Genomic DNA, 144,179 nt, shown 5'->3' with positions numbered 1-144,179 from the left:
TGGTGATTCTGCAGATCACCACATAATTAGACGTCCGTGTTGCTACACCAAAACGTTACACAATCGTTACAGAACCGCAGACCCAAAATGTCTATGGATACACTGTTCAATCATGTTGAATGCTTGATCACGGCAGTTAATCAGATGCCTCTCACGGTTAACACCCAGAAGACTCAGATACGCCAACTATCTGAGAGGGTGCAAAGCATTCAAACACCCACTGCACCAGTGTCATCCCCTTTTGTCCTGGATCCCAGGTTGCCTCTTCCTGAAAGGTTTTCTGGGCATAGGGCCGATTTTCGGAATTTTAAAAATCGGTGCCTTTCATATTTTGAGTTATGTCCTAGCACATCAGGGTCCGAGAGTCAGAGGGTCATTTTAATAAAGAATCTGGAGATTCACAGGCATGGGCCTACAGTCTTCCCGATACCCATGAGGCTCTGGCATCGGTTCAGGATTTCTTTGAAGCTATGGCAGTTATATATGATGATCCTGATTTAGCGATAACGTCAGAAAGGAAGCTTAAGACCCTCAGACAAGGGCATAACACTGTGGAAATGTATGCATCAGAGTTTAGAAAGTGGGCAGTGACAGCCAGATGAGGGCAACATGCTTTACATGATTGTTTTTTATTGGGATTATCTGATGCAGTAGCTGATCTGATGTTGGGCCATCCTGAACCTAAAACCATAGATAAGGCAATCTGTTTAGCAATTAGGATTGATCGTCGAGTACGACATCAAAAGCAGACTCAGGGTAAACTCACCAGGAGATCCTCTGTGATTCCTTCTCCTTCTCGGCTTGACACTATGCAACCCGCTCAGTTCGGTCTCCCCGAGCCTGAGAATAACAGGAGACCTGTTTTGAGATCTTGTCCACGGGATACTGAGACGGAAAATTTATATCGCTCGCTCGTGGTTGGTGGTAGCACTTTAGAGGATTCATCAGCTGTACCTTTAAGGGATAATATTGAAGTATATTGAAGGGGCTAAACGTCTCACCCCTAGACAGGCTCGTTGGTCTCTATTTTTTATGCGATTCAGGTTTATCATCACATATAGGCCGGGAAGTAAAAACCTTAAAGGGATACTGTAGGGGGGTCAGGGGAAAATGAGTTGAACTTACCCGGGGCCTCTAACGGTCCCCCGCAGACATCCTGTGTTGGTGCAGCCACTCACCGATGCTCCGGCCCCGCCTCCGGTTCACTTCTGGAATTTCAGACTTTAAAGTCTGAAAACCACTGCGCCTGCGTTGCCGTGTCCTCGATCCCGCTGATGTCATCAAGAGTGCACAGCACAGGCCCAGAATGGTCTGTGTCTGCGCAGTACACTCCTGGTGACATCAGCGGGAGCGAGGACACGGGCATGCAGGCGCAGTGGTTTTCTGACTTTAAAGTCAGAAATTCCAGAACTGAACTGGAGGCGGGCCGGAGCATTGGTGAGTGGCTGCGCCAACACAGGATGTCTGCGGGGGACCATTAGAAGCCCCGGGTAAGTTCATCTCATTTTCCCCCGACCCCCCTACAGTATCCCTTTAAGGCAGATGCGCTTTCGAGATGCTTCGAACCTGAGACAGTGGCCTCAATTCACGGAGCATTATCAAACGTTTATCAAACACTTTATCAAACGTTTGATAATTTACCTAATGGGTAAAAGCTCACTAAGGTGTTATATATTTGTTGAACGTTTTATCGGTAAAACATTCGATAAATATATAACACCTTAGTGAATTCAAAAATAGATTTTACCCATGAGGTAATTTATCAAATGTTTATCAAACGTTTGATAAAGTGTTTGATAAAACTCTGTGAATTGAGGACAGTGCAACCCACCACTCCAGTGAGCATTCTTCCTGAGAGAGTAGTTCTGGCGGCTGCAGGAATTCAGGATGTTCAGGCTTCGGTTGTGAGTCCCTCTCAACAAAGTGAGTGGAGACACTCTGAGGAATGGGACTTCATGCCAGGTGACATAGTGTGGGCCCTGCCGCCCAGAGGGGGAGAGGTTAGATCTTCCTCTGTCTCCCTCTCAGGGTCATTAGTAGAGATGTAGCGAACGGTTCACCGGCGAACGGTTCCAGGCGAACTTTGGGGGTTCGCGTTCACCTGGACCAAGCGAACTTTTGCGGAAGTTCGATTCGCCCCATAATGCACTATGAGGGTCAACTTTGACCCTCTGCATCACAGTCAGCAGGCACATTGTAGCCATTCAGGCTACACTAAGCCGTGGAGCCCCACTTCCCCTTATATAAGGCAGGCTCCGGCGGCCATTAGCCTCACTCGTGTGCCTGCTAGAGACAGACTAGGGACAGCTGCTGCAGACTTGTTCTTCTAGGGACAGGTTAGTTAGGTTCTTGGCTGCTTAGCTTGCTCCTGGCTGATTATTATTGCTTTTATAGCACCCCTCAACAGCTCTTTTCAGAGCTCATCCTGTACTTTTTTTTTCTGTGTGTCAAACTGACACTTTTGTTGCATGCACGGCCTTGCTAATTCATAGTGTGTGTGCCACTGCCAGCAGCCCAGCACATTCAGTGACTACCTGTGTGTGTGACAGGGAGTTGCACATTGTACTACCCAGTACTGCATATACCCAGTACCTGTTGTGTTTACTTAACCCACCTCATCACTGCATATACCCAGCTTTGTGTTGAGTGAACCCACCTCACTGCATCTAACTACCTGTTGTGTTGAGTGAACCCACCTCACTGCATCTAACTACCTGTTGTGTTGAGTGAACCCACCTCACTGCATCTAAGTACCTTTACTGTTCAGGGAACCCAGCTCACTGCATCTAACTACCTGTTGTGTTGAGTGAACCCACCTCACTGCATCTAAGTACCTTTACTGTTCAGTGAACCCACCTCACTGCACCTAACTACCTGTTGTGTTGAGTGAACCCACCTCACTGCATCTAAGTACCTTTACTGTTCAGTGAACCCACCTCACTGCATATAACTACCTGTTGTGTTGAGTGAACCCACCTCACTGCATCTAAGTACCTTTACTGTTCAGTGAACCCACCTCACTGCATCTAACTACCTGTTGTGTTGAGTGAACCCACCTCACTGCTTCTAAGTACCTTTACTGTTCAGTGAACCCACCTCACTGCATCTCACTACCTGTTGTGTTGAGTGAACCCACCTCACTGCATCTAAGTACCTTTACTGTTCAGTGAACCCACCTCACTGCAACTAACTACCTTTACTGTTCAGTGAACCCACCTCACCGCATATAACTACCTGTTGTGTTGAGTGAACCCAGCTCACTGCATATACCTAGCATCCCCCCGAGATGGACAAAATGGACAAACCAGGTAGAGGAAGAGGTAGAGGCAGACCCAGAGGAAGGCCACCAGGCACCGGCAGGTCTGTGCGAGGTGGTGTTGCTGTGATTTCATGCAAACCTGTCCCAAAATACAGTGCTCAGAAGAAGGCACGTGCCATCACTTCCCAAAATTGTGAGGACGTGGTTGAGTATTTAGCACAGAAGACCTCATCTCCCGCAGCCAGTGCCACCAGCGCTAGTACAAGCACCACATCCACTGCATTTGACACTTTGCAGGAGTTATTTGGTGGTGGTGAAATCACTGATTCACAGCCACTACTGCAACAATAAGAAGAAGGCGCAGGTACACCACCTCATACGTCTGAGTTAGGTGGTGATAGTATGGACGTAACGTGTGAGGAAGGGGATGATGAACCACCTGAAGTTGATGCAGTTGAGGAGGTGTCTGAGGAAAGCGAAGCTGGGCAGGAGGATTATGATGACGATTATACGGATGTCACGTATGTTCCTGGTAGAGGAGATGACCAGGGGGACAGTTCAGAGGGGGAGTCAGAGAGGAGTAGGAGGAGACGACTCCATGGTAGAAGCAGAGGGAGCTCGTCCTCAGAAACAGCTGGGGGCAGTGTCCGGCGCCATGTATCGCCATCTATGGACAGCCAGCCAACATGCCCTTCAACGTCAACTGCTGATGCCACCGTAGTGCCATCACCCCAGGGGGGCTCAGCGGTTTGGGAACGTTTTTACATGTGTGTCTCAGATCGGAGCAAAGCCATCTGTTGTCTCTGACAGCAAAAATTGAGCCGTGGAAAGGCCAACTCTCACCGAGGGACAAGTGCCTTACGAAGGCACCTGGAGAGAAGGCACAAACAGGTATGGCAAGAACACCCGAGGAAAAGCAGCACCCAAAAGACAAGCCACCCTCCATCTCCTCTTCCTCCTTCAGGTGCATCGTCTTCATCCGCTTTCTCCCTTGCACCTTCACAGCCACCCTCCTCCACAATGCCTCTTCCCTTAGTTCCTTCTCCTCTGCCCACAGCAGTACCCAGCTGTCCGTGAAGGACATATTTAAGCATAAGAAGCAAATGTCTGGGGGGCGTGGCCTGCGCATCATGGTGGATGGCTGCTTCTCTCAAAAGCTCCGTCTAGAGAACATAACATCCACAGCCATCCTCACTCCTGCAGCACTTAAAATACATCAGAGACCTCTGGCTACCCACCCTGAGCCTGGATACATCAGCTGAGCGAGGCCAAGGCGGATTTTCGCCATCCAGCGCGACTCGGCGCCAAGATAGGCCAAAGCGGCCTTCTGCTGCATCTCCCGCCGCTCCAGAGCCCCATCCACAAACTCAGCCCCAACTATAGGGGTCCCCGACCCCCCATCCACACGGACATTACCTCATCTTTCCTCCGAGAAAGCGGCCAAAACATCCGCGCTGAGCGCTGCTCCTCCGCGGGCATCAACCGCTAATTGAGGCCCCGGCTTCACAGGACCCACTAGGCCTCACCCATGTAAATCACCCCAAGCAGCACAGCAACCTCAGGAAACATTCCAAAACAGACCCCAACAGCGGAGAGACCATCTAGGACAGAGAGGGCAGCACTGAACTACAAGTTTTAAAAGTTTCAACCCCCTCAGCCACCCCCTCCACTGCATGCATTAAAGGAACACTAAGTGCCTCCAGTGCAATATATCTCAGGCTGAACATTACACTGAAGCTTTTGCTGCATACTGCTTAAGCCTGTTCTCACACTTCAATTGACTCTCTCACACCCGCCCATTGCTGATACACAAACAAACTAATTAACACTGCTGCGACTGCTGCATAGCAGGCTCTGACATGCTGCAAGGATAATACTGTATAATAATGAGCACCTAGTATTTTATCTACTCCTATGCTTACAAACCCACTGGGATTATTCCTACTTATTGCCTGAATTAATAAACACCTTTTCTATATAACTGACGAATATGGCTTCTAAAGGCAACAAGCAACATTCCTCAAATACAGCACAAATAAACTTCTTTAAAACCAAAGATTCTCAAGCTAACAAGTTACCCAAAGATACAGCTAAAAATAGCCAAGATGACACAGATTCAGATCCAGAGCCATCTAAAAACAGAGACTTTACACTTAAAGACATCTCGGATCTACTATCAGAACTGAAGGATTCACTGAGAAATGAGATCCGCTCAGCCACCAATACCTTATCTGCACAAATAGATGAGTTGGGGGAGAGAACGCACAAGCTAGAGCAAAAAATGGACGAAACTGCAGACACTGTAAATAAACTCCAAGAAAAAGTCTCACAGCAAGATGTCCACTTTACTGAGTCTGACCTCAAACTAGAAGATCTAGACAACAGGGGGAGAAGAGATAATCTCAGAATCAAAGGAGTTCCTGAAAATGTCACTGACATCAAGGCCTACATTCTTACAATGTTTAAAGCATTGCTACCAGAAACCCCCAATGAACTCTTTCGACTTGATCGTATTCACAAAGCATTGAGACCCCCCAAAAGTGGAGACAGACCACGAGACATCATTCTCAAACTACACTATTCAGAAATTAAATCTGACATTATGCGTGTTGCAAGAGAGCTAGGCCCAGCTGGAATCGGAGATCACAAAGTAACCATATATCCAGACATTTCACCCATCACCCTAGCCCGTAGAAGGTCTCTCAAACCTGTAACCAACATCTTGCAAAAAAGAGTAATTCGCTACAAATGGGGCTTTCCATTCATGCTGTACTTTCAACTTGGTCAGCAAAAATATCAAATACAAACACTCCAGGAAGGCCTCGCAGCTCTGAAAAAACACAATCTTCTGGAAGGAATAGAAGAACCCCCAATGGACTCCTCCATTACATATAAAAGGCTGGAGAGAGAATGGCAGACTTCGCCAAAAAGCAATACTAAAAAACTGAAAGACACTCCAACTACACCGTCCAGGATCCCACATGCTCATCGTTCTCTCTCAATGAACACTCCATCTGCCTAAATAGTCAGGCAAAAAGTATCAGCCTCATATAAAACTTACAGAAACTTAAATCACAAGAGGTAGTCGTAATATTTGAAACAACCCAGCTTTGATGGCTACTTTGACTTCCTCATAATATAAGCAGATATTATTTTCCTATAGACCCGTATTATTGGATTAATACCCAGTTGACTAATAGAAAGTTACTTCTTAACATATAGGTTCTTTCTTTGTTTTGTTATCATATATTGGTGCTCATTAGTTTCACGTCTCTATATCAGGCGGTTTCTTACTTGTCCCCATGAGGACATCTCACCATGTCCCATGGAGGTCAACTCCACACTCCGTTCTGATATTTTTAGGGCTTATTCAAAGCTCTAACAGACCTTACTTGGTCTCTAAGTTCATTACTGCATTGTATTTTATGTGTTTACTTCTTTTCTCTCTCTCTAATCCACAAAAAACTCTCAAGAGAAATGAATCTAATTCATACTGTTCACTAGTTATAGTTTTTCCCCCACAAGTTCTAACCTTTTCTTTGCAGGCAAAATACAAAATGTTGAGTATAAGGATATTGAAGCTCGCGATTAACAATCTACAAGAGAATATTCCACTTACTGCACATATGATTCTGGCAAGTCATAGTACATCTCATTACTTTACGTCAACGCTGATATTACACATAGTCTTACTGCTAATTTATGAGAGTTGTGTCCCTTAATGTTAAGGGGTTAAATTCCCCTTTCAAAAGATCCATGATGTGGAACCAAGCCATGAAACTGAAGGCAGATGTCCTAGGAATACAGGAAACGCACTTTCAGTTAAACAAAGCTCCCTCCTGTACCCACCCTCAATATCATGAAACATTTCATGCATATTCAAACTCCAAAACCAAAGGAGTCATGATAGCCATACATAAAAAAATATCCTTTCATCTTCATAATATTCTCTGTGATCCCCTAGGCAGGTACATTATCCTAGTAGCTGAACTTAATAATAGCACGTATACTGTGGTGAATGTTTACCTACCCAATACTTACCAAGTAGCTGCACTACAAAAAATTATTAAAAAAGTCAAAGAAGTGCAAAAAGGTAACCTGCTGATTATGGGTGACTACAATTCTATCTTAGACAAATATCTTGACTCAACAAATTCTGCCAGACAACACACAGATGCTTTACGACATCTTATGTGGTCATCTGAATTGCATGACACCTGGAGATGCATCAAAGGCAACCAAAAAGATTTCACCTTTTATTCAGCCCCACAACGCAGCTACTCGCGCATAGATATGATATGGGTGGATAAGCATCTGCTACAAAAAATACGTAACGCCAATATAGAAAACATCACCTGGTCTGATCACGCCCCAATATATGTGGACATACAAGAAAATTATTCGTACAACCATGCCCCTCCTTGGCGTCTAAATAGCAGCCTAATTAATGACAGTAGCACAGCCTCCCATATCCAAAATCAATTACAGGAGTTTTTTGCCATTAATGCCACCCAGGAGGTTAGTGAAACAACAATTTGGCTAACGCATAAAGCCTTTATACGTGGTATATGCATTGGCCTAGCAGCCAAGATTAAAAAAGATAGGATAGCCAAAATGGAAGATATTCTTAATCAGATCCAAAGACTAGAACAACAACATAAAGAAACAGACTCGATAACGGTGTTAGAGCAACTAAAAGGCTTGCGAACTAATTTACAACACCTTCTCTTGTATCAATATGAACAAGCACTTAAAAAAACTAAATTCAAGTTCTATACCCAGAGTAACAAGCCTGGAGCATTATTGGCAAATCAACTCAAGAAACGACTTGTGAAAACTAATATTCACTCCCTATACGATAAAAATGGTAAAAAATGTTTCAACCCTAAAGATATAGCAGACTCGTTTGCAGATTTCTACACCACACTATACAATTTAAAAGCAGACAATGAAACTTACCAACCAACGCAAGAAGAAATTAACTCCTTCCTTGAACAAATCAACTTGCCTAAAATATCACAAGACGATGCAGCTACTCTCCAAACCCCTATCACATCCCTAGAAGTGCTAGAAGCTATCAACACACTAAAAATCAACAAAGCCCCTGGCCCAGACGGGTTAAGTAGTGAATACTATAAAACATACTCAGGAACTCTAATACCCTTTCTCACTCAGACCTTTAATCAAGCCATACTATCTACATCCTTTCCAACAGAAATGCTTCAAGCCACTATTACAACTATTCCCAAATCAGGCAAAGATCCCACCTCCCCTGCAAATTATAGACCAATCTCCCTGTTAAATACAGACCTAAAAATCTTTTCAAAAATTTTGGCCAAAAGATTAATCAACATCTTACCCACTCTTATCAAAAATGACCAAGTGGGCTTCGTTAAAAACCGCCACACCGCGGATGGTACCAGGAAAGTTTTAAATCTAATATTTGAAGCTGAAAAATCTCGAAGGCCTTCTCTGCTTCTAACTCTGGATGCAGAGAAGGCCTTTGACAGAGTCAACTGGCTATACTTAAGATCAATCTTAAATAAATTTAATTTCCCGCCATTGTTTCAACAAGCAATTATGTCCCTCTACTCAGTCCCCTCTGCAAAAGTCCTTGTTGCCGGCCTATTGTCTAAGTCATTTAGTATCACAAATGGTACAAGACAAGGCTGCCCCCTATCCCCACTCATATTTGACCTTGTAATGGAACCACTGGCTGAAAAAATCAGACAACACCCTAATATTCAAGGCATCAGAGTAGGCTCCTCCACATACCCAATAGGTCTCTATGCGGATGATGTAATCATCATGATTGAGAACCCTGAAAAATCAATAGTAGCAGTATATGAAACACTTAAGGCTTTTGGGAAAATATCTTATTATAAAATTAACGAAAACAAGTCCCAAATACTCCCCTTTAACATACCTGATCCAATGAAAAAGAGGATACAAGCCTCTACTCCCTTTGTATGGGAACCATCCCAAGTACAATATTTAGGGATTCAGCTGACCAATCATACCACTAAACTATACACAAAAAATTACATCCCATTACTTAAAAAAGTCGAAGACTTATGTAAAAGCTATAGACACATATCGATTTCCTGGGCGGGCAGAATAGCAGCAGTTAAAATGCTCATACTGCCAATCATACTCTACCAATTTAGAAATCTCCCCATAACCATACCCACACATTTTTTCCCCAAAATTCAAAAAACCATTAATGAATTTATATGGCAAAATCGCAAACCTCGTATAAATAGATACATCATGGGAATTCCAACCGCTAAAGGCGGAATGGGGATACCAGATATCAAACAATACTACCTCGCCACGCTGCTTGACCAATCCAAATTTTGGCTAATCCCATCGGCAGCTAAAGATAAAGTATGGATCCAGTTAGAACAACACAATATGAGCCGTAACTTAAGAGATATACTCCTCCGGACATTACTACAACAACCAACTACAAAACCCCAATCTCCAACAGCCCAAGCCTCATGGTTAGCGATAAAAAGGTTTGCCTCCACACAAAAACCTGGTGATGGAATCACATTACAACACTGCCCCCTAATATGGCTAAACTCCCTAATCGACGACTTAAACGTATCTAAATGGTCCGAGTACGGGATAACAAATATAGGACAGTTAATGAATGGCGAAACCCCTCACACTTTCCTATATCTACAAGGCAAATACAACATACCAGACAAGGACATATATAGTTATGCCAAAATCCAACACTACCTACTACATCTACCAACGCAGAAAATTATGTTCCACAGCGAGCTGATGCCCATCATTAAATACAATATGGTCAAAAAGTCCTCTACAGGTGTTTGGTACCAATGTTTGAAACAATTTCACAAACGTGAGCATAAATACATAATTAAATGGGAAAAAGATTTGGGAAAAGAGTTCTCTCAAGAACAATGGAACAAATTTTTCCACATGTCTAGTCGTATCTCACACTGTACAACACACTGGGAAACCTCCCAAAAAATACTGCTAAGATGGTACCTGACACCTGATAAACTATCAAAATACGACCACTCCACGCCTAACATATGCTGGAGAACATGTAAGGCAGAAGGTTCGTTCTTCCATATTTGGTGGCTTTGCCCTAAAATTATACCTCTATGGAAGCTAGTGATCCAATTAATTTTTGATATTACAGGTGTGCATATACCACGCAAACCTGAAACCCTATTACTGCACCTAGATATTAGCATGATCCCATCACACCTGAAAACTCTAATCTTACATATTCTCTTGGCTGCCAAGATCTCCATTGCCAGAAACTGGAAAACAGATAACTGCCCAAACATCAAACAAATAATTGCTATAATACAACAAAACAGTGTATATGAACATATGTATGCTAGGACCTGTAGTAAGGAAAAAATATTCTTGGAGCAATGGAAGTTTTGGATCGAGTGGTATTCCATATATGAAAATAATCTTCAGACCCCCTAAACAACTGTCTAATCTCTATAAGTTGTAATTAAACCACCACCAGAGCCTTATTAGTCCCTCCACAATCCTATATGTACATGACTTGCCAACCCCCCCCACCCCCCACCACCACCGTCATTAAAAAATATCCTATACATTTGCCCCTTAGGCCTGCTTCAATATATAAAAGGTATAATATATAATGCTTAATTATATACCAATTCTTATTTTTACACTTGTTATACCACTTGTAATAGTGTTACTGTTACTGTTACCATTATTTGGTTGTTATTAGCTACGATTAATAGTAGAATTAGACATCTATGTCCAGAATGCCTCCTGTTTTAATACTGTAAAAGTGTATTTACAACTGTAAGAGGTATGCATATAATAAATATCTGTATGCTGTTTTCTGCTTACAAAAATTCAATAAAAAACTAAATGATTAAAAAAAAAAAAGAAGCAAATGTCTGCCAGTCACCCTCTTGCTCCAGCATCTGACAGCTGATGTGGCGGAACTATTAGCTTGCCAGCTATTACCATACAAGCTGGTGGAGTCGGAGTCTTTCCGTAAGTTTGTGGCCATTGGTACACCGCAGTGGAAGATACCAGGCCGCAATTATTTTTCACAAAAGGCCATACCCAATCTGTACCATGCAGTTGAGAGGCAAGTGGTGTCATCTATTGTGAAGAGCGTTGGGGCAAGGGTCTACCTGACCATGGATGCCTGGTCTGCCAAGCACGGGCAGGGCCGCTACATTACGTACACAGCCCATTGGGTCAACCTGGTGATCAATGGCAGCAAGCAGGGAGTACGTGGCTGCGCAGCGTACTGACTTGTCACACCTCCACGGCTTGCAGGCAGGCCTCTAGCCACCTCCTCTCCGCCTGCTACCACCTGTGAGGATCCGCTCGGCTGCCTGCGCAGGCAGGCAGCTTTTTGACCACTGTTCAGGTCTGCATTCTGCAGGTCTCTGGAAGAGAGACCTTTTGTCATTTTTGCAGCTTGCTGCTGAGAAATTTGCATACGTTTGTCATGCAGATTGCCTAGCCACATCCTTTGTAGGCTTGCTCTATAAATACCATGTGATATCACAGACCTGGGCTGGTCATAAGGGTTAGTCCTGTGAAACACTCCTGGAGTGTCAGCCTTGCTTATTGTTTGAAGATTAGCCTATAGTAATTCCTGGGACTGCACTAGGCAGGTTCCCTAGTGCAGTTAGGATTGCATATCTGTTTTGTTTGTCTGTTGCGATTGTCCTGTCCCAGCCGTGGTCGACAGGAAGTCGTTCTGATCTTTGTTCTTGGAGCTGGAGAAGCGGTTGCTACCAGCTATCTCATCTGATCTGTCTTGCCTGGATCGCACTCGCCTTGCGCTAGTGCTGTGGATACGTCTGATCTCCATCTCTCTTGCTGTTCTTGGATCGCACTTGCTCTGGCGGAAAGAGCAGTGGATCCAGCTCGCTCTGTTTCTATACTTGGATCGCACTTGCTCTGGCGGAAAGAGCAGTGGATCGTATCTCTCACTTATTCCTGTTTTCGTGTATCTGTCTTGTCTGCTACGAACGCTTGCTGGAGGCTCGGTGAGGTAACCGTTAAGCAAGCGTTCGCGTCCTCTGTTTCATGTTTGTCTGTCGGTGGTTAGTTAGGTGTGCTTGTCTCTGTTGTGCTTAACACGCGGAGACCGCGCATAAATGCATGCACTGTTGCGAATGAGTGCGGTGTTCGCGTTTAGTTAGCGTTTGTTATTTTCCTTAGATTCTCATTGTATGATTTGCTGTGCCTTTGCTACCTTCGTGCTCTGCCTTGTGTCACCTCTGGCAATCGCCTCTCTCGCGATTGCGTTCCTACTTCATATCTTCATATCTCAAATTATATGCTTGTGGAGGATTTCCGCAGTGTCAGCGCACGCCCTATGCGCTGATCACGGGGAGAATTCCACAATCGTTACACCACCTCTTCGCTGTCATCATCCTCCTCCTCCTCCTTGGCTGGTGCCACAATCTCCTCTCCAGCAACACAGCCCCCGCACCCCAGGGCCTATGCTGCATGCCAGGTACGACGGTGTCACGCAGTGTTAGACATGTCTTGCCTCAAAGCGGAGAGTCACACTGGAGCAGCTCTCCTGGCTGCTCTTAACAAACAGGTGGAGCAATGGCTGACCCCGCACAAACTTGAGATCGGCAACGTGGTGTCTGACAACGGCAACAATCTCATTTCTGCGTTGAATTTGGGAAAGCTGACACACGTACCCTGCATGGCACATGTGCTGAATCTGGTCGTGCAAAGATTTGTGTCCAAGTACCCAGGCTTAGAGGACGCCTGAAGCAGGCCAGGAAGTTGTGTGGGCATAGTTGTGTGGGCATTTCAGGCGCTCTTACACGGCCATGGCACGCTTTGCGGACATTCAGCGTAGAAACAACTTGCCGCTGAGACGCCTCATTTGCGATAGCCCGACTCGATGGAGTTCCATCCTGCTGATGTTCTCTCGCCTGCTAGACCAGGAGAAAGCCGTCACCCAGTACCTGTATCATTACAGTACAAGGACACAATCTGGGAGGATGGGGATGTTGTGGCCCAACAACTGGACACTGATGCGAAATGTATGCAGGGTCATGGAGCCCTTTGAGGAGGTGACCAAACTGGTGAGTCGCGCTGAGGGCACCATCAGCGACTTGATCCCCTACGCCTACTTCCTGCTTCCTGGAGCGTGCCGTGCGTAGAGTGGTGGATACAGCTGTGGAGGAGCGTGAACGAGAACAGTTACGGCAGCAGGAGTTATGGGAGCGATTTACATCCGAACCCGATGTTTCCACAACACCTGCGGCAGCACAGAGAGGGGGAGGAGGAGGAGGAAGGAGAGGAGTCGTGTGGGGAAGGAGAGGAGTCAGACTCTGATGATGGTGATGAGGAAGGTGTTTCTGTGGAGGAGGAAGAGGCAGCGGAAGAAGAACAACCGCGGCAGCCATCACAAGGGGCTTCTGCTGCTCCACGTTCCCGTGGTATTGTTTGTGGCTGGGGGGAGGAAGAGGAGTTGCATCCCGTCACTGAGGAAGATCAAGAGGAGATGGAGAGTACGTCTGCATCCAGCTTTGTGCAGATGTCCTCTTTCATGTTGTCCAGCCTGTTGAGGGACCCCCGTATCAAAAAACTCAAGGTGAATGACCTGTACTGGGTGGCCACGCTACTAGACCCTCGGTACAGGCACAAAGTGGAGGACCTGTTACCAACTCAACAGAAGGTGGAAAGGATGCAGCACTTGCAGAATAAGCTGTCGATGATGCTTTACAATGTGTTTAAGGGTGATGTGGCTGCACAACACAATCAAGGTACCACTGGCAGTAACCCTCCTCCTCCCAAGTCCACTCAGGCAAGGACAGGATGCTCCAGCCAGCAATCTCAGGGTGATGTCGGACATGCGGACATTCTTTAGTCCAACTCCTCGCCATAGTCCTTCCAGATCCACCCTCCACCAACGCCTGGACTGACAGGTAGCCGACTACCTGGCCTTGAGTGTGCTGACTACCTGGCCTTGGACTACTGGTTGCGCAGGCTTGACCTGTGGCCAGAGCTGTCCCAATTTGCCATCCAACTTCTCTCTTGCCCTGCCGCAAGTGTTCTGTCATAAAGGACCTTCAGTGCAGCTGGAGGCATAGTCACTAAGAAGAGAAGTCGCCTAAGTCACGACAGTGTTCAGTACCTGACCTTTATCAAAATGAATGAGGAATGGATCACGGAGGGCTACTGCATGACAGAAGACTAAGTCAGTCCCCACACACAGCATCTCTGCCTGCAGGCCGCTTGCCTTCTCCACCACCACCAACAGGGTCCAGGACTCTAGGCGGATTCCTGAATTTTTAAGGACGCTGCTAGCAGCAGCCGCTACACTCATTTTTCTGGTGCGTGTACATGCCTGCCTAATTTTTCTGGCTGCAACAGAAAAACAAAAAGCATGTACATGTACCCATCCCCCTTCGTGATCATTACCTTGCCGCGATGAAGGGGCTTGCGTATCACAATGAAGCAATGACTGCCGGCTATTTGAGTGTCTCGGGTGGGGGTGGGACACAAAATAATAAGGTCGTTGCTTCCTTGTGGTCAGACCAAATTTGATCAGCTGGACAGTCACTGTTGTTCTATCGTTGAGCTACCACAGCCCGGCCACTATATGGGCTTGAAAACCGCCACGGCCTACACTCTCGCCACGGTGCGCACCAGTCCAGCACGGCCGTCACTACACAAACAGCTGTTTGCGGTGCATTACACAGTGAGTTTGGTGCATCAGTGTGAAGCAGAACTCTAATTACACTCCCTGATTGATGTATACACATGCAAGATGTTTTAAAGCACTTTATGCCTGCAATTTAGCATTCAATGTGATTTCTGCCCTTAAAACGCTGCTTTGCGTCACATCCAGATTTTTCCCTGGGACTTTGGGCATGTATCCCACTCTGCCATGCCCCCCTCCAGGTGTTAGACCCCTATCTTCCGCGGAAGTTCTCGAACAGGGTTCGCGAACTGAAAATCGGAGGTTCGCGACATCTCTAGTCGTTAACTATATATAGAGTGAACACCGCTACATCTCACCACACTCCACGACAGTGCACGACCTGGTCAGCAAGTCCAATAATCATGAGCAAAAAGAAATGGTCCGCACTTGTCAATGAAGGTATCCTTTATTGTTGGACATATCCAAAACATCCGAGGCAAACATCAGATAGCTGACATGTTTCGGACTAACTGTCCTTAATCATAGCTAACATCTCTAGTCGTTAGCGCAGGAGCATCCCTCCCCCTCCCTCCCTGAGATCTCAGTCCCGGATACATTTAGAAAAGAGTTCCATAGGTTGCATCCTGACAGACCTGGTGGCCCGTGTCTGGAGTCCACGCCCCAAGGGGAGGGTACTGTAACATCTGCGGTGCTGGCGGCTGCGGGCACGCAACGTGTCTCCGCAGCCGCCTCGATTCCCTGCTCGGAGGCTTTTTCCGTTCCGCCGGCGTCTAGCACGCCGAGGACGGGACTGTCATTTGCACATAGGGTCACTGTATCGTGCAGCCGCGCGCGTAGACAGGATCTTTATGTTGGGAGGAGGCGCGTCAGCTGACCCGCTGGTCGGCTGATGTCAGAGGGGACTCACGCCACTCAGGATTGGCTGATTCTTGTGGGCGCGGCTGTGAGGTCTCCTCTGCTTCTTAAGCCGTCCCTGTTCACTCGCAACCTGTCTGAGGTTGCGAATACATACGTGTTAGCGCTCAGACCTTAGACTAGTATCCGGTGTGCTTTGATCTGGGAGGAAACCAGGGATTTCACACAAGACTAGGACCATTGCTTTATTGTATTATTATTGTTATTCTGTGTATGACCCTGGCTTATCTCTGACTCTGCTTTTGCTTAACGTTTCTGTACCTCTGCCAATCTGATCTAGTTGCTGAACCTCTGCCTTAATATCTACTACTCTTTTGCCTACTGATTCTGTACTGTATCTGCCTTTCAGCTGCCGAACCTAGCCTGTCTGAACTCTCTTCTCACCAGTGGGCCCTTGCCACTGGTGAGGTGCTCTTCTGATAGTACCCACCAGCTCCTCTGGTGAGGTCTAGTTAAATCTACTCAGTTGCTGTTTCTGATAGTACCCACCAGCTCCTCTGGTGAGGTCTCATTAAACTACTCAGTTACTGTTGCACCAAGCACATCTCCTTCAGTGTACCTGTTAGCTATACCTGCATTATTGGTGATTCTGCAGATCACCACATAATCAGGTATAGCGTCTGTATTATTGGTGATACTGCAGATCACCACATAACTAGACGTCCGTGTTGCTACACCAAAACGTTACACAATCGTTACAGTTAGCTATTTGATGTATGCATTCATGTTACACTGGATACGTCCTAAATAAAGATTTGAGGTCAGGCTGCCATATTTATTTCCTTTCAAGCAAATACCGGTTGCCTGGCAGTCCTGCTGATCCCCTGCCTCTAATACTGTTATCCCTAGACCCTGATCAAGCATGCAGCAGATCAGGTGTATATGACATTATTGTCAGATCATCTGTCAAGATTTAGCAACATGCTTATTTTTACTGTTATTTAGACACTACTGCAGCCAAATAGATCAGCAGGGCTGCCAGGTATTGTTTAAAATGAAATAAATATGTCAGCTTCCATATCCCTCTCACTTCAAGTTCCCTTTAATGGCAATTTTGATCACATCAAATTGACCTTATAGGATCTCACACAATTTAGTTAATCCCATACTTGGCTATTACATTTATGACCACAAATGATTTGTTCTGACGGACCCGTCATCCACCACTGAGAATTGTGCCCTTAAAGGGCACCTTTGCACTAATGATAGCCTATTTTCTATGGTCACCCACAACTTTAACCTTATTAAACAGTTGAGCTGGTAGTAACTTCTAAACAGGAAGTCACTTCTATATTCCAGCACCACTCTATAGCACTGTCCTTCTGTTCTTAAAGGAGCTTAAAATGAACCCAAAGTGGAAATAAACTGATAAGATAAGCAATTATATTTATTCTCCTACTCTTAAAAATTACTTTTTAAAGTATCCCCTAATTTTCTTTTATATATTTTTTTATATTTAAACAATTACAAAGTAGGTTGAATGCTTTACTGTCTCTAATCAATGACAGCATATTAAAGGGAACCTTAAAGAGAACCCGAGGTGGGGTTCTAAGAATGATATCAGCACACAGAGGCTGGGTCTGCCTATACTGCCCAGCCTCTGTTGCTATGTAGTGTCCCCCAGGCCCCCCTTGTGCTCTGCTATGCCCCCATAAATCATAGCCGCATCCCTTCCCTCCCTGCTTATTGGAGGGATGGGACGAGGACGGGGACCGGAGCTATGCAGGAGGTGGGGGAGTGGTGAGAGTGTCACTACAGAGATAAACACAGCCCACTGCGTGTCGACAACGTGGCTGTGATTTATGGGGGACAGCAGAGTGCAGGGGGAACTTAGGGGGGATTGAGATAGCAACAGAGGCTGGGCAGTATAGGCAGACCCAGCCTCTGTGTGCAGATATCATTCTTAGAACCCCACCTCGTGTTCTCTTTAACTGAGAGGGATATAGATGTTTCCTTATAAACAATACCAGTTGCTTGGCAGTCCTGCTGAACTCTTTGGCTGCAGTAGTAAGTGAATCACACACCTGAAACAAGCACACAGCTAATCCAGCCTGACTTCAGTCAGAGCACCTGATCTCCATGCTTATTGAGGGGGTGTGGCTAAAAGTATTAGAGATAGAGGAGCAGCAGGAGAGTCAGGCAACTGGTATTATTTTAAAAGGAAAAACCCATATCCTTCTCAGTTTAGTTTCTCTTTAAGTGCCCCAGACTAAAAAAAAATAGCTATTAACTTTGTTATCTCTCTCTCCTGAGCAAAGAAGTTGTATTTTGCCAGAGAAATGTTTATGACTGTCAGTGATGTTTACTATATTCCCAACAAGCTACTGACAAGACAGAAGCTGTCACTTCCATGCCTAAAAATTAACTCTTTCAGGCAGCAAAATAAAACAAGTAATACAGCCTTGTTATTATATTTTTTACTGTGCACACATGTTTATCTCATCATTTCACATGTCAGGTGCACATTAAGCCTGCTTAAAGGAAACCCGAGGTGACATGTGGCATGATGAGATAGACATGTGTATGTACAGTGTCTAGCACACAAATACCTATGCTGTGTTCCTTTTTTTCATTCTCTGCCTGAAAGAGTTAAATATCAGGTATGTAAGTTGCTGACCAACTCCTGACTGGGTCAGACTACAGTGTGACCCTCAGTGATAAGAAATTACAGCTATTAAACACTTTCCTAGCAGAAAATGCCTTCCGAGCAGGAAAGAGATAAAAAGGGTCAATTGTTCATAGATTTTAGCTCTGGCATACTTTAATGAATGTGTCATTGAGCAAAAACAATAAAACAGTTAAAACTTAAAAAGTATATTTAAACAAAATACAACTGTGGAATATCTTTTAGTAGAAAGAAGATAGATATAATCATTTATTTCATTAGTTTATCTTCGCTTCGGGTGTCCTTTAACTATAGTTAGCAATACATGTAAAAGTTTAGCAAAGACTTGTGTCAGATTCTAAATGTGTTGAAAAAAAATATGGAAGCAACTGCAATAATTAACGTTCTTATCTACACAGTAAATAATACCCTTCCATATGATTGCTGTACATAGCTGCACCTCCGGGCTATTAAATGTTATATATGCACATAAAAAAGCTCAGAACAGGTTTTAAAACCATGGCTTCAAAGAGTGCACTGCCTAGAAAGTTATTGCAAATGTGCGTTTTTGAGTTGGTGCTACATAAATAAGTAAAAATAGTTAAAGGGACTCCGAGCAGTGCAGAAACTATGGAAAGATGCATACCATTTCATTTTGAAGCTCTCTTTCTCCTCTTTCCAACAATATATAAACCTCCACCCTACGCCTTTTAGTTGCCACCGCAATTTCAATCGCGAAAATATTGAAAACTTACACAGTTACATTGTATTACACAGGGCGGCTGAATGGAGCTGCCGACTTTGTGGAAAAGTTGTCCTGTGTAATACAAGTAACTATGGAAAGATGCATACCATTTTGAAGCTCTCTTTCTCCTCTTTCCAACGACACATAAACCGCTGCCCTATGCCTTTTAGTTTTCATTATTTTTGTGATAGAAATTGCGTTTGCTGCGATTTTGATAGCGATTATAGCAAAAACTAAAAGGCGTAGGGCAGCGGTTTATATGTTGTTGGAAAGAGGAGAAAGAGAGCTTCAAAATGGTATGCATCTTTCCATAGTTTCCTTTAGATGTTTAACAGAGGCGCCAGCAGGATAAAAATTCATAAAAGTTATAAAATGCTTGGAGGAAGTGGTGGGCTTGCCTCCCAAAAAGCAGACAAGACGTCCTGTTATTATATAAGTGAACACATTTATTATACGATACCCCAAAGGAATTGCAACGCGTTTTGCAGGTCAAGCCTGCTTCATCAGGCAAACAAGGGGTTAAAGGGATACTGTAGGGGGTCGGGGGAAAATGAGCTGAACTTACCCGGGGCTTCTAATGGTCCCCCGCAGACATCCTGTGTTGGCGCAGCCTCTCACCGATGCTCCGGCCCCGCCTCCAGTTCACTTCTGGAATTTCTGACTTTAAAGTCAAAAAACCACTGCACCTGCGTTGCCGTGTCCTCGCTCCCGCTGATGTCATCAAGAGCGCACAGCGCAGGCCCAGTATGGTCTGTGTCTGCGCAGTACACTCCTGGTGACATCAGCGGGAGCGAGGACACGGCAATGCAGGCGCAGTGGTTTTCAGACTTTAAAGTCAGAAATTCCAGAAGTGAACTGGAGGCGGGGCCGGAGCATCGGTGAGTGGCTGCGCCAACACAGGATGTCTGCGGGGGACCATTAGAAGCCCCGGGTAAGTTCAGCTCATTTTCCCCCGACCCCCCTACAGTATCCCTTTAACAGGAGATCTGTAGTATCAGGAGTAGCGGAGTAGTGCCAAAAAGCAGACGTCTTGTCTGCTTTTTGGGAGGCAAGCCCACCACTTCCTCCAAGCATTTTATAACTTTTATGAATTTTTATCTTGCTGGTGCCTCTGTTAAACATATAAATACATTGCGTCCACTCCTGGTGGATGGGAGTGCTACCTCCTTTTCCTGATCTACAGAGAGCGACTTCTTAGCCCTGAGTGAGGACAGGCTTTATCTCCTCACCTGCCTTTATAGTGGTTACCTGGACGGTAACCCATGTTTGTGAGTATAAATTTTCTCACTTTATCATTCTATCAAACATTCCTGACATACTACACTATATTGGGCTCTCAGTTTTCCATTTTTATTCCATAGTTTCCGCACTGCTCGTAGTCCCTTTAAGCAAAACACTGGTGGATTAACTGACAACACTAATCAACTCTTGCTGAAAACCAATCAATCAATCCGCTTAAAAGCAGAGGGGGATGCTAGGGTGGACTTACCTCCCTCTTACGCGTCGCATTTGTGGAGTTGAATAAATTATTTGCCAATTCTGTTTTATCGAGACTTAAAGTGACTCTGTAACAAAAATTACAACGTTTTTTCTACCATCCTACAAGTTCCTAAACCTATTCTAATCTTTTCTGGCTCACTGCAGCTCTTTCTACTATAACCATCTCTGTAATAAATCAATGTATCTTTCCCCTGTCAGACTTGTCGGCCTGTGTCTGGAAGGCTGCCAAGTTCTTCAGTGTTGAACTGTTCCTCTATGCACACTCCAGTGTGTGTTTTATTTACATAAGCCAGCAGCTTCTCTGCTATCTTATCAGTGATAGAAGAGAGCTGGATAAAAATCGTCTTCTGGAGGCTGTGAAAGGAGCTGGTCTGTCACATACTGAGGAATTAACGACATAGGCAGAGCTGTCTGCAGGAAGCCTGTAATGTTCAGTGCATGAGAGAAGCTGGGGACAGAAGGTAAACACACACAAGTGATCTCTTGAGATTCAGAAGTAAGGCTGTATACAGCCTGCTTGTGTATGGATGTATTTTCTATGTGTGGACATGCTGTACATCAACCTACTTCCTGTTTTGGTGGCCATTTTGTTTGTTTATAAACAAACTTTTTAAAACTGTTTTTGACTACTTTTAATGCGGCGGGGAGCGGTGAAATTGTGACAGAGGGTAATAGGAGATGTCCCCTAACACACTGGTATGTTTACTTTTGTGCGATTTTAACAATACAGATTCTCTTTAAGTGAGTTTTCTTTTTTGTAAGAGGGAGGTAAGTCCACCCTAACATCCCCCTCTGCTTTTAAGCGGTTTTTAAAACATTTTACTCTACTCTGGCGCCTCTGTATACCGAGTTTTTGCTGATCTTCTAGTCCACCCTGGGTGGAGGGGTGCATCCCCATCTACTATCTACAGAGAGCAACTTCTTAACCTGAGTGGGGTCAGGTCCTAATGCTCCCCACCTGCATTTAAAGTGGTTGCCTATGGGTAACCTGGGTTTGTGAGTATATACACATAAAATTGTATTGAATTCTTCATTTTACCTGACAATACTGCACAATATACTCTCGATTCTCTTCTCAGTTTAGGTTCCCTTTAAGGAAGCAATGGGCAGGCTTGGAGGGAAATATAAAGCTGCTTTGCTCTCAGCTATACTAAGCATAGCTGAAAGCTCGTCCACTGCAGACACTTTTCTGCCGACTCCCGCTGTCCTCTCCACCTGCCCATGCCTATCACCCTCACCCATGCTGGCACTCAGTGCACCCATGGGTGCACTGGGTGTCAGCATGGGTGTGGGTGACAGGTGCGGGAGTCAGGGAGGACAGCGGGAGCTGGTGGTATAATGTCCGCATACGCGGACACGCTCTCAGCTATACTTAGTATAGCTGAGAGCTGCGGCGGAGAGCGGCATGTGTAGTGGCGGCCGGTGGAGATCTTCAACCAATGTAAGAAGATCGCAAGATTAGAGGATATTGGCGTGGGACCTTTTTTCCAAGGATATTGGCATGGGAACATTTTTTTTAAAGGTACAGGTAAGGATTTCTGTTTAATTAAGAATATTAAAGTACTTTTCTCGTGGTTGCATTTTTATTTCATTTCATTGAAACCCTTTGTGGAAATGTGTAAGGGGTACTTTGTACCCCTATACTAATTTATCTTGGAAGGGGGGTGGGCATCTGTGGTCCCCTTCTTAGAGAGGTCTTCCAGATGCCACCATGAAGCCCCCAGGGAGTCAGCCCCGACCTCCTCCTGGGGCACCGGAGGTGGGGAATAGCCCCTTGTCCATGGATTGGACAAGGCCTCTGGGGGGAGGGGAAGGCTTGGCCGCCCCTCTACCCCGGAGACCCCCCCATACCATGGACCATGCAGGCTAGTATAGCTCAGGGTGCGAAGCCACAGTCGGCTGGGGCTCCGCATTCTGGCTTTCCCAGCCTGCATGGGGGACAAGGGGGTCATTTTAAAAAAAATTCCCACACTCTAAACAGAAAAAAAATAAACAAAAATAAATAGCAAAATAATATTTTTTTCCCACTATCTTTCTAACATATCCTGCAAATTTGGTGTTTCTACCCTGTAAGGGGGCTTTGCTATTAACTGCTAAAGTCGGCAGGTTTTGCGTCATTAACAAACTGTCATTTACCGCATTTAAAAGTATACTTTTTCCTTTTAAATTTTAAAATCAATTTTCTCAAAATGTATACGGTCTTTTTTACATTTTTTCCCCTTGCTCTCACTTTTCTTCTTAACATAACCTGCTAATTTGGTGTTTCTGGCAAGTCAGGGGGCTTTGCTATTAACCATTAAAATTGTTGGGTTTTTAGTCACGAATCACGACTCATGATTAGTGATTACATGCAGTTATTCGACTCAAAACCGCACTCAAGTCAGACATCTGTTTCTATTTGTGATCACGAGTCAATTCGGAAGTGGGCGGAGACAAATTCATGATCACTCGAATCGTGATTGGGGTATCCAAGCACCTCTAGCTACATATACTGCCAGATAACCTTTAGCTGTGGTTGAAGTTGGACATCAGAGGAATCAGGTTAGAGTGGAGGTATCATTGCAGCTTGTCCTGAATAGGTAAGGAAATGTTTGTCCAGCTAATGGATGTCACTTTCAATCCGTAATGGTTGCTGAGCTGATGATGCATAATTAAAGTAGTTGTTACTAACTGTAGTCCCCATGTGGGGACATGTCTATGTGCTCTACAAGATTGACTCTTTATCCTTGTCATGTTCATTCAAAGGTGGTGGTGGTGTGGGGGTTCTGCATAATGAGGGGGGGATATTGTTACCTCATTGACTAACTGGAGGGGAGATGCTGCCTAATGGGGTGGAGTCACGGGGTACATGGAGGGGGGTGCTGTCTGACGGGAAGTCAATAACTATTTGGAGGGGGTTGGTGCTGTCTGTGCTGCCTAACGAGACTTATAACAACATTTTGGTAGTTATTTTTGCCGAGAGGTGCCCATAAAAAAGTTTAAGAACCACTGGCTTAGGGTTAAACTAGAATTGCACCATCGTTGTTTAGAATTATGTTTCTATAACTGTTTGTTTTCGAGAAGATCTGGCATGGAACCAGCTTGTGAAGTTGCAATAAACTGCTGGCACCATCGCTTACAAATAGGATCAGAGTACTATTGTTTACTGGTCTACATGTCTGCCTACTCAGCCAGCCCGTACATTCCAGCCACCTAGTCTTGGTATGCGTGTGTCACATTTCCCCTTACTTGCTATCTTTATTGCGTTTATCTATCCAGCAGCTGCTGTTAATTTTTAGAATCTTTTTTACTCTCCTCCTCTATCTTTAAAGCAAATCTGTATGTGCCTAAAAACATGGATTTTTATTTACCAACTCTTCTTCCAGCCTGCTCCCCCCCCCCCTCCCGTAGCCGTAAGTCTCTGGTAAGAAAAAAATCTAATGTGTGGGGCAAGTTCAGGTTTGCTTTTAGGGCAGAGCAAAAAAAAAATGGCAATAAAATTAAATAACATGGCTATAGATACATTTCAGTATATTTCAATACAGGATAAATATTTGTACAAGGAATTATATTGATAGAGTGTGAAAATATCACTTAGGACCACCTTAGATTTGAACGTTAGAAATCCTGATCTACAGGGAGGGGAATTAGCCCCCCCCCCCCCCCCCAACAGGGCATGGGAAGCAGGAACAAAACTGGTAAAGATTGGCTGAAGTTAGTAAAATAATAATGATAGTATAATGTTGATGTTCTGTTTGGCGTTACTTCGGCAATTCTACCATTTTTAAATCAATATATAGCTTGTGAATTGAGATTGTAAATCACATATCTTTCATGTGCAATGAATGCAGACAATCTGGCACTGCTGCAAAAAGGTGCTTGCAATTTATTTTTCAATATTTAAAAAACTGTGGCAAGCATGAAAACTTCATTAAAAAACGATTACAAATGGAATGCATACCGTGGGGCGGGGGAGAGTGAGTGGACACTGGCCTCAATTCACTAAGCTTATCTCCTGTCTTTAATAACTCTTCTAGAGTTGTTACCATGGTGATAAGGCATGTAGTATTCAGGAAACATTTTACCTCAGGCAAACCTAAAGTTAACTCTTCTGTCTTTAAATTAACTCTCCAATCCTTAAAATAACTCCAGAGTTAAAGACAGGCTGTTAATTAACTGCGTGTGAAAATAACTACAGAAGAGGTAAATTAACTACAGAGGAGGTAAATTAACTACAGGAGAGGTAACTTAAGGAATGAAGAGGTAAGATAACTCTCTCACGTGTGGAGGTAAGTGTTCTCTTGCTTTATTATCTCTAGCATGATCTTAGTGAATTGAGGCCAATGGGTGAGAGCATTTCAGCATGAATCATCTTGTTGTGACTGATTATTACATCCTTTGTCTTCTGATCAAGTCATACAAAGAAAAACGTGTGTAACTATAGAGTAAACTGCCGTCATCATGTTAGGAGCTTCCGAAGGCTGTACTTTTATAATCTACTGTAGAAATTCCCTCTGGGTGTTAACTAGCAGGGCATACTCATTACATAGCTCAAGGAAATGACAAATTTGATATAGTTATAGTAAAAAAAAAAAAATAACTGTAAAATAATTTCTATTGCATTCTCGGATTATATAAATAATAGTGTAAATACTGTTCTTAAATCCCTGATATCAGAAATGCCAACAATTAGTGATATACTGTATATTGGTGCATATTACAGCGCAAAAATACTTGGCAAGATGCCTTGTTGTAATTAAAAATAAACGTGAACTGAAAATAAACTCAAGAGATTATCCATTGTATGTGTAGTAGCAAAAAAAACAAACCAGGGCATTGATTTTCAACAGGTGGTGTCCAGAAGCAGTTATGACACCAGTGCCCCCCCCCCCCCCCCTCCAAAAAAAGAGAAAACAATCTGCTGGGCTGGCAGCTCCCCCCCACCCCTCCCTAGCAGCAAAAACTTGTGCATATCCCACCTGAGTTTCTGTATTAGATATCTTTCAGTGCCCCCCCCCCCCCCATCACAGTATACGGCAGCTCCCAGTGCCCCACTCCCTATTATGCAGAGCAGCAGCAGTAGAGCATATTACTTTACCTGCTTCAAGAATTGGGGCAGGTCCTGCTCCTCCTCATGTCTCTTCAGTGGAGCTCTTTACCATGCAGTCTATTATCTTGCAGCAGTGCAGTATTTTGCAGCCCCCAGTATGAGTAAGCCCGAGGTGGCCCCAGTATTAGGTATCCAGGGATAGCTGTCCCCATTATAGGTAACCAAAAATAGGTGCCCTCAGTGTAGGTAGCCAGGTTTAGTGGCCCCCAGTGTAGGTAGCCAGGTATAGTGGCCCCCAGTATAGGTAGTCATGTATAGGTGCCCCCAGCATAGGTGACCCCAGTTTAGGTAGCCAGGTAAAATTGTCCCCAGTATAGGCAACTTGGCATAGGTGCCCCCAGTATAGGTAGCCAAGTACTAAAGTGTGGGATGGGGCTGAGAGGTGAGCAGTGGGCACACTGTGATACAGCCACAGGGAGGTGGGTTGACTCTCCCTTACCTCGGACCCCCTTCCATGCTCCCCCCTCTATTGCACAACTTCAGCAACCGTGGGTGTGGTGGGTTACTCTGGTAACTCATCTCTTCCAGGCTCTGGTCTCCATGCAATAGAGCTCCACATGCTGCCAGTCTTCTGTGTCTCCAGCGCCACTTACTCTACTTCCTCTAATCAGGAGCAACCCGCGCCTGCTGCAGCTGAAGCTGTGCGATAGAGCCCGTGGCTGTATCAAAGTGTGCCTGCTGCCCCCCCCCCCCCACTTACCCCCATCCTGCACTGTGCCCACTCCTACGCTGCACCCCGGGCAGACAACCACCTTGCCCGCCTCTATAAATCGAGCTGCATCATTATAATTCTGAAGCAGCTTATCTCAGGCATGCATTTCTCACACAAGAAGTGCAAGAATAAGGAGCACATTTTTCCATGTATTTCATGAAAATGTTGGTGACCTTATAAAATCAAGACTGCCTTCATAAAGGCTTTTATACCTTCTAAAAAAAGCATGCTTAAAAATAGTAACTGGTGATCCTTCAATTTTATATCATCGTTATTCTGACGTCCGTCTTTTCCTGAGTTCAAGGGCAGGTTTGTGTAGGATTTTGAAGTTGTTTCTGTAATCACCAATAACTCAACTGACCTTCAGTCCCATAAATAATTCTTTCACGCCGGATGTCACTTTGCTCCTACGTCACATGTCTTATATATGCAAGCCTTATTTGCCTCCTTCATCTAATTAGGTCCTGCTGCTATCTCTGGGCTACCTGGACTGAGAAATCCGAGTGACTCAAGAACTTTATTGATCTTCAAGGATGGAGTCCACATTGTGGCCACTGATCATGGCACTGGCCATCTCCTCTCCAGTATGCGGTAAGAACTATGTGTCTGATGCAGGATCCCCCCCAAAAATAAAATCTATACTAGAACATGTACAAATTTGAACCAAAGGCGAATAGTTAAACACAGTGGTGAAGTATTTTATATTGGAAGTGTCCCGTAAAACAGTCATGCAGTTTGGCTAATCAGATGGATTTGGACAATCTAGTCAGAAATAGCAGCAAAAAAAATGGACTTATCTTTACAGCACTCAAGAAAATACAGACAGGTCAGGTCATGGTAATTGTAGAGAGAAAAGCAGCAGCACTCTGATGAGTCATTCTTGTGGTTTTTGTCTCATGCAATGAAGCTCACAGTTAAGGATTAGCAGCACCTCACTGCTGTTGTGTTCCCCACTCTGTTGTGTTCCCCAAGTGCTTCAGTACAGGGTATTACTGGAACTTTATTAGCTGCACATCAAAAAACCCATGATGCTTGTTGTTAGAGGTATAACTACAGTTGATAATGTTTTCAGTTTGTATAGAGCTCATGTTAAATCCAGTGGGAACTGGGGCATATTCCCATGCATGGCAATGTATATGTAGTTCCTTTTTTTTTCTTTACAGCCTTGTGATCTGACTTCCTGTGTGGATACTCTTACTTAACAACATACACAGTATGGGTTTTGGCAGTTATATGCCAATTAAAGTATTTTTTTCAGTGAAGTCAAATCATCATCTGAAACTGCCCGTAAAGGTGCTTTGGTGTTTGTGCACCTGATTTGATTTGGAGAGATCTAAGCTGAGTCTCCTTATAATGGAAAAAAATGAATCAAGCATGTTAGAGGGTGTATCTGTTTCCTTTATTTGCACCTGTCCTGTCTTGTAAGAGGAACTGGAAAGCAGAGTAAACGCAAGAATAGATGTTTTCCAGCAAACAAATCTTAACTGGCTTACAAAGGTGAAAGGACCACTAATGTGAAAAATTGTGAGACTTAAAGTATGCATAAAACGTATATTTATTACATACAAAAAGAAATCCAGTATACATGTATGTTTTCCAATGTTGCTGTAACTTACAGTTTGTTGTACACATGTGTGCAAATAGTGTGGAAGTGAGTAGGGAGGCTGGTCAACACTTCTGTATGGATCCTTTCCATGGAGTGTTTTTGTAAAGAAAAAAGGAAATACTAAGAGTCCCACATGAGGAGATGGACTAGCCCAAAAGCTGTCAGAGTTGTAATGTCTATTATAAGCAACATAGGAGAAACCTAATTTAGTGCATTTCTCTCTGAAACTGATGTACATGTCCTACACCTGTAATTTAAATTTTACAATTTTTTGAAGAAACTGGTCTGTATAGTTATTCTAGGAATTTTACTTGCTGCAGAGCAATCAGCTGAAAATGTGCTATCCAACTATCTGCCAGATAAATAATTAGCAGTAGTTTTTATTTCCTGGCACAACATCTGCTTCCTAGGTTAGCCTAGAGCAATCCCCTTACCCCCCCCCCCCCCCCCAAAAAAAAAAAAGAAAGAAAAAAAAACTAACCATAGAAATGGGCTGTCAATTTTCATAAAATCTATTTTACAGCATAATGTTGCATTTTGTTATTGGAACACATTTTTCTGCTTGGATGTCAGTATGGTTTGGTGTTTGTGATCGAAATATGATCAAAGCTAAATTTGGTTACTTTTGTGTCAATTTCAGTGTGGTCAAAATTGTGTTGTTTTATTATGCAGAGTTTCAGAACTTAAAAATAATCAAAATGAATCTGCCAATTTAAAATTTTAATTACATTGCTGTCACATTTGAACTGAAATACCGGTGCAGAAAGTAAACTTTAACAACCTCTGCATAAATTTTAAAGTATAGTTTTAAAAAAGAGACTTACAGACGGTATTTCCAATCCCATTGTCATTAAGGCCTCTTTCACAGTGCGACGTTAAAGCCACACATTAGAAAATGTTTTAACGTGGACTAACGCACAGCCATACTAAGTCTGGGCAACATTCACAGTGCACACGTTGCGTTGTGTGTAATGTGCAGCAATATTTAGATAGTGCTGCATGCGGTGCGTTTTAGCAATAGATTTGCTGCGTTATGTGTGTTGCACATGCACAGTAATGTTTTTTTTTTTTTTTTTAATGTAATGCAGGCGCCGTTTTCGTTCCATCAGTATGCCACGAAAATGGCGCACCAAGAGACACATAATGCAGTGAAAAATAACGTCCAATTTCATAACCTACATGCGCTACATTAGGGGCACGTTGTGCGACTTTAACGTCGCATCAAACGCAATGTCCTACTGTGAAAGAGGCCTTAAACTCTTGTAGAGGCCTACTTTGTGACACAGTTCTTTTTTTAACATGGAAAAACCAGAACTCTGTAGTTTTAAATAATTAAGGCATATAAAAATGAGTATAGGGGACAAATGGTATTTTTTATTACAGATTATTGTTTTTTACTAAGGCTAAGTCATCCAAGAGATAAGTATGGTGGCATCAACTCTGAGAAATGTTAAGGTTAGCCTTAACCTCTTGACGACCAGCTAACGCCGATTGGCGTAAACTGGTCGTCTGCGGGTTACCATGGAAACAGCCGCTGGATCGAGCGGCCTTTCCATGTCAGTTCACGGAGGGTCACTCCGAACTCTGAACAGCCGGAGAGCCGCTGATCGCGTCTCGCTGGCAAAATGTAAACACGCGGGGAAGAAATCCCCGCTGTTTACATCATACGGCGCTGCTGTGCAGCAGCGCCGTAGGGCAGATCGGCAATCCCCGGCCTCTGATTGGCCAGGGATCGCCGGCATCTGATAGGCGGAAACCTATCCTTCAATGCGCAGGACGGAACTCCGTCCTGCGCATTACGGAGAGAGGGAGGGAGGTAGGTAAGGAGGCAGAGGGTGGAAATGACTGCGGAGGGGGGCTTTGAGGAGCCCCCCCCCCGCAAAACGCAGATGGCCGGCGGCGATCAGACCCCCCCGGCAGGACATCCCCCTAGTGGGGAAAAAAGGGGGGAAGTCTGATCGCCCTGCCATAATACTGATCTGTGCTGCGGGCTGGAGAGCCCACGCAGCACAGATCAGGCAAATCACCCCTGGTCGGCAAGTGGTTAAAAAAAAAATAGTTGTTATAGCTTCTTGATAATATGCTGATGGCTTTTAAAGTGTAGATTTTAACAAAGCAACACAGCAAAATGTGGTAGTTTTTAACAGTGGAGAACCTATCATGTGTTTAGTATATTCTGGGTGTAATGTGTTAGTATTAAAAAGATGTAAAATCCTTTGATGGAAATGGAGGACATAAATGTTATCAACCTATAGAGTGCTGAATTAAAAGACTCGCTGAAAGTCGAAGTAACAAAGTATGCAGCAAGCTAGTCTGTTTTGCCAAAATTTTATTGCAGCAAATCAAAATTGTTAGTATGCTCCACCCACCCCCATGCTTGTATGCATGCCTGACAATGTTGGACAAGAAAAGTGGGGTGATAGGTAACACCCCCTGGTGCGATCAGGCCCCTATCAAGATGCGCTCAGCTGCTCCCAGAGTATACCACTGTAGAAAACATAAAAAGAAGGGGTGCTTTGAGCCTTCTGAACAACACAATGACCACTTCTACTAGGCAGGTCTCACCTGATTTATATGTGGCTGGTATAGCGTACACAGCCTCAGCACGCTTGTGTCCCGCTAAGCCGAGCCAGGGACCGGGCTCTCAATCGTAGAGGCGGATATGACGTCTCGTCCCAGGATCCTCCGGGGTCGGTAGCTATGGCAACCAGGACGCTCGCCTGTGAAGGCGGCGAGCGGTATTGCAGTATAGATAAACTGCTGTGGGTAAAATCCCGCAGCTGCACAAATTGGGATGAAGGTGCAACAGACTATAATTGTACTGGGAAAGTACAAATATATTAAAACAAACAATGCGTTTCGAGGAGGCACACCGTCTGCTTTTTCAAGTTAATCAACAACTGAACACTTTGCATTGTGCTAGATGATATAATTGCGTAGCAAACGGGATGCACTTATATTGTATTGCTACCTGGATATTTGTGCATTAACAGTAGAGGTTTCACACTTTGGATTTGTTATAGAATAGCCAACTAACTAGCACTATCTATAATCTTCCTTACAGTGTAAGCTTAATGGATATTGGGGGAGGGGGGAGAAACATAAATAAAAAAACCCAGCACATTTTAAAAAAAAATCCTTTTAAATTAATTTTAAAAAATGACACTGCAGAAACAACCAGATGCCACCAACGAAATCTCTGTTGGTGGCAAGAAAAGGAGGCAAGATTCATTTGTGTGCTAAATTGTATGGCCGAGTAATAAACTGGTAAAGCTGAAGTGTGCTGAATTGTAAAAAATAGCCTGGTCACTAGGGGGTGTAAGCCTGTGGTACTCAAGTGGTTAAAAAAGTTCAGTCCCTAAGGTAACTATTTTTTAATTGTCATTTTTTTAATTGTCATTTTTTGATATGCAAATGTTTTATTTGTGTAACCATGGGAGAGGTAAGAGATTAATTTTAATGGTATTTGTCAGTGATTTTTTTGAAAAAAAAATGTATGTTGGCATAATTTACTATTTTGCCACAAGGTGTCCCAACATTTTTTCTTCATGTGCATACTGTTAGTACCTAACAGGAAGTAATTTGTGTGTATATGTTACTGTGTTTGTTACAATGACCGCAGAAATCTCATTGATCATGGAGATCATTGTCACAGGGACTTAGATCAATAAATGGGAACTGCGTTCCCATTCACTTATCTCCCTACTAATGAGCAGTGACGAGAACACATGCAGGAGTGTGCACACAAGCGATCGGGAGCGCGCACTGTGGTGATTGTGGCAAGTTAAGTATATCTACGCCCCTGAAACTAAGGTGAAGTCTTCGGGGGCGTAGATTCTAGTGTTGGGCGAACAGTGTTTGCCACTGTTCGGGTTCTGCAGAACATCACCCTGTTTGGGTGATGTTCGAGTTCGGCCGAACACTTGATGGTGTTCGGCCTTTTTAGTTCGGGTGCGCCCGAACTACTCAATGCCCGCCGAACAGGGCCCCTGTTCGGCCGAACAGGGCCCTGTTCACCCGAATACGGCCCCCCTATGGGGTCGCAGGCATAAGGGGGGAGCATGCCCCGATCGCGGGGGGGGTCGGAAATTCCCCCCACCCCCTCCGCTAGCGCTCCCCCCCTCTGCCCGCTTCCCCATAAAAAAAGTTTGCTGAAAGTTAATAGACAGTACCGGTGGCTGGCTGCAGTGGCTGGCTGGCAGTGGTGTGAGTGAGGAGGAGGAGTCCGTCTAGGACGCGTTGAGGCCGGGCAGCGGGCGGTTCAGCAGTAGTACCCTTGTGGTACTTCCGCCCTTTCTCTGACCTCACGTCCTCTACGTGATGACGCATACGAGGGTACGCGTGACGCATACCCTCGTATGCGTCATCACGTAGAGGACGTAAGGTCAGAGAAAGGGCGGAAGTACCACAAGGGTACTACCGCTGAACCGCCCGCTGCCCGGCCTCAACGCGTCCTAGTCGGACTCCTCACTCACACCACTGCCAGCCAGCCACTGAGCCAGCCACCGGTACTATTAACTTTCAACTTTCAACAAACCTTTTTTATGGGGAAGCGGGCAGAGGGGGGAGCGCTAGCGGAGGGGGTGGGGGGAATTTCCGACCCCCCCCCCCGCGATCAGGACATGCTCCCCCCTTATGCCTGCGACCCCATAGGGGTATTGCGGCATGTTCGGGTCCCCATTGACTTCCATTGAGTTCGGGGTTCGGGCCGAACATGCCGAACATCTGGCCCATGTTCGGCCTGTTCGGCCCGAACCCGAACATCCAGGTGTTCGCCCAACACTAGCGTAGATATACTGTATCAAATGTTAACATTAGTGCCAATGGTGGCGCCCAAATTGTCCTTTTACTGCAGGTGCCCAAATTTCCTGTTTCCCTAAGAATATACTCTTATCCTGACATGGAGTTCCACTTTAAATTATTTAACCACCTCGGCGTTCTGATTCCCAAGGATTTCTGTGCAAAAAGCGGTACATTTAATTTTCAGCACCTTTTTCCTGTAACTTACCAAAATGAGCCAAGCAAGAGTTTAGTATACATTCTGAGTATAATAAAAGTGTCAAACACTAATTCTTGTCAAAAATAAAATAAAATTTATGAATAACTAACTGAAATACCTTGCATTTTTCCTCAATGCAGAAATATAAAGAAAATGCAGAAATAAATAAATCAATGCAGAAATAAATAAATGAAGGCAGAAACAAAATTATACAGGCTACAAGTGTACCTTAGAACACTTCTTTAGTGTGGTAGATCTTGAAGCATGGTAATGCGCAAAGTGGCACGTCACAATCTGGGCAGTAAGTGCGGGTCTCCTTCCGCATCTTTTTGCCATCCTTGTCCTTCTTATTGCAGCAAACAACGCACCTTCTTGTAGGGTTTGCTTTCTGTGGGGTCGGTGGCAAGTACTCCACAAAGTGTCTCCCTGAAAGCCGTGCCGGATTCACGACATATGATGCCCTGCGCCCCGGTCTAGATGTTGACTCTGGTGCGGGGTACTTCGTGCAGATTGCTTCCGTCAGCTGCCAGACAAAGTCATGGTGGGGTACAGGCCTTACACACCTTTTCTTGTAGAGCACATAGCCATTCCACAAGCACTGCTCAAGTAAGTGGCGGAAAATTTTTTTATAATATTTCCGCTGCTGCTTGCGGACAGCCGGATAGAAAGTCATGGCTCCATCAGCCCTGTCCACACCCCCCATAGTGTTGTTATAATCCAGTATGGCTTTGGGTTTATCCACCTCCTGTTTACTCCTGTTGGTGGTGCGGACAGTCTCGGCATTATGAATAGTGCTGAGGACACAGACATCACGTTTGTCCTTCCACCTTAGAGCCATCATTTTGCCTTTCTGCCAGGCAACGACCTCCCCCTTTTTCAGCTTCCTGGCAGAAAAGGCCGGCGGCAGATTCCGACGGTTAGCCCTCAAGGTACCATAGGCATCGGTTTTATGCTGGACCAGGTAATCAAAAAGTTCAGGGGAGCTGTAGAAATTGTCTGTCGTCAGGCAGTACCCCTGATCCAGCAATGGCTCAATTAGGGTTAGGACAGAGGAGGTGGCACACCCAAACTGGCTGAACTGAGGGGCAAATTTGGTGCCTTTGCCCGTGTAAATTACAGAGTTCCAGATGTACCCGGAGTTTGCCTCACAGAGCATATACGACTTCACCCCAAAGCGTGCCCTTTTTGAGGCAATAAATTGCACCCAGCTCAGTCTCCCCTTATATGCCATGAGGCTTTCGTCAACCGTGATGTCGCGATCTGGAACATACACAGCCTTGAAGTTCGCAACAATCATCTGGTATATGTCCCAAATTTTTTTCAGCTTGGGTGCGGGATGGGTGGCCTCATCAAACTCCTCGTTGTTTCCGAAGTGCAAATACTTCATGATGAGGGTATACCGTGGCTCGGACATAACAGATCCAAAGAAGGGCGTACTGAGGATCTTATTAGTGGTCCAGTACCACTTCTGCAGCGGCTTACCAACAACTCCCTGGAGGATGACGAGCCCCAGGAACACCCAGATGTCGTTGCTGGTCACAGGTTCCCACTTCCTGCTCCGCGAGAACCTGGGTAGAGAAGATCCCTGCTGATGTTGCGCTGCATAGCGATTCGTCTCCTCAACGATCTTGCGGATGACGTCATCAGTCAGGAAGAGCTCCAGAAAGGACAGCGGACTCTCGTCGCACGCGATCTTCTGCCCGGGTGCCCCTGTGAAGGGGAACCTGGGTGGCGGAGCTTGAGTGGGGCTCCCCAGCTCACACCAGGTGCGTGCGACCGTCACTGGCTCCTCGGCTTCCTCATCACTGGTCTCCGTCTCCGAAGACAGGTTACCGGGAACATCGCTGTCTGTCGATTCCTCTAGGAGCTCGTCTTCGCTGTCGCTTGCCTCGAGGACATCCAACAACTCCTCGTCACGCACACGCCTCCGGGAGGACGAGGCCATGACCCCAAGCAGGGTACGGGGTCACGAGCAGCGACAAAAAAAAAAAACAAAAAAAACCAGCAAAAGCAAACGCACAGGGATCACAGCGTCTTGAAAAAGACGGAAAGCAATACGCAATCTGACAGTAATATGAACGAAGCTAAGGCTGGAAAAAAAGCAGTAATCGCACAGAAATCGCACAGAAATCACAGATGATAGCTGTAAACAGACTAACACTGGACGCTGAGGACTCTGAAAGAGGGAGAGCCAGTAACTGTTCAGGGCTTTTATTGAGAGCTGACAGGTGTTTGTGTTTGTGCAAACAACTTTTTGAATTACTGTAGCATGATTGGATTACATAGAGTTTGTGTACCTATGTAATCCAATGATGCAGTCGCCGCGACGGACACTAGGGGGCGCAGGAGCCGGCGTCAGAGGAAGTGGCTGGGCTACGCCATCTTCCCTGACTGCCAGATCTCCGTAGGCTTGCGGAGAGGAGGGGAGCAGGGACCGGAGGATCGGGGGAGCCTGGGGAGCGGGGACCGGAGGATCGGAGGAGCCTGGGGAGCCTGGCGCCGGCGATCAGAGCCAGCAGGAGGGAGAGGGAGCCCCGCAGCAGCCGCAGCAGCACAGAGGAGGCGGCGGAGATCACGCTGTGCACGCTGGTGAGTGGGGACAGCGCTGGACGAGCTGAGCTCGTCCTAAACACTAACAGCAACTTTTTCTTGGACGAGCTCAGCTCGTCCAGAACGCTAGGGTGGTTAAAGAGAGTTCCTGTCTAATGGTCATGCCTCAGCACTGCCGTAATTTACACCAGGGACAAGGAGGATGATTTGAGTCATGGTCACCCTTATCTCACTACATCACGGAGATGTTATAAAATCTGATTCACCCATCACCTATAACATTACACAAGCTTGTCTTATCTCTGTTCCACCCTGTGACTGTCACTCTATTACGTCTCTTTAAATTACACAATGTGTGAAAATGTGCTAAATGTGGTAGCCATAACTGCCTAATCACTTTATTGGAGGGAATTACTTATGGCATGTGTCATCAAGATAATTACTATTCACTTGTCAACAATGAGGCAGCATTTTCTGTAACTCTTTCCTACAGCAAACTTGGCCAAACTTCAGTTTCAGTAGAATTCCGCAGTCAACATCTGTGAGCATCATGTCTGTAAAGTTTCAATTAGTGACCATGACAATAAACACTGTCAACAAGGAAAATGCCACGAACAATTATGGAGAACAGCAGTGTTACTTTCAAACACCCTATTTGCCACATTTAGACCAGGTTCATAGTGGTGCATTAAGGTGCGGTCTAACATCCTCTTTGTAATGCAGATTACCACATTGCAATGCACCACTCATGCAATGTTCACAGTCCTGCAGGTGTGTTGCAGTTCAGTTGCATGGTAACACACTGCATACAGTTGTAATAGCAAAACGCAAGCCTTAATGGTTACAGTGAAGCACACATTTCATTGACTGTATGCTTCACTGTAAGCAAACCAATGTGCAGGAGAAGTGTGGAGCCTCTTTCCTTTTCTGTTGCATTTGTGCTGTCACAGGGAACGCAACACAATGCTCACAAAGCAAGTTGCCTAAAGCTCTTTTTCAGCCTCTTATTCGTTAAATGTAGAGATTATTATGTGTGCATTTCTTATGCAATGCACAGTGTTATGTACATACCATGTCTGTACATTCCACAGTGATGCACCTGCCAGGCTAAGATGTGGCCACCGAATCAGGTAAAAATCGTGCGAGGCGAGCCTGGTGACTTGGGCACCATCATAGGCTGCTATGCAATTAGCTGCTACGGTGGTACCCAGGGTGTAATTTAGCCAATTACTGACAAGCTGACGCATTAAAACGTCCTATTAGAGCCTGTTAACGGCTCCAGGACGTTTTAATGCGTTGCTCGCTTCTGCCGCCGCTGTGCATGTGTGCGCGCCTCCCCGGCCACCGTAAACAGTTGCCCTAGGGACTTAGCTTTTATTTTACGAGGCTATATTACTATTACTTTACTACATAGGTGCTTGTAATTATGGATCGAACAAAAAAAAAAAGACAGAAAAATTACACCTATTGTATATTTCCCAATAATATATTGTCGCCATACATCCTCATAGGGACATAATTTAAACGATCTAATAATTGGGACAAATGGGCCAATACAATTTTTGGGTTTTATCCACAGGAGAATGTTTTTATTTTAAAACTATAATGGCCAAAACCTTAGAAATAATGATTTTTTTTCCCATTTTTTTCCCCCGTTAAAATGCATTTAGAATAAAAAAAATCTTAGCAAAATGTACTACCCACAGAAAGCCTAATTGGTGGCAAAAAAACCCAAGGTATAGATAATTGTGTTGCGATAAATAGTAATAAAGTTATTGGTGAATAAAAGGGTGACAGGTGAAAATAGCTCTTGTCCGTTAGGGTTGTGGTTAGGTGCCACATAATAATCTAGTGTTATTGGCGGAGTTGGAAGAACGGCCGAGTGATGGGGGTATTTAGTGTGACGTGTAGGTCAATGTAAGGTTGTTGCTAGGTGCTGCGCTCCGCCTCCAGCGTTGCATAGTTTGTGTTTGTATATGCAGGCGGCGGACAGCGACAGATACATACCTTCTGTGCGTTCCAGCGTGGACGTTCCTCTCTCTAGCCTCTGACGCAACTTCCTGTTTATACAGGAACTATTTAACGCTGGAGGGGAGCGCAGAGGCAAGAGCCCGAGGTGAGGGAGGGGGGGCCCGCTTGGGGCCGTTTTGGGTGGCTGGAGGGGTCGCAGCATGAGGGGAAAGCCATGCCGCACTTCTTCTCCCTCCCTGCTGAAGTGCAGCATGGCTTTCCCCTCATGCTGGGACCCCTCCAGCCCCCCAAAACGGTCCCAAGCGGGCCCCAAGGGGGGCCTGGGCCCCCCCGTGGGGGGCAGGGGCTGCAGGCCCTATTGTTACGCTAGTGGGTAAGGGGGGGTTAGTGTGAGGTTTAGGTTAAAGAGCGGGATAGTACCACATTGGTATAATTACTGATATTCTATTATTGGCATTACCTTGCACCCCTTTGTATCAGGTGCCTTTATTAAATGGCCATCCTTGAGCCACCTATCTGCAGATTAGGCTTGCAGACCAGTGGGTGCTCTTCATACTAGTCCTGTTTTTGTTTAACAAAAGCTGGTCATTTACTACTCTCATTGTTTCCATGAATTATCATTTAAAACAGTTAGGGAGCTAAAATTACCAGTATTTCCTTGTGCAGATTAGCTACAATTCCACGTATGTTTAATTACTGTAGGACATGTTGGTACTTCTAGTGCCACAGTGTACAATTTATGTTAGCTTCACTGATGTAGATTAAAGAGTAATGAGGAGGAAGTTTGGGGAAAGGGCCACACATGCTGCCAGTAAAAAAAAAAGTGGAGGAGTGCTCAGGAGCTCCCCCTGTGCATGTGCCTGGAACCTAGCCTAATACTTTTAGCCATAAACCCTGAGGCCCCTTACACACTGGCTGTGGTGCATAGCGCCATGGTAATGTTCCCCAATCACCACTGCAAGTATTAAAATTGTTGTAATCCTGTTGCAGTCTGCAGCACGTCACCGCATGAACCATGCCATAATGCAGATCAATGGGAGGCGCAGACAGTGTTCACAACGGGAGCTCGATGCAATGCAGCGTTCATGCATAGACCGACAGGAATCCCAGTATTGTACTTCCAGTCCAGCAGAGAGTACGTCACTAGCCAGGGGCAGGCCTGGATTTACATCAAAGGAGCCTATAGGCACAGATGTCCTGGCGCCTTACACTTCACCCTCCATGAACCTGCAAACCCCCGCCAAACTGCACCGCAAGTGTGCTGTCTGTCCCAGCTGTCTCTTCTCCCTAGCCTGTCATAGGTAGCTACAGGTGCCCCTTACAATTAGGTATCCATATATATCCTGGGTATTAAATAGCTAGAGATGTCCTGACTGAAGGGAGATCTCATCAGTGGAATGCTGAGAGCTAGGTGAGTAACCTCTCATTTACACTCTCATCAGGACTCTGCATAGGGAAGGTGGGCACTTGGGGAGGGGAGTGAGCCGCCTTTCCTTCATCAGGCCCCTGTAGGCTAGAGATGGCCCGAACCGGGCTCGCGAACGTCCACTAAAAGTTCGGTTCGCGCGAACTTCCGCGTACCGCAATAGACTTCAATGGGGAGGCGAACTTGTAAAACTGGAAAAAATTATGCTGGCTACAAAAGTGATGGAAAAGATGTTTCAAGGGGTCTAACACCTGGAGGGGGGCATGGCGGAGTGGGATAGACACCAAAAGTCCCAGGGAAAAATCTGGATGTGACGCAAAGCAGCGTTTTAAGGGCAGAAATCACATTGCATGCTAAATTGGAGGCCTAAAGTGCTTTAAAACATCTTGCATGTGTATACATCAATTAGGTAGTGTAATTAGTGTACTGCTTCACACTGACACACCAAACTCACTGTGTAACGCACCACAAACAGCTGTTTGTGTAGTGACGGCCGGGCTGGACTGGTGCGCACCATGGCGAGAGTGCAGGCTGTGGCGGTGTTCAAGCCCATATGGTCGGGCCGAGGTAGCTGAATGACAGAACAACAGTGACTGAGTGTCGAGCTGATCAAATTTGTTCTGTCCACAATGAAGCAACGACCTTATTATCTTCTTGTATGTAGGTAGACATAGGTAGGTGCCCCAGTATAGGTAGGTAGGCATAGGTAGGTGCCCCAGTAGTTAGCTAGGCATGGGTAGGAGTCCCAGTATAGGTAGGTAGCCATATGTAGGTGTCCCAGTATAGGTAGATAGGCATAGGTAGGTGTCCCAGTATAGGTAGATAGGCTTAGGTATGTGCCCCAGTATAGGTAGGTAGCCATAGGTAGGTGCCCCAGTATAGGTAGATAGGCATAGGTAGTAGCCCCAGTAGTTAGCTAGGCATAGGTAGAAGTCCCAGTATAGGTAGGTAGGCATAGGTAGGTGTCCCAGTATAGGTAGATTGGCATAGGTAGGTGCCCCAGTAGTTAGCTAGGCATAGGTAGGAGTCCCAGTATAGGTAGGTAGGCATAGGTAGGTGCCCCAGTAGTTAGCTAGACATAGGTAGAAGTCCCAGTATAGGTAGGTAGGCATAGGTAGGTGTCCCAGTATAGGTAGATTGGCATAGGTAAGTGCCCCAGTAGTTAGCTAGGCATAGGTAGGAGTCCCAGTATAGGTAGGTAGGCATAGGTAGGTGCTTCAGTAGTTAGCTAGGCATAGGTAGGAGTCCCAGTATAGGTAGATAGGCATAGATAGGTGCCCTAGTAGTTACCTAGGCATAGGTAGGAATCCCAGTATAGGTAGGTAGGCATAGGTAGGTGTCCCAGTATAGGTAGATAGGCATAGATAGGTGCCCCAGTACTTAGCTAGGCATAGGTCGGAGTCCCAATATAGGTAGGTAGGCATAGGTAGGTGTCCCAGTATAGGTAGATAGGCATAGGTAGGTGCCCCAGTAGTTAGCTAGGCATAGGTAGGAGTCCCAGTATAGGTAGGTAGCCATAGGGAGGTGACCCAGTATAGGTAGATAGGCATAGGTAGGTGCCCCACTAGTTAGCTAGGCATAGGTAGGAGTCCCAGTATAGGTAGGTAGCCATAGGTAGGTGTCCCAGTATAGGTAGGTAGGCATAGGTAGGTGCCCCAGTAGTTAGCTAGGCATAGGTAGGAGTCCCAGTATAGGTAGGTAGCCATAGGTAGCTGCCCTTGTATAGGTAGGTAGGCATAGGTAGGTGCCCTAGTATAGGTTGACAGGTAGGCATAGGTAGGTGTCCCCGTATAGGTAAGTAGGTGCCTCAGTAGTTAGGTAGGCATAGGTAGGTGTCCCAGTATAGATAGTTAGGCGGGCCTGGCTGGCACAGTAATAGTACTTACCAAGGTCCAGCTGCAACAGATAGGGCCGGATAGTGTCAGTGGGCAACACAAAACAAACAAAAAAACACATCAGGAGAACATTAGCTCTCAAAAGAGCTGTCGAGGGGTGCTATTTTAGCAATAACAATCAGCCAGGAGCAAGCTAACAAGCCTACAAGAGTCTAACTAATCTTTCCCTATGAGAGTCTGCCAGCAGCTGTCCCTTCACTAATTAATGCAGGCACACGAGTGAGTGTAATGGCCGGCGGGGCCTGCCTTATATAAGGGAGGGGGTGGATCCAGGAGAGAGTGTAGCCTAATCGGCTACAATGTGCCTGCTGACTGTGATGTAGAGGGTCAAAGTTGACCCTAATGGCGCATTAAGGGGGCGAACCGAACTTCCGCAAACGTTTGCCTTCGCTGGCGAATGCGAACCACCGAAAGTTCGCCTGGAACCGTTCGGGCCATCTCTATTGTAGACAGGGGCCTACAGTGCCTTATGGTAAATCCATCCCTGGCCGGGGGAGGGGAGGCATAGGCATATGACAGGACTCGTTGATGTGGTGCTTGCACCACATTTCACCGCAAATAACAGTTGTGTAATAGGCTTGAGCAAAAACGCAGATCAGGTGCTCTGAATAAAGTCTGACTAGATTAGGGACATGCTTGTTTCGGGGTTGTAACACTACTGATGCCAGAGGATCAACAAGACAGCCAGGCTATTTGAAAATAAATATAGCAGTCTCCATATTGCTCCCACTTTGGATTCACTTTCAAACCTGGGACCCACTAGAGCTGACAATTTCAAAACTGTATTACCAATCACAGTGAATGGTGGTGAACCTACTAGAGCAAATGCAATTAGAGCTAATGCTGTTGCAGTATATCGCTGTGGAAGTCTGATGGAAACGCGCTGTTGACTTTGCGACGGATTGGCTCGGGAACTTTCGCCGCAACGCGGTTAGTGTGCTTGGCCCCATTGCCTTGCATTGTTGTTGCATTACCCTGCAGCAAAACAGGATAACGCAATACACACTTGCAAGTGTAAAAGGGGCATTATAGAATAAAAAGCTGAAAATATCATTGCGAACAAGTTTTTCAGCATAAAAACACTCACTAAATAAAATAGCTCAAAATTATCCTGACCAAAATAAGAACGTGAGGGTAATTTAGAAATGTCAATGTTAGCAAGCAATTGTTGACTTTCTCTCTTTTTCTCATTCCAGGCCTTATCTGCTTTTATGGTGGTACTAGTTCTGATGTAAAGTGCATCTGTCCAAAGGAGTACATGGGATCCCAGTGTGAAACCCTAGTAGTGGCCAGATCAGGTTGGTAAAGCTTGGGAAATGTCATATATTAAATTGAAAAAGAAAACTACTTACTGGAGCTACTTTGTGTCAATTACACCATCACCTATTATGTAAATCATGTGCAGGATTGGTTGCTTTGCAGAAAAAGTAAAACTTTTCAAGGAACGGGATTTCCTGAAGGGCTTCCCCTGTCGCCATGGCCGTCGTGACGTCTAAGGAAGTCCCGATCCACCCCTCAGCGCTGCTTGGCACTGATTGGCCAGGCAGCGCACGGGGTCGGGGGCGGCACGGCGAACAGCGGCAATTCAGCGCGGAGCGGCGGCAATTGGAATGCACACGCAGCTAGCAAAGTGCTAGCTGCGTGTTGCAAAAAAAAAGTAAGCGAATCAGCCCAGCAGGGCCTGAGAAATCCTCCTGCGCAGCATAGCCCGAGGGCTTACCGCCAGGAAGGTTAAGGGCAGGGTATCAGCATGATATCCAGGCAACCTGGTATTGCTTAAATGAATTTAATATGGCAGCCTCCACATCCCTCTAACTTCAGATGTCCCTTAACCTCCTTGCCGGTTATCCCGAGCTCAGCTCGGGGTAACCTGCGCAGGAGGATTTCTCAGCCGCCGCGGCTTGCCACCGATTCAGCGCTACCTGCCGCACTGCCAGCCTGGCCAATCAGTGCCAGGCAGCGCTGAGGGGTGGATCGGGATTCCTTTTGATGTCCCGACGTCCATTACGTCAGTGACGTCAACCCGCCCCGTCACTCTGAACGGGATTTCCTGCTTTCAGAGAGCGCCGGCGGCGATCGGCTTAGGTAGGGGGATGCCGCTTGTCAGCGGCTATCATTTAGCGAGCCTTGGGCTCACTACATCATTTAAAAAAAAAATGTTTTTAAAAAGTGCTGCGCCGCCCCGTTGCCGACACAATTGGAATGGCAAGGGGGTTAAAGAAAAACTCCGACCAAGAATTGAACTTTATTCCAATCAGTAGCTGATACCCCCTTTTACATGAGAAATCTAGTCCTTTTCACAAACAGACCATCAGGGGGCGCTGTATGACTGATATTGTGGTGAAACCACTCCCCCAAGAAACTCTGAGGACCGTGGTACTCCTGGCAGTTTCCTGTCAGTGAACCTTGTTGCATTGTGGGAAACAGCTGTTTACAGCTGTTTACAACTGCCAAAAAAGCATGCAGCAGCTACATCACCTGCCAACAGTAAAAATGTCACCATGTAATACATGTCAGAATGTAAATCAGGGATTTAAAAGATTTTACAATGGGCAAACACTGACTAAATAATTTACACACAACTATTGCAAAAATTAAGCACTTTTTTATAACATTATTTTCACTGGAGTTCCTCTTTAAACAATGCAAATTGTCTAGCTGTCCTGCTAAACCTCTAATGCTCTTAGCCATAGCCCCCAAACAGGCATGTAGATCAGATGTTTGACTTACATTAAACTGGATTATCTGCATGCTTGATTCAGGCATGTGATTCAGACACTATTGATGCCTGAAAGATCAGCAGGATGTCAGGTAACTGGTATTGTTTAAAAGGAAATAAATATGTCAGCCTCTATATTTCTTTTACTTCAGGTGTCCTGTCCTTTAATCATGTTCCACCTTGATCCTTGTAATATCCTCCTCCTCAGAGGCGTACAAACTACAGCAAAGTTTTAGGTATCTGGTGTGGTAAAAAAAGGTTTGCAACTTTATAATATTTTGCAACCGGTTGCAATAATGTATAGTTATAGCTATCAGAAAGTGCAACCTTACCATTGATATCAATGTATTTGTATCAGAAAATTCAACCCAACCTGATCCTATTCTTACACAGAACCCTCCTCTAGTGGGCAACTAATACCCCCCCCCCCCCCCCCTGGAAGGAATAAACAACCCCCCTGGTGGGCAACTAATAACCCCACCTGTATGGAAGTAATGACCCCCCTCTCCTTGGTGGGAAACTAATAACCCTCCTGGTGGGAACTAAACACCGGCAGTTGCAAATAATGACAGCCAGGAAAATGTGAAAGAAGGGGCGCATGCGCAATCCATTCAAGTTGCAAAATATTACAGGTTGCAATGTTTTTCATTACACCGGCACCATTGAGGATCGCCTGGTACCGGTGCTTGCCAGTTGCTTGAGCAATCGAACCAAAAAGAACACCCCTATTCCCCCCCTCGTGCAGTATAAAATACTTACCAAGCCACCAGCAGCGCCGTTTTCTGACCTACCTGGAGCTCCTACAGGTTTTCTGGGGTACACAGATGTGCTGGAGGCTTGGGAAGTTTTTTTTTTTTTATGTCTGCAAACACCTGAAAAAAAAACCAAAACACAGTCCCGTTATCCCCCAAGCATACCGTTTGGTTGAGACTAGTGTTGGGCGAACATCTAGATGTTCGGGTTCGGGCCGAACAGGCCGAACATGGCCGCGATGTTCGGGTGTTCGACCCGAACTCCGAACATAATGGAAGTCAATGGGGACCCGAACTTTTGTGGTTTGTAAAGCCTCCTTGCATGCTACATACCCCAAATTTACAGGGTATGTGCACCTTGGGAGTGGGTACAAGAGGAAAAAAAATTAGCAAAAAGAGCTTATAGTTTTTGAGAAAATCGATTTTAAAGTTTCAAAGGGAAAACTGTCTTTTAAATGCGGGAAATGTCTGTTTTCTTTGCACAGGTAACATGTTTTTTGTCGGCATGCAGTCATAAATGTAATACATATAAGAGGTTCCAGGAAAAGGGACCGGTAACGCTAACCCAGCAGCAGCACACGTGATGGAACAGGAGGAGGGTGGCGCAGGAGGAGAAGAAGGCCACGCTTTGTGAGACACAACAACCCCGGCCTTGCATGAGGGCAAGAAGCGTGCGGATAGCAGGCTTTGTACCGCCATGCAGTCATAAATGTAATAAAGATAAGTGGTTCAATAAACAGGGACCACGCGGCAACGCTAACCCAGCAGCAGCAGACGTGATGGAACAGGAGCAGGCGCAGGAGGAGAAGGCCACGCTTTGTGAGACACAACAACCCAGGCCTTGCATGAGGGCAAGAAGCGTGCGGATAGCATGCTTTGTACCGCCATGCAGTCATAAATGTAATAAAGATAAGTGGTTCAATAAACAGGGACCACGCGGCAACGCTAACCCAGCAGCAGCAGACGTGATGGAACAGGAGGAGGCGCAGGAGGAGAAGGCCACGCTTTGTGAGACACAACAACCCCGGCCTTGCATGAGGGCAAGAAGCGTGCGGATAGCATGCTTTGTACCGCCATGCAGTCATAAATGTAATAAAGATAAGTGGTTCAATAAACAGGGACCACGCGGCAACGCTAACCCAGCAGCAGCAGACGTGATGGAACAGGAGCAGGCGCAGGAGGAGAAGGCCACGCTTTGTGAGACACAACAACCCAGGCCTTGCATGAGGGCAAGAAGCGTGCGGATAGCATGCTTTGTACCGCCATGCAGTCATAAATGTAATAAAGATAAGTGGTTCAATAAACAGGGACCACGCGGCAACGCTAACCCAGCAGCAGCAGACGTGATGGAACAGGAGGAGGCGCAGGAGGAGAAGGCCACGCTTTGTGAGACACAACAACCCAGGCCTTGCATGAGGGCAAGAAGCGTGCGGATAGCATGCTTTGTACCGCCATGCAGTCATAAATGTAATAAAGATAAGTGGTTCAATAAACAGGGACCACGCGGCAACGCTAACCCAGCAGCAGCAGACGTGATGGAACAGGAGCAGGCGCAGGAGGAGAAGGCCACGCTTTGTGAGACACAACAACCCAGGCCTTGCATGAGGGCAAGAAGCGTGCGGATAGCATGCTTTGTACCGCCATGCAGTCATAAATGTAATAAAGATAAGTGGTTCAATAAACAGGGACCACGCGGCAACGCTAACCCAGCAGCAGCAGACGTGATGGAACAGGAGCAGGCGCAGGAGGAGAAGGCCACGCTTTGTGAGACACAACAACCCAGGCCTTGCATGTGGACAAAAAGCGTGCGGATATAGCAGCAATGCTTTTTGCCGCCATGCAGTCATAAATGTAATACAGATGAGAGGTTCAATAAACAGGGCCCGGAAACGCAACACCATCCCAGATGTTCATTGGTCATGTTACTTGGTTGGGGTCCTGGAGTGTTGCGTAGTCATTTCCAATCCAGGATTGATTCATTTTAATTTGAGTCAGACGGTCTGCATTTTCTGTAGAGAGGCGGATACGCCGATCTGTGACGATGCCTCCGGCAGCACTGAAACAGCGTTCCGACATAACGCTGGCTGCCGGGCAAGCCAGCACCTCTATTGCGTACATTGCCAGTTCGTGCCAGGTGTCTAGCTTCGATACCCAATAGTTGAAGGGTGCAGATGGATGGTTCGACACAGCTACGCCATCTGACATGTAGTCCTTGACCATCTTCTCCAGGCGATCGGTGTTGGAGGTGGATCTGCACGCTTGCTGTTCAGTGGGCTGCGGCTGCATGGGTGTCAGAAAATTTTCCCACTCCAAGGACACTGCCGATACCATTCCCTTTTGGGTACTAGCTGCGGCTTGCGTTGTTTGCTGCCCTCCTGGTCGTCCTGGGTTTGCGGAAGTCAGTCTGTCTGCGTACAACTGGCTAGAGGAGGGGGAGGATGTCAATCTCCTCTCTAAAGTCTCCACAAGGGCCTGCTGGTATTCTTCCATTTTGACCTGTCTGACTCTTTCTTCAAGCAGTTTTGGAACATTGTGTTTGTACCGTGGATCCAGAAGGGTATAAACCCAGTAATTGGTGTTGTCCAGAATGCGCACAATGCGTGGGTCACGTTCAATGCAGTCTAGCATGAATTGAGCCATGTGTGCCAGAGTCCTACCAGAATCCTCATCATCCTCTTGTGAGCGTTGTGATAGTTGTTGTGATGCATCATAGTCGTCACCTTCCTCCTGGTCTGCTTCTGCTGACCATTCGCGTTGAATTGTGGAAGTCCAACGTGCACCGCTCTGGCCCTCGTCAGTGGTGGCATGAAATTCCTGCTCCAACTCCAGCTGTTCCTCCTCCTCTTCTTCGTCATAGCTGCTGGGGCCAGCGTTCCCTGAGGCGGATGGCCTGATGTTGGTACCATCACGCTGATCGTTTTCTCCTTCAGATTCCCCCAGTTGCATCATGACAGCTGTTTCCTTGATTTTTAACATCGACCTCTTCAGTAAACACAGCAGTGGTATGGTAATGCTGACTGAAGAGTTGTCACTGCTCACAAGCAACGTGGATTGCTCAAAATTTTGGAGGACTTGGCAGAGGTCCAACATGTTGGCCCAATCGGATCCACAGAAGCTTGGCAGCTGGCCGGATGCGCCTCGGTACTGCGCCGTCATGTACTGGACCACTGCACTCTTCTGCTCGCAAAAGCGGGCTAGCATGTGCAGCGTAGAATTCCAGCGCGTAGGGACATCACACAGCAAGCGATGGTGGGGGAGATTGAAGCGCTCCTGCATCTTGGCGAGTGCCCCCGAAGCAGTACTGGAATTTCTACAATGTTTGGACACTCGACGCACCTTCAACAGCAGATCGGGCACGCCTGGGTATGTCCTCAGGAACCGCTGAACTACTAGGTTCATCACGTGCGCCAGGCAAGGGATGTGTGTCAGCTTAGCCAACCTTAAAGCGCGAATGAGATTACTCCCATTATCACACACAACCATGCCCGGTTTCAGGTCCAGCGGTGCCAGCCACAAATCCGTCTGTTCCTTTATTCCCCTCCAAATTTCCTCCCCTGTGTGCTGCTTATCCCCAAGGCAGATTAGCTTCAGCAACGCTTGCTGACGCATGCCAACAGCTGTGCTGCACTGCTTCCACGATCCTACTGCTGCTGGGTTAGCGTTTCCGGATGAGGTACAGCTTTGAGATGCGTTGGAGGAGAAGGAGTCAGAGAGGTAGGTGCTGCTGTTATCCAGTGGGAGGGACGGCGGTGCAGCTGTTTGTGGCGTGGGCAACACCCGTGCCGTAGCAGGTGAGGAATCGCTGCCAGGCTCCACAAGGTTCACCCAGTGCGCGGTAAGGGAGATGTATCGACCCTGGCCGAACGCACTCGTCCAGGTGTCAGTGGTGAGGTGAACCTTGCAGGCAACGGCATTCTTCAAGCTTCGGGTTATTTTGCTGACCACGTGCTCATGCAACTCAGGCACTGCAGAGCGCGCAAAGTGGTAGCGGCTGGGAACCACGTAACGTGGGATGGCCACTGACATCATGCCCTTGAAGCTGTTTGTCTCCACCAATCGATATGGCAGCATTTCGCAGGCCAGAAGCTTGGCTATGCTGGCTGTTACTGCCACGGCCCGGGGGTCATTTGCTGGCAATTTCCTCTTGCGCTCAAACATCTCCGACACAGACAACTGAACCGTAGCGCTGCACACGGAAGGGCTGTTGGTTGTTGTGTTTGATGAACACTGGGAGACCTCAAGAGCACTACTCCGGAAAGTGACAGTGTCAGCGTCGTCTGATGTTTGTGAATGTTGTGAACCACGCAATGGCTGGGCTACTGCTGCTGCTGAGGCGGGTCTGGTGGTGAGTCTGGTGAACCCAAGGGAGGCAGTGTTGTTTCTGGTACCCTGTCCTGACGCGTTTGCCCAAAGAGTGGGATGTTTGGATAGCATGTGACGGCTCATGCTGGTGGTGGAGAGGTTGTTAATATTTTTCCCCCTGCTCAGGCGGGTCTTGCACACCTTGCAAATCGCCATGGTAACATCCTCAGTGCAGTCTTCAAAGAAAGCCCAGACTTTGGAGCACCTGCCTCCTTGCTGGCGATTTCTGTTTGCTCCTCTTTTGCCTCTCACTTGAACTTCCACGCTTGTGGTGCCTGAAATTGCGCGCCGCCTACCTTGTGGCACAAGGCGAACTCGTGCAGCAGTGTGTTCTTCAACAGACTCATCTGTGCTGCTGCTACGACGGCGATGTTCTCGTTCACAAACAAAATCTGGGTCTCTGTCCACATTGTCCATACCCTCCTCTTCCATCTCCTCAAACTCGTCATATGTCATTGTGGGCCACCGCCGTGGAGTAGAGCTCCCCACAACAACCTCTGCGCAGCACACTCCAACGTCGTCTTCCAGATCTTGTCGGCCGACCTCCTGCAATTGCAACCCCTCCTGCCCAAATTGCTCTGGGATTTGGGTTTCCGAGTCCTCTTCGGACTCGCCTTGTATTTCAGTGCGCGGTGCATTTCCCACAGTTAACGGTTGTGAATCCAGGCACAACATTTCTGGCTGTTCCTCCATTGACCTTTGAAAGGTGGAAGTTTGTTGGGCTGGGAATAGCTCCTGCGAATACCCCATTGTGTCCTGAGGTAATTCATCGGACTGGTTATCTGGCAGTTGTGTGCGTGGTGTCGCTGCCGGTTGTGTCAGCTTTGTGCCCACTGGCTCCTTGTAACTGGCTGAGGACTCGGACCTCGTGCGTGATGTGCTGGTGCTGCTTAACCCACTGCTGGACGCTTGAGAGGTCATCCAAGTAATTATCTGGTCCTGTTCTTTTGGATTTGTGAGGGTTGTTGTCCTGGACAACATGGGCGGTATTGAGTGGGTTTTCTTGGGTGCTCCCCTGTGGCCTGTACGTGAACCGTCAGGGGAAACACCTCTTCCCTTGCCCCTCCCTCTTTCACCGGATTTCTTCCTCATTTCACTTATCCTTACAGTACACGCTGACTGGCAGCAGTACAGTGGCAGTACAGAAATGCTATACAGTACCACTATTCCCAGCAGCGACACAGAGCACAATGCTATACAGTGACGGGTGAGCGGTGTACCACTATTCCCAGCAGCGACACAGAGCACAATGCTATACAGTGACGGGTGAGCGGTGTACCACTATTCCCAGCAGCGACACAGAGCACAATGCTATACAGTGGCGAACGAGCGGTGTACCACTATTCCCAGCAGACACAGAACAGTACACAGAATGCTATATAGTGTGGCTGAACGAGCGGTGTACCACTATTCCCAGCAGACACAGAACAGTACACAGAATGCTATATAGTGTGGCTGAACGAGCGGTGTACTACTGTTCCCAGCAGACACAGAACAGTACACAGAATGCTATATAGTGTGGCTGAACGAGCGGTGTACTACTGTTCCCAGCAGACACAGAACAGTACACAGAATGCTATATAGTGTGGCTGAACGAGCGGTGTACTACTGTTCCCAGCAGACACAGAACAGTACACAGAATGCTATATAGTGTGGCTGAACGAGCGGTGTACCACTGTTCCCAGCAGACACAGAACAGTACACAGAATGCTATATAGTGTGGCTGAACGAGCGGTGTACCACTATTCCCAGCAGACACAGAACAGTACACAGAATGCTATATAGTGTGGCTGAACGAGCGGTGTACTACTGTTCCCAGCAGACACAGAACAGTACACAGAATGCTATATAGTGTGGCTGAACGAGCGGTGTACTACTGTTCCCAGCAGACACAGAACAGTACACAGAATGCTATATAGTGTGGCTGAACGAGCGGTGTACTACTGTTCCCAGCAGACACAGAACAGTACACAGAATGCTATATAGTGTGGCTGAACGAGCGGTGTACCACTGTTCCCAGCAGACACAGAACAGTACACAGAATGCTATATAGTGTGGCTGAACGAGCGGTGTACCACTGTTCCCAGCAGACACAGAACAGTACACAGAATGCTATATAGTGTGGCTGAACGAGCGGTGTACTACTGTTCCCAGCAGTGACACACAATGACTGGGGGGGACCCTGGCTAGCGTGGCTGGAGCGCGAACTACCCTGCCTGCCTACCCAAAGCTAAACCCACAGACAAATGGCGGAGATATGACGTGGTTCGGGTATTTATTTACCCGAACCACGTGACAGTTCGGCCAATCAGAGCGCGTTCGGGTCCGAACCACGTGACCCGTTCGGCCAATCACAGCGCTAGCCGAACGTTCCGGGAACGTTCGGCCATGCGCTCTTAGTTCGGCCATATGGCCGAACGGTTTGGCCGAGCACCGTCAGGTGTTCGGCCGAACTCGAACATCACCCGAACAGGGTGATGTTCTGCAGAACCCGAACAGTGGCGAACACTGTTCGCCCAACACTAGTTGAGACTCCAGAAGTCTCAACTAACGAGCATGCTTGTTGGATAACGGGGAATTTGTTTGCCTGACTTCCGGATAACAGAGACCTTGCTGTAGTAGGCTAGCAGCTGGACTTTTGCTGGTGTTGTGTTAGAGACTCTGGCATTTCAGCCAATTGGTTAAACACAATTCAAGCTTGTGTGTTCTTGTATTCCAGCCAATGTGTTAGGTTTGCAGTTACTGATCATACCACACTGCTGACTGGTCACACAATGGCTAGAAAATCAGTGCGGGAAAACATTGCATTCTGCATTTTAGACTTCTGTGTGCTCATTCATAAAAATGTTTACAGTTGCGATAGCAGTACGGTGATTTCCTGAACTAGGCAGGCTCTAGGCTGGCGGTAGGCTGGGTGTAACAGGAGAAGCTGCCTGAGTCCCTCTGTGCGCTGCTCTCACTGCTGCTGCTTGGCAGGTCTGTCTCCATTAACTTAGCTGTAATCCGCATGCTTATCGCTACTTCCAAGGGAGCAGTATTCCCCGTCCTCATACCGCTTGCTCTAATCTTTATGAATTGACATTTAGTAACATTTGTTAAGATAATCACTGCACAAGGCGGTAATTTATCGCTCTGCTCGGAAATTTCAGCTTTTCATGCTTTTATGCTTTTATGAATAGACATTTTGCTATGTGCTCGGTAAAATAAGCTGTTTTCAGCATCTCTGCATGCGGGAATGCTTTATGAATGCTAGCCAATGAATCCCTACAACTTGCCATGACTCATGTAGTAAATCAAGTCAAATGACTGACTTTACCTTCGGTAAATACATCACTGAGATGTAGTATCACACTCCTTTCTTTTATGATATAAAAACTGGCATGACCCCTATATGGATTTGGTAAATTTGAGCACCAAAAGTGTCACAGAAGTTTGGGAGTCTCAAAGTGCCTGCTACTGGGTGGGAGGGTCGGTCAGGGTAAGTCATTGGTAAAGTGGTAGGTTAGAGTTAGAAATCGGTGGGGGTCTTTGAGGGCTCATCTACACTACAAGAGCTTTTTAATTGCTAGTGATTTGAAAAGCTATTGCTAATGCAATGCTATGGGGGATTTTTACAAAATCACATCGCTCCAGTGTGAACATAGGATAAAATTAGCAAGACTTTTAAAATCACAAATCGCTTAAAAAAAAAAAAAAGCACCTTGTGAACGGGCCATTAGGGCCGTTTCCATTACATGCGGTGAGATGCAGCTAGATAACCGCATCACACCGCGGGTGTCCAAAAACCAGTGCATGACAATGGAACAGTTCCATTGCATGCTTTTGTGTGCAGAGCGGTGCGCAGCGCTCCGAGAATCTGCAGCATACCGTAGATTCTTGCACAGCCGCATCCGCCCACTGTTCCTTCCATACACTTTACCAATATTTTACTGTCAGAATCACCACTGCCACACAGTAGAATATCGGTAGTTTTATCGGCTAATACCGGCACCCTTTTTGCATGTCTCCCAATCTCTGAGGCAAAAAAAAAATCTCCCCGTGAATAAGAAAAGTCTCCAAAACTTATCTTTATCAGTACAGCATGGAAATTGTTTTTTTAATTATATATACATATCTATGTATCTATACAGTATATATATATATATCAATGAAATGACATAGGCTACTTGGCACTTATCATAGTCAGAAAATGCTAAAAGGTAAATGAATTAGTAATATCTGCAATCAATTGTCCACTGTTATTATTTCTCATTGCAGACACCACCTGCTACAATGGTGGCACTAGGAATGGTGCTATCTGTATATGCTTTGGTGACTACACTGGACCCAATTGTGAAAGCCTTGCAGTCAGAATAGGTGGGTATAGCATCATGCAGCACACATGTTTATCAGAAACTTTTTTCTCTATCCTCAATTAAAGGATAACTGTAGTGAGAGGGATATGGAGGCTTTATTTATTTCCCTTTAGGCTACTTGCACACCAAGACGTTGCGTTAGGTGCTACGTTAAGGTCGCATAACGTGCACCTAACACAACGTATGGTGCTGCAAGAGCCGACGGTAGAGTGAGCCGCGTTAGGCGGCTCGATTCCTATAATGTCTCCCAGAGTGGCGCTGATTGGCCGGCGGGACCACGTGATGCGGAGCGAGACACTCCGCATCACGTGGTCCCGCCGGCCAATCAGCGGCCGCCAGTGCAGTGAATATTAAGTAGCCATGTGCGCGGCTACTGTAGCTGGCTCTCCCCGTCCTCCTCTCCGCCCCCCACTGCGCATGTGCAAACAGTCTAACGCGGCTATAGCCGCTCCAACGCCGTAGCATGCTGCACTTTGCGGAGAACGTGCAGCGTTACATGTAACGCAACGTGGGCTGTGTGAACAGCCGACTTGTGTTACATTGCTGTGCGTTGGGGGAGCGTTACAGGCGCACTAACGTGCGCCTGTAACGTCTTGGTGTGTAAGCAGCCTAAAACAATACCAATTGACTGGCTATCCTGCTGATCCTTTGCCTCTAATACATTTAGCCACAGGCCCTAAATAAGCATGCAGCAGATCAGGTGTTTCTGGCATTATTGTCAGAACTGACAAGAATAGCTGCATGCTTGTTTCTGGTGGGATTTAGACACCACTGCAGCCAAATAGGTCAGCAGGGCTGCCAGGCAACGAGTATTGTTTAAAAGGAAATAAATACGGCAGCCTCCATACACCTTTTACTTCAGGTGTCCTTTAAAGTTTAACAAACATTAATGCAAACTGGAATAATCAGGATCAACTGGGATTTTGCTGATGATGAGTTGGAGATTCTGGCATTTCAGCCAGTGGCGTAGCTAAGAAGCCATGGGGTGCAAGTTTAGCTTTGGGGGCCCCCCAAGCATGCTCTAGATAACAATTGATAAAACAAACCAAAATCAATCCAGGACAACCACAGTGTCATCGGTGCAAGAAGGGGATGGGAAACTGTGTGTTAATGATCACTGCTATTCAAATCAACTATAGAAGTGATCATTACCAGCACAGGGCCAATAAAGAGCTAATACTGTGGTTGAGGAAGGGAGGGGCCCCTCTGACCCAAGGGCCCCGATGCGGTCGCTACCTCTGCACCCCCTATTGCTACGCCACTGGTTTCAGCCAATTTTGAAACTAAACAAGAAAAAGAGCTGCACAAAACCATCCTATTTAATAATATGCAAGTGTCCCTGCGTCCTCCTTGGTCTCTGTGTCCTTGGGTCCATGCTTTTTGCTACTGCGCATGTGCGCAGCATGGACCTGGACAGCCGTTGAGACAGGAGGATAAGGACAGCCGGGCGGGTGTGCGCGCATGCGCACTGTTAATGAGATCTAGAGCCCGTTTTTAAACCGGCTTCGGTCTACTAGTTATACAGTACTATAATTCTGGTGGGTTGCACAGTGCAATCCTGGTGACAGCACCCCTGCTCTCTGATCTATGGTTTTCTACTTGAAAGTGGATATTAACCGAGCATATGACACTATATTAGTGTTTTCTTTTGAGGTGTTGTTACAGTACATTCTGGTGGAGAATGTGGAGCCCTGGGATAGGATAATGATAAAGATTGGATAGGATCCTGTGGAGCATAGACTTTGGAAGATTGGACATTGCTTGCCTCCTTTGAATAAGTACTGGTCATGCCACACTGCTGACTTGTCATATGGAATATATTGACCTCTCTGATCTATGGTTTTCTACTTGAAAGTGGATATTAACTGAGCATATGACACTATATTAGTGTTTTCTTTTGAGGTGTTGTTACAGTACATTCTGGTGGAGAATGTGGAGCCCTGGGATAGGATAATGATAAAGATTGGATAGGATCCTGTGGAGCATAGACTTTGGAAGATTGGACATTGCTTGCCTCCTTTGAATAAGTACTGGTCATGCCACACTGCTGACTTGTCATATGGAATATATTGACGTTTTGTAAATGAATTATAAGAATATCCCATTTAAACGGCCACACCCCTACAACCTGCCATAGGTTGTGTAGTAAATCAAGCCAAATGACTCCCACTAAATCCATATAACTGACGTCCTCATGGCACATCATACTCCTTTCTGTTATCCTTCACTAAATAAGTGAAGGATAGAGAAGACCAGGTAGTACGGGTGCTGGCGACGCTTCAGTACAATAGGCACCCCATAGACCGTAATGTTAATTGCAGTGCCAGTGGGTAGTCCGGTCCAACCCTAAATTTCATAAGTAGGCGGGGGAGATATCGGCAGATGGAGTTTTTAGTACAAAGGCAGTACTAACATTGGCAGGGTCAGCGAGGATAAGGCTTTGATAGAGAAATGGTTCAAGTGAGACTAGGGTTAGAATTAGTCATAATAAAATATTGGTAAAAAATACAGATATTCTATTGTCTTACCCATTGCCCAACATTGCCCAATAGTAACAAATAGGTAACTTTACCGATATTCTACTGTCCCTGGCAGCCCAATTACAGCGGCCCTCTCTTAATGTATAACAATCACTGATGATCATAATCAGTGAATTACGATAACGCAAAACTTTGCGTACATTTTTACAATTACGCCTATACGGAATTACTAATTGTTAATACAACTGATTTTGTATAAGCATTCATCATTACGCATATTTTACGCATAATTTCGTGCAGATTTTGGTGGTGAATACCAAAGCCCCCATACATGCTATTGCTACATATGTTAAGCAGAATAGTGGGTACAAGTAAAATAAAAAATCTTTCAAAAAGACCTTGTGGTTTTTGAGAAAATTGTTTTTAAAAATGCAAAGAAAAATGTTTTTTAAACTAATTTTTCTGAGTTTAAAAAACATTTTTTCTTTGCATATTTAAAATCTTTTTTCCCAAAAACTACAAGGTCTTTTTTCACTTGTACCTACTATTCTGCTTAACATATGTAGCAATTTTGGTGTCAATAGCATGTATGGGGGCTGTGCTATTCACTGCCAAAGTCGGCACAAAATTATGTGACAATTACATGAAATGTTACAAGAAATTACGAATAACCATGCAAAATCAATTAAATGTACAAATCATAATTATGTTTAGGTGTAATTGTGAAAATGTACGCAAACATTTGCATAATCGTAATTAGCTGGTTACGATCATCACTAGTTGGCACAAAATTATGCGTAAATTACACGTACTGTAAATTCATTCATAATTATGAATGCTTACAGTTACATACGGAATTAATATGCTTTTCCCTGAAATTTCACATTATGATTACGATGTGCGAATGCATAATTACGCATAGGCGTAATTTCTGCTCTTCACTAATAACAATGGTACTTTTAATATAATTAAATGTCAATGCCTGGATGACTACTTGGGGAGCTATAGTAAAACAATTGCAGACAAACTGGGTGAGTATAGCTTCATGTTTTGCAAGTGCATATCAAAAACCTTTGTACTGTGTTACTATCTAACATTTTTCATTACAGGCACCACCTGCTATAATGGTGGTAATTATAATGGATCTAAGTGCGTATGCCTTGATGACTACATGGGAGCCTATTGTGAAATTAGTGCGGTCAGACAAGGTGGGTAAAGCTACATGACCTGCAAAGGTACATCAGAGACTTTATTTTTCTGTCCTGTATTAAAGTTTAACAAACTTTGAATTAAAATGGTACAACATGTATCAGTCATCTTCCTGTCTGGATCAAAGAATCATCTTCTTGCATCTAGCAGTCATACTGGAAATGCACTTCTAAAGTTAAGAAAACTTCCTAACACTTTGTAAATGCAGATATAGAAATTGTCACTAGAGATGGATCGAACGGTTCGACTGCTAACCCATTTGCGCGAACTTCGGTGGTTCGCGTTCGCAGTGAACCGCGAACTATATGCGAGTTTGACCCGCCCCCTACACTACATCATTAGGGTCAACTTTGACCCCCTACATCACAGTCAGCAGACACATGGTAGCCAATCAGGCTACACTCCCTCCTGGAGCCCCCCCCCCTTATAAAAGGCAGGCAGCGTCAGCCTTTTCAACTCACTCATGTGACTGCAGTAATTAGAGAAGGGAGAGAACCTGCTGTAGACATAGGGAAAGCTTAGTTAGGCTCTTGTGTTAGGCTTGTTAGCTTGCTCCTTGCTGATACGCTAAAAAGCAACCCTCAACAGCTCTTTTGAGAGCTAATGTTGTTCTTGTGATCTATTTTTGTGTGTGTGTGTGTGTGTGTGTCCCGCAGACACTTGTGTTGCATATACAGCCCTGTCAGTCAGTCTTAGCTGGCCCTTGGCCTCTTGGTAATTCCTACTGTGCCACTGCCAGGCCCAGCACATTCAGTGACTACCTGTGTGTGTGACAGCTGCACATTTGTAATACCAATCACTGCACCTATCTACGTGAGCGCATGTAGTGTTATATACCACCAGTCACTGCACCTGTTCACAGTACCTGCGTGTGTTACAGCTGCACATTTGTAATACTAGTCATTGCATACCTGTTCACTGCACCTGTGTGACTGCACATTGTATTAGTCAAGTCAGTGCATAACTTTCACTTCATCCCCCCCAATATGGGCAAAACAGGCAGAGGCAGGCCACCCGACAGGTCTGTTTGAGGTCATGCTATCATGATTTCATGCAGCCCTGGACCAAAGTACAGGGTTCAGAAGGCACGTGCCATCAACTACCCAAGATTGTCAGGACGTAGTTGACTAATTTAACACAGAACACCTCATCTTCCTCAGCTTCTGCACGGAATCGTGACATATCTTCCTCCTCCTGTTTTGATTCTGGCACCCCACTTAACACTCAGTCAGCCGCCACCACCCCCACAGTGCCATCATCCCAAGGCTAAGCGGTGTGGACTTTTTTTTCATGTGTCTGCCACAGATGAGACCAATGCTATCTGTACTGTCTGCCACCAAAAATTGAGCCGTGGAAAGACCAAAACCCGTGTAGCTACAACTTCTTTATGAAGGCACATGATGACAAAGCGCAAATTGCAATGGGATGACCACCTGAGGAACAGCAGCACACAAAAAAGGTGATACCCAACCTGTACTGTGATGTTGTAAGGCAAGTGGTGTCATCTCTGGCACACAGCGTTGGGTCAAGGGTCCATCTGACCACGTGGTCTGCAAAGCACAGTCAGGCCTGCCCACAGACTAAGTCAGTCCCCACACACAGCATGTCTGCCTGCATGCCGTGTGACTGCCTGCCCCAAGACTAAGTCAGTCCCCACACAGCATCTCTGCCTGCAGGCTGCTTGACTGCCTTCTCCGCCACCACCAACAGGGTCCAGGACTCAGGTGGATTTCTGAATTTTTAAGGCCGCTGCTAGCAACAGCCGCTATAATAATTTTTCTGGTGCGCGTGCCTAATTTTTCTGACTGCACTGCAGCTACAACAACAAAACGAAAGGCATGTACATGTGTCAATTACCCTTTGTGATCGTTACCTTGCCGCGGTGAAGGGGCTTGCGTATCACAATGAAGCAATGACAGCCAGCTGTATGAGTGTCTCGGGGGGTGGCACACCAAAGATAATAAGGTCGTTGCTTCATTGTGGACAGACCAACTTCGATCAGCTGGACAGTCACTGTTGTTACAGTATGTCATTGAGCTACCTCAGCCCGGCGACCATATGGGCTTGAAAACCGCCAAGGCCTGCACTCTAGCCATGGTGTGCATCACAAACAGCTGTTTGCGGTGCGTTGCACAGTGAGTTTGGTGTGTCAGTGTGAAGCAGTACACTAATTACACTACCTAATTGATGTATACACATGCAAGATGTTTTAAAGCACTTTAGGCCTGCAATTTAGCATTGCAATGTGATTTTTTCTGCCCTTAAAGAGACACTGAAGCGAAAAAAAAATGATGATATTATGATTTGTATTTGTAGCACAGCTAAAGGCTCATACACACGTCGGATTTTTGCGAACGACCCGTCGTTTGAACGTTCCGGCGGATCGCTGAAAACCAGTCTTATCACCCGAACGATAGTCTGTACTAGTGTTGGGCGAACATCTAGATGTTCGGGTTCGGGCCGAACAGGCCGAACATGGCCGCGATGTTCGGGTGTTCGACCCGAACTCCGAACATAATGGAAGTCAATGGGGACCCGAACTTTTGTGCTTTGTAAAGCCTCCTTACATGCTACATACCCCAAATTTACAGGGTATGTGCACCTTGGGAGTGGGTACAAGAGGAAAAAAAATTTAGCAAAAAGAGCTTATAGTTTTTGAGAAAATCTATTTTAAAGTTTCAAAGGGAAAACTGTCTTTTAAATGCGGGAAATGTCTGTTTTCTTTGCACAGGTAACATGCTTTTTGTCGGCATGCAGTCATAAATGTAATACATATAAGAGGTTCCAGGAAAAGGGACCGGTAACGCTAACCCAGCAGCAGCACACGTGATGGAACAGGAGGAGGGTGGCGCAGGAGGAGAAGGCCACGCTTTGTGAGACACAAAAACCCAGGCCTTGCATGAGGACAAGAAGCGTGCGGATAGCATGCTTTGTACCGCCATGCAGTCATAAATGTAATAAAGATAAGTGGTTCAATAAACAGGGACCACGCGGCAACGCTAACCCAGCAGCAGCAGACGTGATGGAACAGGAGGAGGCGCAGGAGGAGAAGGCCACGCTTTGTGAGACACAACAACCCAGGCCTTGCATGAGGACAAGAAGCGTGCGGATAGCATGCTTTGTACCGCCATGCAGTCATAAATGTAATAAAGATAAGTGGTTCAATAAACAGGGACCACGCGGCAACGCTAACCCAGCAGCAGCAGATGTGATGGAACAGGAGGAGGCGCAGGAGGAGAAGGCCACGCTTTGTGAGACACAACAACCCAGGCCTTGCATGAGGTACCGCCATGCAGTCATAAATGTAATAAAGATAAGTGGTTCAATAAACAGGGACCACGCGGCAACGCTAACCCAGCAGCAGCAGACGTGATGGAACAGGAGGAGGCGCAGGAGGAGAAGGCCACGCTTTGTGAGACACAACAACCCAGGCCTTGCATGAGGACAAGAAGCGTGCGGATAGCATGCTTTGTACCGCCATGCAGTCATAAATGTAATAAAGATAAGTGGTTCAATAAACAGGGACCACGCGGCAACGCTAACCCAGCAGCAGCAGACGTGATGGAACAGGAGGAGGCGCAGGAGGAGAAGGCCACGCTTTGTGAGACACAACAACCCAGGCCTTGCATGAGGTACCGCCATGCAGTCATAAATGTAATAAAGATAAGAGGTTCCATAAACAGGGACCGGCAACGCTAACCCAGCAGCAGCAGCAGCACACGTGATGGAACAGGAGCAGGCGCAGGAGGAGAAGGCCATGCTTTTTGAGACACAACAACCCAGGCCTTGCATGAGGACAAAAAGCGTGCGGATATAGCAGCAATGCTTTTTGCCGCCATGCAGTCATAAATGTAATACAGATGAGAGGTTCAATAAACAGGGACCGGAAACGCTACACCATCCCAGATGTTCATTGGTCATGTTACTTGGTTGGGGTCCTGGAGTGTTGCGTAGTCATTTCCAATCCAGGATTGATTCATTTTAATTTGAGTCAGACGGTCTGCATTTTCTGTGGAGAGGCGGATACGCCGATCTGTGACGATGCCTCCGGCAGCACTGAAACAGCGTTCCGACATAACGCTGGCTGCCGGGCAAGCCAGCACCTCTATTGCGTACATTGCCAGTTCGTGCCAGGTGTCTAGCTTCGATACCCAATAGTTGAAGGGTGCAGATGGATTGTTCGACACAGCTACGTCATCTGACATGTAGTCCTTGACCATCTTCTCCAGGCGATCGGTGTTGGAGGTGGATCTGCACGCTTGCTGTTCAGTGGGCTGCTGCTGCATGGGTGTCAGAAAATTTTCCCACTCCAAGGACACTGCCGATACCATTCCCTTTTGGGCACTAGCTGCGGCTTGCGTTGTTTGCTGCCCTCCTGGTCGTCCTGGGTTTGCGGAAGTCAGTCTGTCGGCGTACAACTGGCTAGAGGAGGGGGAGGATGTCAATCTCCTCTCTAAAGTCTCCACAAGGGCCTGCTGGTATTCTTCCATTTTGACCTGTCTGACTCTTTCTTCAAGCAGTTTTGGAACATTGTGTTTGTACCGTGGATCCAGAAGGGTATAAACCCAGTAATTGGTGTTGTCCAGAATGCGCACAATGCGTGGGTCGCGTTCAATGCAGTCTAGCATGAATTGAGCCATGTGTGCCAGAGTCCTACCAGAATCCTCATCATCCTCTTGTGAGCGTTGTGATAGTTGTTGTGATGCATCATAGTCGTCACCTTCCTCCTGGTCTGCTTCTGCTGACCATTCGCGCTGAATTGTGGAAGTCCAACGTGCACCGCTCTGGCCCTCGTCAGTGGTGGCATGAAATTCCTGCTCCAACTCCAGCTGTTCCTCCTCCTCTTCTTCGTCATAGCTGCTGGGGCCAGCGTTCCCTGAGGCGGATGGCCTGATGTTGGTACCATCACGCTGATCGTTTTCTCCTTCAGATTCCCCCAGTTGCATCATGACAGCTGTTTCCTTGATTTTCAACATTGACCTCTTCAGTAAACACAGCAGTGGTATGGTAATGCTGACTGAAGAGTTGTCACTGCTCACAAGCAACGTGTTGCTAAAAATTTTGGAGGACTTGGCAGAGGTCCAACATGTTGGCCCAATCGGATCCACAGAAGCTTGGCAGCTGTCCGGATGCGCCTCGGTACTGCGCCGTCATGTACTGGACCACTGCACTCTTCTGCTCACAAAAGCGTGCTAGCATGTGCAGCGTAGAATTCCAGCGCGTAGGGACATCACACAGCAAGCGATGGTGGGGGAGATTGAAGCGCTCCTGCATCTTGGTGAGTGCCCCCGAAGCAGTACTGGAATTTCTACAATGTTTGGCCACTCGACGCACCTTCAACAGAAGATCGGCCACGCCTCGGTATGTCCTCAGGAACCGCTGAACTACTAGGTTCATCACGTGCGCCAGGCAAGGGATGTGTGTCAGCTTAGCCAACCTTAAAGCGCGAATGAGATTACTCCCATTATCACACACAACCATGCCCGGTTTCAGGTCCAGCGGTGCCAGCCACAAATCCGTCTGTTCCTTTATTCCCTTCCAAATTTCCTCCCCTGTGTGCTGCTTATCCCCAAGGCAGATCAGCTTCAGCAACGCTTGCTGACGCATGCCAACAGCTGTGCTGCACTGCTTCCACGATTCTACTGCTGCTGGGTTAGCGTTTCCGGATGAGGTACAGCTTTGAGATGCGTTGGAGGAGAAGGAGTCAGAGAGGTAGGTGCTGCTGTTGTTATCCAGTGGGAGGGACGGCGGTGCAGCTGTTTGCGGCGTGGGCAACACCCGCGCCGTAGCAGGTGAGGAATCGCTGCCAGGCTCCACAAGGTTCACCCAGTGCGCGGTAAGGGAGATGTATCGACCCTGTCCGAACGCACTCGTCCAAGTGTCAGTGGTGAGGTGAACCTTGCAGGCAACGGCATTCTTCAAGCTTCGGGTTATTTTGCTGACCACGTGCTCATGCAACTCAGGCACTGCAGAGCGCGCAAAGTGGTAGCGGCTGGGAACCACGTAACGTGGGATGGCCACTGACATCATGCCCTTGAAGCTGTTTGTCTCCACCACTCGATATGGCAGCATTTCGCAGGCCAGAAGCTTGGCTATGCTGGCTGTTACTGCTACGGCCCGGGGGTCATTTGCTGGCAATTTCCTCTTGTGCTCAAACATCTCCGACACAGACAACTGAACCGTAGCGCTGCACACGGAAGGGCTGTTGGTTGTTGTGTTTGATGAACACTGGGAGACCTCAAGAGCACTACTCCGGAAAGTGACAGTGTCAGCGTCGTCTGATGTTTGTGAATGTTGTGAACCACGCAATGGCTGGGCTACTGCTGCTGCTGAGGCGGGTCTGGTGGTGAGTCTGGTGAACCCAAGGGAGGCAGTGTTGCTGGTACCCTGTCCTGCCACGTTTGCCCACAGAGTGGGATGTTTGGATAGCATGTGGCGGCTCATGCTGGTGGTGGAGAGGTTGTTAATACTTTTCCCCCTGCTCAGGCGGGTCTTGCACACCTTGCAAATCGCCATGGTAACATCCTCAGTGCAGTCTTCAAAGAAAGCCCAGACTTTGGAGCACCTGCCTCCTTGCTGGCGATTTCTGTTTGCTCCTCTTTTGCCTCTCACTTGAACTTCCACGCTTGTGGTGCCTGAAATTGCGCGCCGCCTACCTTGTGGCACAAGGCGAACTCGTGCAGCAGTGGGTTCTTCAACAGACTCATCTGTGCTGCTGCTACGACGGCGATGTTCTCGTTCAGAAACAAAATCTGGGTCTATGTCCACATTGTCCATACCCTCCTCTTCCATCTCCTCAAACTCGTCATATGTCATTGTGGGGGGCCGCCGCCGTGGAGTAGAGCTCCCCAGAACAACCTCTGCGCAGCTCACTCCAACGTCGTCTTCCAGATCTTGTCGGCCGACCTCCTGCAATTGCAACCCCTCCTGCCCAACTTGCTCTGGGATTTGGGTTTCCGAGTCCTCCTCGGACTCGCCTTGTATTTCAGTGCGCGGTGCATTTCCCACAGTTAATGGTTGTGAATCCGGGCACAACATTTCTGGCTGTTCCTCCATTGACCTTTGAAAGGTGGAAGTTTGTTGGGCTGGGAATAGCTCCTGCGAATACCCCATTATGTCCTGAGGTAATTAATCGGACTGGTTATCTGGCAGTTGTGTGCGTGGTGTCGCTGCCGGTTGTGTCAGCTTTGTGCCCACTGGCTCCTTGTAACTGGCTGAGGACTCGGACCTCGTGCGTGATGTGCTGGTGCTGCTTAACCCACTGCTGGATGCTTGAGAGGTCATCCAAGTAATTATCTGGTCCTGTTCTTTTGGATCTGTGAGGGTTGTTGTCCTGGACAACATGGGCGGTATTGAGTGGGTTTTCTTGGGTGCTCCCCTGTGGCCTGTACGTGAACCGTCAGGGGAAACACCTCTTCCCTTGCCCCTTCCTCTTTCACCGGATTTCTTCCTCATTTCACTTATCCTTACAGTACACGCTGACTGGCAGCAGTACAGTGGCAGTACAGAAATGCTATACAGTACCACTATTCCCAGCAGCGACACAGAGCACAATGCTATACAGTGGCGGGTGAGCGGTGTACCACTATTCCCAGCAGCGACACAGAGCACAATGCTATACAGTGGCGGGTGAGTGGTGTACCACTATTCCCAGCAGCGACACAGAGCACAATGCTATACAGTGGCGGGTGAGCGGTGTACCACTATTCCCAGCAGCGACACAGAGCACAATGCTATACAGTGGCGGGTGAGCGGTGTACTACTATTCCCAGAAGACACAGAGTGGCAGTAAACAGAATGCTATATAGTGTGGCTGAGCGAGGTACACAGAGTGGCAGTGAACAGAATGCTATATAGTGTGGCTGAGCGAGCCGTGTACTACTATTCCCAGCAGACACAGAACAGTAAACAGAATGCTATATAGTGTGGCTGAGCGGTGTACTACTATTCCCAGCAGCGACACAGAGCACAATGCTATACAGTGGCGGGTGAGCGGTGTACTACTATTCCCAGAAGACACAGAGTGGCAGTAAACAGAATGCTATATAGTGTGGCTGAGCGAGGTACACAGAGTGGCAGTAAACAGAATGCTATATAGTGTGGCTGAGCGGTGTACCACTATTCCCAGCAGCGACACACAGCACAATGCTATACAGTGGCAGGTGAGTGGTGTACCACTATTCCCAGCAGCGACACAGAGCACAATGCTATACAGTGGCGGGTGAGCGGTGTACCACTATTCCCAGCAGCGACACAGAGCACAATGCTATACAGTGGCGGGTGAGCGGTGTACCACTATTCCCAGCAGCGACACAGAGCACAATGCTATACAGTGGCGGGTGAGCGGTGTACTACTATTCCCAGAAGACACAGAGTGGCAGTAAACAGAATGCTATATAGTGTGGCTGAGCGAGGTACACAGAGTGGCAGTAAACAGAATGCTATATAGTGTGGCTGAGCGAGCTGTGTACTACTATTCCCAGCAGACACAGAACAGTAAACAGAATGCTATATAGTGTGGCTGAGCGGTGTACCACTATTCCCAGCAGCGACACAGAGCACAATGCTATACAGTGGCGGGTGAGCGGTGTACCACTATTCCCAGCAGCGACACAGAACACAATGCTATACAGTGGCGGGTGAGCGGTGTACCACTATTCCCAGCAGCGACACAGAGCACAATGCTATACAGTGGCGGGTGAGCGGTGTACTACTATTCCCAGCAGACACAGAGTGGCAGTAAACAGAATGCTATATAGTGTGGCTGAGCGAGCGGTGTACTACTATTCCCAGCAGACACAGAACAGTAAACAGAATGCTATATAGTGTGGCTGAGCGAGGTACACAGAGTGGCAGTAAACAGAATGCTATATAGTGTGGCTGAGCGAGCGGTGTACTACTATTCCCAGCAGACACAGAACAGTAAACAGAATGCTATATAGTGTGGCTGAGCGAGGTACACAGAGTGGCAGTAAACAGAATGCTATATAGTGTGGCTGAGCGAGCGGTGTACTACTATTCCCAGCAGACACAGAACAGTAAACAGAATGCTATATAGTGTGGCTGAGCGAGCGGTGTACTACTATTCCCAGCAGACACAGAACAGTAAACAGAATGCTATATAGTGTGGCTGAGCGAGGTACACAGAGTGGCAGTAAACAGAATGCTATGTAGTGTGGCTGAGCGAGCGGTGTACTACTATTCCCAGCAGACACAGAACAGTAAACAGAATGCTATATAGTGTGGCTGAGCGAGGTACACAGAGTGGCAGTAAACAGAATGCTGAGCGAGCGGTGTACTACTATTCCCAGCAGCGACACAATGACTGGGGGGACCCTGGCTAGCGTGGCTGGAGCGCGAACTACCCTGCCTGCCTACCCAAAGCTAAACCCACAGACAAATGGCGGAAATATGACGTGGTTCGGGTATTTATTTACCCGAACCACGTGACAGTTCGGCCAATCAGAGCGCGTTCGGGTCCGAACCACGTGACCCGTTCGGCCAATCACAGCGCTAGCCGAACGTTCGGGGAACGTTCGGCCATGCGCTCTTAGTTCGGCCATGTGGCCGAACGGTTTGGCCGAACACCATCAGGTGTTCAGCCGAACTCGAACATCACCCGAACAGGGTGATGTACTGCAGAACCCGAACAGTGGCGAACACTGTTCGCCCAACACTAGTCTGTACACACGCCGGATTTGACGTGCGAACAACGGAACGACGGAACGTTCAAACGACGGGTCGTTGGCAAAAATCCGACGTGTGTATGGGCCTTTAGAAATAAAACATTAAGATCAGATACATCAGTGTAATTGTTTCCAGTACAGAAAGAGTTGAGGAACTCCAGTTGTTATCTCTATGCAAACAAGCCATTAAGCTCTCCAACTAAGTTAGTCCTGGATAGGGCTGTTATCTGACTTTTATTATCTCAACTGTTCCTGGACTATTTACTTTTCCTCTTCTAGAGGAGAGGTCATTACTTCACAGACTGCTCTGAAAGACTCATTTTGAATGCTGAGTGTTGTGTAATCTGCACATATTATAGAATGATGCAATGTTAGAAAAAACACTATATACCTGAAAATAAAAGTATGAGAATATTTTCTTTGCTACTAATCTTCTAGTAATTATTCATAGTACACAACCTATTCACTATATCATATATTTTTTTTTCGCTTCAGTGTCTTTTTAAAACGCTGCTGTGCGTCAAATACAGATTTTTCCCTGGGACTTTTGGCGTGTATCCCACTCCCCCATGCAAAAACTCAGATGTTAGACCCCTTGAAACATCTTTTCCATCAATTTTGTGGCCAGCATAAATGTTTGTAGTTTTCAAAGTTCGCCTCCCCATTGAAGTCTATTGCGGTTCGCGAAGTTCGCGTGAACCCAAACTTTTGCGGAAGTTTGCGTTCGGGTTCACGAACCAAAAATCGGAGGTTCGAGCCATCTCTATTTGTCACAACTACAACTCCTGTGGTAAGATACACCACATCTTAACCACTCTTGCTGGGAAAATTCCCTTTTTGCAGACATGGTGAAAATCTCCTTTCTTCCATAGGTAGAAAGCTCATGATCCGCTCATGATCCGCTCATGATCCACAAATGAACTTCAGAAACTTGTTTCTGTCCTGATTTGAAAATTAAAATGGTTTCATAAATAATAGTGGGGCAGAAGACATTTAATTGTGTAATTGAATAGACTACCATCAGCTATCATTTTCAAAAGACTTTTTAAATGATTCAAATTAAGCTCCTTACAACCATGGCAACAGAACAATGGTTGGTATTTTAGAAAGGTGCCTATAAGTTCCGATTTCTCTGCCTATGTATTAGAAAAATCATGAACACAAGCTGTGATAATTACCTAAGACAACAAAGATGGTGTTGGGTTTTTTACCCAGAGCAAATAGTCAGACCTTGTTTTATTTTAACCTTATTCTTTTTGAATAAGGTTAAAAGAAAACAAGGTCTGACTATGTGCTCTGAGAAATTTCTCAATCCTGGCTTTAGTGTTCTGTTCCCATGCCTAGATAAATCAGACCAAGTAACAACCTGGCATGCACAATTGGCCTGGTAGACAGGGTTTGGCAAAACTATTATTGGGAATGGGCCCCCCACTCCCTCAGCACCCATCAATCAACGCCTAAATGGTGCACGCATATTGTCTAAATATACACATGCACTATGAATCAATATGTGCTGAAGCTTTTACGGTAAGCAAAACATTTAAAGTGGACCTGAACTCAGAAGATCTTCCTCTCTGCTCTAAAATATACGCAACAGCAGAATAACCTTTATAGAGAAACATTTATTTGTAATAGCCAGTGGTGGGATAAAATTTTGCATAATGTGAAATTTTGCATCGAAATTCGCAATTACGCATCGTAATCGTAATGCGAAATTTCAGAGAAAATTGTAATTCATTTTGTATGTAATAGTAATAATTCATAATTTTGCGTAATTTTTCACGTAATTTTCACATAATTTTGAAAAATGTGTGCCTACTTTGGCGGTAAAAATTCCCCATACATGCTATTGCCAATTGGTTATGGACTGCTAACAGGGGAGCCTGCGGCGAACTAGGACACCGGGAGGAGAACGGGAAAGCTCTATAGGACCCAGAGCCTCCCCTCTCCTTAGGTAAGTATCTGTTTTATATTTTTAAAAATGCTTCCGATTCCCTTTAAAATGGACCTGAACTCAGAATTCCGCTCTAAAAGATACACAACAGCATAATAACCTTTAAAAATATATTTCTTTGTTACAGCTGATACAAATATTAAAATAAATCCCCAGTGACTCTACTTTCAGCTTTCATGGAAGCAGACACATTGTTCACATCCTGTGCTTTTAAATGAGCTTATCTGCTGTGGCAGTCAGGTGGCCAAGGGAGGAGATCAAATTACAACTTGTGATTAGACACAAATGAGTTAGACAGGCTAAACTCTCTAAATACATACAGGGTACATTTCTCTCTGTTTTCCTTCTGTCCTGTGCAAGAGTTCAGGTGCATTTTAAGCCCATAAACATAGTCCAAATACTGGTAATTCCCATCAATGATCATAGTTGATAAAATATGATAATCTTTTCCCAGCTCCTTTTAAAGAGAAAATTGCGCAAAAGGTGGATCAGCGCAACACCAGGCCGCCTCCGAATGGCCTCCATCAGAGATGCGCTGAGCCCCCCCAGGAACTACAAACGCACCTTGAACCCAAACAGAAGCTCTGCATATACACCAAAAGCATGGCTGTTAAGTGGGAGCAGCTGACCAAAAACGAATTACATTAGTACATAGCAAGGAAATGAGCAGCGCTACTTAAAAACAGACTAGTGCCTACCTGCAAAAGAGTGCAAGCCCCACTTGTGGGGTCGAATACACACCGAGCATACACATGACCCGTCTACCACTAGAGGAGGATGCCGCACCCAGGCTATGCATATACATAGGTTAGGATTTAGTTAGTGTTAGGCCCCTCCCATGGAGGATTGACTTCTTTGCAGTGGGAGGGACGAGTACTTAATAGGTTGCATGCAAGCTGTTAATGGAAACCAACATCCTCCTCTACTGGTAGACGGGTCATGTGTATGCTCGGTGTGTATTCGACCCCACAAGTGGGGCTTGCACTCTTTTGCAGGTAGGCACTAGTCTGTTTTTAAGTAGCGCTGCTCATTTCCTTGCTATGTACTAATGTAATTCGTTTTTGGTCAGCTGCTCCCACTTAACAGCCATGCTTTTGGTGTATATGCATAGCTTCTGTTTGGGTTCAAGGTGCGTTTGTAGTTCCTGGGGGGGCTCAGCGCATCTCTGATGGAGGCCATTCGGAGGCGGCCTGGTGTTGCGCTGATCCACCTTTTGCGCAATTTTCAATTTTCGATTTTATTTGATTAGCCGCACCCAGGCTATGCATATACATAAGTTAGGATTTAGTTAGTGTTAGGCCCCTCCCATGGAGGATTGACTTATTCGCAGTGGGAGGGACGAGTACTTAATAGGTTGCATGCAAGCTGTTAATGGAAACCAACATCCTCCTCTAGTGGTAGACGGGTCATGTGTATACTCGGTGTGTATTTGACCCCACAAGTGGGGCTTGCACTCTTTTGCAGGTAGGCACTAGTCTGTTTTTAAGTAGCGCTGCTCATTTCCTTGCTATGTCCTTTTAAAGAGAACCCGAGGCGGGGTTCTAACAACGAAATCCCCATACAGAGGCTGGGTCTGCCTATAGAGCCCAGCCTCTGTTGCTAGTTAGATTCCCCCTAAATCCCCCCTGCGCTGAGCGAGACCCCATAAATCACAGCCGCGTGTTTACCTCCTCCTGTCAGTCACGGCGCTCCCCCCGCCTTCTGAATCGCTCCGGTCCCCGCCCGCGTCCCTTCCCTCCAATCAGTGGCGAGGGAAGGGACGTGGGTGGGGACCGGAGTGATGCAGGAGGCGGGGAAGTGGCGAGACTGGCACTGTGGAGGTAAATACAGCCCGCTCTGACACGCTCTGTGTCGGCAGCGCGGCTGTAATTTACGGGGTCTCGCAGAGCGCAGGGGGAAGTTAGGGGGAATCTAAATAGAAACAGAGGCTGGGCTATATAAGCAGACCCAGCCTCTGTATGTGGATTTCATTGTTAGAACCCCGCCTCGGGTTCTCTTTAAGAAGCAATAAGTTTATTTAAGGTTATTCACTGCTGAGTCACACAAGGCAGCTTTACATACATCATAAAAATGGTGTGAGCAGCAGTCAAATCTGCTGTAAAGTGAGAGATAATGCAATCATCAATACACATGGTTCTAAATATGCCTTCGTAAACAACAGTGTTGCAGAAGTACAAATGATTACCTGCACTGGAGTAATAAAGGTGAAACTCAAAAAAATAGAATATTGTGCAAAAGTCTATTTATTTCATTAATTCAACTTAAAAGGTGAAACTAATATATGAAATAGACTCATTACATGCAAAGTGAGATATTCCAAGCCTTTATTTGTTATAATGTTGATGATTATGGCTCAGACCTCGTTCATACTGGAGGCGCTTTGTGATTATTATTTTTTTAAGCACATCGATTTTCAAAATCGCCCTGAATGCGCTTGTGCAATCATTCCCTGTTCACATCTGAGCATTTTGTTTCCAATCCGCTCAGAAAGCGGTGCCTGTACCATTTTTGAGGTGATTCCGCCTCAATGGAAGGTACAGGAAAAACACAAAACGCTTACGAAATTGCTTTGTGCAGCGATAGTGTTTGCATTTTTAAGAATAAATACATTGTATTTATTCTTTTCCAGATCAAAGAGTTTAATTCCTGACTTGAGTCAGGGAGTGAATTTAAAAAACGCTCAGGAAAAGAGCATAGAAAAGCGATTTTCACAAAAATGCAACGCCCACCCAAGTACCGGGAATCGGAAATAAAAATTGCGTCAAAAATAACAAAACACAAACACAATGGGAACGAGGCCTTACAGCTTATGAGAACCCCCAAATCAAAATCTCAGACCATTAGAATATTGTGACAATGTTCAATATTCTGGGCTCAAAATGTCAGACTCTAATCAGCTAATTCATCCAAAACACCTGCAAAGGGTTCCTATTTCATATATTAGTTTCACCTTTTAAGTTGAAGTATTGAAACTAATGGATTTTTGCATGATATTCTAATTTTTCGAGTTTCACCTGTATATAATATAATTATCAAAACCTAAGAAAGTGAAGCAAGGTAGGGCACAGTATTAACATTATATATACAACCTTAAATCCAGTGAAAAAGGAAGACAGTGTCCTTTTATTAATCCAAATAACATGGTTAGTGACAGAGTAAGACAGCATGTATAAAAAAGGAGTATGGGTGCTGAGATAAAGATTATGCTGGTGCTTGTCTTATGTATCGGCTTGTTCACAAGTCTTTGGGCAGACCTATACCTATAGGTAATGAATAAGATCCTCAGTGCTGCAACTCAATTCATCAGTACCAGTGAGTCTAACCAGTATAAATGATCAATGAGATGCAAATATTTCTGAGTTCATGCAAGCTTATGTAAAATTGTATGCAAATTGATGCACCTTGAAAATGGACCAATCAAGTCCCACCAAGGTTTAAATTGCCAAAAATTCTACATAAACTCGGAAATATTTGCATCACATTGATCATCCCTACTAACCAGCCAACACACCAAAGGTGCAATTTTAAGCCAAAGTAAGGGATGACTGGGTCTCCACCTAGATATGGGCCCATTTAGGCCAGTTTATTGAACTAGTGCCACAGTACAAAAGAACATTTCGGTCAATGTGACCTTGACCAAGTGCTAAGTAAATCATAGCTATGGCATTAGCCATGACTAAAGCTTTACTACTGTCCAATATGCAAAAGCTTTCTTTGTGATGTCTGGATTCTGAATAAAGTTATCAAGTGATTTTACCCCATCTGGTCTGAGCGATCCATTCACTGCAACTTTTGGAAGGGTTGGATTACCTGGTCCTGACTCCCAGCGGGGATGGGAGTCAATTTTGATCGGTGAGTTACTAAGATCACGCTCAGATTTCAATCTCAGTTGTAAAATGTTCCTGCCCCTCCTCCATTTATAAACTGATCTCATTGGCCAGCTGCCATGATTGCTAATTGTGTAATATTGGTGGATATCCTTCTCATGTTTCCCCTGAGTTTTCTACAAGGAGATATTTTTAAACCTTATTAAAGCGGAATATAACCCTGCATTTCAACTTTGCTCTAAAACATTATTTACAGCATATTATATGCAACCAGCATTTTTTTTTACTAGACCAGCATTGGAAGGGTTGAACGCAGAGGTTTAAAGTTCCGTGGAGAGATATGCAGAAGTTCAGATAGATACATTTAACTAAATAGAATGTAACAAGTAATAAATGTTACACACTCTTTGGCTGTCCTCCAGCTCCTTCTCAGTCAGAGAGAGTGAGTCGCATACCACACTTAGTTACATTTATCTAAACAAAATGTATCTATGTAAGCTTCGGATGCGTCTGCAGTTCTCTTCAGGAACTTTAAAGCTCTGTGTAACCCTTCCAATGCTGGTCTAGTAAAAAAAAATGCTGGTTGCATATAATATACTGTAAATAATGTTTTAGAGCAAAGTTGAAATGCAGGGTTATATTCCGCTTTAATAAAAGAGTTTTAAAGCTTCCACAAAGCAAGAACTCAAAATAAGTCTGATATTGCTTTTTACCTACTTTGTGGCACTTTTTCAGATGCTAAGTTATGAAAAGTTTTTTTTTTTTTTTTTTTAGATAAGATGGAAAATTATCCTTTTGGAGAAAACTAAGGAGAAAAGTTCACAGGATGTGGCCCAATGGCTTTTTATTTACCTCTTCTTAGAGAATTCAGCCTGTGAGCCTTCATATGTGGGAAGTACTTGTGCGTTAGGGATGGTCGGAAATGCCAATTCCACTTCCAAATTCCAATGCCGATTTCTGAATTTCCGATTTTCTGATTTACGAGGAGTCTTTTTTTTAATGCCATTTTTTGCATTATCTGATTGGCCAAATACTTTCGAGTTGACTTAGGAGTATTAGACCAATCAGAGAATGCAGAATTTTGCTGCGGTAACCAGAATACCCCAGAGATTTTAGCCCATTCACAAGACTAAGGGATACTTGGTAGTATTCGAGTCTTGTGATCGGTCTTAAATTACCATGGTAATCTGATTTTCGTGGAAAAATTCTGCATTCTCTGATTGGTCCAATGCTTCCGAGTTCTGTGATAGGGCTAAAACTAGTTGCGGTTAATCTGATTCCGGGGGAAATCCGATTTTGAAATTCCAATGTCAATTTCTGATCGGAAATGTGGATATTTTAATTCCACTGAATCTGAATAAGCCTCCCTAGCCTGCGTGCTTTTCAGCAACCATTGTCACTTACAATGTGGCAGTAAAATGCAGGCGACAATATTTCTGTATCCATATACAGAAATCATAAATGAATAAAATCATGAATAAACAAGCCTGAAGGTAGCAGAGAAATAAAACAAAATCATAAGTTGAGTCCATATTAACATTCACATTTTCTGTGCATGCACTTAGTGTTTTCTTAAAGGAAAACTGAAGTGAGAGGGATATGGAGGCTGCCATATTTATTTCCATTTAAATGCACATTGCCTGGCATCCAGCTGATCCTCTGCTTCTAATGTTTGTGGTCATAGACCCTGAACAAGCATGCAGATCAGATGTTTGACTAAAGTCTGATTGGATTAGCTGCATGCTTGTTTCAGGGGTGTGATTCAGACACTAGTGCTGCATGAAAGATCAGCAGGATGCCAGGCAAATGGTATTGTTTTAAAGGAAATAAATATTGCAGCCTCCATATAACTCTTGCTTCCGTTATCTTTTAATCACATTTTTCATTCATGTTTGCCTTAAAGGATACCTGTAAAAAATATGGCAAAAACGGCAAAAATGACACCTTGTGTGTGTATGGGGAAGTAGTGCAGAGGCTTACAGCAATTCCCTTGCCCCAGTGTTGGCCTCCATTTCCCTGCAAAGTAGTCTGTTCCAAAGTCCTGGTTGGCGGGTCGGCACATGCGCAGTATGTCCACGGGAGAACGCACTCACTCTTACAGGAAGACGTACCGAGAGTGCGCACGCATTGGACGTGAGGTCAGCCGGGAGCGTGGTCACAAGGTGCCCAAGCGGACATACTGCGCATGTGCAGTGTAGTATGTCTGGGTCAGAGAGGGCAGGCGTGCCGACCAGGACTTTGGAACGGGCCATATTGCAGCAAAACAGAGGTTCATGGCGGGCAAGGGAGATGTGGTGAGCTTTTGCACCACTCACACTGTGTCATTTTTTGCCATATTTTTAGGACTAAGGTATTCTTTACATTTCAGTGATAATACAACTATAATACAGTTATCTTATAAAAATGAACTACTACAACCTTTAAATATAGTACTTGGAACTTAAAGTCAAGAAAAATGCTCATGTAATTCTCAATCGTTCCATCTTCCAGGCACAACTCCTAAGACCACAAGTAACCTTATAACATCTACAACAAGCAAGACAAGTCCTTCCACCACCAATGTAGTCAGCACAACTTCTTTGACTCCTGAGTTTAGTACAGATTCTCTGACATATGTAACAACGGAAGAAGTCACCTCTGACATTATAACCTCGACAACCTACTTGGAGTACACTACAAAATCCATTAGTAGTGAAACTACCAATGATGCCAGTACTTCTGAAAATACTAATGAATCCACTACTAAAGATGAATCTACTACAGATAACATTGCCTCAGAAACCTCATGGGGACATACTACTACAACAGAACTAACTACTGAAAGAATCACGGATTACAAAACATCTGAATTTGCTGACACCGAAACAGAGATTACTAATAATTACACCACTGATTTGACTACTGCTACAAGTTCTTCTGATTCTACTGCTGAATCGACTACTGACTACATCACATCTGGAACCACCAGTGAAATTACTGCTGAGACCTTCACTGACCACTCAACACATGAGTACCCTACTCTGACTCTCCCTACAACAGAAAGTACTTATGAAACCTCTGCTGACCACTCAACAGAAGAGGCCTCCACTCCTCTACCTACCACAGACATCACTGCTAAAACTTCCACTGACCGCTCGACAGAAGAGACCTCTACTACTATAATTACCACAGACATTACCACTGAAACCTCCACTGACCACCTAACAGAGGAAGCTTCCACTCCTCTCCCTACCACAGAAATCACCGCTGAAACCTCCACTGAGCACTCAACAGAGGAGTCCTCTACTCCTTTCCCTACCGCAGAAATCACTGCTGAAACTTCCACTGACCACTCAACAGAGGGGGCCTCCTCCCCAATCTTTACCACAGAAACAACTGCTGAAACCTCCACTGACCACTCAACAGATGAGTCATCTACTCCTATAACTACCACAGACATTATTTCTGAAACCTCCACTGACCACTTAACAGAGGAAGCTTCCACTCCTCTCCCTGCCACAGAAATCACTGCTAAAAGCTCCACTGACCATTCAACAGAGGAATCCTCCATTCCTCTCCCTACCACAGAAATGACTTCTGAAACCTCCACAGATCACTCAACAGAGGAGGCCTCCACTCCTATCCTTACCAAAGAAATCCCTGTTGAAACTTCCACTGACCACTCAACAAAGGAGGCATCCACTCCTCTACCTACCACAGACATCACTGCTGAAACCTTCACTGACCACTCAACAGAGGAGGGCTCTACTCCTCTCCCTACTGCAGATATCACTGCTAAAACCTCCACTGACCGCTCAACAAAGGAGGGCTCTACTCCTCTCCCTACCAAAGAAATCACTGCTGAAACCTCCACTGACCACTCAACAGAGGAGGCCTCCACTACTCTCCCTACCAAGGATGTCACTGCTGAAACCTCCACTGACTACTCAATGCAGAAGTCTTCTACTCCTTTCCCTACAACAGAAATCACTGCTGAAACCTCCGCTTACCACTCAATTCCTTTCCCTCCAACAGGTGTGACTGCTGAAATCTACACTAGCCCCCCAACCCCTCTCCCTACAACAAGAGTGTCTTCTGAAACCTACACTGGTCTCCCAACACAGTGGTCCTCTACTCCCTTCCCTTCAAAAGCAGTGACTGCTGAAATCTACACTGGCCTCCCAACAATTGAGTCCTCTACCCCTCTCCCTACAACAGGAGTGACTTCTGAAATCTACACTGGTCTCACAATGCAGGAGTCCTCTACTCCATTTGATACAACAGGAGTGACTGCTGAAAACTCCACTGACCACTCAACAGTGGAGTCCTCTACCGCTCTCCCTACAGCAGGAGTGACTGCTGAAACCTCCACTGACCACTCAACAATTAACTCCTCTACCCCTCTCCCTACAACAGGCGTGACTGCTGAAACCTCCACTGGCCACTCAATAAGTGAGTCCTCTACCCCTCTCCCTACAACAGGAGTCATTGCTGAAACTTCCACTAACCACTCATCTATGGACTCCTCTACCCCTCTCCCTACAACAGGAGTCGTTGCTGAAACTTCCACTGACCACTCATCTATGGACTCCTCTACCCCTCTCCCTACAACAGGAGTCATTGCTGAAACTTTCTCTGACCACTCAACAGTGAAGTCCTCTACTCCTTTCCCTACACCAGGAGTCTCTTCTGAAACCTACACTGGTCTCACAGTGCAGGTGTCCTCTACTCCATTCCCTACAACAGGAGTGACTGCTGAAACCTTCACTGACCACTCAACACTGGAGTCCTCTACTCCTCTCCCTACAACAGGAGTCATTGTTGAAACTTTCTCTGACCACTCAACAGTGAAGTCCACTACTCCTTTCCCTACACCAGGAGTCTCTTCTGAAACCAACACTGGTCTCACAATGCAGAAGTCCTCTACTCAATTCCCTACAACAGGAGTGACTGTTGAAACCTCTACTGACCACTCAACACTGGGGTCCTTAACTCCTCTCCCTACAACAGGAGTCACTGCTGAAACTTTCACTGACCACTCAACAGTTAAGTCCTCTACTCCTTTCCATACACCAGGAGTGTCTTCTGAAACCTACACTGGTCTCACAATGCAGGGGTCCTCTACTTCATTCCCTACAACAGGAATGACTGCTGAAACTGTCACTGACCATTCAACAATGGAGTCCTCTACTCCTCTCCCTACAACAAGAGTCACTGCTGAAACTTCCACTGACCACTCAACAATGGAGTCCTCTACTCCTCCTCCTATAACAGAAGTCACTGCTGAAACTTTCAGTGACCACTCAACAATGGAGTCCTCTACTCTTCCCCCTACAACAGCAGTCACTGCTGAAACTTCCACTGACCACTCAACAATGGAGTCCTCTACTCCTCCCCCTACAACAGGAGTCACTGCTGAAACTTTCACTGACCACTCAACAATGGGGTCCTCTACTCCTCTCCCTACAACAGGGATCACTACTGAAACCTCCACTGACCACTCAACACTGGAGTCCTTTACTCCTAGAACTACAACAGGTATTAGTGCTGAAACCTACACTGACCACTTAACAGAGTTGACCTTGATTCCTCTACCTACAACAGGAGTAAATGTACCTTGCTATAGGTGTTCTGATAATTAAAAGCTTACTATTGTACTGCTAATCTAGTAATGAAGCGGTTAACTTGTGGTGTTCTGGTATTTGAGTGTTAACCATGATACAGCTAGAGAGTGAAGCAGTGGAAAGGCAGAGGAAAATAGAGACATACGACTCTGAAAATAGATGCAGCAGCATTGACAGACTCCTATAGCTGCATCCAAGATCACAGTAAGGGCCAATAAGAAGCGGGCAAGGACTAGCAAGGAGCAGCTAAGAAATTCTTTAGGGTGTCAATGGGATCAAAGTTTGCGCACTGCCACAGACCCTCATGTTAATAGCCAGGATTAGTGAAGCACCCGCTATTTACAGCAGAAGTTTGTACAGCGGGTGGCCCCAGGCCCGCTATTTTAGTGGGTGCCACTAGCGCCCATATTTCCTATTATAGTCACTAATTGTGTCTATTAACACAGATGCCTGTGGCAGCACCCAAATTTATCCACCACACGCTAAAATATAAACTGAAATGAAGTCGGTATGGGTATTGGTTAGGCAACAGTTAGGTTGGTCAGTTAGAGTTAGGTATCGATTGAGAAACTTAGTTAGGCATTGGTTGGGGGTAGGTTAGGATTAGGCACCAATCGAGAAACTTGTTTATGGTTAGGCATTGATTTGGTTGGGTGTCAGTTAAGGTCAGACATCGTTTGAAGGAACTAAGGTTAGGTATCGGTCGGGGGATTGGTTATGGGGCTTATGGTGCCCATACACGATACAATAAAAACATTTAATTTTCCAGTTTATTTGACTAAAACGATCACATCAATTTTATTCGATCTAACGGATTAATCAAACTAAATTATCTAATCGAAAAAATGAAAAAAAAATAGTACCTCCACCCCCTCCTTCAAACTGCCATTTGTTAATAAGTATATTAAAAAAAAACATCAAAAACAACTAAAACGACAAATCCTGGGTGTGTGTGTGTGTGTGTGTGTGTGTGTGCGTGCGTGCGTGCGTACGTGCATGCGTGCGTGCGCGTGCGTGCGCGCGCGTGCATGTGTGTGTGTGTGTGTGTGTATGTGTTAAAGTTGGTACTTACCTTCACTTGATATAGTTATCATTTTAGATTTCCAGTTTAAATCCTGCTTTGACTGACATCTAAACCAGCAGTCACAAAATAACAAAATAGAAAGGTCTTCCTAATACAAAAACTTAAAGAAGATCTTACCTGTGTGAAGGGAAGGCTCTGGATCCTACTGACCCTTCCCTGTACCCCTGTTGTCCCCTGGTGAAGTTACACCCCCTTCAGGAGGCCTCGGAAGACTTCAGATGCACTCGTGTCCCTGACTGCTCCCAAAGGCAGGCAGCTCTGTACTTGTCAGACGCAAGCTTGCGCGGGTGCTTGTGGATTTGCAGTATGGAGCCGAGAGTATTTGGGAGCATGAGAGGACACAACTGCATCTGAAGCCTTCCAAGGGCTCACAGAGATATATTCGGCAAGCTGTAATGGAGGTAAAAGCGCTAGAACTAGGGGACCAAATGAGGACAGAAAAAACTCAATAGGATCCAGAGCCTTCCCACTCCATAGGTAAGTTCTGACTTTTATTTCCTCACTTCAGCCTTACTTTAAATGAATATATACTGTCCATGCCACTGAACCTGACCCAACTATACAGCAGCAGTGTATTTACTACTGACTCTGCTACCAGTGGTCCACTTAAGGACCACGTGCTTAAACCCCCCTAGTGACCAGGTCATTTTCACTAATTAGGCCACTGCAGCTTTAAGGCCTCGCTGCAGGGCCGTACAACTCAGCGCACAAGTATTCCCCCCCCCCTTTTGCCCACCAACAGAAAGCTCTGTCTGATTCCTGCAGGGATGTTTGTTTATTTATTTGTCTTTATTTTTTGTTAATAAATTTTACTATTTTTTGATTATTTTTTATTCCAACCCCCCCCCCCCCCCCCGCCAGCCGTCAACAGCGGATTGCTCTAGTGCCTCCTAGGGGGACAGCCGTGTCAAACGGCTGTCCTGAATACAGCACTGCCTTAGATCACAGCGCTGTACAGTGTAAATAGACAGCGGTGTTGCCTTCTAACAGTCTCCTAGCGGTGATCGCTGATGGGAGACTGATGACGGAGCTCCGTCATTCAACCGGAAGGAGATGCGCGTGCCAATCTCCTGCAAGACCCCATCCCAGGACTTCACGCCAATTGGAGTGGAGTGGTCCTGGGGCTGCCACTGTGTTCACGCCAATCAGCGTGGAGCGGTGGGCAAGGGATTAAACTATATTACTGACTTCCTGACTAAAGCCAGTAACCCTTACAATGTTTAGAATGTATAATTTAGCCCATTGTATCTAAAATTTCAACATCATATTATTGTTTCATTAGAATCTACAACCAAGAGAAACAGTTCACTAAGCTCACCTTCTCTGTCTACCACCACCACTCTATCTAAAGGACCAACAACAATCTGGACTGAAACCAGTAAACCAACAAAGGCAACTTCTGGTTCCATAGATGTAACATCCACTGGACCATCCGTGGTAACCACTCAACCATCAACACACATTCTAACTTCTCCAAAAACAACCAACACCCTGTCTACTATTACTAATGGAGGTACAACTTTTACTATGTCATTAGATTTGCCCTTCACATGAATCCATTGTTCAGATGTTGGCAATACCAAATCACAGAGTTATTTCAGTTAAATTAGTACCTGCTTAATTGTCTGAATACCGTATACACTCTAGAAGTTTTGCTTGTTAAATATCCCACAATATATCATTTATGGTCTATACTTATGTGTAATATGTAGAAGTACTGTGGCCAGTGTGGATCCCTCTCCCCCCCCCCCCCCCCCGTGGCATCATGGCCAGTGTGTATTAGCCGTGGGAAGGGGAGGTACACACTGGCTACTCTACATGTTTCCCGGTGAAGGGGAGAGACCCACACTGAGTACTCTATGTTTGCCACCAGGGTAAAAGGGGAAGGATATGAAAAAAAAAAATCCTGTTAAAAGACACATTTGCATTTACATTGTCTAAAAAAAGTTTTTTTCTTCCTAAATTCACTCTTCTTGGCCTGATGCAACTGTGGGACCTGATAAAATACTAATGCATAATGTGCTGCAAGTATAAGGGTTTATTAACCAAAGTGCTGCAGGTGCAAAACCCTGTTTCCCGGTTGCCCAGTTATTGGAAATCACATCTATACATCTTAGAGGGTCACCCAATAATGTTTCAGAATTTGGAAACCTTTGAACCAAAAGAAGGGGTGTAGGCTTTAGTTAAAAATTAAAAGTATTACTTTTGGCATTCCATTTTCATATTTAAAGAGACTCTGAAGTCTCTAAAAAAATCCTTTTTTTATCACAAAATATTATTTAACATGTTAGCCCTAACTAAACCTCTGCATTCCCGCTGCTGTATCTAAATCCCCCCCTAACTTGCCGGGGGGCAATCTGGGCAGCGCTTCCATAGCAGTCCGGGCTGTGGCTCATAGCTCTGCCTCCAACAGCAGCAAAATCCATGATCAAGAAAGCTGTGGATTTTGCAGGGGAGAGGGAGGGCGAGTTTGGGGGGGGGGGGGGGGGGGATTTAGATAGTTTACAGCGGCGGGGATGTGGCGGTTTAGTTAGGGCTAATATGTTAAACAATATTTTGTGATAAAAAAAGGATTTTTAAGTGACTTCAGTGTCTCTTTAAGTCTGTTTTATAGCTGTGGTTGCCTGCAGCTATTCACCTTGCTATACAAATGCAAAACCACTTTACTTTTTGAGGTATTAGGTAAATAGAGGCACCAGCAGGATAAAATGCACTAAAAACTTTAAAATTGCTATGGGGCAGTGGTGGACTTACCTCCTAGAAGCAGAAACAAGAACTGTCAATTATTAATTGCCAAAATAAATTGCAACACATTTCGCAGTTTAACCCGCTTCATCAGGCAATAAACAAGGAGTATATGGCAGTATGTGGTCAGATTTTCGCTAAGCGCCTCTGTGACTTTTTGGCCTTCCTTTTCATAAAGTCAGGGCATGAAATTACACTTCCTGCCAACTGCAATTCTGCAGCAGACTGTGCAAGTACAGTGCCTAAGAAAAGTTCCATCTTATCATTTATACATGCAACTGGAAATCCATGACATGGATGGGGACATGCACAGTTAAAGAGAATCTGTATTGTTAAAATCGCACAAAAGTAAACATACCAGTGCGTTAGGGGACATCTCCTATTACCCTCTGTCACAATTTCGCCGCTCCTCGCCGCATTAAAAGTGGTTAAAAACAGTTTTTAAAAGTTTGTTTGTAAACAAACAAAATGGCCACCAAAACAGGAAGTAGGTTGATGTACAGTATGTCCACACATAGAAAATACATCCATACACAAGCAGGCTGTATACAGCATTCCTTTTGAATCTCAAGAGATCATTTGTGTGTTTCTTTCCCCCTGTTCTCATGCACGGAAGTTTCAGGCTGCTCTTTTCTTCCTGCAAACAGCTTTGCCCTTGTTTGTAATTCCTCAGTATGCGAAAGCCCAGCCAGCTCAGAGGACGATTTATCCAGCTTGTAAAAGACAAGAGAGAAGCTGCTCTAATCTAAATAACACACAGGCAGTATGTAGAGAGGGGCCTGGAAGGGGGAGTTCATAGCAGAACCACAACACTGAAGAACTTGGCAGCCTTCCAGACACAGGCCGACAAGTCTGACAGGGGAAAGATACATTGATTTATTACAGAGACAGTGATAGTATAAAGTGCTGCAGTGAGCCAGAACACATTAGAATAGCTTTTGGAACTTGTAGGATGATAAAAAACAGGATGCAATTTTTGTTACGGAGTCTCTTTAAAGAAACAAGTTTGTTCATGCTCGATTAGTGTCTCTGGATTAGTCTCTGCCCACAGTCACATATTTTCTACTGTAATGCTCTTCTCACTTTGGGCGACATGTGGTCATTTCTAAATGACCTGCCCACTGTAACGATCGGTGAAGCACAGAGAGGATCTGATTACCGGTGATCTGCAGTATCACTGGAAATACAGATGTATACCAGATTATAAGTGATCTGCAGTATCACCGATAATCCGATATACCAGCTAACCTCTGTTCACCTGAGTAGAATGTAGTGTTTGGTGTAACAGTAACACTTTGAGGACTAAGCCTCAGCGCAGTAAGGAGTACTGCACGGATTCCTTCTGAAGACCTGGACTCTCCAAGATGGGAGGAGTCAGGCTGCGAGTAGGAAGGATTGTCTAAAAGTAACACTCTGGAGGAAGTGTCACTGATAGAACGGGGAACCGCCTCCAACAGTGAGGTCGGTTCTCGAGGTCGGACAAGCCAGGTCGTACACACACGGACAGATAAAGTACAATATCAAGAGGCAAAGGCGGAGTCAGGTACAGGCAGGGTTCGGCAACAGGGTATCAGAAATATTGAGGTACAAGATCAGTAGGCAGAAGCAGAGTCTAAGGACGAGCCGGGGTTCGGCAACAGAGTATCAGAAATATCGAGGTACAAGATCAGAGTTCAGGAGGATAGTCAGGCAGGCAAAAGGTCATAACAGATAATCACAATCAAACTAGTACTTTAAGCTATCAACAGAAACTAGCTAAGTGTAGGATTACAGCTCCAGCTGGTCCCGGCACACTTGCGGATCTGACTACGGATCTGGGTGCTCCCACGTATGTGATCGCAACGCCAGACAACCAGCAACTCAATAAGCAGCAGAATATATAGTTGCTGGACTCTGCTGCCCCGCCCGAACCATTCAGCCAATCATGAGTCCTGCAGGAATCAGCTGACCTTCCTGATCAGCTGACACTTCCTCTGCAGGTATAAAGGTCCTGAATTCAGGCCCGCGCGAGCATAGCTCTCCATCTGCCTAGGTGCACTAACAGACCCAGCCACACCAAGCACATGCTGCTGCATGCAAACAGCCGCTTTGCTGTCAGGACATGCGGCGGCTTTTCCGCGTTCCACCACACAACCAGACGCGTGCAAACCGCCGCGTAGGACGCGGAGTCAGCCGCCTAGCTCTTGGCACACGCGGCGGCTTTTCCGCGTTTCCTCACACCCACCAACTGAATCCAGGCAGGTCAAAAAGCAAGACAACGTGTGCTCCTACTAGTGTTGGGCGAACAGTGTTCGCCACTGTTCGGGTTCTGCAGAACATCACCCTGTTCGGGTGATGTTCGAGTTCGGCCGAACACCTGATGGTTTTCGGCCAAACCGTTCGGCCACATGGCCGAACTAAGAGCGCATGGCCGAACGTTCCCCGAACGTTCGGCTAGTGCTGTGATTGGCCGAACGGGTCACGTGGTTCGGACCCGAACGCGCTCTGATTGGCCAACTGTCACGTGGTTCGGGTAAATAAATACCCAAACCACGTCATATCTCCGCCATTTGTCTGTGGGTTTAGCTTTGTGTAGGCAGGCAGGGTAGTTCGCGCTCCAGCCACGCTAGCCAGGGTCCCCCCAGTCATTGTGTCGCTGCTGGGAATAGTAGTACACCGCTCGCTCAGCCACACTATATAGCATTGTGTTTACTGCCACTCTGTGTACCTCGCTCAGCCACACTATGGGCTTGATTCACAAAGCGGTGCTAACCTACGTAGCACGTCTAAAGTCTTTAGATGCGCTAACCAGGGTGCTAAGTAGGTTAGCACCGGACTTCTCAATCAGATCGCGCGCTAACTTTGCACGCGCAAAGTTTTATGCGCGCAAAGTTTTACGCGCGCTAAGTCCCATAGGCTTTAATGGGCACTTTGCGCGGAGCGCCCTGCGCTCTGTGCAGTACGCGCATAAAGTTTTGCGCGCGTAAAGTTTTATGCGTGAAAAGCTTGTTTAGACGTGCTAAGGGGGTTTTCACAGGCGTGCTAACAGTTAGCACCGCTTTGTGAATCAAGCCCTATATAGCAATTTGTTTACTGCCACTCTGTGTCTGCTGGGAATAGTAGTACACCGCTCGCTCAGCCACACTATATAGCATTGTGTTTACTGCCACTCTGTGTACCTCGCTCAGCCACACTATATAGCATTCTGTTTACTGCCACTCTGTGTCTGCTGGGAATAGTAGTACACCGCTCACTCAGCCACACTATATAGCATTGTGTTTACTGCCACTCTGTGTACCTCGCTCAGCCACACTATATAGCATTCTGTTTACTGCCACTCTGTGTCTGCTGGGAATAGTAGTACACCGCTCGCTCAGCCACACTATATAGCATTCTGTTTACTGCCACTCTGTGTACACCGCTCACCCAGCACACTATATAGCATTGTGTTTACTGCCACTCTGTGTCTGCAGGGAACAGTAGTACACTGATCACTCGCCACTGTATAGCATTGTGCTCTGTGTCGCTGCTGGGAATAGTGGTACATCGCTCACCCACCACTGTATAGCATTTCTGTACTGCCACTGTACTGCTGCCAGTCAGCGTGTACTTTAAAGATAAGTGAAATGAGGAAGAAATCCGGTGAAAGAGGGAGGGGCAAGGGAAGAGGTGTTTCCCCTGACGGTTCACGTACAGGCCACAGGGGAGCACCCAAGAAAACCCACTCAATACCGCCCATGTTGTCCAGGACAACAACCCTCACAAATCCAAAAGAACAGGACCAGATAATTTCTTGGATGACCTCTCAAGCGTGCAGCAGTGGGTAAAGCAGCACCAGCACATCACGCACGAGGTCCGAGTCCTCAGCCAGTTACAAGGAGCCAGTGGGCACAAAGATGACACAACCGGCAGCGACACCACGCACACAACTGCCAGATAACCAGTCCGATGAATTACCTCAGGACACAATGGGGTATTCGCAGGAGCTATTCCCAGCCCAACAAACTTCCACCTTTCAAAGGTCAATGGAGGAACAGCCAGAAATGTTGTGCCCGGATTCACAACCATTAACTGTGGGAAATGCACCGCGCACTGAAATGCAAGGCGAGTCCGAGGAGGACTCGGAAACCCAAATCCCAGAGCAAGTTGGGCAGGAGGGGTTGCAATTGCAGGAGGTCGGCCGACAAGATCTGGAAGACGATGTTGGAGTGAGCTGCGCGGAGGTTGTTCTGGGGAGCTCTACTCCACGGTGGCATGTGGACATAGACCCAGATTTTGTTTGTGAACGAGAACATCGCTGTCGTAGCAGCAGCACAGATGAGGCTGTTGAAGAACCCACTGCTGCACGAGTTCGCCTTGTGCCACAAGGTAGGCGGTGCGCAATTTCAGACACCACAAGCGTGGAAGTTCAAGTGAGAGGCAAAAGAGGCGCAAACAGAAATCGCCAGCAAGGCAGGTGCTCCAAAGTCTGGGCTTTCTTTGAAGACTGCACTGAGGATGGTACTATGGCGATTTGCAAGGTGTGCAAGACCCGCCTGAGCAGGGGGAAAAGTATTAACAACCTCTCCACCACCAGCATGAGCCGCTACATGCTATCCAAACATCCCACTCTGTGGGCAAACGTGGCAGGACAGGGTACCAGCAACACTGCCTCCCTTGGGGTCACCAGACTCACCACCAGACCCGCCTCAGCAGCAGCAGTAGCCCAGCCATTGCGTGGTTCACAACATTCACAAACATCAGACGCTGACACTGTCACTTTCCGGAGTAGTGCTCTTGAGGTCTCCCAGTGTTCATCAAACACAACAACCAACAGCCCTTCAGTGTGCAGCCCTACGATTCAGTTGTCTGTCTCGGAGATGTTTGATCGCAAGAGGAAATTGCCAGCAAATGACCCCCGGGCCGTGGCAGTAACAGCCAGCATAGCCAAGCTTCTGCCATATCGAGTGGTGGGGACAAACCACTTCAAGGGCATGATGTCAGTGACCATCCCACGTTACGTGGTTCCCAGCCGCTACCACTTTGCGCGCTCTGCAGTGCCTGAGTTGCATGAACACGTGGTCAGCAAAATAACCCAAAGCTTGAAGAATGCCGTTGCCTGCAAGGTTCACCTCACCACTGACACCTGGAAGAGTGCGTTCGGCCAGGGTCGATACATCTCCCTTACCGCGCACTGGGTGAACCTTGTGGAGCCTGGCAGCGATTCCTCACCTGCTACGGCGCGGGTGTTGCCCACACCGCAAACAGCTGCACCGCCGTCCCTCCCACTGGATAACAACAGCAGCACCTACCTCTCTGACTCCTTCTCCTCCAACGCATCTCAAAGCTGTACCTCATCCGAAAACGCTAACCCAGCACCAGCAGCAGTAGGATCATGGAAGCAGTGCAGCACAGCTGTTGGCATGCGTCAGCAAGCGTTGCTGAAGCTGATCTGCCTTGGGGATAAGCAGCACACAGGGGAGGAAATTTGGAGGGGACTAAAGGAACAGACGGATTTGTGGCTGGCACCGCTGGACCTGAAACCGGGCATGGTTGTGTGTGATAATGGGAGTAATCTCATTCGCGCTTTAAGGTTGGCTAAGCTGACACACATCCCTTGCCTGGCACACGTGATGAACCTAGTAGTTCAGCGGTTCCTGAGGACATACCCAGGCGTGGCCGATCTTCTGTTGAAGGTGCGACGAGTGGTCAAACATTGCAGAAATTCCAGTACTGCTTCGGGGGCACTCGCCAAGATGCAGGAGTGCTTCAATCTCCCCCACCATCGCTTGCTGTGTTATGTCCCTTCGCACTGGAATTCTACGCTGCACAAGCTAGCCCGCTTTTGCGAGCAGAAGAGTGCAGTGGTCCAGTACATGACGGCGCAGTACCGAGGCGCATCCGGACAGCTGCCAAGCTTCTGTGGATCCGATTGGGCCAACATGTTGGACCTCTGCCAAGTCCTCCAAAATTTTGAGCAATCCACGTTGCTTGTGAGCAGTGACAACTCTTCAGTCAGCATTACCATACCACTGCTGTGTTTACTGAAGAGGTCAATGTTGAAAATCAAGGAAACAGCTGTCATGATGCAACTGGGGGAATCTGAAGGAGAAAACGATCAGCGTGATGGTACCAACATCAGGCCATCCGCCTCAGGAAACGCTGGCCCCAGCAGCTATGACGAAGAAGAGGAGGAGGAACAGCTGGAGTTGGAGCAGGAATTTCCTGCCACCACTGACGAGGGCCAGAGCGGTGCACGTTGGACTTCCACAATTCAGCGCGAATGGTCAGCAGAAGCAGACCAGGAAGAAGGTGACGACTATGATGCATCACAACAACTATCACAACGCTCACAAGAGGATGATGAGGATTCTGGCAGGACTCTGGCACACATGGCTCAATTCATGCTAGACTGCATTGAACGCGACCCACGCATTGTGCGCATTCTGGACAACACCAATTACTGGGTTTATACCCTTCTGGATCCACGGTACAAACACAATGTTCCAAAACTGCTTGAAGAAAGAGTCAGACAGGTCAAAATGGAAGAATACCAGCAGGCCCTTGTGGAGACTTTAGAGAGGAGATTGACATCCTCCCCCTCCTCTAGCCAGTTGTACGCCGACAGACTGACTTCCGCAAACCCAGGACGACCAGGAGGGCAGCAAACAACACAAGCCGCAGCTAGTGCCCAAAAGGGAATGGTATCGGCAGTGTCCTTGGAGTGGGAACATTTTCTGACACCCATGCAGCAGCAGCCCACAGAACAGCAAGCGTGCAGATCCACCTCCAACACCGATCGCCTGGAGAAGATGGTCAAGGAATACATGTCAGATGGCGTAGCTGTGTTGAACAATCCATCTGCACCCTTCAACTATTGGGTATCGAAGCTAGACACCTGGCACGAACTGGCAATGTACGCAATAGAGGTGCTGGCTTGCCCGGCAGCCAGCGTTATGTCGGAACGCTGTTTCAGTGCTGCCGGAGGCATCGTCACAGATCGGCGTATCCGCCTCTCCACAGAAAATGCAGACAGTCTGACTCAAATTAAAATGAATCAATCCTGGATTGGAAACAACTATGCAACACTCCTGGACCCCAACCAAGTAACATGAACAATGACCATCTGTGATGGGTTAGCGTTGCCGGTCCCTGTTTATTGAACCTCTCATCTTTATTACATTTATGACTGCATGGCGGCAAAAAGCATTGCTATATCCGCACGCTTTTTGTCCTCATGCAAGGCCTGGGTTGCGTCTCAAAAAGCGTGGCCTTCTCCTCCTGCGCCTCCTCCTGTTCCATCACGTGTGCTGCTGCTGCTGCTGCTGCTGCTGCTGGGTTAGCGTTGCCAGTCCCTGTTTATTGAACCTCTCATTTTTATTACATTTATGACTGCATGGCGGCAAAAAGCATTGCTATATCCGCACGCTATTTGTCCTCATGCAAGGCCTGGGATGTTGTGTCTCAAAAAGCGTGGCCTTCTCCTCCTGCGCCTCCTCCTGTTCCATCACGTGTGCTGTTGCTGGGTTAGCGTTTCCAGTCCCTGTTTATTGAACCTCTCATCTTTATTACATTTATGACTGCATGGCGGCAAAAAGCATTGCTATATCCGCACGCTATTTGTCCTCATGCAAGGCCTGGGATGTTGTGTCTCAAAAAGCATGGCCTTCTCCTCCTGCGCCTCCTCCTGTTCCATCACGTGTGCTGCTGCTGCTGGCCTGGGTTAGCGTTTCTGGTCCCTGTTTATTGAACCTCTCATCTGTATTACATTTATGACTGCATGGCGGCAAAAAGCATTGCTATATCCGCACGCTTTTTGTCCTCATGCAAGGCCTGGGATGTTGTGTCTCAAAAAGCGTGGCCTTCTCCTCCTGCGCCTCCTCCTGTTCCATCACGTGTGCTGCTGCTGGGTTAGCGTTTCCAGTCCCTGTTTATTGAACCTCTCATCTTTATTACATTTATGACTGCATGGCGGCAAAAAGCATTGCTATATCCGCACGCTATTTGTCCTCATGCAAGGCCTGGGATGTTGTGTCTCAAAAAGCGTGGCCTTCTCCTCCTGCGCCTCCCCCTGTTCCATCACGTGTGCTGCTGCTGCTGGGTTAGCGTTGCCGGTCCCTGTTTATTGAACCTCTCATCTTTATTACATTTATGACTGCATGGCGGCAAAAAGCATTGCTATATCTGCACGCTATTTGTCCTCATGCAAGGCCTGGGATGTTGTGTCTCAAAAAGCGTGGCCTTCTCCTCCTGCGCCTCCTCCTGTTCCATCACATGTGCTGCTGCTGGGTTAGCGTTTCCAGTCCCTGTTTACTGAAACTCTCATCTTTATTACATTTATGACTGCATGGCGGCAAAAAGCATTGCTATATCCGCACGCTATTTGTCCTCATGCAAGGCCTGGGATGTTGTGTCTCAAAAAGCGTGGCCTTCTCCTCCTGCGCCTCCTCCTGTTCCATCACGTGTGCTGCTGCTGCTGCTGGCCTGGGTTAGCGTTTCTGGTCCCTGTTTATTGAACCTCTCATCTGTATTACATTTATGACTGCATGGCGGCAAAAAGCATTGCTATATCCGCACGCTTTTTGTCCTCATGCAAGGCCTGGGATGTTGTGTCTCAAAAAGCGTGGCCTTCTCCTCCTGCGCCTCCTCCTGTTCCATCACGTGTGCTGCTGCTGGGTTAGCGTTTCCAGTCCCTGTTTATTGAACCTCTCATCTTTATTACATTTATGACTGCATGGCGGCAAAAAGCATTGCTATATCCGCACGCTATTTGTCCTCATGCAAGGCCTGGGATGTTGTGTCTCAAAAAGCGTGGCCTTCTCCTCCTGCGCCTCCTCCTGTTCCATCACGTGTGCTGCTGCTGCTGCTGGCCTGGGTTAGCGTTTCTGGTCCCTGTTTATTGAACCTCTCATCTGTATTACATTTATGACTGCATGGCGGCAAAAAGCATTGCTATATCCGCACGCTTTTTGTCCTCATGCAAGGCCTGGGATGTTGTGTCTCAAAAAGCGTGGCCTTCTCCTCCTGCGCCTCCTCCTGTTCCATCACGTGTGCTGCTGCTGGGTTAGCGTTTCCAGTCCCTGTTTATTGAACCTCTCATCTTTATTACATTTATGACTGCATGGCGGCAAAAAGCATTGCTATATCCGCACGCTATTTGTCCTCATGCAAGGCCTGGGATGTTGTGTCTCAAAAAGCGTGGCCTTCTCCTCCTGCGCCTCCTCCTTTTCCATCACGTGTGCTGCTGCTGGGTTAGCGTTTCCAGTCCCTGTTTACTGAACTTCTCATCTTTATTACATTTATGACTGCATGGCAGCAAAAAGCATTGCTATATCCGCACGCTATTTGTCCTCATGCAAGGCCTGGGATGTTGTGTCTCAAAAAGCGTGTCATTCTCCTCCTGCGCCTCCTCCTGTTCCATCACGTGTGCTGCTGCTGGGTTAGCGTTTCCAGTCCCTGTTTATTGAACCTCTCATCTTTATTACATTTATGACTGCATGGCGGCAAAAAGCATTGCTATATCCGCACGCTATTTGTCCTCATGCAAGGCCTGGGATGTTGTGTCTCAAAAAGCGTGGCCTTCTCCTCCTGCGCCTCCTCCTGTTCCATCACGTGTGCTGCTGCTGCTGCTGCTGGGTTAGCGTTGCCGGTCCCTGTTTATTGAACCTCTCATCTTATTACATTTATGACTGCATGGCGGCAAAAAGCATTGCTATATCCGCACGCTATTTGTCCTCATGCAAGGCCTGGCATGTTGTGTCTCAAAAAGCGTGGCCTTCTCCTCCTGCGCCTCCTCCTGTTCCATCACGTGTGCTGCTGCTGGGTTAGCATTTCCAGTCCCTGTTTACTGAACCTCTCATCTTTATTACATTTATGACTGCATGGCAGCAAAAAGCATTGCTATATCCGCACGCTATTTGTCCTCATGCAAGGCCTGGGATGTTGTGTCTCAAAAAGCGTGGCCTTCTTCTCCTGTGCCTCCTCCTGTTCCATCACGTGTGCTGCTGGCCTGGGTTAGCGTTTCCGGTCCCTGTTTATTGAACCTCTCATCTTTATTACATTTATGACTGCATGGCGGCAAAAAGCATTGCTATATCCGCACGCTATTTGTCCTCATGCAAGGCCTGAGATGCTGTGTCTCAAAAAGCGTGGCCTTCTCCTCCTGCGCCTCCTCCTGTTCCATCACGTGTTCTGCTGCTTGTGCTGGGTTAGCGTTACCGGTCCCTTTTCCTGGAACCTCTTCTCTGTATTACATTTATGACTGCATGGCGACAAAAAGCATGTTACCTATGCAAAGAAACATGACATTTTCCACATTTAAAGGACAGTTTTTCCTTTGAAACTTTACAATCAATTTTCTCAAAAACTATAAGCTCTTTTTCAAATATTTTTTTTCCTCTTGTACCCACTCCCAAGGTGCACATACCCTGCAAATTTGGGGTATGTAGCATGTAAGGAAGCTTTACAAAGCACAAAAGTTCGGGTCCCCATTGACTTCCATTATGTTCGGAGTTCGGCGTGAACACCCGAACATCGCGGCGATGTTCGGCGAACGTTCGCGAACCCGAACATCTAGGTGTTCGCACCAACACTAGCTCCTACAGATTGATCATATTTTCCTGCTGAGACACTGAGGAAGCAGGCAATGACCTGCAAAGCGCATTGCTTTCTAGTTATATAAATATTGAAATTATTGCTCAGCACCACGGAATATGTTGGCATTTTATAAATCAATAATAGTAATGATAATAATAATTGGTATTTACACTATTCATGATCTAATGATGCAGGTAAGCTTTTTTTTAGCACTATTGTTCCAAACATTTACTACCCATTCTGTCCATCTTCCTTTTGGGGAGCCTCATACCTCCCAGTAAGAAAGTAGTGCAGTTCCATGCATATTTCTCATATGAAAATATATTCTGCCCAGTGCTCACCACTTTATTACTATTCTACATACTGTTTATATTGAGTTATCAACCTGATTTCTGTTTGGCACAATGAGACTAAACTTCTCTGCATAAAAAAATTGGTGTCCATTGGCGTGTAATGTGGTTTTCTATTTTTCTTTCATTTTATTTCTAGGTGGCTTCTGTCAGAATGGTGGTTTTTATAATGGCGGATACTGTGTATGCAGAGAGCTCCTTTTTGGCAACACATGTGAATTCATTGTAAATCAAGTAATACCAGGTATGTGCACAAAAATTCTACCTCTCAGTTATAAGCTGATGTGCATTATATATCTCCTGTAGTCGTGTTATTGGTTTTTCTGTTTTTTCCCTTCTGGTTTTTCCTTTTTATATTGGAGACAAAATAACTTCACCAAAGGCAAATTTGCCTCATCAAGTACACACGTTACTGAGCTTAAAGAGAATATGTACTCTAATATTACAATAAAAAGCATACCATTCTATTCATTATGTTCTCCTGGTCCCCTCTGTGCTGTTTCTGCTACTCCCTGCTGCAATCCTGTCTTGTAATTGCCATTTTTATCCAGTGTTTACAAACAAAAGACATGGCATGTGATTGGCTGAGAGGAACTCAGTCTGTGACTCACCCAGAGCCTGCAGATGGTGTGGAGAGGGTGTGTATAGCGTCTATCCTATCACAAGCAGGGCTGCACATTCCAGCCTGAGTGCCTGAGCCCGACAAAGCCATCAGAGGAAAGAATATTAGATGATATAACAGAGATAATAAAGCCACTGTGCAACTAGGAAAGGCTGCAGTACTCCAGACCACATTAGATCAGGCATAGGAACTTATAGGATAGAAGAAATAAGGCTAAAAATGTTGTTACAGAGTCTCTTTAAAGGGACCCTAAGCAGTGAAAATAAACAAAATCAGTACTTACCTGGGGCTTTCTCCATCCCTACGTAGGTCGGGATGTCCCCCACCTGAGCCGAGTGTCAAGCTGACACTTCCTTATTGGTGACACTCGTTGTCATCACGCGGCCTGCTACACGTCATCACGGTGGCCGGCGTGACAGTACTGCACATGCGTGGTTTAGAGTTAGAAAACCACGCATGCGCAGTACTGTCACGCCGGCCAGCGTGATGACATGTAGCGGCCAGCGTGATGACGATGAGTATCACTGATAAGGACGTGTCAGCCCGAAACTTGGCTTGGGTGGGGGGCCTCCTGTCCTACGGTGGACTGAAGAAAGCCCCAGGTAAGCTGTTTATTTTCACTGCTCAGGGTCCCTTTAAAGCAAACCTGTAACAAAAAAAAACGTCTGGGGATACTTACCTTGGAAGGAGGAATCCTCTGGATCCTAACAAGGCTTCCCCATCCTCCTCCATCCAGGAAATCCAGTGCTGGGACCCCCTGATCAGCAGCAAGATAAATATTAACCTCCCACAATCCAGCACAGGTGCAGTAGTGGCTCTTCATTCAGGCTCAGGCGGAAATAGCCGAGTTTGTTTTGGTTAGGATTGTGGGTTCACTTTACTCAATGCATAGTGTTTTTCCCTCTCATTTGTTTAATGTATTTCTTAGTTTTAGTAGAGAGAAAAACAACTTTTCTTTTGAGACGAGGATAAAATACAAATACTGTGTTCAAATCATTATTTTGCCATCTCACCAAACCAAACCTAAATTTCCTACATAGATGATAGATGGGCATCTAATAATCATTCCAAAAAATCATTAAAATTATTCTGAATTAGAGTGCCATCTGCTGGTAGTCTGTAAGTTTAGGAAATAGCTTATTTTTCTGACTTGCAAGGAATAAGATAAGTTAGCTCTATAATAACAAAAAAGGGTCTTGTTGTCAGTCTGCAAGACTCCTAACTATGCTCTTGTTATATTATAAACTTGGTAAAGAAACACCCTCTTTCTACTGACAAAATGAAGTGCAGGTGAAGCTCTGGTACCCCAAAAAATAGAAAACATTTTGTAACATTTTCCAATATGTTTCTGATTGAATAGTTTTCAACATTAATAAATAGTCAAATAAAAATGTGCTTAAAATGCTATACATTATTTTCACATAACAAAAAAAGAAAAATAAATAATACGTAAGTACAATTCTTTCAAGTAAAACTCGCCATCTGCTGGTGACTGTTGGTAGTTCAAGACTTAAAGGAGTACTGTAGGGGAATATGGGGAAAAAAGAGTTGAACTTACCTGGGGCTTCTAATGGTCCCCCACAAACGTCCTGTGCCCGCGCAGCCACTCACCAATGCTCCGGTCCCCGTCTCCACTTCACTTTCGGAATTTGTGACTTTAAAGTCGGAAAACCACTGCACCTGCGAGGCTGCGTCCTCACTCCAGCTGACGTCACTAGAAGTGTATTGCGCAGGCTCCAGGATGGTCTGTTTCTGCGCAGTATGCTCCTGGTGAAGTCAGCGGGAGTGAGGACACGGCTACGCTCTCACCGCTCGGTATTCACGCCGACCACGGGGTCGGCCTTACTGCAGCTGCGGTGAAAGTGTAAAAGCGCCGGGGAATGGAGGTGACAGCGTGGGACAGTCGGCTGCAAGCGGGTTGAGAAACCCCCAGGTGAGTACAGCTTTTTTTTTTTTCCCTGATAACTCCTATAACCATCAGAATTGCTCTCAAATTTTCGCCAAAGTTACTTTCACATCTCACAAATCTGCAAAAATGCAAAAATCGCTTATTTCACAATAACATTCACGAAAAATGCAAAAAAAAGAAAAAAATCACAAACTTATTACAAAATGATTTTCAGTGGGATTTTCCCTTGAAAGTATTTTCACAAAAATGAATGTGAAAACAGTATCAGCATTTTCGCTCATCAATGGAACCTATAGTGAGATATACTGTGTATGGAGGCTGCCATCTTTATTTTATTTTGAACAATACCAGTCACCTGGCTGTCCTGCTAATCCTCTGCCTCTAATACTTTTAACTTTAGACCCTGAACCAGCATGCAGGTCAGATGTTTCTGACTGAAGTCTGACAAAATTAGCTGCATGCTTGTTTCAGGTGTGTGAGTCAGACACTACTGATGATGGACTGTTCAGCTGGGCTGCCAGGCAGCTGGTATTGTTTAAAAGGAAATAAATACAGTATGTCAGCCTCCATTTATGCTTCACCTCTAGCTTCAGGTGATCAAAATTAACTAATTACGATTACACAAATTTTCACATAAATGTTCACAGTTTTACACAATTCTATATGTAATTACGATTTGTACATTAATTGATTTCATAGTCATTCTTAATTTCACGTAAAATTTTGTGTAATTTTGTGCCGACTTGCAGTGAATGGCAAAGACCCCATACATGCTTTTGACACCAAAATTACTACATACGTTATGGAGAATAGTGGGTACAATTTAAAAAAAATAAGAAATTTCCAAAAAGACATCGTAGTTTTTGAGAAAATTGATTTTAAAAAATGCAAAGAAAAAATGATTTTTAAACTCAGAAAAATTACAATTTAACCACTTAAGCCTAACTGGCCAAACATTCTCGTCCAGTTCAGATGCACGCACTCCCGCGGGGGCTCCCGTATGTGCTCCCACCGCCGGCCGTTAGCCCAGTGATCAATGAAAGGGATTATAGATCCCTTTCACTGATTGAAGCCCCCCGCAGAAAAGCCAACAGCGTCTCATCAGACGCTGCAGTTTTTCTGAGTTCAAAAAGTTCCCATTCTTCTTTCTGGGAGCGAGATTAATCACTCCCCGGACTTTTTGACTGTGGCCATCTTGTGGCCAAATAGTAAAACTACACCCACAACCACTTTTTATTAAATAAATACATATTTTTTAAATTTAAAATTAGCTGTTTACCTCCCACATCAAAAAATACCCAAATAAAAATTTTTATTAAAAAAAAAATTACAATAATAATAAAAAAACCATAAATAGTTACCTAAGGGTCTGAACTTTTTCAATATGCATGTCAAAGGAGTATATCAATATAATTTATTAAATTATGGGCTTGTAAATAGTGATGGACGGAAATTGAAATGTATTTCCAAATAAAATATCGGCGCCATACATTGTGATACAGACATAATTTAAATGGTGTAATAAGTGGGACAAATGGGCAAATAAAGTACATGGGTTTTAATTATGGTAGCATGTATTAATTTCAAACTATAATGGCCAAAAGCTGAGAAATAATGATTTTTTTCCATTTCTTACTTAATATTCCTGTTAAAATGGATTTAGAATAAATTAATTCTCAGCAAAATGTACCCCCCAAAGAAAGCCTAATTGGTGGTGGAAAAAAACAAGATATAGATCAATTCCTTGTGATGAGTAGTGATAAAGTTATTGTCAAATGAATGGGAGGTGAAAGTTGCTCAGATGCAAAAAAAAAAAATCAACCCTGTGGGCTTAAGTGGTTAAAAACCATTTTTTCTTTGCATTTTTAAAATCGATTGGTACTTATCCGTTAGCCGGGCGCATCCGGCAGGTGGCACTAATTACTATTCCCCCTCCAGACCGACATGGATAGTAGGGAAAGATGTAACTCTGGTGGAGTTTTGTCGCCATCTGCCGGATGCGCCCGGCTAACGGATAAGTACTAATCGATTTTTTTTTCAAAAACTACAAGGTCTTTTTGTAAAATTCTTTTTTTTTACTTGCACCCACTATTCTCCTTAAAGAGGCACTTCAGCCTAAACAAACATACTGTCATTAAGTTGCATTAGTTATGTTAATTAAAATAGATAGGTAATATAATCTCATACCCACCCTGTTTTAAAAGAACAGGCAAATGTTTAATTTCAGAAGGGCAGCCATCTTTGTCATGGGGGCAGCCATCTTTTTGGTTGAAAGGAGGTGACAGGGAGCAGGAGACACAGTTCCAACTGTCCTGTGTGCTGATCACCCCTCCCAGTTGCTAGGCAACGTGAATAACAACATAGGAAATCCCATCATGCTTTGCACAGCATCAGGGGAAAAAAGCCCGGCCAGTTTTCTTTGATGGGTGGAGCTTAGATAAAAATGTAGCTAAAAATGATGCTGTGGTAAGAAAAACAAAGTTCTGATGCTGTGAAACTGTTAAAGAAACATCAAGCTGTGAGGAAACGCGGAAAAGCCGGCACAAGTACGCAAAGTAAGGCGGCTGATTCCGCGTCCAACATGCCAGTTTGCGCGCAGGGGCCTGCTTCCACTAGCCTGATGGAGCACGGAGAAACCGCCGTATGCCCAGTTAACCAGGCGGCGGATTCCGCGTCCGACGCGGCGGTTTGCACGCATAGGCCTACATCTGTCCGCATGGCGGAACGCGGAAAAAACGCTGCGTGCTCTGATAGCGGTGTGGCTGGTTCCGTGTCCTGCACAGCGGATACATTGCAAGACAGATCTGGTGTGGCTGTGACTGATAGTCCACACAGGTTCAGAAGGAAGCGCGCGCGCGTTGAGAGGCAGAGCTTTTATTACAGCCAGAAGGGTGTCAGCTGAGCAAGCCGGTCAGCTGACAAATCTACCACTTCCTATTGGTCCAGCACTTAGGGGAGTCGCTGGAGAGCGCTAGAGTATATATACTGGGTGCTGGTCATTCTCTGGTTGTCTGCCGTTGCGATCACTACGTGGTAGCACTCAGACCTTTTGCTAGTATCTGTGTTGTTTATTATCTGTTATACTTCAGACTAGTTCCAGGGTGTTGATGATCAAGGAACTCACACCCCAGACTAGGGAACTGTATTTTCACTCTGTTATATATATCAGACTAGTTCCCGGGTGTTGAGAATCACGGAGCTCACACCTAAGTATAGGCATTGTTATTATCTGTTATGACTCCCTGCTTTCCTGACCACTCTTTTGATCTCTGATTATGTACTTTGCTATATCTGATATTCTGTTGCCGAACCCTGCCTGTCTTAGGATTCTGACTCTGTCTTCTGTCTCTGTACCTGATCTGTCAGTCTGTTGCCGACCTGGCCTGTCCGACCTCGAGAACTATTCCCCTGTTGGGAGATAGTTCACAGACCTGTCAGTGACACTTCACCATTGGTGTCACTCACACTCTGATCCTTCCTACTCTCAGCTTGGCTCCGCCCCTTGGGGAGCCTCAGGCCATTGGAAGGAATCTGTTCTCTGGGCAGTACCTCCTACTGCCTTGCACCCACTGTACGTGTGCTCTCCTCAAAGTATTACTGTTGCACCAAACCCTCATATATTACTCAGGTGTCCAGAGGTTAGAGATATATCTGATTATCGGTGATACTGCAGATCATCTATAATCGGGTATATATCTGCATTCTCGGTGATACTGCAGATCGCCGGTAATCAGATCCTCTCTGTTACACCGATCGTTACACAAGCCTTTTCAGTTCTGCTGAGTAAATTTTTAGTCCGGAGGTTCACTTTAACATATATAGCCATTTTGGTAGCAATAGCACGTATGGGGGCTTTGCTATTAACCACTAAAGTCAGCACAAAATTATATGAAATTTCACAAAAATTATGCAAAAAATGACACTAAATTATGAAATATTACTAATACATATGAAATGAATTACGATCTTCCCTGAAATTTTGCATTAGGATTTTAATGCATAATTGCGAATTTCGATGCAAAATTTTGTATATGCAAAATTTCGGCCCACCACTGTAATCTTTTAAAGAAGTTTTGACGCTTATTGTGACAGACAAATATTTGTTGCTGCAGATAAAGTCATCGTTAAGTTAGAAGTCACAGTCTACATTGTGAATGAAGATTTTACAAATGCTCTTCTGGACAAGAACACAAATACATATCAGTCCTTCACAACAAGATTCATCCAGCAGGTAAACCTATATATTATGCTTCTCTCTTCTCTCTTGGTTCACAAACCTAGATAATGGCAGCACTGACTGCATCAATTTCTGTTTCTAATTTTCAAAATGACTTATACTTAAAGTGTATCCCCCTTTCCCTACCACCTACCTTAAAATAAATATATTGGCTGTATATAAATTAAACGTTTCAACGGGTTTTATTATAGGCTTTATTACGTTATTTTGGCTTTTACATAGCCCACTGCTCTGCCTCTCTGTACATTATTTCTGTATATTATTTACTGCAAAAACTGACAAGCCTTGCTGTTAGAGTCAGAGAGGCTATTGTCTCGGGGCCCCAGAGCCTGGGAGGCCCTACAAGGTGTCTTCCCCCGAACTTAGCTTTGCTCCCCTGGGCCCCTGCAATGTCTTTGGCAGAGTAGAGTCTCACCTGTCTTGGCCGGTGCACTCTACTGTCAGTCCATGGCTCCATGCACTGCCTAGTCCCGCCTTCTACCTTGCAGGGGCGCCTCTCCTCCATGAACCTGGAGCATATTATTATGTACAGTCAGTCAGTCTAACAATCCGATTGAGCATGCATTTCACTTGCTCAAGACTAAACTGATGGGAAGATGCCCAAAGAACAAGCAGGAACTGAAGACAGGTGCAGTAGAGGCCTGGCAGAGGATGAAACCCAGCGCCTGGTGATGTCTATGCGTTCCAGACTTCAGTCTGTAATTGACTGCAAAGGATTTGCAACCAAGTATTACAAAGTGAAAGTTTGATTTAGGATGATTATTCTGTCCCATTACTTTTGGTCCCTTAAAGAGACACTGAGGCGAAAAAAAAAATATGATATAATGAATTGGTTGTGTACTATGAATAATTACTAGAAGATTAGCAGCAAAGAAAATATTCTCATATTTTTATTTTCAGGTATATAGTGTTTTTTCTAACATTGCATCATTCTCTAATATGTGCAGATTACACAACACTCAGCATTCAAAATGATTATTTCAGAGCAGTCTGTGAACCAATGACCTCTCCTTTGGCAGACAAAAAGAAAACAGTTGAGATAATAAAAGTCAGATAACAGCCCTCTCCACGACTTTGAAAGTCTTAGAGCTTAATGGCTTTTTTGCATAGAGATAACAACTGGAGTTTCTTAACTCTTACTGTACTAAAAACAATTAGACTGATGTGTCTGATCTTAATGTTTTATTTCTTAGCTGTACTACACATACAAATCATAATATCATATTTTTTTTTTCGCTTCAGTGTCTCTTTAACAAGTGGGAGGCACATATGCAAACTGATGTCATTCTTGCAACGTTCACCTGATTCGAATGTAAATACCCTCAAATTAAAGCTAATAGTCTGCAGTTAAAGCACAGTGTGTTTTGTTTCAATTCAAATCCACTGTGGTTGTGTATAGAGCCAGAAATATTAGAATTGTGTCGTTATCACAATATTTATGGACCTGGCTGTATAACATGCTGTCAGAAGAGAGGTGCCCTGCGAGGATGATGTTGGGGAGTGCATGGAGCCGCAGACTGACTGAGGAGCACATCCGCCAAAACAGGTGAGAACCTACTCTGCCGAATAAGCCTAAAGAAACTGTAGGGGTGAATAAGGATGCAATACATTTTACTTCCTGCTTGGTGGTTTTTATGTACAAATTGAATTGTGGGTATCTTTATCACTTAGAGGTATACTGTTGCAAATTTTACACTAAAGTTACTGAAAAAAGTAATGACAGCTGCAGATTGAAATTGAGAGGTAATATTAAAACCTTCATTAAAGCGGTATTAAACTCTGACATAATATTCAATAAAAATGTGTTTTCCTACTTTTTTTATATCCCATACAGTTATCCTATTTGCTTTTGAGCATAAGTATTATTATTCATTTACAAATTACAAGTTCCCAAAGTACAGTTTTATTTGCTCTGAAAGCTGTCATTGCATTTTATTCATAACTGGTGTATTTATATTGTAATGTACCCAGTAATGATTTCTGATCAGTGTATCTGTGCAGAAACTTCTTCTAATGTGTCCAGAACAGGGATGGACGTAGTCAGCCAACTATGCTACGCTGGAACTACGCGTAGTTTTACGCAATTACGCTTCGCCAAACTATGGCTTCAAAATCAAATATTCGGTTCGTATGCATTTCGTAGACTACGCATTAAAATACGCAATTACACATAGTGCTAAGCGTAGTGTATGCGGATGCTTATGCCCGTATGCAGAAAATTTTACGCATTAATTCTTATTTTTAAAGCTTATACTGGGAACTCTTCTATGCATACATTCCCTTTTCCAAAGCGTAAATTTGTAAGCATACAATCGCATGCGGAAAATTAGAAGCGAGTAACGCATTCGTAGTTCACTACGCAATACACAAGTTAACTGCGCATAGTGGGCATAAGCTATGTGTAGCGGTACTTCGCTACTCGTAAATTGGTAAGCATAGTTTTGAAACTTCACCTACGAACTACGATGTGTAGATGCAAACTACGATGCGTAAATTCGCACTGGCATAGTTTCTGCTCATCCCTACTCCAGTACTGTCAGGAAATGTTTACATTCCTCTCTGCTACAATTTAGTAAACACAAGATAATGTTATCATCAGTTTGGATGCAAATCTCCCTGCAGGGAGCTTGCTATTGAAAAAGTAAGTCCTGTGTTTTAACCCTTTGAATGTTGTTCTGCTTTAAAAAAAATGGTGGTAGTATTCCATATGCTGTAAATAATCTTTTAGAGCAAAGAAGAAATGCTGGATTTTTACCACTTTAATAAATAAAGATGTCAAATACTCTCCTGTAAATCTTACCTCCTTTTTTATGATTTGAATTGCTTGTGTGGAGCAGAATTTCTTTGACTTTGGCATTGATTTTCACCTACTAAATATCAAAGAACTTCCATATTTGCTCTTTTAGCACTTGTGATGTTTATAATAAATTCACAACCAAGGAGATAAAGAGAACGCACTGTCCACACAATAGAGATGTTCATTCACTTCTGCAGAATTGAAATGTCTGCATTTCCAATCGGAAATCGTCATGTCTAACTGAAATTTAGACATCGGAAACTGGAAATTGGATTTCTGTAGAAATTTGATTTACAGCAACTGGGCAATTTCAGCTCCATCACAGAACTCAGAATCATTGGACCAATCAGAGAGTACAGAATTTTTCTGTGAAAGTCAGATTGCTGCAGTAATTTTAAGACCAATGACAAGACCCGGATACTACTGAGTATTCCTGAGTCTTGTGATTGGTCTCAAATTGCCGTGGTATTCCGATTGCTGTGGTAAAATTCATTAATTCATTCATGCATCCTCTGATTGGTCCAATACTTCTGAGTTAACTTGGATTTAGCCAATCAGACAAAAATAAGACTTCTGAGAAAATCGGCAGAAATCAGAATTTTAGTGGAATCAGAACTCTGTATTTCCGACCATCGCTACCTTACAAGCTTACAATTTAAGGAGCCAAGAGATAGAACAAATAGGTAAAGTTAACCAATTTAGCCCGCAGGGATTTTTCACCTTATACATCAGAGCAATTTTCACCTCCCATTTATTCGCTAATAACTTTATCACTACTTATCACAATTTATTGATGTATTGTAATGATCGCTGCTGCAGCAGCTATTGCTGGAAGTAGTGCTGCAGCTCAGGCAGTTCTGATCTATTTCCATGCAAGCTGTATAGCTTTGTCTGTTTTTCCCTGCTGTCAGCTTGTGACTGATTATCATTCACCTGTGTGGGAATCTGCATGTCTGCTCCCATTGGATGACCTCAGTATAAAGATCTGCTTCCTGCAGGGTTTCCTTGGGTTTTCATAGCTTCAGCTTAAGCCTGTCTTGCTGTCGCTTTAGCCCCCGATCGTGTTTCTTGTTAAAGATACTTTGCTGGTCTTTGCATCATATATTGGTTCATTGCCAATATATATGCATACCAGCACGTTTATTATTTTCCTTGTATTTGTGTTACGTTAATACATCAGTGTCGCTGATGTATACGTACACGAACTGTTTATATCCTGTGGGCAGTTAGTCAGCTTTCCAGCACGTTTTGGTAGTTTGCGCGTACCGTGAACACCCGTGCTGAGCTAGTTATCCTGTTCTTGGTCCTGTTTGTGGATTGCGTTCATCTCTGCGAAGAGATAACGAATCCTTCTGAATCCTGTTCTGTTACCGTTTGTGGATTGCGTTCATCTCTGCGAAGAGATAACGAATCCTTCTGAATCCTGTTCTGTTACTGTTTGTGGATTGCGTTCATCTCTGCGAAGAGATAGCGAATCCTTCTGAGTCCTGTTCCCTGTGTTACTCCATTCCTAGTCAGCGTTCCTGCTTATGTCATATATCGGTTCATTGCCGATATATACATATGTTAGTCAGACGTTACAAATAGTTTCATTGATAGCTGTAATTGTAATACGCTAGGAAAACATACTTATTGTATATTTATCTGTGTTACGTTCATCTATCTTAATCCTGCTATTTTCTGACTATCCTGTCCTGTCTTTGTGAGGCACGCCATCGCCGCATCGCATTGGCTGCCTCATTCCAGTCTGTCTGGTTTTGGACGCTTGCTGTCGCTAAGTAGCCGCTAGCTAGCAAGCGTTCATTCTGACTACCTGTCCTGATCTCCTCAGTTCTGGTTTATGCGCTCAGCGCTACTTTGCGCTGAGACGTTATAACGAAAGCATTGTTTGTGGCTGTCAGATCTGCACTGGCTCTGTGCGCCACAATCTCCTATTGGAGTCAGTCCTCCCCTCCACTATACTAGGGATAGCCTGTTTTCTGGTGCTAGTGTGTGTACCTCCTCCACGCCAGTTCATGCGTTGCATGCTGACTGTGGAGAATACACCACCAAGCGTTACATTATGAAAACCCCATTACCAATCCCCATTGTGGGGGGGATTCCCAGAAAGTATGACACTGTTAATTATGGTTCCTGTTCCTTTAAGAAATTTGAAGAACTTAGCTCTGAAACAGAAAATGAGTTTTTCTCTGAATGTGCCAGGTTCCTGACCAATCCTGATCTCCAAGCGACTCCTGTTTCAACCTGGGCACTCCAACTAAGTTATATTTTGTTTAAAGGGGAATTATTCCAGTGGGCATTTGATGTTCTCAATCATTCCGATTTGAAAGATAGACCGCTGGAATTTCTAGCGTTTGTGATCCATAACTGGTTGCGCATAGATCCATTGCCTTTTCCTCTTAATGAACTCCTGGCAGCAGGCCAATCAGCTGCTCCTTCAATTGCTTGCAAGAATGAGCAGCAAGCAGAAAGTGTTACTGATAATTTTCCTGCAGCTTTGAATAAATCACCAAAAACCGCAAGGTCAAAGGCAAAACGCAAACGTTCTAAGAAACGTGTCCAATCTGCAGAATCGTTATCCTTAGCGACTGAGACCTATAATGAGATTCTGCCATTAACAGATAATGAAATGCAATTGTCTTTCAGGGGAGTTAAATGGACTTATGAAACTACTAATGAACTTTCCTCCCTGGCTAGGGAAAATAAAGATTTTTGTTTAAAAGAATTATCTGAGTATGATTATGATGAGATATTACAGAGTATTGAACAAATCAACTTATTTGTGAACCAAGGGAAGTTTGCATACACTACAGTTCAACACTTGCTACAGGTATTGGAAATTCTTAAGAATGAGGAATCTGCCAATCACCTGCTAATTAACCCTATACATGTGCCTGCCACAATCATATCTGCAAACCATGATCTGCCTGTTAAGTATGCATGGGATCCTCCATTCGAGAGGGGAGAGATGGAAGCCCTGGTCTGTGAATGGAAGAATGATTCAAGTTCATTTTGTCAATTTTACAGTGCAAAAAGTGAAATGGTATTGAACGCATGCATTAAGTCAGCCTATAACCTAATAGAGGCTGGTGTGTGTAGGTATGACTGTGTGGCTCCCTTGATTGATGTGTGGGAACTGATTTTGGATGATTTTTATGTGACTCCGAATTCGCAAATTTGGCGTTCTGACCCGCCTGCTTCAGCACCTTTGGCTGATTCAGCAGGTGATTCGGAGCTCTTTTTGTGTGAAATTGAAGTTCCTGCAATTCCACCCTGTACCATGGATAACTCAGTGTTACTTCCCAGTAAAACAGAAGCCACTGATACATTCTTAACCTTGCCCTGCGCAAATTTCTCAGCAGAGAATCCAGAGGTCCTGCTGACTTCCGAGTCCAACCTAGCCAGTACTCATGACTCTTTGTTTAGTGAAACAGACACCAGAAAAATCTTGCCTGTCTCTGCAAACACTTCTGCAGAAATTACCTGTGTTAATAAAGTTCAACTCCTGTCTGATCCAGCAGATGCCAATAGATGCACTACATCAGTTTCCGAGTCCCAGCAATCCTGTCTAGTAAACTCAGAACCCCAGCATCTGAATTTTCCAATTTTACAAATGAATGGTGATTCAGATGCGCAAACATTGTGTCTTGATCTTCCTGTTTCTACACCTCGCTCTAGTTTCGTGAATAGCTCAGAGCATCTGCTATGTGAACCTGAAATCGCAGAATTATTACCTTGTTCAGAAAATTTTCCAATAAATTTGCCCTGTACCATGAATTGTGCAGTAGATCTCTCCAATGAAACTCAGGTCACAGAATCATTATGCTGTCCAGCAGGTGCTTCCATGGTTTTGCCCTGCAATATGGACTGTTCAGTGATCCTGTCCAGTGAAGCTGTGGTCGCAGAGTCTTATGCTTCACCCAGTACTTTGGATACTTTAAACCCTCTAGCAGAGGAGGCTGAAGCACTGCTTACCTCAGTTGGTGTTGCAGTAATATTCACTTGTCTAGCAGCTGTTTTGGAATTACAGTCTGCTCTAATAAAACTTGATGAATTTCTGCCCAGCAAAGCAGAAGCCATTGAAATATTGTCCTCGTCAGCAAGTGTGTCAGATACCTTGCCCTGTACACAGTCTGATTTAACCAATGTTGAGTCCCTCTCCAGTGTTGTAACAGCCGAGGAACTCCAGCCCTGTCCTCTGAATGTTTCAGAAGTCTTGCCCTGTAACATGGATAATTCTGATTCTCTGGTCAAAATAATAGAAATCTCAGAATTTCAGTCCGGTCTGATGAGTGTTCCTGAAACCCAGCCCTGTATCCTGAAAGATTCTGGTTCTCTGGCCGCTGTGGCAGAGGTTCCAGAGTTCCCTTCCTGTCCAGGGAATTCCTCAGTTTTGCCTAGTCCAGTGGGGGCTGCTGCAATACTGACTTGTTCTGCAGCGCCTCATGAGCTCCAATCCAGTGTATTAAATGAGTCTCTGTCCAGTCCAGAGGTAGTTGTGGAGTCCCTGTCTGGTTCAGTGCATACATCAGAAGATTTGTCCTGTCTTGTTAGTGCCCCTGAATCTGATTTGTTACTGACTTTGCTGGAATCAGCGACATCTAAGTCTGATCCTGCATTCTCGTGTAAAAATCCAGTAGTTGCGAAGTCTAGTCATGATGATTTTTTTTTGGCCAGTCCTGGTTTTGGTCCTGTCTTGGCTGACCCTGAGGCTCACAGTTCCTTGACATGCCCAGAGGTTTCTCTTGTGCCAGTGTGCCCAGATGTTCTTTGTGTGCCAGAGTGCCCAAGTGTGTTTAAGGTGTTAGCGTGCTCTGATGCTTCCTTGGTGGGAACATGTTCTGATGTTGCCAGTCTGCCTGCATGCCCAGAGATGGTTCTGGTCCCTGAAAGCCCTGATACTGATGTTTGTCCTTGTGGCCCTGACTCGGGAATTGCCCTAGGTTCCATAGGGGTTCTTGATAGTTCTCCATGTGAGCCTAAAGGGCATTCTGACCTATGGGGATCTCTTTGGAGCTTCAAGGTGTTCTGGGAGGTCTCTGAGAAAACTTGTCCTGGTGCCTTGGACTGGTTCAACAGTGGGTTTTGTGTTGGTAAAGACAGTACCGGTGGGCATTGCAAAGGCTTTGGCGTTTCTGAACGGTTCCTGGAAGGCGGTGGGTATCGCTCAGGGAGTTTCGGAGGGCTTTCTTCTGGAAATCATGGTTCTGATGGGTGTCACACTGGGGCTTGTAGTACTGATGGGCATGGTTCTGTAGGTTCTGGTTCTGATGGGTCCAGTCTTGTGGGGACTGATTCTGGAATTCGGTCTTGCCGGGCTGTCCCGGTCATCATGAATTATCAGTCAGACTGTTTTGTTGGAAATTTCAGTTTTGAAAAGCGTCTGGAATCCACTTTTAAAGGCGGGGGTACTGTAATGATCGCTGCTGCAGCAGCTATTGCTGGAAGTAGTGCTGCAGCTCAGGCAGTTCTGATCTATTTCCATGCAAGCTGTATAGCTTTGTCTGTTTTTCCCTGCTGTCAGCTTGTGACTGATTATCATTCACCTGTGTGGGAATCTGCATGTCTGCTCCCATTGGATGACCTCAGTATAAAGATCTGCTTCCTGCAGGGTTTCCTTGGGTTTTCATAGCTTCAGCTTAAGCCTGTCTTGCTGTCGCTTTAGCCCCCGATCGTGTTTCTTGTTAAAGATACTTTGCTGGTCTTTGCATCATATATTGGTTCATTGCCAATATATATGCATACCAGCACGTTTATTATTTTCCTTGTATTTGTGTTACGTTAATACATCAGTGTCGCTGATGTATACGTACACGAACTGTTTATATCCTGTGGGCAGTTAGTCAGCTTTCCAGCACGTTTTGGTAGTTTGCGCGTACCGTGAACACCCGTGCTGAGCTAGTTATCCTGTTCTTGGTCCTGTTTGTGGATTGCGTTCATCTCTGCGAAGAGATAACGAATCCTTCTGAATCCTGTTCTGTTACCGTTTGTGGATTGCGTTCATCTCTGCGAAGAGATAACGAATCCTTCTGAATCCTGTTCTGTTACTGTTTGTGGATTGCGTTCATCTCTGCGAAGAGATAGCGAATCCTTCTGAGTCCTGTTCCCTGTGTTACTCCATTCCTAGTCAGCGTTCCTGCTTATGTCATATATCGGTTCATTGCCGATATATACATATGTTAGTCAGACGTTACAAATAGTTTCATTGATAGCTGTAATTGTAATACGCTAGGAAAACATACTTATTGTATATTTATCTGTGTTACGTTCATCTATCTTTATCCTGCTATTTTCTGACTGTCCTGTCCTGTCTTTGTGAGGCACGCCATCGCCGCATCGCATTGGCTGCCTCATTCCAGTCTGTCTGGTTTTGGACGCTTGCTGTCGCTAAGTAGCCGCTAGCTAGCAAGCGTTCATTCTGACTACCTGTCCTGATCTCCTCAGTTCTGGTTTATGCGCTCAGCGCTACTTTGCGCTGAGACGTTATAACGAAAGCATTGTTTGTGGCTGTCAGATCTGCACTGGCTCTGTGCGCCACAATCTCCTATTGGAGTCAGTCCTCCCCTCCACTATACTAGGGATAGCCTGTTTTCTGGTGCTAGTGTGTGTACCTCCTCCACGCCAGTTCATGCGTTGCATGCTGACTGTGGAGAATACACCACCAAGCGTTACATGTATATCTTGTTTTTTCCGCCACTAATTAGGCTTTCTTTGGGTGGTACATTTTGCTAAGAATTATTTTTTTATAAATGCATGTTACCAAGAGTAATAAGAAAAAAATGGAAAAAAATCATTATTTCTCAGATTTTGTTCATTATAGCTTTAAAATAATCCATGCTACCATAATTAAAACCTAGGGGAAAAAAATGTTTATTTATTTTTTAAAAATTACAATAATTATTTGCAAAAAAAAATAAACAACTGTGGGCGATCAAACCCCACCAACAGAGAGCTCTGTTGGTGGGGAGAAAAGGGGGGGGGGGGGGGAATCACTAGTGTGCTGTGTTGTGCGGCCCTGCAGCTTGGCCTTAAAACTGCAGTGGCCCATTTCACTAAAAATGGCCTGGTCCTCAAGAGGTTAATTAAGCCCTTCTGACCCATACAGGCTGGTATAGCCTGGATGGCTGAGGAAACTTGTGTAGGGTTCTGCCATGCTAGCCCTACCAACCCACACGGTATGTACAGGGCTCTGCAGGAGATGGGCAACAAAGTCTCCCCTTCTCCTCCCCTTCTCCCATATTTGGTGTCCAGGAGAAGCTAAGGGTTCATAAGTCCTGGGAGTTTAAGTTCGAGTTTGGCGGACCGCTTTAATAAGGGGACCCTCACATGCCTGGCCCCCTCCTGGAAAATAGGTGTAGAGGGTCTTTTTTGATCTTATACATGTTAAATGTTTAAAAAAAAGTGCACAAAGTTTGTCAAAAACAGAAAAAAAAATCCTTTTTGTATTGTGAATAAGTCATGGCAAACAGATCATGAGGGGTTGGAGCAAAAAAGTTTTACAAAACTCTGGTAGAATCAGCATAAAAATTCTAAGCAAATATCGAATTTCCTGAATTTTTAAATTGAAATGTAAATTTTCACAAACAGAATAATAGTCTGTATAGTGGAAATGTTGCCTAGAGTATGGTTTTATCCTTTTTTTTTTTTTTTTTTTTTTTAATTTAAGCATGTTTATGCCTATTACATGTTAATTTACCTCCTTGGTTTCTGTTATACAGATGACCAATTACTACATAACTAGGATCTCCTACTTTGAGGAAGTGAGCATACTGTCTATAAGGTAAGGAAATAAGTTGAAGATCTCAACTTTTGTTGAAAAGTCAAATAGTGTCAATTGCTGTTTTTCAGAATATTACATAGTGTTAGTGATATACAGTATTCTTTTATTTGACATAGCTGAGCCACGCAATGCCCCCCCCCCCCCTTCGCTCCCTCCCTCCCTCTGCAGAGTGGCGAGCGGAACATTACAGCAGAGGAAACTCACTGGCTTCCAACATGCCAGCGTTAATGTCTCTCTTCAGCAGCGTCCAGCTTCCTCTCCTTGACAACGGCGGCTCTCATCATGTGACGCACGCACGTCCGCGTCATATGACATGAGCCACTGTTGTTACATAAGCAGGGGAACCTGGGCGCTGCTGAAGAGAAAAGTTATTGCTCCTATGTCGGAAGCCGTTGAGTTTCCTCTGCTATAATGCTCCTGCAGGGGGTGGGAGGGAAGGGCTTTACTGGGCTTGGGCTGCCGTTCTGGACAAGGTCACCTCGGGTATGACTACCTGCAGCCCATCAGGGCGGGAGGGAATGGCTTTGCTGGGCTGGGGGCTGCCACTGGGGAACAAAATTGTAAGCCCTCCCCTAAAATAAGACCTGCCACATTATTTGGAGCTAAAATTAATATAAGACAGTGTCTTATTTTTGGGGAAACATGACACTAGATTTTAACATTTAATACATAGTTTATGTTATGTATATAGTGGGGTGTAGTACTTTATTAGCTGGGCCTATTTTTAACATTGAGTCTCAAGCACCCACAAAGGACACTAATCAGTCTTCAGACGATACGGATAGTCAAGACTCAACTGTATTACATTATTTTTCCTTCTACTCATGTCTATAGCAAAGGAAGTATTCGTGTTGATCATGAAGTGTACCTGAGGGTGGATTCCAAACACATTGCAGAGCAACAAGCAGAGGCTGCGGCAATAATACAGAAGGCTTTAAGGGAATCAAACTGCACAACGGACACTCTCTTTGCAGGTGAGTTTATCTCTCTCTTTATTTATAATAGTAATACTAGTAGTACCAGAAATTGTCCTGTTAGTACTATTTCAAATGTTACTGGTAGCAGTATTGGTAGTAGTAGCCTAGACTACTAGTAGTAGTAGTAGTAGTAGTAGTAGTAGTAGTAGTAGTAGTAGTAGTAGTAGTAGTAGTAGTAGTAGTAGTAGTAGTAGAAGCAGTAGGTGCAGTACACTCAGTAGTAATATTTAACAGCGGTAGTAGTGGCAGCAACAACAGCAGCAGCAGCAGTATTAGTAGTTGTATAGTATGAGTAGTAGAAGTATCAAAAGTAGAATTAGTAAAATGCAGGAGTAGTCACAGTAGGTGCAGTAGAATCAGTAGCAGCAATAGTAATACACTAGCAGCAGTAGTGGTACTAGTAGGTGTAGCAGTAGCAGTACTTGTGGTAGTAGAAGCAGTATAAGTAGTAGTGATAGTAGTAGCAGCAAATGTAATAGTAAGAATAGGAATAGCTGTCATAGCAGTAGTAAAAGTGATGGTAGTAGCAACAATACTACTAGTGACAGTAGTAGAAGTAGTAGTAGCAGGTAGCAGTAGCAGCAGTTATGATACAATAAGGTTTATTAGTGGTAGGTGACATAGATTTAGTAGTATTAGTATTGGTAGCAGTATTAGTAGTGGTGTAGGTAGTAGCAGTACTATCAGCAGTGATAGTATTATGTAACGTGTGCAAGTCAGTTTTACCGTCACCTCATAAATTAACTCCTATTTGTGGAATAACAACCCTAGTGCTTATAGGTACTCGACTGGTATTACACATTGAGATTCCCTTCTAGACATCGTCAATATCATGCTAATAATTCTGAGGTGTGGTAAGTTTTATGAAAAGTTTATGCAAATTCATACAGCTTGGAATGGGACCAATCAAATTCAATAGTTGCTGCATTTGATTGGTTGATTTTCAAGCTACATACATTTTACATTTTCACTTCCATAAATCAGCTCAGAATTATTAGCATCTCATTGACCACGCCCATTGTGTTTGATAAAGCCCAAATACTTCAGTTGCTATATAAATAAAATAACCCCCCCCCCCCCCCCCCAAAAAAAAAAAAAAACAGCTGAGCACATAGAATTTTTTTTTCTTTTCTTAAGTTAAATTGAAAGAAAATCAAGTAAATGTAAAACTTTAACTAAAAGCGTATCTTTTCTGTCACAGGAATTTTGTGCTTTAATACAAGCAGAGCAGCAGTCATTCAGCAAGTCATCGACATATCAGGTAACCACATAGTAACTCAGACCTCTGACTAACCAATGCTATTTCCAAAAGCTAACCTATACTAGCTATCCTCTTAAAGCAGAACTGAAGTATCTTTAAAAAAAAGATTTTCACTTACCTGGGGCATCTGCCAGCCCCTGCTACCAACCTGTGCCCACGCCGTTACCGAACGATCCTCCATTCCCCCGCTGCAGCTCACTCTCCCTTCTTCCAACGGTGTCCACTGCCCCTGCGTGGCACTGGTCGAGCACATCCTCGTTCATACTCCCATCGCCGGGAGCGTACTGCGTATGTGCAGTAGAGATTTCCTCTTACTGCTCCTGCAAAGGGCGTTCTATTTTGCTTTAATTATGCTTAAAGTCCCCCTGAGTTGGATATTTTTTAACATACATTTAATCCTGATTTAGGTGCAGTGTCACAGCACCATCTGCACCCTCCTGCGCCCCCCTGCGGTCCCTGCATTGCTCAGGTTCCCTGATATATGGTTCCCGATATCACTGTTTGTAACTGCACAATGTGCAGGAGAGCTGTGACTTGTGGGCTTAGGGAGATTGAGTTCAGAACAATAGTCCACTGATAGCTGTATCAGTGCCGAACTCAATCTCCCTAAGCCCACATAAGTCGCAGCTCTCCTGTACTGTGTGCTATTACACAATGATATTGGCAACCATCAGCAGGGAGTAAAGGGGGCGTTCCTATGGACAGAATAGGGGAGAGGAACTGCCACTCTCTCCCCTCCCCACCCATATACGATGTTCTGCTCAGTCGGAGATTATGGCTGAGCAGTTCGGGGGGCACAGGGGGCGCTGGAAGGTGCGTATGTTGCTGTGACATATGCTCCACACATAAATCAGGATCAAAAGTATGTTAAAATATATCTAGTTCAGGGGTACTTTAAACAACACCTGAAGTTATAGGGATATGGAGGCTACCACATTTATTTCCTTTTAACCTCCTGGGCGATAATCCCGAACTGAGCTCGGGGTAAGCCGCTGCGGAGGATTTCTCAGGCCCTGGTGGGTTGATTTGCATAATTTTTTTTTGTTACACGTAGCTAGCACTTTTCTAGCTGCGTGTATATACCGATCGCTGCCACTCCGCACTGATTTGCCGCTACCCGCCGTGCCGTGCCGCCGCACCCCTTCCCCCAGACCGCGTGCGCAGCCTGGCCAATCAGTGCCAGGCAGCGCTGAGGGGTGGATCGGGACTCCCTCTGACGTCACGACGTCGATGATGTCATCCCGATCGTCGCCATGTCGACGAAAGAAGCCAAACAGGAAATTCAGTTCTGAATGGGATTTCCTGTTTGCTCTGATCGCCGGAGGTGATCGGAAGGGGTGGGGGGATGCCGCTGCACAGCGGCTATCATGTAGCTAGTGCTAGGCTAGCTACATGATTTAACCTGCCTGGCGTTCTATTAAGATCGCCAGGCAGGCTGCGGGAGGGTTTTTTTTTAATAAAAAAAAAACTATTTCATGCAGCCAACTGAAAGTTGGCTGCATGAAAGCCCACTAGAGGGCGCTCCGGAGGCGATCTTCCGATCGCCTCCGGCGCCCAGAATAAACAAGGAAGGCCGCAATGAGCGGCCTTCCTTGTTTTGCTTATATCGTCGCCATAGCGACGAGCGGAGTGACGTCATCGACGTCAGCCGACGTCGTGACGTCAGCCGCCTCCGATCCAGCCCTTAGCGCTGGCCGGAACTTTTTGTTCCGGCTGCGCAGGGCTCAGGCGGCTAGGGGGGCCCTCTTTCGCCGCTGCTCGCGGCGAATCGCCGCAGAGCGGCGGCGATCAGGCAGCACACGCGGCTGGCAAAGTGCCGGCTGCGTGTGCTGCTTTTTATTTCAGCCAAATCGGCCCAGCAGGGCCTGAGCGGCAGCCTCCGGCGGTACTGGACGAGCTGAGCTCGTCCAGACCGCCCAGCAGGTTAAAAAAAAAAAAAAAAAAAAAAAAAAAAAAAAAGTGCTGCGCCGCCCCCTGGCGATATTATTGTATCGCCCAGGAGGTTAAACAATACCAGTTTCCTGGCAGTCCTGCTGATCTCTTTGTCTGAATCACTCACCTGAAACAAGCGTGCAGTTAAACTTGTCAGACTTCAGCACTGGTGATGGTCATCACGTCTAGTAAAGCTCAAAAAGAAGCATGTGATCAGTTTGGACAGGTGATAGATATGTAAGTCTCTGATTTGCCAGTAATGATCATGTGCTAAAGGAGGATGTGGTCACAGCAAATCAGAGCTTTGCAAATCTATCATCTGATCAAACAGATCACATGCTTCTGCGATCTTCTAGACATGGCCATCACTGTTCTGCGCCTGGTCTGTATGCTTGTTCAGGGTCTATGGCTAAAAGTATTCAACACAAAGAATCAGCAGCACGAATGCCAACCAACTGGCATTGTTTAAATCACAGACAAGACATTGCTTAACGAAACCATGATAACTCATAGCACGGCCATTTTTGCGTGCATTTTTGCGTTTGTGTGCAATCGTTAATTATCGTGCGCAGTCGCGAATTATATGCGATTGCGCGCAATAATTAGCTATTGTGCACAATAATTTGAACAAACGCAAAAATGCATGCGAATAGGGCTGTGATATGAGTTATCATGGCTTAGTGAATCAAGCCCCTAGAATGCACAGCTCAAAAAATTTATATACTGTGCACCAAGCAGTGGTGGTCAGGGCAGGTTTAACCCCCTGTCTTCATTCCTCTTCCTGTGTCACTGGGCGCATCATATCATATTTAATATGCGCCCGGTCAGACAGGAAGTGGAATGAAGATGGGCAAGCAGCTCCAGCACAGCACCCGAGACAGGTTCACTACAAATGCTGCTGTCGTGCTGGGGCCCCACTAGCGGTTATCTTTGTCAGTGTGGATACATTAGGGGGCAGGTTGGGGTTCTGGCAGCGTGGGGGTGGCGGCGCAATCACAGTGTTAAGACAAGAGGAAACTGGAGGCCCCAGCAGCGCTCGGGGCCTCTGGGGCAATTGCCCCCCTTGTCTTAATGCAAGCGCCCGCACCGGGGGTGGGAGTGACTAAACCATAAAGCACCATGAATGAGTTTGAAAATAAATAAAATAGGTAGCGCTCACCAATATATGAAAAAGAAAACTTTATTGATACATACTTTAAATGTGTAAAAAGAGCAAAACTCCCCTTAACTTACCACCAGCTTCTGACCCTACTAAAATCAAGGTACACAAGGTACACAACCTGTTTATGCATACAAATGGGACCCGTTTCACACACCACCAGCCATTCACAAACCCCACTCTGACAGTGGCCACCAGAACTTGCACAATGGGGATAGTGGCAGGGGCAAACCCATGATTTTTAAGGGGGGGGGGATTCCTGAAAGGTCTTCCTCAGAAGATCTATAGCAAGGAAAGAAAGGTCTCAGCGCTGTGAGCTGCAGGAAGCCTGCAGATATTCTGGTGTCTCAGCTTGTGCCTATCCCCAGAGGCTACACAGGCCCTGGTCTGGGGGGGGGGGGATTCTGGGCAGCTGTAATCCCCCCCCCCTTGCATTTGCCTATGAGTGGTATCCACAGGCCATAGTATACAAAGACAGGGTCACTGCAGCACTGTAAAGGCTAATTAGACTTGCAGCTGGGAGGAGACAACCACATCTGAACTGATAGTTCTAACCACTCCTGGATCGGAGCACAGTTCTCACCACTCGGTCAGAGTACAGTCTGAACATGTGGGAGCATGCACAAGCGCCCACAAGCGCCTACACAGTATGAAGCGGCCCATCTTCGGGAATACTCAACCTCCTGAAGCCCCCCATGGTGGCAGATTTGAACGGGGGTGACACCGCTGGAACAAGGGGACCGTTAGAGGAACGGGAAGGCTCTTTAGGACCCAGAACTTTTTGTTTTTGAGGTTGTTTTATTTATTTATTTATCTATTTATGTTTTATATATTTAGTTATATTTTAGTTTCAGATTTGCTTTAAAGAGAATCTGTATTGTTAAAATCGCACAAAAGTAAACATACCAGTGCGTTAGGGGACATCTCCTATTACCCTCTGTCACAATTTCGCCGCTCCTCGCCGCATTAAAAGTGGTTAAAAACAGTTTTAAAAGGTTTGTTTATAAACAAACAAAATGGCCACCAAAACAGGAAGTAGGTTATAGAAAATACATAGAAAATACATCCATACACAAGCAGGCTGTATACACCCTTCCTTTTGTATCTCAAGAGATCATTGTGTGTTTCTTTCCCCCTTCTGCTCTCATGCACTGAAGTTTCAGGCTGCTCTTTTCTTCTTGCAAACAGCTTTGCACTTGTCTGTAATCCTCAGTATGTGAAAGCCCAGCCAGCTCAGAGGAGGATTTATCCAGCTTGTAAAAGATAAGAGAGAAGAGAGAATCTGCCATAATCTAAATAACACACAGGCAGTGTGCAGAGAGGGGGGAGATTCATCACAGAACCACAACACTGAAGAACTTGGCAGCCTTCCAGACACAGGCCGACAAGTCTGACGGGAAAGATACATTGATTTATTACAGAGACTGTGATAGTACAAAGTGCTGCAGTAAGCCAGAACACATTAGAATAGCTTTTGGAACTTGTAGGATGATAAAAAACAGGATGCAATTTTTGTTACGGAGTCTCTTTAAGGGGCTTCAGATCTCTTCATGAACTGATCGGCAATGGTTTATAACTGAAATATGGATAAAGAAATAGCTGTTTAGCATATTTATAAATATAAGTCTCATTTTAGAAATACTATTATACAGTAACATGCCTGTGGGAAGGTGATAGAGGGAAACTGATATGGTCATTTAAGTTGCGTTTTAGCTTCATTACTAGAATTACAAGTCATTTTATTAGCACATTTCATTTGCAGGTCTTTGCTCTACATCAGATGTCATTCCAGAAGAATTCCGTCAATATTTTTATGGTGTTATCATTCCTCCCAGTGACTTCTTGTGCGTGAGCAACTGCAGCCAAGCCAACCAGTATGTCCTGAACTGTAACCATGGCCAATGTCTGGTCAACAAGAAAGGACCCAGCTGCTAGTAAGTCCTACGGTAACCTGTTAGATTTCCTTCTACTCATCGACAGGCTTCCACAATTAACGTACAGCTTAGCAGTGTTGCTCGGATACCCCTTAAGCAAGGATCCAAATGCCGCCGTTTTTATTGGGGCCGCATCCGGATCAACCGTGATTGTTATGCATAACCGTCATGACCCGTCTTTTCTGCGACTACGCACGGCTATCATACACGGCCGTGATCCGGATACTTTTATGAGTACCTGTATGCCCGCATGCGTAAAAATGTACGTGTGGAAAGAGGGAAGATACTTTATGCGTACATACATGTCCGCATGCGTAAAAATGTATGTGTCTAAAGAGATAGTGTATGCGTCCTTATTTTCCTGTATGCGTAACAATGCGCTTGGATGTGATCCGGATACTGTATGCGTGCATATATACACGTATGCCTACCCTCCTGTGATTGGTTGCTCTAGCCTGCGTCAGGGGCCTCTGATTGGCCCAGTGACATATTTTGAAAAAATCCGCAATCATGGCCGCATCACAGCCGCATCACAGGTGTGATTACGGGCCGTGACCCGTATTTTTTACGCATGCCGTGATCCGGATTTGACGCGATGCCGTGATCCATGCGGATCACGGCATACGTATCACGGCCTTCGTGTTGCGTACAAATGGCCGTGAATCACGCGTACCCGTGATCACGACCATCTGTGATAGCAACACTGCAGCTTAGCCTACATCCATATTGGCCTTTGTGTTGTGTTCACTATGACAGCAGGAATGCAATGCAATGGATCAAGCAGCTTTTAGGCCAGTCCATCTCCTCATGGGAGATTGTCAGGGTTTTCTTTGTTTTCAACAGCATTTCCTGAATAGCATAGCAGTTTAACTGCCAAAATAGTAAGATACCAGCCAGCCTCCCTACTCACTTGCACCCTATATTGTCAGCTAGACTTTGCAACTGCTGTTCAGGAAATGCTGTTGAAAACAAAGAAAACCCTGAGAATCCCCCACGAGGAAATGGACTGGCTCAAAACCTGTCGGTTCTGTCAGATTTTAACTGCCTACTTTTTTTTCGCGACAGTGGCCCTGTAACACACATTTTTAGCGGTAACACACTGCATGCAGTGCATTACTATGCTATAGCCCATTATACTGCAATGCTCCCACCACACTTTTAATGTTGCATAGGTGGTACATTGCAGTACGGTAAGCTCCTAATGTATTGCTTTAGGTGGCAAATAAGCCTAGAACCAGCCCTGGGTAAGCTGCGCTACAAAGCGGACATTACACTGCACAGTAAGGTACCACTGGGATTATGGTCTTAATTATTTTAATATTTTCACTCTATATGCATACAATGTAATCACATTGTGTTGTGATGTGATTTTATTGTCTGTAACAATGCAACAAAATGCAGTATGAAAGTACCCTGACAGATTATGAGCAGCATGGTGGTGTAGTGGCTAGCTTACTTGCTTTCCAGCGCTGGGTCCCTGGTTTGAATCCCAGACAGAGCACTATCTGCATGGAGCTTGTATGTTCTCTTCGTGTCTGTGTGGGTTTCCTCTGGGCACTCCCGTTTACTTCAACATCTCAAAAACATAAAGATAAGTTAATTGGCTTCCCCTAAAATTGTCCCTAGACTATGAAACATACACTATATGGCACACATGGGATGGAGTAGATTGTGAACCCCTCTGAGGGACACTTAAAGAGACTCTGAAGCGAGAATAAATCTCGCTTCAGAGCTCATCAAACCGCCGCTATCCCGCGGCTAAACGGGGGTCCCTTCACCCCCAAACCCACCCCCGCACACCTTGGTCGCAAACTTGGTCGTGATTTATTTCTTCCTGGAGGCAGGGCTAACGGCTGCAGCCCTGCCTCCAGTCGCGTCTATCAGCGGCGCATCGCCGCCTCTCCCCCGCCCCTCTCAGTGAAGGAAGACTGAGAGGGGCGGGGGAGAGGCGGAGATACGCGCTGACAGACGTGCGTGGGGCAGGGCTGCGGCGGTTAGCCCTGCCTCTATGCGGAAGAGGGGATGCGCTGCACGGAGAGGGATTTGGGGGTGAAAGGACCCCCGTTTAGCGGCGCGATAGCGGCGGTTTAGCAGGGGCACACATGCCCCTGCTATCTATGAGGTCTGAAGCGAGATTTATTCTCGCTTCAGACTCTCTTTAAGTGACCAGACAATATATATTCTGTACAGTGCTGCGGAAGATGTCAGTGCTATATACATAGTATTCGTTTTTGAGGTCCTATAGCATAGAAACTTAGTTTTTGAGGCCTGTTTAACCACAAAATCCTATCTGGATGACTGGATGAAGGCACTCAGAGACCGCCATATGGGAGGTTGAACTGCCTGACAAGTAAGCAGTAGAATCTACCATGTAAAAAAGACCTTAGAGATAGCTAAATATTGTTGACAGGCCAGAGTACACCTGTAGTTGGGAAAATACCATCAAAATACGTATTTTAGCTCATGCAATGACATTCAGGGTCAAGCTCACTGATAACATTGAATTTGAGAGCATTAGGAAACTTTAAAGATGATGACATTGTAGAAAAAAACATCTGCATCATACCACATTGCAATATACAGTCGTGTATGCAACATTATGAAAGCTGATTTAATTTTATTTTTACATTTTTTCTTCAAGCTGTCAGACCTCCAACCAATACTGGTATACAGGATTCCATTGCCAGACGGCCATTAGTAAACCGGGGGTCTATGGTGGAGTGGCTGCTGGTCTGGCTGTACTTCTCCTCCTTTTCCTATTGCTGTTGTTCCTTTTGTGTCGGAGGAGATTGTCTGATAAGCACAGGTGAGTATCAATACCAATTATGTTGATGCAAAAAAGGAAAGTACGCTGTATCATGTGCACTGGAAGGCACACTCTATAAGACTATTATTATTATCATTATCTTTATTAAGGTGCCCACATATTACTCCATGCTGGAGGGCAATATATAGAGTAACAGACAGGGTTAATAGACCGCATTAGATCAAGAGTACAAGGTAATGTAGCCCAGGAGAATGGCAAGAGCATGAGACGATACTCTTGAAGCCAATTAAGTGAGGGTCTTAGAGACAAAGTAAGGGCCAGTGCACACCAAGAACCTCTAGCAGCTCTGCAAAATGCTAGAGGTTTTTCAAGTAGATTTCAGAGCGATTCTAGACATGTTTAGAGAGGTTTTCTAAACATGCCTAGCGTTTTTTGGAGTGTTTATGAGTAGCAGATTACAAATATTGTTACAGTAAAGCTGTTACTGAACAGCTTCTGTAACAAAAACGCCTGGAAAACTGCTTTGATCTAGCGTTTTTCAGAGCGGTTTTCCACTTTCCTATACTTTAACATTGAGGCAGAAACGCCTCACAAAATCTAAAAAATGCTGCAGCCCCCGAGTTTGCGTTTGTGGGAAAAACAAACCACTCTGGTGTGCACCTGCCCATTCACTTTCAATAGCCAATAGCCCTGCGAGCGTTTAAAAAAAAAAATGCTCCAGAACTTCTCTGGTGTGCACCAGCCCTAATACCACCATCAGTCAGAAAATGGATTCATATAAAATGTGGCCTTAGGGCTCTTTCACACTAGAGCCCCTTTTCTGCGTTTCAATGCAAAGTTGATACTTTGCATTAACCAAGGTAAAATGAAAGTCTATAGACTTTCATTTTACCTTTCACACCCGACGCTGCGTTTCGGTGTGTTGCGGTTCAATGCACCTGGGAGCGTTGAACCGCCGGGAGCCAGGGTTTTCCTGTCAGGTTCAATTAATAGCTACCACCGCTGATTGTGTTGCACCGACAACGAGCCACAGGCTACTCAACAAGTGCAGGAGAATGGCTCCTGCACGCGTTGTCTAATGTGAAAGAGGCCTTAGGCAAGATAGCAGTTTTATTCCTCACCCTTGATGGTCACCTATTTTTTTAAAAATAAGATTTGGTGGGGGCTGGCATCTACCAGGCCTCTAGACTCTCTCCAGGCCCTAGGCAACTGCCCAGGTTTGACTTCAGTCAGTCCATAGGATAGATGCATGATCAAGTAGACAACATAAGGCGGGAAGGGGGGGGGGGGGGCGGGGTTGCTGGACCCTACGAACGGCTTACAACCTGAAGGGAGGGTATAAGGACACGCTCAATAGGGGACAAATTAATGGGTGTATTAGCAGCAGTAGGTTAACATCTTTGTTTCACTGGTTTTGTGGACTTTCAGGAGCATGCTCAGAATCTTGTACTAAGCAGGATGCAAAGGTGAAGACAGCTCCGCTGGGTGCTGGTCCTTTAAAAATTCTATGTTGCAAAGATGCAGTCATTTAAAAAACAAAAACAAAAACAGCATGCCTTGCAAGAGCAAAAAGTCAGCGGCCTGGGCCAACCAGCAACATAATCTTGCCCACCCCCCGCTTTATGGCCGGACAGAGACCACCGTAGTGGCCACTGGCCAGTTGTTCCAGACCTCCTCCTCTCCTTACTTAAGTGCACTGAGCACTGTTATCTTTACCTAATCCATGCTGCCTCTGGTTTCCTCTTCCTCTGGGCATTTGCGCAATCTTTGCTGCCCTCCTGAGGCTCCTAATGTCATGACACACATCGGGAGCCAGAGGATGCTGTCAGCAGAGAGCATATGCCTGAAGGAAGAGGACACCCAATACAATTTTAGACTAGGTAAATAAGTTGACCCTAATGGTGCACTATGGGGGCGAACCGAACTTCTGGAAAAGTTTGCCTTACATGGCGAACACGAACCACCAGAAGTTCGCCTGGAACCGTTCGCCGGCGAACCGTTCGGGCCATCTCTAACAGTAAATACAGTCCATAGAAAAATCATATTTGGCATGTTACTGATGTTAAAATCAAATAGTTTAGAAGATTTTTAAAATCATATGTATTTCCACATTTTCTTCAGATAACATTTTTTTGTACTACAAAACACCGCTCATTCCGGCTATTAACATGGTTATCTATTGCAGCACCAAAACTACAGTGATGGATACTTAGAAGCGAACCTGCGCTGAATCAGCACGAATAATGGTGGAGGGAGTGATTAGGGTTAGGCATCGATTAGGGGGTCAGTTAGAGTAAGGCATTTCGTGGCAGGGGATTGTTTAAGGTTTCACATTGTTTGTGGGTCAGGTAGGGTTATGCATCGGTTGGGGGTTGGCTAGGGTTGGACATTTTTCGGCAGGATCAGTAGATGGAGGGCTTGTGTGAAAACTGGATTAGGTTCAACGTGCTTATGAACATTCACGTTGAACGTAATAAATACACAGAATCTTCTTCTAGCTTGTACCACAAATGACCACTAGGTGGTAATGTTTGCATAATAAATGTTTAATGCTTGTGACAATGGCAATACAGCAGATACATTCCATAGCATTTTTTTGTAAGGTTAGAAAAATCATATTTGACATGTTACTGATGTTAAAATTAAATAGTCTAGAAGATTTTTTAAATCATGTGTATTTCCACATGTTCTTCAGATAACATTTTTCTTTGTACTATAGTAAAGTGCAGGTATAGCATATTTACTCAAATATAGTTTTTCCTTCTACCCTACTGCATCACTAGTCAACATTGAAAAAAAAAAAAGCATAGTAGTTTGAACACAGCCATACAGTAGGTACCCATATTAAGATTAATGATTAGCGGTGTAATACTCACCGGGTCCGTGACTCTCAGCACCTCCAGGCAGGTGTCTCTACGCGTGCGCGCGGAGGAACGCTGAGTCTTGTAGTTCCTTTCAAAACAAGATGGCGCACGGCATTGCGCGGTGTGCGTGCATGCGCTGGGCGCGGGTTGTGCGCGCGCACGACGTTGTGCACTGCGCATGCGCAGGCTTGAATTCTGGCGCCAGATTCAATTGCCACCAGTATTTAAGCAACACTGCCCTTCACTGCAGTGCTGCTTGTTCTGGCAGTTTGGCTAGTTTTCCTAGTGTGATACCTTGCTTATATCTGATCTCCTGTTGTGACCCGGCCTGTGTACTCGACCATCCTTGAACTCCGCCTGCCCTGACCTTCAGCTTGTGACATCGATCAACCTTGAACTCCGCCTGCCCTGACCCTTGGCTTGTACTGTGGAATACGTTTCTTCGCAAGAGCCCTTCACTCAGCAGTATCCTCCTGTTCTCTGAACCACTGTGGAGCTTCTTCCAGCGCAACCTGGTGGGCACTAGGCAACGAAGTCCGGCATCCCCATTAGGGGGGTGTTCCAGCATCTCCACTAGGGAGGTGTTGGTGAAGACCCGTGGTCACTTAGACTCTGTGTTGGAGTGGTTCTATATCAGTGGTGAGGTCAACAGTCTTCTGACCCGTAACAGCGGTTTTAGGTGGAAATTTGGGTGATAAAATTGCATCCAAATTTCAACTTAGCTTCCGGCACACAAATTTCCACTTTTTCACTGCTCATTGTGGCTATTAGCATAGTCATCTATTGCAGCACCAAAACTACAGTGATGGATATTTAGAAGCGAACCTGCGCTGAATCAGCACGGATAATGGTAGAGGGAGTGATTAGGGTTAGGCATCGATTAGGGGTCAGTTAGAGTAAGGCATTTTGTGGCCGGGGATTGGTTAAGGTTTCACATTGTTTGGGGGTCAGTTAGGGTTATGCATCGGTTGGGGGGTTGGCTAGGGTTGGACATTTTGCGGCAGGAGGATTGGTTAATGGTTAGGGTTAGGGATCAGTAGATGGAGGGCTCGTGTGAAAACTGGATTAGGTTAGGTGTTAGTAAAATATCCTTCGTTTTGACTGATATTTTACTATCAGAATTAAGTAGTGGACTGTCAGTAATACAGTATGTTTTTATATCTACTGCCTTTTAAATAAATTTTATCTAAATAATAAACGGGTTACGCTTAGATATTGCCATTTTTGTTTTCCTATATAAATTCCTGAAACTTTACCTCCATACGGATGTCCACTGGATCTTCACGACGTCTGATGTTCCCTGAACGTTATCTGTGACCTGAGCCATTTTACAACCTTATAATGTGGGTTGTTGGGAGTTAGTAATACAGTATTGGTGGATAATTGGTAATTTTACAGATATTCGAGTGACTTTCTCCAGCACCCAAATTACCATGGCATCCCTTTTGATTGTACACCAACAGAGGGTGTCATGACGTATCTTATCTCTGAATAATAGAAGTGAGCAACAATTTTTCCAAAATGTTAATTCACAATTACTGGGGATAAACAGTCTAGAAAACTATTCAATAATTAATAAAGATGTTGGCTAACATGATCATCTGTGAGAAGCTTTGGCGTACTAATGCCAACTTCTGCCTCCTGACTAAAGCCAATTAGATTTCTGGGATCATGTTTTTGTTCATCGTTACATAATAGTGACACAGTCACCTTTACGAAGAACTGGAAACAAATGTCTGGAGTAACACATTGCATCTATTGTTCTTATATCCCAGATTGATTGACACAGACGAGTACAGCAGTCCGGCTTCCTTGTATTCGGTAAAGAACGACAGTCTGCAGAGCTCTTTGCCAGGAGTTCATGGTCCTGGATCTGGTGAAAATTTCCATCCATCCCTGGGGAATGTAGACCCGCACTTGAAGGTAAGTAGGCTCATAGGGATGAGCGCACAGATTTTACAAAGTTAAAAAGAGAAATCTCAGCAGCACTACAGCCAGTGTGTGCTCAGGCTAAAGTTAATAGCAAATAGGGAAGGGACAATTTAGCCCAAAAAGTGGCACTAGACATGTATATGCAAAAATATAAACATAGTTATTGCAATCATAGAACACTATAAGCAGATTTAAAACCATAAACATGATCACACCACCTGAGGCAATAATTATGCAGTTAAAAAAATATCAAATATATATGAGTGATATTAACCAGTTCAGCCCCACAGTGTCGAAAACCTTATGCATCCGAGCAACGTTCACCTCCCATTCATTCACCAATAACTTTATCACTACTTATCACAATGAATTGATCAATATCTATTTTTTTCCGGCACTAATTAGGCTTTCTTTGGGTGGTACATTTTGCCAAGAATTATTTTTTTCCAAATCCATTTTAAGAGGAAAATTGAGAAAGAAATTTAAAAAAAATCATTTTCTCAGTTTTTGGCCATTATAGTTTGAAATTAATATATGCTACCGTAATTAAAACTCATGTATTTTATTTGCCCATTTGTCCCGGTTATTACACCATTTAAATTATGTCCCTAGCACAATTTATGGCGCCGATATTTTATTTAGAAATAAAGGTGCATTTTTTTAATTTGCGTCCATCACTATTTACAAGCTTATAATTAAAAAAAAATATAACAATATAGTCTCTTGACATGTATGTCAAAGCTCTGTGGACATGCATATTTAAAAAGTTCAGACCCTTCGGTAACAACTATTTATGTTTTTTTTTTAATTGTCATTTTTTTTTTTTTATAAATTTGGGGTAATTTTTGGTGTGGGAGGGAAACAGCTAATTTTAAATGTAAAATAATGTAATTGTTTAATAAAAAAATGTATGTGGGTGTAGTTTACTATTTGGCCACAAGATGGCCACAGTCAAAAAAGTCCTGGATGCGAACAATCTCACATCCAGGTACTAGAAAGAGGATGTGAATTATTTTTTTTTGCAGAAAGACGGCGGCTAAATTATTCTGGGGATATTAAACTACAACAATAATAGAGATATTAGGTTGCAGAGATAGTGAATGAGATCCTAATAATTCTGTCTTGCATGAAAATGTAGTTCAAATTATACAGTGGGTTGCAAAAGTATTCAACCCCCTTGAAGTTTTCCACATTTTGTCACATTACTGCCACAAACATGCATCAATTTTATTGGAATTCCACATGAAAGACCAATACAAAGTGGAGTACATGTGAGAAGTGGATCGAAAATCATACACCATTCCAAACATTTTTTACAAATAAATAACTGCAAAGTGGGGTGTGCGTAATTATTCAGCCCCCTGAGTCAATACTTTGTAGAACCACCTTTTGCTGCTATTACAGCTGCCAGTCTTTTAGGGTATGTCTCTACCAGCTTTGCACATCTAGAGACTGAAATCCTTGCATAGAGTAGCATAGCAAGCGCTACAAACCCACAGGGGCTTAGGGCAGGACGAGTGCCATTGCCAATTACCAGGCATAAGTTTGCAGCGCTCGCTATGCTACTCTGATAAGGCATGTTAACTTTGCTGCCCATGGTGCGCAGAAAAAGCATACAGGAAATTGACAGACGGGTATGCTCTCTGATGGTGCAGAACTGGCTCTGCAGACTTCTCCAGCACCACTACACTACACAGCACTTGCAGGAAGGTAAAGAGGTTGGGGGAAGGGCGCTGTACACAAGAGCATGCGGCACACTGAAGAGGGACTCTCTACAAATCTTTGTCTGCAAAACTTTGTATGATTTTTTATTAGTGGAAGAGCAGATGCAGTCATTAGAACAATTGTGCAAGGGGCAGAACGTTTTTCTCTCTGTGCCTTAGTTGTCAGTGTCTATTCATGGGCCACACTGCGGCTCACTGAATAGGGACTGCCTACAAATCTTTGTCTAAAAAACTATGTATAAATCCATATCAGTGGCTGAGCTGATGCAGTCATTAGAACAGCTGTGCAGAAGGCAGAAATTTTTTTCTCAATGCACCCTTAATTGTCAGTCTTTCAGCACAGTGAAAATAAACGTCTACCCCCTCCAAGGGGGCCTTCTGCATCCCTGGCAGGGTCTATTGTTATACCCCTTCCAGTTTCTGTCCCCCCCAGTTTCTACTCTCCTTCTCCACTGCCGAATCCTGTGGTGCATGCGTGATGTAGCAGAGGTCAAGCACTAGGGGCACTGTAGCACGTACTTTATGTGATCACTAACGGCCTCTAGTATTTGGCCTCTGCATCACATCCCGGAAGTTAGGACAGGAAGAAGCAGCCAGCAGGGAGAGAAGAGACCCAAACCATGCCGTGGACAAGTGAGAGTAGCTTCGTCAGTCGTTAAATCAAACACTGATAGCAATTCGCTTACGATCTGCCACCAATCGACCAAAATATTCTGTGCTATGCGATCGATCTTATTGAGCAATTTAAAGGACATCCGAGGTGAAAATTCACTAACGAGATAAACGATTGTATCTGTCCTACTTTTTTAGATATCCCACAAATTAATTTTAAATTCAAAATTTACTTTTTAAGTTTTTACTGTTCCATTACCTTTTCTCAATGACTCATGCATTGAAGTATGCCAGAGCTAAAATCTATGAATTAGTGATCCTTTTTATCTCTTTCTTGATCTCAGAAGCCATTTACTGCCAAGAAAGTGTTTTGTGGCTGCAATTCCTTATCACTAAGGGTTACGCTATAGTCCAACCCAGTCCTGACCCAGACAGAAACTGTCACTTGCATACCGGATTTTTAACTCTTTCACACAGAGAAAAAAAAAGGAACACATCCTAGTTATTTGTGTGCTTGGCACTGTACTGACACATGTCTATCTTATCATGTCACATGTCACCTTGGGTATCCTTTTAAAGGAATACTTAAGTCATTTAAAAAAAATGACTTTTACTCACCTGGGGCTCCCCTCAGCCCCCTGCAGCTGAACGGTGCCCTCGCCGTGTCCCTCTGATGCGGCTGGTCTCGCCCGCGGCCACTTCCGGTTTGGTCGTCACCGGCCGACAGGCTGTGAACGTGGCTGATTGTCCGCGTCCCCGGACGCAATAGCATTGTAGAAGGCGCTATTGCATCCGGGGATGCGGATAATCAGCCGCGTTCACAGCCTGTCGGCCGGTGACGGCCAAACCGGAAGTGGCCGCCGGCGAGACCAGCCGCATCGGGGGGACACGGCGAGGGCACCGTTCAGCTGCAGGGGGCTGAGGGGAGCCCCAGGTGAGTAAAAGTCATTTTTTTTTAAATGACTTAAGTATTCCTTTAACCAGAAGATAATTCAATGGGGAATTGTTTGCAGTGTTGATTTCTAGCAGACTCTATTGTTTACATGGACTTTCCATTTACCATCAGTCTGGGAGGAGAGAGGTAAAGCTTGAATTACTTCTGTCTGGAAATTAGCTATGCAACATATTATTCATTAAATATATCTGTATCCCTTTATCTCACAGATGGCTGTTCCAAGGCCCCAAGTTGCCAACTAACTGCTACCAAGATAATTGAATGTTTGGGCAACTATACCAAGAATATATTGCATTGCCCTTGTTACAAGAAAGGCTTTAAAAGGAGCTGCAGTGAAAATAACATAATGAAAAAAGTGCTTAATTTTTACAATAATTATTTATAAATGATTTAGTCACTGTTTGTCCATTGTAAAATCTTTCCTGTTTCTGATTTACATTCTGAAATTTATCGTATGGTGATGTCTGTGGAAGGAGATGCTGGTTTTTTTTTTTTTTTAGGAGTTGAAAACAGCTGTTATTTCCCACAATGCAACAAGGCTCCCACAGTGTGATGTCAGTACCTAGGAGCTGACATCACACTGTGGGAGGGGTTTCACCACAATATCAGCCATACAGAGCCCCCCGATCTGTTTAAGAGAAAATAAAGATGTTGTGTGAAAGGCGATATCGGTTACTGAATGGGATGAAGTTCCATGCGTGCATGAAAAAAGGGTTCCGTGAAAAAAGGATCCGGCTGGATAACGGAATCTGATAATGATAAACATCATTGTCAAACTTGGTTAATGATAAATACCGTTGTTAAAACAGACGGGAAATAATAACAAAAAGATATTGTTACATAATTCAATAATACAGCTTAATCCAACCCTACTCTCACACAGAACCCTACCCTTGGTGGTGCCTAAAACTAACCACTCCCCTGGTGGTGCCTAACCCTAACCACCCCCCAGGTGGTGCCTAACCCTTCCTCCCCCCCCGTGGTGCCTAATGCTAACCACCCCCTGGTGGTGCCTAACCCTAACCACCCCCCCTGGTGTTGCCTAAAACTAACCATCCCCCCAGTGTTGCCTAAAACTAACCACTTCCCCTGGTTGTGCCTAACCCTAACCACCCCCCGGTGTTGCTTAAAACTAACTGCCGCCCAGGTGGTGTCTACCCTAACCACTCCCCCTGGTGTTGCCTAACCCTAACCACTCTCTCTGCTGAAACACCCTTTTCCACATAGAAATGATGATATCTTTGATAACATAAAATCTGTACATACAAACAAAATAATATGACAAAAACTATAATGCTGCAAGCTTCTAAAATGATAACATACTTCAACAACTTTAATGTTCTAATGTTGTTAACGATATTTATTGCGGCACCCTTTTCTCTGCTTTTTTCACCTTATTAACGATAATTGCATCAAAGTCTATGGTGGCGTCCACCCTCAGCCGGCGCCCTTTCTTCCAGCTACCAGTTCAATCCTTGGTTACAGTTCCTCTTTAAATGAATGAATGAGGCAGTTACAAAAAAAATTTCCATGTTTTGGTGACTTGAAGACTGCTCTCAGTATTTTCTGCAAAAATTGCTTCCGATGACTTTACTGTTAAGTTCTGCTTCATCTCCGCATTGTCAGGACATAGGACTTGACAGAGATCGTGACTGTTTTCTTTGGGCAGGATTGTCTTATTCCAGTACTAGAGTGTGAACTCATGTTGGTGTTTTAAGAAGGACAATGGCAATTTACTTAAACCATGCTACCATATTTTTTTTTAATATAACATGCACTTTTCCACCCAAAAGTATGAGGGAAAAGTCTTGTAGTCTGAATAATACATATTCAAACTGGAACCAAGTATCCCGTCTGCTGCAACCAATCCCAGTCACCCCTGAGTCTTCTATGCCTGTATTAGTTGGATATTTGCTATATACCCTATGTATCTCACATATATATTTACTGTTCCTAAATACAACTTGGATATTTGTATTTGAAAAGAGTGTGTGTATTTTCTTATCGCCGGGGCCCCACACAACACCTGGTTAAATTCTTGGCACGCATCTACATCCTCTATGTTTGTATTTTAATTTTGTGTTTAGAGGCAGTCGAGATTCAAATTATTGTGTTTTGCATGTAAATTTACTACACACTGTATGCAGCTTGGGAATTGACCAATCAGGCACACTTAATACCATTTTGGATTGGCCCATTTAAAATTTCCACTACTTTAGTACTTTTACATGCGATACAAGACAGAATTAGAAAGATCTCATCTCAGGTTATGTTGGTTGGAATGTTATGATTTTCATATAAGCCTACTTTTTATATTTATTTTTCCGCAAACAAATGTACCTCTGCCTGAAGGAAACCTGAGACAAGTTCAACAGAAAAATGTATACTTACCTGGGGCTTCCTCTAGCCCTTCCAGGATGGCTCAGTTCATCTATCTTCTTCATTAAGAAGGCTTCAGTCATGCCAGCCAGGCTGCTTTGTGCATGGGTGGCCTGGACTTGCTCCCGTCGCCGGTTGTACTATACATGTGCAGAAGGCTCCCAACTATGGGAGCATGATGGGACATGCACACAGCAAGGCCATGCTTGCGCAGTGCAGCCTGATTGGGAAAAGATTAACAGAGATTTCCAGGATGGTGAGGGAGCCCACCAAGTACATGGGGCTAGAACAGGTGTGGTCCATCAGGTAGAACACATTCCTCTCTTTCTCAGTCAATCCTCAACACAGGCATGGATATGGCCCTCCAGGCCTGGAGTTCGACACCTGTGGGCTAGAGGAAGCCCCAGGTCAGTTTAACCTCCTTGGCGGTTAATTTTTTCTGCAAAAATTGCAGAAATCCAAATTTTTTTTTAATTTTTTTTTAGGTTTCATGTAAAGCTACCAGAGTGGTAGCTTCATGAAACTCCACTAGAGGGAGCATGTGTCCCTCTAGTTCGATCGTCCCCGGCAACAATAGCAAACAGGGGAACGCGTATATAACGCGCTCCCCTGTTTGGCTTCTCCTGTCGCCATGGCGACGATCGGAATGACGTCATGGATGTCAGCCGACGTCCTGACGTCAGACGTCTCCGATCCAGCCCATAGCGCTGCCCGGAACTCATTGGTCCGGGCAGTGCAGGGCTCTGGCGGGGGGGGGGCCTCTTGCGCCGCTGCGTGCGGGCGATCGCCGCAGAGCGGCGGCGATCAAGCTGTACACACGGCTAGCAAAGTGCTAGCTGCGCGTACAGCACTTTACAGGATGAAAATCGCCCCACCAGGGGCTGAGATCTCCTCCTGCACAGCATAGCCCGAGCTCAGCTCGGGCTTACTGCCCGGGAGGTTAAACTCTTCTGGGTAAGGGATGGTGCACATCAAGTGCTTTTCTGAATTTTTCTTTTAAAACGCTTGCAGTTTGAAAACTGCTTGGTTCACGTATTTCAATCGGATGGTGCAAACCAGAGCAATTCATTTTTTCCCCAAACGCAAACTCGGTTCTTTGAGAATTTCTGAGGCAATTTTGCCTCAATGTTAAGTATAGGAAAATGGAAAATCGCTAGATCAGAGCGATTTTCCAAGGATTTTTGTTACAGTGGCTGTTCAGTTACAGCTTTACTGTAACAAAAAGTAAAATATGCTACACCAAAATACTCCAAAAAATGCAAGGCATGTGTAGAAAATCGCTCAGCACATGCCTAGAATCGCTCTGAAAAAAATGCTTCAAAAAATGCTAGCGTTTGCGGATATGCTAGCGGTTTTTGGCGTGCACTGGCCCTAACTCAGGTACACTTTAAACCAAGAAAAAAACCTTTCCTGTATATTATAATTACTATCAAACTATTTCACGATAGGTATGGACAGATGCTTTTTTTGTATAACTTTTTTATGTATTTATGTTATAAATATTTATTATTAACTTTGTTAAAATTACTGTTGTTTAATATTTAATTGCATATTTATTATGGAATCATATTTTATACAATAAAACAACATTTTCTCTATTATGTTCTGTTAGTGTTACTCTTGTATTGTTTATACTTATTAGCATCTTTCCTGTAGATATAAAAGTATATCAATTAACATTCCCCACCGGCTATTTTACCCTTCCCGCCAAGAGACATGTCAGTGCTCCTCACATTCATTTGGCCATAACTTTATCACCACTTATCACACATAAATGATCAATAGCTTGTTTTTTTCAGGGATGAGCATAAACTACGCCAGTGCGAATTTACGCATCGTAGTTTGCATCTACGCATCGTAGTTCGTAGGTGAAGTTTCAAAACTACGCTTACGAATTTACTCGTAGCAAAGTACCGTTAAGTGTAGCTTACGCCCACTATGGGTAGGTAACATGTGTATTGCGTAGTGAACTACGAATGCGTTACGCGTGGCCAATTTTCCGTGTGCGATTGTATGCTTACAAATTTATGCATTGGAAAGGGGAATGTATGCATAGAAGAGTTCTCTGAAAATGCATTTAAAAAGGAATTAATGCATAAAATTTTCTGCATGCGGGCATAAGCATCCGCATACACTACGCTTCGAACTACGCATAATTGCGTATTTTAACGCGTAGTCTACGAAATGCATACGAAGCGAATATTTGATTTCGAAGCCGTTGTTTGGTGAAGCATAATTGCGTAAAACTACGCGTATTTCCAGCGTAGCGAAGTTGGCTGACTACGACCATCCCTGTTTTTTTTTACACAAATTAGGCTTTTTGAAGGTGATATGTTTTTAGTATAGAAATAAATTACTGTCACTGTGCCATTTTTTGTGTTACAAGTGTTTTATTTTGTTAACCATGGGCAAAGTGAGAGGCCCTTCTTGTTGAAAGCTATAGGGAATGTTTTTTGTCATGTATTTTCTTTATTTAAATTTTTGCCCATTAGATGGAACCACACAGTGTGTAATTGATTTTAATGTAATTTTTACTTTCATTGTAATGAATAAACATAGCCTCTGATTGAAGCCATGCTTATTTATTCACAGACACTTTAATTGACTCAGGGAACACATGTTCCTATTCACCAATCACTGCTGAGTAAGTCCCGCCATGAATGAGCCCGCAGGAACCCATGCACACAATTAATGCTGATTGACAGAATGCCGGTACATTCTGTTTTCTGCATCGAGGAGCAAACTGGACGCATATTTACAACCAGTTTTCCCTAACAGATTAAAGGTCTCCTGGAGTGAAAGGCAAATTGATTTCCTTTTAAACAATACCAGTTGCCTGGCAGGCCTGATAATCTCTTTGGCTGCAATGGTGTTTTAATCTCACACCTGAAAGAAGCATGTGGTCAATCCAGTCATATGTTATTCAGAACATCTGATCTTCATGCTTGTTTGGGGTCTATGGCTAAAAGTAACAGAGGCAGAGGATAAGCAGGACAGCCAGGCAATTTGTATTGTTAAACAAGAAATTAATATTACAGTCTCTATAGTCTTTTCACTTCAAGTGTTCTTTCAAGCCCTCTTTGGATATTTATAAGAAGGCACAATAACTACTATTGGTAGTATTAGGCTTAGAAAATGTTGATGGTCCACTAATATAATCACAAAGAAGAGAATGCTCCAAAGACAACATTCCTCATGTCAGCTCTTTCTAATGGTGCCCAATAGAGTTGGGCCGAACCTCCGATTTTAGGTTCGCGAACCGGGTTCGCGAACTTCCGCGGAAGGTTCGGTTCGCGTTAAAGTTCGCAAACCGCAATAGACTTCAATGGGGATGCGAACTTTGAAAAAAAAAATAATTATGCTGGCCACAAAAGTGATGGAAAAGATGTTTCAAGGGGTCTAACACCTGGAGGGGGGCATGGCGGAGTGGGATACACGCCAAAAGTCCCCGGGAAAAATCTGGATTTGACGCAAAGCAGCGTTTTAAGGGCAGAAATCACATTGAATGCTAAATGACAGGCCTAAAGTGCTTTAAAACATCTTGCATGTGTATACATCAATCAGGTAGTGTAATTAAGGTACTGCTTCACACTGACACACCAAACTCACCGTGTAACGCACCGCAAACAGCTGTTTGTGTAGTGACGGCCGTGCTGGACTGGTGCGCACCATGGCGAGAGTGCAGGTTTTGGTGGCTTTACAGCCCATATGGTCGCCTGGCTGATGTAGCTGAATGACAGAACAGTGACTGTCCAGCTGATCAAATTTGGTCTGACCACAATGAAGCAACGACCTTATTATCTTTTGTGTGCCCCCCGAGACACTCATCTAGGCGCCGGTCATTGCTTCATTGTGATACGCAAGCCCCTTCACCACGGCAAGGTAATGATCACGAAGGGGAATGGTCGCATGTACATGCCTTTTCTTTTGTTGTTGCAGCTGCCCGCAGTGCAGTGGCGGGTTCACTGAACAGGTATGCAGTGGCGGGTTCACTGAACAGAACAGGTATACAGTGGCGGGTTCACTGAACAGGTATGCAGTGGTGGGTTCACAGAACAGGTATGCAGTGGCGGGTTCACTGAACAGTACAGGTATACAGTGGCGGGTTCACTGAACACAACAGGTATGCAGTGGCGGGTTCACTGAACAGGTATACAGTGGCAGGTTCACTGAACAGAACAGGTATACAGTGGCGGGTTCACAGAACAGGTATGCAGTGGCAGGTTCACTGAACACAACAGGTATGCAGTGGTGGGTTCACTAAACAGTACAGGTATACAGTGGCGAGTTCACTGAACAGAACAGGTATACAGTGGCGGGTTCACAGAACAGGTATGCAGTGGCAGGTTCACTGAACACAACAGGTATGCAGTGGCGGGTTCACTAAACAGTACAGGTATACAGTGGCGGGTTCACTGAACACAACAGGTATGCAGTGGCGGGTTCACTGAACAGGTATACAGTGGCGGGTTCACTGAACAGAACAGGTATGCAGTGGTGGGTTCACTGAACAGGTATGCAGTGGTGGGTTCACTGAACAGATATGCAGTGGTGGGTTCACTGAACAGGTATGCAGTGGTGGGTTCACTGAACAGGTATGCAGTGGTGGGTTCACTGAACAGGTATGCAGTGGTGGGTTCACAGCACAGGTATGCAGTGGTGGGTTCACAGAACAGGTATGCAGTGGTGGGTTCACAGCACAGGTATGCAGTGGTGGGTTCACAGCACAGGTATGCAGTGGTGGGTTCACAGCACAGGTATGCAGTGGTGGGTTCACAGAACAGGTATGCAGCCAGACAGGAACAAGTTAAGCCTAACTAATCTTTCCCTGAGAGACAGTCTGCAGCAGCTCGCCCTACTCTCACTAACGCAGGCAGCACACGAGTGACCGTAATGGCCGCCGCTGCCTGCCTTATATAAGGGGGGGTGTGGCTCCAGGGGCTAGTGTAGCCTAATTGGCTACACTGGGCCTGCTGACTGGGATGTAGAGGGTCAAAGTTGACCCTCCATGTGCATTATGGGGCGAACCGAACTTCCGCAAAGGTTCGCCTGCGGGACGCGAACGCGAACCACGGAAGTTCGCATGGAACCGTTCGCAGGCGAACCGTTCGGCCCAACTCTAGTGCCCAACATGGCACAATGTTTTAATTGTTGTTGTTTTTCGATTAGATAATTTCATTCAATTATTCCCTTAGATTGAATATAAGATTTTTCCAACGTGTCCGGTCTAATTTTTATTGAAAAAATGGGATAATCGTTCGTTTTTCTTGATCGAAAAAAAAAATAAAAAAAGATTATTTTTGTCTTTCATTAGATTCGATCATTTTAGTTGAATAAATGTGAAAATCAAACGTTTTTATTGTACCATGTATGGGCACCTTTACAGTATCTTTTTGGCAGGGTGTCCCGGAAAAAAGCTGTAGTGTAAATTGGATCTCTTAACCTCCCTGGCGGTACGCAGTTTCAATGTCTACGGCGTCCGCGGGAGGATTTTTGGCTATAAAATGTTATTTATATTCTTCAGCTAGCACTTTGCTAGCTAAGTATGCCCCCCAAGTGCCTCCGGTCTCCTCTGATGCCCCCGATCGCTGCCGGTAATATTTACCCGTCCGCGATCCCTCGAGAGCCGCAGCTTCTCCATGCAGCTTCACTCATCGCTATGGTGATGATCGGACATGAGGTCTGACGTCATCGACGTTGTGACGTCATGCGCAGTTCCGATCCTCCCCATAGCAAAGCCAGGAGATGATTGGGAGGCTGTGACATCGCGGGAACCCGGGGAGTACATATACCGGTGGCAATCGGCGGTGATCAGAGGGGACCAGCGGCACTTGGGGGGCATACTTAGCTAGCGAAGTGCTAGCTGAAGAATATAAATAACATTTTATAGGCAAAAATTCCCCGGGGGCCATGTGATACCCTGCGGCAGCTAGCCTGACCCTAGGTCGGGCTCACCGCCAGGGAGGTTAAAGGTAAAAATACCTTTTTACATGTAAACATTACATATTTTTATAAATCCTTAACTATGCTCTCATAGAAAATTAGGTAAATAAAATTCAATTCCACTTTAAAAGACAACAATTTGGAAAAATTATATATCCTCTTCCTCTATAATAAAACCTTACTGTCTCTGCGTCCCATCCCAGCACTTCCTGTTTGTGTGTGTGTGTTTCTCATGTTTTGTGCTACTGCGCATGTACAGGGAGGGATGCAGAGACTGAGGAGAGCTGAGGGAGGACGGGCGTGCGGCATCCGTGCACGACGGGTGCGCCGCGGCCGCGCGCGCATGCGCGGTGACTGCGGCGGTCACGGGGAGAGTGATAAAGAAGGAAAGGGAAGAGAGGGGAGAGGAGGAGAAGAGAGGAGAGAGGAAAGGAGAGGGAAGGGGAGGGGATTCAACACAGACCTAGAGCCTGTTTTGAAACGGGCTTAGGTCTACTAGCTATTAATATATTATATAATATAATATTATATTATATAATAGAATCTAAAATGCATACTTTATATGTTCGGTAAATTCCTGCCAGAGTAAAATGCAGTATAAATTACTTTTTTTTATGCCACTGTCACTTACCGTAGGTAGTGAAAATCTGTCAGGTTTTGGACTAGTCCATCTCCTCATGGGGGATTCTCAGTTTTCTTTTTTTTATTCACATCAGCACTTACTAAACTTCAGTTGCTCAGTCCAACTGCTAAAATAGGGCTTGATTCATTAAGCTGCATTGTTAAGCAGCACACCTTAATGTGAGGGAGCGGCCTCTAATGCATGCCTTACATACCAGCGCTCACTGCTATGTAAGGAGCATGCCTTCCTATGCACAGTTACTATGTATAAGAAGGCACGCTCCTATCTAAGTAAGGCACACTCCTAAGGAAGGCACACTCCTTACACTGCAGTGAGCGCTGCTATGTAAGGCATGCATTAGCGACTGCTCCTTCATATTAAGGGATACCTGAAGTTACATGTGACATGATGAGATAGACATGTGTATGTACAGTGCCTAGCACACTAATAACTATGCTGTGTTCCATTTTTTCTTTATCTGCCTGAAAGAGTTAACTATCAGGTATGGAAGTGACTGACTCAGTCCTGACAGAAAGTGACTACAGTGTGACCTCACTGATAAGAAATTCCAACTATAAAACACTTTCCTGGCAGAAAATGGCTTCTGAGAGCAGGAAACAGATAAAATGGGCAATTTCTTAATGACATGTAAAATGTGTGGCGCTGCTTTCCTGATCCATTGCATTTCATTCCTGCTGTTACAGGTCACACAATGGCCACTGTGAACCTAGCCTGAAGGTAATGCTGAGAATCTCTCATGAAGAGATGGACTAGTTCAAAATTTATCAGATCTGTCAGATTTTAACTACTTACTGTAAGTGACAGCAACATAGGGACAAAAAGTGGTCATTTAAGTGAGTTTACTCCTTTTTAGAGTCTAATAGTTTTATTCTCCTGTGTGTCTGCGCACTTTTGCCATGTACACACATTCCTATTTTCCGTCAAATCGATGGGCTAAATCGATCATTTGCAGCACATCTGATCTGCTCCCGATCGAGAACAGAAATTATTATTTTGTGCAGTAGCGATGACTCACTCAACTCTTTACATTCATTCCAGCATTGCGTTCCACCGCTCGTCAAATGCACGTTGGAACGTAAGGAGCTTAGTGAATCATCGCCTCCCCGCTGCTGCCTAATGTAGCCATTTAAACAGAGCTAATAGCTGGAGGGGGAGAGCAGATGGTGAGACTCAGGTGAGGGAAAGGGGTCCGCCCCCTCCCCGATGCTGTGCCTGCTGCCCCCTTCCTGGCTGCTACCCCTCCAGCTACCTATACTGTGGGCACTTATACTACTGGGGGAGGGGGGCAGAACCTTACAGTTTGCCTCAGGCGGCAAAAAGTCCAGAACCGGTCCTGACAGCAGCTACATCAGGGGTGGAACTACAAACCATGGGAACCCAAGCAGAACTTTGATAGCCTCCCCCCCCCCCCACTCCCCGATATTCCCACCCCTTCCCCTGTTGACCCTCACAGCCTGAGGGCCCATCTCACAAGGGTCATAAGACAAGTGTGGCCATCATCATCTTCACACCCATAACAAGTGTAGCCACAAAAACACCTGATCTGAGGATGGACCTCTTTATCAGAGGGAGTGAAGTCGTAGTTGGGGTCCCCTTAAACCTCTTGGCCCCTCCCACTCCCCTGGTCCCCTGTAGTAACCAGTGGTGCTCACCGCCAGGTCGTGATCACGCTTACGCGTGGATTCACGACCATTTTGACGCGCTAAGCCGTGAATAGATTTTCAACCACGAAAATCTGCTTCGGCTTCGCATGAATGCGGACAGAAATCCGCATTCACGCTCGTGAAACCCAGCACTGAAGTCGTGGTTAGCGGAAATGCGTCAAATTATGGGGAAGTGACACATTGCAGGCCAATCAGAGGGCCCCAGCCAGGCCATAGCAACCAATCACAGGAGGGGAGCTATGCCCTCCCCTCCTGAATATAAAGCGGCGGCCATGATGGAAAAGCTCTGTCCTTGCTAGACTGTGGTGCTGAGAGGATTATCTCCAGGCCATTGTTGTTTGAGCAAGTGCATTTATTGTGTTAAAAACAAAGCGTTTTTTTTGCTAACACTGCTCTTATACTGTACACAGTTAGCTAGTCAGTGAGTGATTGCTGTAGTTAGTTGTAGTCAGTGTAGTGTAGTGGGAGTGTGGGAGTCTAGTGATTATTTAACTGTGTGTAGTGCAGGCAGGTTCAGTGCTGCAGTGTAGTCAGTGTAGTGGGAGTGGGGATTATCTGTGTGTAGTGCAGGCAGGCAGGTTAGTGCAGCTGCAGTGTTCACTTGTATATTCCAGTGACAGTTATACACTTGTACTATTTGCAGGCAGCCAGTCACACCGCCGGCGCCGCCACTCTCTGCCAGCGCTGTTCATTAATTCTGTCAGTGACCTTGTGCCGTGCCCAGTGCCCACTGCTCGCTCGCTGGCATATAAGCATCTCATTACACAGTGTGACATCCTTGTGTGCCCACTGCATCCTTCAGTGACCTAGTTGTATATCCAGTGCCCACTGCTGTGCCCACTGCATCCTTCAGTGACCTTGTACTGTGCCCACTGCATCCTTCAGTGACCTAGTTGTATATCCAGTGCCCACTGCTGTGCCCACTGCATCCTTCAGTGACCTTGTACTGTGCCCACTGCATCCTTCAGTGACCTAGTTGTATATCCAGTGCCCACTGCTGTGCCCACTGCATCCTTCAGTGACCTTGTACTGTGCCCACTGCATCCTTCAGTGACCTAGTTGTATATCCAGTGCCCACTGCTGTGCCCACTGCATCCTTCAGTGACCTTGTACTGTGCCCACTGCATCCTTCAGTGACCTAGTTGTATATCCAGTGCCCACTGCTGTGCCCACTGCATCCTTCAGTGACCTTGTACTGTGCCCACTGCATCCTTCAGTGACCTAGTTGTATATCCAGTGCCCACTGCTGTGCCCACTGCATCCTTCAGTGACCTTGTACTGTGCCCACTGCATCCTTCAGTGACCTAGTTGTATATCCAGTGCCCACTGCTGTGCCCACTGCATCCTTCAGTGACCTTGTACTGTGCCCACTGCATCCTTCAGTGACCTAGTTGTATATCCAGTGCCCACTGCTGTGCCCACTGCATCCTTCAGTGACCTTGTACTGTGCCCACTGCATCCTTCAGTGACCTAGTTGTATATCCAGTGCCCACTGCTGTGCCCACTGCATCCTTCAGTGACCTTGTACTGTGCCCACTGCATCCTTCAGTGACCTTGTACTGTGCCCACTGCATCCAGTGATTCATTACTAGCAACATGTCTGGCAGGGTTTCGCGGGGTGAGAGGAAAGGGAGTTCAATTGCCTCAGCCACTTCTGGGACTGCTCCACGTCCAGGGAGAGGACGCCCAGCTGTACGTTGTCGTGATGCAGCAGAAAGGGGGGCAGCAAAGCCTGGGCCGAGTCAGCGGACGCCATTGTCCAAATATTTTAAAGTTTCTGGTCCCCGTGTGGTGGTTGAGCAAATGGAACCTGACGTACTCATGGACATCATGACTTCCTCCCAGACCTCTACTGTGAGCACCACTCCAAGCAGCAGCAGCAGCAGCCAACGTCCCACGCTTGTTGTGACATCCACCCCAGCACCCACTGGTCAGCAGCCCTCCCAGGATGACAGCGTTCTGTCCCTCAGTCCGGCATCTGGGAACATGCTGATGCAAGAAGCTCAGGACTTACTGGGGACTGATGTGGCAGAGATTAGGATCGGGCCACAATCACAAGCGTTGTTGAGTTCTGGTGATGAAGAAGAGGGGTCTGTGTCTGGGGATGTAGGGACAGAAGAGGAGGCGGGGGAGTCAGAGGAAGAGCTGGATTATGATGATGCTGCTGATGATGACAAGGTTGTGGACCCTAACTATGTGCAGCCTGCTGAGTCCGTGGAAGAATGGTCAGAGCAGGATGACGAGTCACCTCGGCCTAGGCAAGGATATCGCCATATGTCAGGCAGGGGCAGGGGCATCGGCAGCAGTGGGCATGGAGGAAGTAGACAGGACACTGCTTCAGCCGGCATCACCACCATGCAACCCCCGGCAACTACTACCACACATTGCTCCTCTGCACCCTCTGCTAGTGGGGGCCGCAGTAAATTAAAGTCACCAGTGTGGGATTGCTTTGAGGAATGTACTGATGACAAAAGGTATGCGGTGTGCAGGTTATGCAGCAAAAGATTGAGCCGTGGGAAAAGTCTGAGCAAGATGGGTACCTCATCCCTCCAGGGCCACCTGAGAAGCCGCCACTGCCGCGAGTATGCGGACTTTAAGAGGAAGCAGGCACTGCTGGCAGGGGTTCCTGAGAGCAGAAGGCCCACCAGCGCAGCAGCATCATCCCTCCCTCAGGGTCGTGAATCCCCCATAGCAGCAGCAGTAGTAGCACGCAAGCGCTCTTCCACCTCGGCTACTCAGGACACAGACATTGAGGCTGGCAGCCAGTGTTCGTCTCTCTCCTCTGTCTCCCCTGCATCCCAGCGTCGTCAGACCCTGCTGAGCGACACCTTTCAGGGTCTGACCAAGCCTCTGCCTCCAAGCCACAGGCGGATCCGCAAACTAAATGGCTTGCTGGCCCGGGCCATGGCATCACAGCTGCTTCCCTACTCCCTGGTGCAGGAGGGGAGCGCCATGCGGACGCTGCTCCAATTTGGCATCCCCGAGTGGTAAGTCCACAGTCGCCACTATTTCAGCAGGAGCGCGATCCCAGCACTCCACAAGTTTGTGGTGGAAAACGTGGCCCGTTCCCTGGACTACTCTGTGGGCAAGCGGGTCCACGTGACCATGGACTCGTGGAGTAGCAGATTTGGGACAGGTCGCTACCTGTCCTTTACGGCCCACTGGGTGACACTGATGGAAGGGAGGGAGGACAAGAGCGCATCAGCCCAGCTAGTGGTGCCACCACGCGGGATCAGGGGGGATGCAGAAGGGTCCTGTCATGAAAACATACTACCACCAGTATGTTGCCATGGTCCTTCTGTGCTGCTGAATTGACCGCCCACATTGTCCTCGTCCTCCTGACTCATTTGCTTCCACTCATTTACTTCTTCCAATGTACTCTGTCTGCGTTCACACTGCCCGGGTCACCGGGTGCATTTAATTTTTTGGCCAGCACTATGACGCTGTGCTGCTACTAGTACCACCAGTATGTTGCCGTGGTCCTTCTGTGCTGCTGAACTGACCTCCCGCATTGTCCTTCTCCTGACTCAGTCGCTACCACCACTGCACTCTGCATTCACACTGCCCGTGTCCACTGACAACTCTGCTGCGATGTCATTGCTAATTGCTGCAAAAAAAAAAAAAAAAATTACAAAAACCTCTCTGGGGCCTTTTTGGCGTCAGCCACTCATCCTCCTCCAGCGGTACCTTCGCCGCCAAGTGCCATTGGAACTCACCTCTTTGATTGCTTAGCGCGTATATCCCCTTTTAAAACCAGGTATTACCAATTAATATCCCCATTTACAGTGGTGATTTGTCTTTAAAAGCCATTAAAAAAAAAAAAAAAAAATTGGGAATTTTTTATGTTGAAGTTATGTTGCCCCTTATCACCTCGATAATCCATGCAATTTGGGGGATTGTAGCATGTATGGGGGCTTTGATATTAACGTTTAAAGAAAATCCGCCTCCGGGCGGGAATCCACGCGTGATTACGCCATTCACGGCAGAAAATCCGCGTGGTTGCGTGGACGCGGATGAAAATCCACATGCGTCGGGGCCGAATGCGGATTTTTTTTTGCAACCACGTGGATTGCCGAATTCGTGGATGAGGCACATCCGAGCATCCCTGGTAGTAACGCCTTTGAGCTACATATCCAGCAGTGTCTTCTCTTCTTGTCCAGTTTTTCCCTGCTTAAATTGTGATAAAACATTTAACCTTTATTTAGGCCTCTTTCACAGTGTGACGTTAAAGTCGCACGTTAGAAAATGTTTCAACGCAGACTAACGCACAGCAATACTAAGTCTGTGCAACATTCAAAGTGTACACATTGCGTTTGTGTGTAACGTGTAGCGTTATTAGAAAGTGCTGCATGCTGTGTGTTATACACGTTATTACATAGTTACATAGTTATTTTGGTTGAAAAAAGACATACGTCCTTCGAGTTCAACCAGTACAAAGTACAACAACAGCCTGCTCCCTCACATACCCCTGTTGATCCAGAGGAAGGTAATAAAAAAAACCCACAAGGCATGGTCCAATTAGCCCCTAAAGGGAAAAATTCCTTCCTGACTCCAGATGGCAATCAGATAAAATCCCTGGATCAACATCATTAGGCATTACCTAGTAATTGTAGCCATGGATGTCTTTCAACGCAAGGCAAGCATCTAAGCCCCCTTTAAATGCAGGTATAGAGTTTGCCATAACGACTTCCTGTGGCAATGCATTCCACATCTTAATCACTCTTACTGTAAAGCACCCTTTCCTAAATAAATGGCTAAAACGTTTTTCCTCCATGCGCAGATCATGTCCTCTAGTCCTTTGAGAAGGCCTAGGGACAAAAAGCTCATCCGCCAAGCTATTATATTGCCCTCTGATGTATTTATACATGTTAATTAAATCTCCTCTAAGGCGTCTTTTCTCTAGACTAAATAATCCCAGTTTATCTAACCTTTCTTGGTAAGCGAAACCTTCCATCCCACGTATCAATTTTGTAGCTTGTCTCTGCACCTGCTCTAAAACTGTAATATCTTTTTTGTAATGTGGTGCCCAGAACTGAATTCCATATTCCAGATGTGGCCTTACTAGAGAGTTAAACAGGGGCAATATTATGCTAACATCTCAAGTTTTTATTTCCCTTTTAATGCATCCCAAAATGTTGTTCGCTTTAGCTGCAGCGGCTTGGCATTGAGTACAATTATTTAACTTGTTGTCGATGAGTACTCCTAAGTCCTTCTCCAAGTTTGATGTCCCCAACTGTATCCCATTTATTTTGTATGGTGCTAGACCATTGGTACGACCAAAATGCATGACTTTACATTTGTCAACATTGAACTTCATCTGCCATGTATGTGCCCATATAGCCATCCTATCCAGATCCTGTTGCAATATGACACTATCTTCCTGAGAGTTGATGATTCTGCACAATGTTGTATCATCTGCAAAAATAGCAACATTGCTCACTACTGCATCT

At 45.4% G+C, this 144,179-nt stretch overlaps 1 protein-coding gene and 1 long non-coding RNA gene across 2 annotated transcripts; both read left to right on the top strand.

Moving 5' to 3' along the window:
- Positions 1 to 27,020: 27,020 nt before the first annotated feature.
- LOC137560952 (uncharacterized) lies at positions 27,021 to 53,117 on the top strand. The gene is made up of 3 exons (XR_011029849.1): positions 27,021 to 27,102; positions 42,155 to 42,256; positions 53,049 to 53,117. It is a non-coding gene; the product is annotated as an uncharacterized lncRNA (long non-coding RNA).
- A 3,633-nt stretch (positions 53,118 to 56,750) lies between these two features.
- LOC137560951 (mucin-17-like) lies at positions 56,751 to 128,998 on the top strand. The gene is made up of 11 exons (XM_068272139.1): positions 56,751 to 56,834; positions 80,272 to 80,502; positions 92,778 to 92,882; positions 99,282 to 99,400; positions 109,922 to 109,983; positions 110,818 to 110,957; positions 112,162 to 112,221; positions 117,075 to 117,246; positions 119,888 to 120,052; positions 124,653 to 124,800; positions 128,310 to 128,998. Exons 1-11 carry the CDS (start codon positions 56,798 to 56,800, stop codon positions 128,340 to 128,342), a joined length of 1,272 nt encoding a protein of 423 aa, XP_068128240.1. The 5' UTR covers positions 56,751 to 56,797; the 3' UTR covers positions 128,343 to 128,998.
- Positions 128,999 to 144,179: the final 15,181 nt, after the last annotated feature.

Source organism: Hyperolius riggenbachi, chromosome 3, assembly GCF_040937935.1.
Source record: "Hyperolius riggenbachi isolate aHypRig1 chromosome 3, aHypRig1.pri, whole genome shotgun sequence".
NCBI lineage: Eukaryota > Metazoa > Chordata > Amphibia > Anura > Hyperoliidae > Hyperolius > Hyperolius riggenbachi.
Note: the sequence above shows the minus strand (reverse complement) of the source record. Positions and strands in the feature narration are given on the sequence as shown.

Coding starts and splice junctions, on each gene's coding strand:
- LOC137560951 (XM_068272139.1), top strand. CDS start 56,798: ATGGGAGCCTATTGTGAAATTAGTGCGGTCAGACAAG. Junction 92,883..99,281: donor TGTAAATCAAGTAATACCAG/GTATGTGCACAA, acceptor TTGTTGCTGCAG/ATAAAGTCATCGTTAAGTTA. Junction 120,053..124,652: donor AGATTGTCTGATAAGCACAG/GTGAGTATCAAT, acceptor CTTATATCCCAG/ATTGATTGACACAGACGAGT.